General features: G+C 43.0%; 3 protein-coding genes across 9 annotated transcripts; all 3 read right to left on the bottom strand.

The window, feature by feature from the left end:
* Positions 1 to 2,200: 2,200 nt before the first annotated feature.
* Positions 2,201 to 6,394, bottom strand: si:ch211-189a15.5 (spermatogenesis-associated protein 2). Its single transcript, XM_060911067.1, has 3 exons — positions 5,715 to 6,394; positions 5,154 to 5,556; positions 2,201 to 3,887 (listed from the first exon to the last, which is right to left on the bottom strand). The coding sequence occupies exons 2-3, from the start codon at positions 5,511 to 5,513 to the stop codon at positions 2,859 to 2,861; spliced, it is 1,389 nt and encodes a 462-aa protein (XP_060767050.1). The 5' UTR covers positions 5,514 to 5,556; positions 5,715 to 6,394; the 3' UTR covers positions 2,201 to 2,858.
* Positions 6,395 to 9,722: 3,328 nt separating this feature from the next.
* On the bottom strand, positions 9,723 to 42,269 carry bean1 (brain expressed, associated with NEDD4, 1). Of its 5 annotated transcripts, none has more exons than XM_060911872.1 (7): positions 41,990 to 42,269; positions 41,732 to 41,820; positions 34,780 to 34,948; positions 33,933 to 34,096; positions 31,860 to 32,031; positions 29,631 to 29,775; positions 9,723 to 11,140 (listed from the first exon to the last, which is right to left on the bottom strand). In XM_060911872.1, exons 5-7 carry the CDS (start codon positions 32,002 to 32,004, stop codon positions 10,846 to 10,848), a joined length of 585 nt encoding a protein of 194 aa, XP_060767855.1. In that variant the 5' UTR covers positions 32,005 to 32,031; positions 33,933 to 34,096; positions 34,780 to 34,948; positions 41,732 to 41,820; positions 41,990 to 42,269; the 3' UTR covers positions 9,723 to 10,845. The 5 variants fall into 5 exon arrangements, with proteins under 5 accessions (XP_060767855.1, XP_060767856.1, XP_060767854.1 ...); XM_060911871.1 differs by lacking the exon at positions 33,933 to 34,096 and adding an exon at positions 36,789 to 36,944 and having other exon boundaries at positions 9,724 to 11,140; XM_060911870.1 differs by lacking the exon at positions 33,933 to 34,096 and adding an exon at positions 35,084 to 35,360 and having other exon boundaries at positions 9,724 to 11,140.
* Positions 42,270 to 52,741: 10,472 nt separating this feature from the next.
* On the bottom strand, positions 52,742 to 74,518 carry cdh5 (cadherin 5). 3 transcript variants are annotated; one of them, XM_060911877.1, is made up of 12 exons: positions 74,091 to 74,518; positions 70,457 to 70,660; positions 70,019 to 70,304; positions 69,613 to 69,729; positions 66,859 to 67,032; positions 66,479 to 66,660; positions 66,025 to 66,269; positions 60,121 to 60,257; positions 59,751 to 59,860; positions 59,045 to 59,147; positions 58,554 to 58,796; positions 52,742 to 55,994 (listed from the first exon to the last, which is right to left on the bottom strand). In XM_060911877.1, the coding sequence occupies exons 2-12, from the start codon at positions 70,658 to 70,660 to the stop codon at positions 55,507 to 55,509; spliced, it is 2,289 nt and encodes a 762-aa protein (XP_060767860.1). In that variant the 5' UTR covers positions 74,091 to 74,518; the 3' UTR covers positions 52,742 to 55,506. The 3 variants fall into 3 exon arrangements, with proteins under 3 accessions (XP_060767860.1, XP_060767859.1, XP_060767861.1); XM_060911876.1 differs by lacking the exon at positions 74,091 to 74,518 and adding an exon at positions 73,178 to 73,243; XM_060911878.1 differs by lacking the exon at positions 74,091 to 74,518 and adding an exon at positions 73,178 to 73,247 and having other exon boundaries at positions 55,904 to 55,994; positions 58,504 to 58,796.
* Positions 74,519 to 121,896: the final 47,378 nt, after the last annotated feature.

Here is a 121,896-nt window from a genome sequence, read left to right as displayed (position 1 = left end):
TTTTTTTAATTCTACAGTTACATGACTTTATACATTTGTAAAAAAACAAACAAACAAACCCCAAAAAGGCTCTTTAGAGATATTTACTTTACAATTACTAACCTAAATAACTGGACATGTGATGATCAGACTGCAATCATGATCAGATATTTTATCACAATATTATTACATTCTGTAACCTCATTGGCACATAAACACGTTTACATCAAATCTCACATTAAACACACGAGTGCTAAAGACACTCAGAAGGCACAGAAACATGAGCGCACACACACACACACACACCCAGCTCACACACACACCCAGCACACACACACACACACACCCAGCTCACACACACACACACACACACACCCAGCTCTCACAGACACACACACACACCCAGCTGTCCTGTGCATGTTTAAACACGGGGTGTCAAACTCCGCTGAAGGAACACGCTGATCATCCTGAGCATCACTTACAAACCACGTGACCGCGTTCGTCCCTGCAGAACCGACCCATCAGCATCAACCGGTGACGTCAGGAAACACCTGCTTTAGCTCTGTTTGTTTTCTGGGTTCAAAAGGCAGCATGTGTTCATGTAGTTAGATTACGAGACTAATAAGGCAGTATGGGATGAGCTTCTTGCCTGTTTCAGGAGGTTGCTGGTTCAAATCCCAGCTGGGACTCCAGGCTCTGAGTGGAAACATAACATACAGAGCAGTCTGGGTCATGACCCCACAACCTGCTGACACTCTCTGCAGGGGATTATGCCTGAGCCCTGAATGTAAGGTGTTGAGTTTCTGAATAACTGCTCTGGTTTCTCAAGACTCCTTGTGTTTACAGTTTTCCCTCAGACTCCTGGAACACTTTCCTCATGGAATCGACCTGAACGTTGATTCTCTGACCTCACGGCCATCCGATCCAAACCCCTTCTGAGTTTGGGATTCGACCAAAGAGGAAATGAAGAGAGAAAGATGAGAACTGAGTGTGAATGATGAGTTGCCCTTATAGTGTTTTGAGCGCTGATCCTCAGCTCTTCTGGTCAATGCTGTTAAAGTTGTTGCAGTTTGATCTGTTTATTGAGAGACACTTCCGGTGAGCCGTGGTGCAGCGGTTAGTCCGCGCGCTGTCGGGCGTCGCGTCTCTGGTTCGAGTCTCTGCTTTAGGTCGGGGTTCAGAATGCAGAAGTGAAAAGTTCTTTAAACCACAACATGCGTGTGAAATCCTGTGGCTCATGTGGCTGAGCTTTACCGCTGGGTTGAGAGGTCGCTGGTTCAAACCCCGGCCAGGATGTGAGCGTGGAAGGTACAGGGTGGGCGTGGCAATAACGAATTGGGAGTAACGTCTGAAACCAGGGGAGCTCGAACACAGAGTTTCGACTCTCTTTTGCATATAAAGAGCCCACCGTTAAAAAACCCATCACCTTCACTGCAGTCCTCCACCAGGATCAAACCAACAACCTCCACATCGCAAGGCAAGGCTCTTACCACAACACCACTCGGTCCCGCACCCAGCGCTCGGACTTAGCGGACTTTTGTCTTTTAAAAATGGCGCGCACGCAAAAAAAAAAAAAACAAAAACACACCAAGAAAATGAAAATACAAAACTTAAAATGGAGTTTGTGTCATTAATCTATTCCACAGTCCTGTCACAGCCAATACTCATCAATTATTCACAAATATAAAAAATGTAAAGATTGAGAGTGCATAAGTATTCACCCCCACTGTTCTGAACCCTTGGAGCTGGTTGTGTGAGATGTGGAGGCGTGGTCACAGCGCTCATGAACAATTACGCCATTCGATCATTTGGTTCACTGCTGAGTTTATTGCTCCGAGTTTATTGCTCTATTTCGCCCCCTAGTGGATGAACAGTCAGTCCACAAGATGATTTTGAATCAAGAGTCAAAAATAAGGTCCACAGGACCGGGGCTGGTTGTGGTTGTGGTCTGCAGGTTGTGTGTTTGACACCCCTGAGTGAACAGGTCACAGAGTCACTTACTTCATCTTCCTGTGAAAAGGAGTTCATGACGTGTCTTCATCCAGAAGTGGAGGTGTTCAGATGATTATCTCAGGATGGAGAGACGCCGCTTCACCAAAACCCAAAACCATCCACTCGCAGCATCACAGCAAACTGGAGCTCGCGACTCTGTGACCTGTTCGCGCTTCGACAGTCCTTCACCTGAGACGAACAAGTTCTTAAAAAACCAAAAAAAACAACATCGCACAGGATCGCTATTTATCCCAGAACAAACACAGAACATTACATCGTTATAAATTACACATCAGAGTGGACTGAATTTGTATAAAATGTAAAAAAAAAAAATGAAAAAAAAGAAAATTATCATCAAAAAGTGTAACATTTAATTTTCTGATTCATCAATTTATATATTATAAGGAACATCGCTGAATATTTATCCTCTTCAAAAACACCAGCAGCTAAGAATATTCACAAATATGCAAATTAGACACGCTCACATATCCTGTCACGCCTCACAACTGAACATCCTCGTCACTGATTTAACGAGCAGGCCTGAGTTTCCCAAAATCATCGCAACACAAAGTTCATCGTTAAATGGTAGAGCGAGCAGCACAATGAACTCTCTCTCTCTCTCCTGGTTAAGGGTTAGGGTGTGTGTTGAGTGTTTTGGGAAACGCAGCGCTGGTTATTTAACTGTGAGTAAACTCACTCGATTTATTTACCAGTTAAAACATTCTGTAGCGAAACATTTCTCTCCATCACCTGCTAATTTGCATATCAGCTGTGATTGGTCTGAAGTTACTGACTTTATTGTGTGTGTGTGTGTGTGTGCGCTACACTGATGTGTATTTTAAGGAAGAGAGCTTGTTTGTGCTCCTGATGGCCTTCACAGAGGTTCCTCAGATCTTCACAGCGTGGTGGAGGACGGGCTCAGCTCCTACTCCGCTGCACGAATGGTTGTTCTCCTCGTGCTCTGCAGGGGGCACCGGAGCAGAGCTGCTCACACAGTTGGGGATGTAGAAGGACTGCGGCGGCTCAGTGATGCCGTGGTGCTGCTGGAGTCGATCGGAGGCGTTGCAGCTGCCGCAGCCAGCAATGCTGCACATGGACTCGTGCGAGGGGCTGCAGAGGATCGAGATCGTCTCGTTCTTCTCGCACTGCGCCGTCTCCTCCACTGGACACTTCAGAGGCTCCTCCTTCAGCTTGAGCTTGTCCATCTTCTCGGCCAGGTCCATCACTGAGGCTTCGTCACCGTGTTTTAACCCTGGACTGTGTGATGCAGCTCCGACACGCAGCTGCTGTTCTTCTGAAGAACGAGGTTCTGGAGCAGGTTCTGGAGCTTCAGAGTGTACGGTGATGGACCGACAGCTGCTCGCTTCACGGCTCAACTTCACGTCTCTCGCTCCGGAGCGCTTCACCTTGACAGAGGAGCTTTTGAAGATGGGCCTCTGTCTGAAGGCGAGGTCTGGATAATCCTTCTGCATCTCCAGGATGGACTTATCTTCGCTCAGGAACGCTCCACGCTCCGAGCTTTCACGCTCACTCATTTCCACATCTAAAGGTTTCAAACTCGGTTCTGAGGTTAACAGGAAGTCGTCTCTGTGTGCTCCATCTTCCTCCGGAACACCGTTTGGAGCGTGATCGAGCTCTGGTTCCTCCTGAAGAGTCGAAGCAGAACCGAGGTTCTGGATGATCTCCAGACATTCAGCGTGAGACGTCTGGCTCGTGATCTGACTCAGATGTTCACATTCGATCCGGGCCAGAAAAAGCTCAAAGCCCATTTCTTTGGCCCAGTTTGGGTCTGCGTTCTCAGAGAGTCTGTACTCGGTGTCGGTCTCGGAGTCGTAGCCGATGCGCTGGAGAACGCTCCGAGTCGTCTGCAGCGGCAGAACCGCTTTGATGTAGTAAACAAAATGACCGGTGAATTTCTACAAGACAAGAAAGTTCAGTTTAATTAAACTTTTCATCATCCAACATGAAAATGTTCTAATCCACACTCATCTAGGGGGCGTGGCCTAATGTCACAAGGCGGAGCTTCATGAGAAGCATTTTACAGTTTTATTTTTGCCTCATTAAAAAATAATTGTTACTTTTTTCTTGTTTTTCCTTTTAATTGTTGAGTTTATAAACAGCATCAGTGTCTTTAAACATCACTTTATTCGACATTTATCAAAATATTTTCATGTGAGATTTTATTCAAGTGTGAATATATATATATATATATATATATATATATATATATATACCTGTGAGTGTTTAGTCTATGTCTAGTTCTTATCTAGACTGTTTATACTGTTTATATTGTTTATTTCAGTTATTCTATTTGTATTTATTGCATTGCCTGTTTGCACCGTGGGTCAGAGGACTGAAATTTCATCTGTGCTGTATGTCGAGCATGTGTAGCATATTTGACAATAAAGTTGACTTGACTTGAACATCGGGCTGCTCGATCTGACCGAATATCACTATTGGGATAAACTCTGAATAATAATAATAATAATAATAGTAGTAGTTTTTTGTTTCTTTGGGAGCTGTATCAGCTATAAAACAGACACCAACAACCCCGATAAATAAATAAATTAATTTCTGAAATATCTGTGCAAATAAAACATTTTCAGGAAAAAAATCTGTAAATTTATTTTAATAAATCCGATAAATAATTATAAGATTATTAAGAATTATTTGAGTCAAATCTTTTTTTTATTTCAAACATTTATTTAATGAAAGAAATAATTTTTGTAAATGATATCATTCAGAAGCAAATTTATAACTTTCTATATTATAATTTCTACACAAACAATATCACTTGATTAAAAAAACTTGAGAAAATTTTATCAAACTGATCATTGATTTTCCACAATGAGATTTTTCATATTTATTGTAGATTATAAATTTAATACTACTGTCTCAGAGCATTTTTAATAATTTTGTAATTATTTTCGGAATAATCTCATCATGTGGAATATTTGATCCACACTTTGAGAGATTGTGTTTGTGATGAAAGCAGCGCCGCTGAGAAGCTCACAGAGTTTTAAAGTTTAGTTTCAGTTCTGTAAAGTGAATTCGGTGCAGTGTGGAGTGTTTAAACCGAGCATTCTTAATGATTTATTTAACAACAGAAACAGGAAGTGTGTGTGTGTGTGTGTGTGTGTGTGTGTGAGAGTGAGTGAGTGAGAGAGAGAATTTCCTCTCACCTTCAGTGTTTTGATCTCTTTTTTCCAGGGAAAGAGGAACAGGTTGACGCAGAACAGCTCGAGAACCTCGAAGGCTTTGCTCAGGCGCTGGAACACGCTGGTGGAGCTGCTGGCAGAGCTGATGATGTCGATCACAGTGGGGTAAAATGGCAGGAGTGTGAACATGTGAGCTGCTTCACACTGCTGTAACACCACCTGCCGGGCCTGGTCCATCAGCTGCGTGTCCTCACACACCTTCACGCTGCCCTCGCTCCACATGCGGCTGTAGAACGTCACGTAGCATTCCAGGACATTCTCACGTCCTGCTTTCGCCGTCTCATGTCCTGCTTTTGCTGTCTCACCTCCAGCAATGTTGGTCATACTGTGAGTTTTCCTCTCATGTGCCTGAAGTGACAGCAGAAGGCTGAAAACCAGGAAGTGAAAGTAAACAGGATGACAGAAGGGGAGAAGGGTGTGTTTTTTTTATAAACAGTAGCTCTTATTTTTCTCAGTCCACACACACACACACACACACACACAAATATATAGATATAAAAAAAGACCACACAGTTGGGTACTCACCAAAAACATCACCAAATAATAGAAATAATCCGAACACTAATCCTGCTGATCCTCCTGCAGGTTAGTGCACTTCCTCCTCCTGCATCATTCTCTCATCAAACAACAATAAACTCCTTACAATCATAAACGGACTCTTTAACGGCTCTCCACTCAAAAACCTTCCAACTTCAGCAGCACAAAAGAACCCCACTCCGCTTCCGGTCCACACTGACAAATCCAGCTGTTTCCGGAAGTAGCACGACACATTCCCTTCATGACTACAAATAAAATATTTTCTCGCTTTAACCCATGCCGCATTTTGACCGTTTTGTGAAAAATACATTCTCATCTTCATCACACAAGGCTACGAATAAATATCATCTCAACTTCATTTCTTAAAACGGACGCGTTTTATTCCAGTACTCCTCATGAAGCACTACATTACCCAGAATGCCACGAAGAAACTCCACCAATCAGAGGCGACGCTGTTGCCATGGAAATATTTATATTTTACTCATCTTCGAATGCATTTCCAGAGGAATGTGTTTTTCCTGGATATAAACCGCTTCCGGGATCCGTGTTGCCCTTTTTGGAGCTTTTCGATTCTGTTTGTTTGTTTGAGGCTAAAACTGTGTAAAGCTGCACGCGCCGGCTCTTTGCCAGCGTTAGCATGCGGCTAATAACACTCCGCAGCGCGAGCCGCTTCATCACAAACCCACTTCCGCTCTGCTCCGCGCGCGTGCGCAGGCCGAGCCTCACTGAAAGCGCGCGGATGAGAAGGTCACGTGTGATTTGCAGTTTACAGCAAAATGGACTCAGAGCTGAAATATTTATAATATTCGGATGTTCAGTGTGTCGTTAATTTAGCGTTACATCACACATATTAACTCAGTGAGCGACTCTCAGTTCAGCTGGAGGAACACATCCGGTCATCTAGTTCACTTCCGGGTTACAGATAACGCAGTGAGGCGCACCAGCTGGCCTGCACCAACCGCTTAGAGCCACCAGAGGGCGCCATATTCACAAACCTCATCTCATAGATATACATAGAAGACTCGATGCCTCGTACCCGCTGCCCGTCAACGAAGTGGAACATCCGCACATGGCGGCCATCTTCCCTCAGACAGCTGGCTCACCCATTCCACTGTGCTCATAGCGATATGTACTTTTCAGATGACCGTAACTTCCTCAAATTTCAATCGATATTCAAACGGTTTGGTTTGTTATATAAAAAAACAAACAAACGGAAGTATGTATTTATGATATTAATGATGAATAATCATTTTATGTTTAAAAAAAAATACATGCTGAAATTCCTCTGCTGAGAAGCCGAACACTGCATACTTATGGATAACTGCGGCCTTAGGACAAATAACCATACAATTTATTTCCAATTTTTAGTGAAAATATTTTTACATGTGACAGGGCCGTAGGGGAAGCTAAAGTTAAATAAACAGCTTACTCACTTCTGAAACTTCAGAAATACTTCATCCACCTCAAAAACCTAATGCACTCACAGCATAGCATAATAACAAATATAAACTCACAGCATAGCATAATAACAAATGTAAACTCACAGCATAGCATAATAACAAATATAAACTCACAGCATAGCATAATAACAAATATAAACTCACAGCATAGCATAATAACAAATGTAAACTCACAGCATAGCATAATAACAAATATAAACTCACAGCATAGCATAATAACAAATGTAAACTCACAGCATAGCATAATAACAAATGCAAACTCACAGCATAGCATAATAACAAATGCACTGCCCGAGTCAATAATAGTATAAAACAGTGACAGCGACTCACGGTAGTTTGTGACAAAAAAAGCATTTAATTAATCACATGTGGTTATACTTCCAAGGATAAAAAGATATCTTTACATTTACAAAAAGAACATTCAAAGCTGATTATCATGTCAAAGTCAATATATGTTAGCACAGAAGATTGAAATTTCATTTGACTAGGCTCCAATGTGCAGTTAAAATAAAACTAAACATACTGATATAAACATCTACAATTAAAACACACACAGACACACACATCATCTTGTCATCAAATTCAGTACTTTGATTTCCTGTAATTCATAATGTGAGTGCTGGGCTGTGCTTGCGTATACATCAAAATTTCAGCGAGATAAGAGTATAAACATTTAAGCACCTCAATGGTCTTACCTCAGTGTACCGCAAATTCTGTGGAAAAGCTTGCCTGTGGTAAGATGGCCGCCCTGTGCGGACGTTCTGGAATACACGGTGAGGCATCTAGTCTTCTATGTATATCTATGCCTCATCTCATCTCATTATCTGTAGCCGCTTTATCCTGTTCTACAGGGTCGCAGGCGAGCTGGAGCCTATCCCAGCTGACTACGGGCGAAAGGCGGGGTTCACCCTGGACAAGTTGCCAGGTCATCACAGGGCTGACACATAGACACAGACAACCATTCACACTCACATTCACACCTACGCTCAATTTAGAGTCACCAGTTAACCTAACCTGCATGTCTTTGGACTGTGGGGGAAACCGGAGCACCCGGAGGAAACCCACGCGGACACGGGGAGAACATGCAAACTCCACACAGAAAGGCCCTCGCCAGCCCCGGGGCTCGAACCCAGACCTTCTTGCTGTGAGGCGACAGCGCTAACCACTACACCACCATGCCACCCTATAAACATCATGAACATTATTTTAAAGACAAAAACGTTTGTGGTCTTTCTTAGAATATTTACAGAGTAATGTTTCGGTTTAAACAGAGCACCTCTATCAGGCAACAAACCCCCCCCCCCCCAAAAAAAAAAAAAAAAAAAAAGAAAGAAAATAATGACAATTATTTTTTTCATGGTCCGGTTTCCATCAAATCCTGCGCTCTGATTGGCTGGCGAGCAGGTCCGTATCCTACGTTATGGACCCCAGTTACAGACCCCAGTTATGGACCTCTGGCAACTCGCTCATTCACAACAACAAACGTAGCATTTTTTGTCAACATTTATCTTTTTTTAAATAAGATTTATGTATAAGATTATCAAAAATCGTATAAATGTTTGCCAGCATTTCTCAGGAGAATAGCATTAATTTTACAGCATGGATAGCGATAACGACAGTGTTCACAGCGAAAGCGAGTTTTACTCCCCTGAGGAAGAAGAAATAAAAGAAAACATTTCAGGAGAAAGCTAAAAACCTCTAACTGTTGCGAACGCCAAGCAAAAACATGGCTGAATCCTGAATGACTCCTATTTGTATAAATAGGGGACTACATAGGCAGCAAAATGTACTTTTTTTCCTGCCATGGAAGTGCACTTGTATACCGAGGAGGAAGCAATTTGCATTACAGCCGTGAATGAGGATTCAAAATGGCGGCTCGGCTCGGTTTCCCCTTTCATCCACTCTCATTTTCTGTTAGAATTTGGTAAAGAAAAAAACAAATATATTATTTACCAGCTTAAGGTCAGTCCGTATGGTGAAATACCGTGACCTCAGCCTTGAATGCTGACCTCGGCCCACAGGGCCTCACTCAGTACTTTCAAAACCTCGGTCACGGTATTTCACCATACGGACCTCCCAGCTGGTAAATAACACATATGTCAGAGTCAGTTTTAAAGTCAGAGACAAAATACTTTACTGCTCTTACAAACAATTAATCAATAATAATAATAATAATAATAATAATAATATTTTTTAAAATTCATTGCTAATTGGTGGAATATGAATTTATGATTCAGAATAATTTGTATTTAAAATTTTTTTGATTCTATTTCACAAAAAATAAACAAACAGAAAACTTTGCAGATGTTTACGCGACTCCCAGTGAAGCGAGACACAGAAAATCTATGACAAAAACATATTTGGCTCTTTATCATGAATCATTTCTTTAATGATGGCAACAGACTCACAGATAATCAAACAATAACAGAATTTCTTGAAATATCTTTCAGTAATATTCTTTATCAGGATGGGGAATAACATTTAAACATGAGAAATAACGTTTAATCAGAGATTTATCATGGAGAAACACGTTATTGGTGGCACCAAATTTCTTCAATTAGAATAATTTCAGATTTAAATATGATAATTTTCAAACACTTCAAACAGAATACAATTTTATAGAGGAATAAATAAAGTTTGTACATGAACAGTCAGAATGAATTACACACACATGGTTAATATGATTAAACTGTCTATTATTTAATCATATTTGTAAAGAGTGGTTTATTTTCCTTCTGGATATTTTTTTAAATGATTACCTGTCTTCAGAAAATGAGTGAACTGTTTGCTGAAGTCGTGTGCGTTACCTCACAACTCACTCAGAGAGCGATCAGCACGCCGCGGTTCTGCCATGGTTATAATGTTGAAGAACAAATAATGATGTGAATTATAATAATTTGTTGCTTCGAGAGCGTGAAACAGCTGAAAATACTCTGCTGACATGACCAGGTCATGTGACATCATTTTCGAATGCAAACTCACATACTAACATGAGATTAGCTTCTTTACACATGTTCAGGTCCGGGGTTTTTAATCCCAACTGAACTGACGTGTGGAAACACTCGATGTTTTGACTAAATTTAAATATACACCCAGTATTTCAGTGTTTTCTTTGCTAATCTGTTCACAAAGACAGTTCTTTAACTGCATTAGGAAAGGAATTCCAATGCATAAAAAACTTCACAGATTTCTTCTTTGCTTTATTGAAAATCTGAATTCCTACAAATTAGCTACAGAAGTAAATAAAGCTCAGGACTTATAGAAAAGACTTTAGAATTAATTTTAAACAGCAGTCATCAGGAAATCAAGGAAGAACGAGAGAGACAGAGAGAGAGAGAGACAGAGAGAGAGAGCAAGAGGGAGAGAGAGACAGAGGGAGAGAGAGACAGAGAGAGAGAGACAGAGAGAGACAGAAAGACAGAAAACATCTGAACACATCTGAGACTCGGATCATCGGACAGTGATCACGTCTTTGGTTCTCAGCGTTGGATCTGAATAAAGTCCTGTAAAATAAAGTCTGTTTTTAAGTTTCAGCAAATGTGTTTTCATCAAATCCTGTTCTGTTCTGTAGGATTTGATTATTCTTTAATCACATGATGTCATCAAAAGGCGCCAGTCAACCACAACCAGACACACACACACACACACACGTGGTGTGTTTACTCGGTGGTGTGTTTCATGCCTTGGCTGGCGATCAGTGGAATGGTTCGGTTCTGCTGCTCCATCACAGCCTCGTACGGCGGCAGATCATCCAGAGACAAAACAAACACAGAGGAAACATCCTGTAACCTGATTGGATGATGGGAACCTACACGTGTATATGCCAACCAAGTACCTTCAGGAAGCTCCGCCCCCTCGATGCAGGTGTGTGTGTGTGAGGTGTGTGAGTACGGCGGCGGATCGTCTGTCGGGGTGAAGATCTGTGTCGCATCCCGTCCCACACACTCATCATAACTGAAAGAATTGAAAGAAAAAATAATGCAAATTAGCCAATTAATTAATTAACTAACATAAACTCATGATTATAAACGAACACAAATAAAGATTCAGTCATCCAGCGAGAGCACGAGAGGAAATAAAATAAACCAGTAGGAGAACTTACACAGAAGAACCCACAAACAGGCGAATGAAGGCAGGAAACAATGACCATGGAAGGAAAGTTAAGCTATTAACAGTCAGATGTGTAACTGTAGCGCCCTCTGCTGCCTGCACAGTGAATAGCAATTGTAATAGAAACACTGATTATTTCTCCCGGAGCTGGAAATGACCTCGCCGCGCCGACACGACATCTGCTGCATGAGTTGCGTTATTAACTAATTTCCAGCCCCCCAAAAATTAAACTGTGACATGAAATACAGAAAATATATAAGGAAAACATATAAATCTATTATATTCTGTAAATCAGAAAAAGTTTTTTTTTCCCCACACAGAAGACATTGGAGGAGAAACTCATAACCAGAGACACGTCTTATCTGCAGGAGGGAATATTTCATGGATAAAGTGATGAATGAATGAATGAAGTGAAAGTTTCTCTGTGTATCAGAAGAGCGCTGGGTCGCTTCTCCTTCAGACCGAGCGCGCGTTTTCTTTACATTGAATTCACACAAGCACTGAAGTTATTTTATTAATTCTACACATCAGAATGGTGTGATGAAATCTCCTCCATCCCACACACACATGATGATTTCATCACCTCCATTTAGAGTCTCAGAGCTTCATGGAGTTCTGTGCAGAATGTACAATATCAGTCTGCGCTGCATCGAGTGCTATTCTCTGAGTCGCTGAATAACGAGTGGAAGAGTTTTATTATTTTATTAAATTAAACCAGTGATTAATTAATGTGAGAATTACAACTTGGATTAGTCACGCAGTGATGGATCAGTGATATATGAGACTCTCATTAGATTTATTTCAACATTCACCATCTTCTCACTCACACATCATCATATTAGTTTTATATTACACAGACGCGAGTGTTTTAGTGGAAAATACGCCACTGGTACTTTTCATACGAAATACATCCGGGACATGGAGAACCAAAACCGGGACATAAATCTCTATCTGTCACTCGTGAAGAAATCGATGAATTGTTTTGATAAATTTGAGGACTTTTTGTTTGTGAATGTGTCGATATAATAAAAAGAAATCTCACACACTGGATTGAAGATATGACGTTTATCTTCTCATGTTGAAAATATTTTCACTTGTTTACTTTGCACACTCATGATATATACACTCACCACTCGGAGATAAACTTCATATCTTAGTTACCATGAAATATATCTTAATAAAAAGTTTTTAATTTCCTTCTTCAGTCTGTATTTTCTATCCCTGGCTTTATTTTTTAAGAATCTGATAACCTCAGAGGTGTGAACTTCAGAAAATCCACTTCCTCAGCCGTGTAACTGACTCTGAACACCAGGAACTTTCCTCACATTAATCCTGATGTAACTTTTAGACTCAAGTCGATGATTTTGATCACGCCATTGTGTGAAAAAAGTAAAAAATAAAATCACAAAGAACTGGAACTAAATCTTAAACAAAATAAAAATATGAATATCTGTTGAAGTAAAATGTATACATGGAAAAATACGCATGACAGATCATGTCTGTGTGTGTGCGCATGTGTGTGTGCGTGTGCACGCGCATGTGTGTGTGTGTGCACGTGTGTGTGTGTGCGTGTGCACGCGCATGTGTGTGTTTGTGTGTGTGCACGTGTGTGCGCATGTGTGTGCGTGCGTGTGTGCACGTGTGTGTGTGCGCGCATGTGTGTGTGTGTGCGTGCGCATGTGCATGTGTGCGTGTGCGCATATGTGTGTGCGCGTGTGTGTGTTTGTGTGTGCGCGCGCATGTGTGTGTGTGTGTGTTTGTGTGTTCTCTCTGCGGAAGCTCTGGTTCATACACTCCACAGGTTTTCGGATCATATGTGTAGCCTGAGCTCCGAGTTCGCCTCCACCATCTGTGACACACACACACACACACACACACTGCGACTATGGGTGTGTATATCTGACCTGGCACTGTTGTCGAACTTCTCATCTGTGACTGGGATCAAGCCAAGTTACCATCACACGCACACACACACACACACACACACACACACACACACACACACACACAGAAACACAGAAATATTTACTACTAGTACAAGTCATACAAATTCAACTTATTATTCCTGTCTTCTTTCCTTTCATTCTTTTCATTCTTCACATGTGTGTGTGTGTGTGTGTGTGTGTGTGTGTGTGGTTTGTAAATGCCAGTGTCTCCTGCTGAAGGAACTGATGGATTCTTGGTGTGTTTGATCTAAATGGCAGCTCACTTAATTGGCCTGTTCAATAATTTATCCTGTTCATCACCTCCTGCTGAACACCATAGAGTCAAAATCATCTCACACACACACACACACACACACACACACACACACACACACTGAAAACCATCACACAGACTCAGAACAACTTCCATCAATGAAACAATCTCAAATTGCCATATATGCAAACTTCCTGTTGCAGAGCTGCTTGATTCAGACGAGGCAGGAATTCTGACAGGAGATGAGAAGATGAACATCTTTGACAGTGAAGGAAAGATAGAGCTGCAGGAAGCAGAGCAAAACAATGTGTGCCACCAAAACCTGAAAAAGCCCTGAGTAAGTGTGAAGAGCTTGGAAAGGAGAATCAGTCATCACCTGCGCAAGTGGCTCGGGCTGCCATGAAGACTGAGAGGCATCGTTTTGTACAGGAACAACACCCAACTGAGGCTCCCTCTGAGCAGCCAGAGTGCGGAACTCATTGCCACCCGGGTGGGAGGGGTGCTGCAGTACAGGGAGTCTGGTCCCCAGAAGTGTCTCCAGCTGGCATTGCAGTGCAAACTGGGAGAAAGTGGAAGGCTGAGGAGCAGAATGAGTCACGTCTATGGCAGAGAGTTCTGGTGGGGACAGTGGCATCGGGCCGAACAGGGCAGAGTAGCTTCACAACAGCTCGCTGTGCCTGAGCCCTGGGCAAGGACCAGCAGCAACCGGTCCAACAGGAGGTGAGAGCCAGGGTCGAGGAGCTGCGTTACAAACCAGATGGTGGAGAAGCATCAACACAGTGCATGGACTCGAAGAGAACAAGTGTTAGATCAGAAGGCAAATGAGAGTAGACCTGAGGAATCAGTACAGAGTCCCAGAAAACATCACAGAGACCATGGTGAGACCAGACAGAGTGCTGATCAAAGTCAAGTCAAGTTTATTTGTATCGCGCTTTTAACAATAAACATTGTCACAAAGCAGCTTTACAGAATTTGAACGACTTAAAACATGAGCTAATTTTATCCCTAATCTATCCCCAATGATGAAGCCTGTAGCGATGGTGGCAAGGAAAAACTCCCTCAGACGACATGAGGAAGAAACCTCGAGAGGAACCAGACTCAAAAGGGAACCAATCCTCATTTGGGCAACAACAGACAACATGACTATAACATTAACAGTTTTAACATGAAGTCAGTTTCATTGATGTTATAAACTCTTCATTGATGGAAACTTGAGTGCAAAACTGTTCATGACAACTGCAGTCCTAAAGTTAGCAAGTCAACTGTAGTCCTCAGCCATAAAAGCATTACTGTAAGAGTCCAGAGCGTCCTCCAGGTGTGACTTTCAACTGTCCTCATGGGGCCGTCCTCCACAGGAGCGATGTGATGAGACTCCAACCAGACACAGGGCACCAGGATGGATCAGGCAGGTCCGAGGAGCAGAAGAGGTTCAACATCTCGATCTCAGGACCGACATGTAACTCAGAGGGACAGATAGGGGGGAAGAGAAAACACAGGTTGTTAGGTATGCCCAATGTCACCTGAATAAGTAGGAACAGTATACATTTTGCGCTGAGTGCAAGCAGAGACTCCGGCAAAACTAACTATGACAGCATAACTAAAAGGGGAGAGCCAGAAGGTAACACAGGCATGAGGGGCCCCGGGACATAAAGCAGCAGCCACTACACCGTCAACAAACTCGAGTGAACAAGCGAGTGGGGACTGACAGCATCCATACATCCCAGTTTACCAAAACACTCTGTCTGAGGATCCTCCAGATCTACACCTTTACCTCATAAACACCATTAACACAAGGCTTGACTAAACAGATCTGTTTTCAGCCGAGACTTAAACACTGAGACTGTGTCTGATTCCCGAACACTACTTGGAAGGCTGTTCCATAACAGTGGGGCTTTGTAAGAAAAGGCTCCGCCCCCTGATGGAGCCTTCACTATACGAGGTACCAGCAGATAACCCGCACCTTTTGATCTAAGTAGGCGTGGCGGGTCATAGAGGAGCAGAAGTTCACTCAGGTACTGTGGTGCGAGACCATTCAGTGCTTTAAAGGTCAATAGTAGTATTTTATAATCAATACGAAATGTGACTGGGAGCCAATGCAGTGTGGATAAGACAGGGGTGATGGGGTCAGATCTTCTAGTTCTAGTAAGGACTCTTGCTGCTGCATTTTGAACTAACTGGAGCTTGTTTATGCACTTATTGGAACATCCAGACAGTAAGGCATTACAATAATCCAACCTGGAGGGAACGAAAGCATGAACTAGTTTTTCTGCGTCATGTAGTGACATTAAATTTCTTATCTTAGCAATATTTCTGAGATGAAAGAAAGCTATCTGGGTGATGTTATCAATGTGAGTTTCGAATGAAAGACTGGGGTCAATAATCACTCCGAGGTCTTTTACTGCTGCACGTGAAGAAACAGAAAGGCCATCCAGAGTTACTGTGGAATCAGAAAACTTACTTCTAGCTGCATGTGGTCCGAGTACAAGTACTTCAGTCTTGTCAGAGTTAAGCAGAAGGAAGTTAATAAGCATCCAGTGTCTAATGTCCTTCACACATTCCTCAGTTCCATTAAGCTGGTGTCTCTCATCAGGTTTTGCAGAAACATACAACTGTGTGTCATCAGCATAACAGCGGAAACTAATACAATTGTGGCAGTATGTGGTGATTGGCTGTAGTGACTTTCAGCTGGGTGCTGATTTCAGCCAATCACTGCCGCAAATTGCCGTATAAAGGTGGGCTGAGAGCACCTGTCTGTCTTTCACTGGCCAGAGGCTGAGCATGTCATGTCCTGACGTCATCCACTTCCGCGTCCGCGTTCCTGTGGTACAGGTAGGCTGTTGGCGGCAGCTGTGTTCTCTCCCATGTCATCCATCCAGTGCTCATTCTGGTTATTTTTATGTCATAGAGGCTCGCTTGGGTGTTGCCGCTGGCTGCATGCTGTTCACTGCTCCTGTGCACTCACTGTTCGTTGCTGGTGATGCTCATGTAGCATCGATCCCTCCGCTTCATGCTGTGTTGTTTGGAGCGGCCTGATTGGTAGGTAGTGCAGTGGCTTTGGCTTTCTCCTCCAGCCATTTGTGCATTTCTCATGTCTGTTTTATCATTATAGAATAAGGATTGCCTAGCAGCAGCACTGCGCTGGCTAACCCAAGAACCCACCGCTGCTTTGCTTTGCTCTGCCTTGTGTTGCTTTGCTTCATGTGTGTTTCACCTTTGCAGAGCCACAGTTCGGAGAGGGCAGTTACTGGCTCAGGTTTAGGTGCAGGTGATGTGGAAGCATCAAAGCTCATGTCATCTTGCCCTTATTTAAGTGTGAGTATGGGAGGGGTTGCGGTTTCGTGTTTGATGGATACAGGGTCGATGGTGTCGACAATCACAGAGTCTCTCTTTCGCCAGCAGTTTGAGCCCTGGGGTCAAGAGTGGCTCAAATTATGTCACTGGCTGCAGCTTAAAGTAGCTAATGGCCTGGCCATCCCTTATATTGGTTATTTAGAGTTGGATGTGGAGCTCTGTGGTAAGTTATTGCCTGCTTGTGTAATCTTGGTCATTAAAGACCCCCCTGGTGGCATGTCTTTACAGGTTCCTGGGGTTTCAGGGATGAACATCATTCGCAGGTGTTATGGGGAACTCTTTGGGCAGCATGGCTTGGCGTTGTTTAACCTGCCAGTGGTATCTAAGGCCCCAAACTTATTCATGCTTTCATCTCCAGTAGGGTTGATTACTGCAATAGCCTTTTCACAGGTCTTCCAAAAAAGACCATCAAAGAGCTTCAACTAATCCAAAATGCAGCAGCAAGGGTTCTTACAAGAACAAAAAGGGTCGTCCATATCACTCCAATCCTAAGGTCTCTGCACTGGCTCCCAGTGAGCTATAGAATTGACTTTAAAGCACTACTTCTTCTATTTAAAACATTAAATGGGATGGGACCCAGCTACCTACTGGATATGTTTCAATTATATGCACCAACTAGGTCTCTAAGATCACAAGAGAAAAACTTGCTAGTAATACCAGCTGTCAAAACGACGTGTGGTGAAGCAGCCTTTAGTTGCTATGCTGCTAAGCTTTGGAACCAACTTCCAGATGAGATCAAAAATGCTCCTACTGTTGTTAGTTTTAAATCCAGGCTCAAGACAAAGCTGTTTTCAGATGCTTTCACTTGATTAATTTTTAACTAAGTAATTAATTTCCTTTAACATAATTGCTTTTAAATTTTGATTTTAATGATTTTACTTTCTTTATTTTAATTTGTTTTTAATCTTGGATTTTAATGATTTTACTTTTACTTTAATTCTTTGTTACTGTGATCCTCGTAGATTTTGTCTGCGGGACGATTTTATTTGGTGATCCTCGTAGATTTTGTCTGCGGGATGATTTTATTTGGTGATCCTCGTAGATTGTGTCAGCGGGACGATTTTTGGTGATCCTCGTGGAAGAGCCACTGGAAGAGCGCGCTTTATGTGATCCTCGTAGATTTTGTCTGCGGGACGATTTTTGGTGATCCTCGTGGAAGAGCCATGGGAAGAGTGTGCTTTATGAGTTAAACCCATAATAATAATTAATCTCGAGGTTGATTCCTTTTTTGAACTTTATTTCATTTTATTATTTTATTTCTACTATTGTTTAATTCTTATTATTTTTCTTCCCCAATTATTTTATGTAATTTTATTTTCTATTGTTTACTGTTCTGCTTTTACTTCTGTAAAGCACATTGAACTGCCACTGTGTATGAAATGTGCTATAGAAATAAACTTGCCTTGCCTTGCCTTGCCTTGCCAAAGCTTGTGACCCAGGCCCTCCAAAGGTTATGAAGTCAGTGTTACAGCTGATCGGGGAGCAGGGAAAATCAAGGTCTGTGGTAAAAAGGCTTGTCACATCCCAGGTGGCGTGATGAAAATCGTCGCGGCCACGTGCTCGGAGCAGTACTCTGGTGCTACTGTGCTGTTCGAGTCTTTAGACTTTGGCTTGCCTGCCGGCCTGCTTGTTTCTCCTGCCTTGGTACTGGTGGTACGGGGCACAGCCTACATTCCTATTGTGAATGTAGGGTCCTTGGATGTGCTGCTGTATCCCCATGCGGTTGTTGGGACCGCAAAGGAGGTATGGGTGGTGAGTCTACCTGCTGGTGTGACTGAGGTACCACCCGTGGTGGCTACAGTGGCTTCTCAGTCTGTGTCCCCACCAGTGCAGGAACAGATAGTAGACAGAGTTGGATCATTTGCTGGCAGAAGCACAGGGCAAGGTGAGAGCGCTTTTGGGTCAGTATGGGTCCATCTTTTCAGTCCATGACGGGGACCTGGGTTGTACTGACCTGATCTCTCATGAGATCCCGCTCCTGGACGATGTCCCTGTGTGGCAACGGTATCACCGGATTCCCCCATTGGAGTATGAGGTTGTTAAAGACCACATTAACCAGCTGCTCAGTCCGCAGGTCATCAGGGAGAGTAGCAGCCCCTATGCCTCTCCAATTGTTTTAGTTAAAAAGAAGTATGGCAGTCTCTGGATGTGCGTGGATTACAGGCTCCTGAATATCAAAACCAGGAAGGATGCCTTTCCATTGCCCCGGATTGACGAGTCCTTAGATGCCCTGACTGGAGCTTGCTGGTTTTCCACCTTGGACCTGGCTAGTGGGCACAATCAGGTCCCCGTGGCAGACTCTGATTGGGCCAAGACAGCCTTTTGTACCCCCTTTAGTTTGTTTGAGTGGAACCGCATGCTCTTCGGGCTTTGCAATGCTCCCAGCACCTTCCAAAGGTTGATGCAGCGGACTTTTGGTGATCAGCAGTGCCAATCGCTGCTGCTATACCTAGATGACATTGTGGTCTTCTCCTCTACCATAGAGCAACATCTGGAGAGGTTGGGTGTGGTGCTGGGGCGTTTGCAGCATGAAGGGCTGAAGGTGAAGCTTAGCAAGTGCGCCTTCTTCCAGCAGGAAGTGTGTTACTTAGGACATGCCATCTCCAACCAAGGTGTCTCCACAAACCCCAGCAAGGTCAATGCGGTCTCCCGCTGGTCATCTCCTACCACTGTCTCTGAGCTGCGCTCGTTTCTCGGTTTTCCAGCTATTACGGCAGCTTTGTAGAGGGTTTTGCAAAGCTGGCTGCACCTCTGCATAAGCTGGTGGCGGAGATGTCAGGCCCGAAGTCTAAGTGGGAAGATCGTGCAGTCTCTGGCCATTGGACAGTGGAGTGTCACCATAGCTTTGAGACTTTGAAAGCTCGTCTCACCTCTGCACCTGTACTAGCGTATGCAGACTTTTCCCTTCCCTTTATTTTGAAGGTGGATGCCAGCTATGGTTGTCTTGGGGCTGTATTGTCCCAAGAACAGAATGGTAGGGTTAGGCCCATCGCCTTTGCGAGTTGCGGTTTGAGGCTCACTGAGCACAATATGAACAACTACAGCTCCATGAAGTTGGAGTTTTTGGCGCTCAAGTGCGTGATCACTGAAAAGTTCAGGGAGTACCTGTTGGGCCACAAATGTGTCGTTTATACTGACAATAACCCACTGAGTCACCTATCATCTGCCAAGCCTGGAGCCATGGAACAGCGTAGGGCAGCCCAACTGGCTTGCTTTGATTTCGAGATTAAGTACCATTCGGGCTGGATTAATAAGAATGCTGATGCTCTGTCTCATCAGCACCCCCCTGCGGCACCGGACATGCATGCCATGGTTCGTGGCACCCCATTCCCTCAACCCTTGCAGTAGGCCCTGCAGCTGGACAAGGTAGATGCGACACAAGCTGTTGTTGCAGCCTTGCCCCATCATCCTCCATCTGATCTTGCCACGCTCCAGCACACTGATCCAGTTATTCGGGAAGTGTTGGTCTTCTGGACACGCAAACAGCGTCCAGATAGAGAGGAGCGGAAGCAGGTATCGCAGGAAGCCTTGGTCTTGCTTTGCCAGTAGGATCTGCTGGTTGAGAGAAATGGCATTTTGTATCGCCAGGTTTTTAGGCCAGATGGAGCTGAGGTTGTTTTTCAGTTGTTGTTGCCTGCAGTGTTAAAAATCGAGGTGCTGACTGAGGGCCATCAGGGGCATGGTCATCAGGGGGTCGAAAGGACCTTGGAGTTTCTACGCCAGCATTGTTACTGGCCAGGCATGTCAGCTGAGGTGACACAGTGGTGCCAGGCATGTGAGAGGTGCCAGGTGGCCAAGGTGAGCCAACCAGCCGCTCATAGCTTCATGGGACACCTGTTGGCTTCTCGGCCTAACGGGATCCTGGCCATTGATTTTACAGTTCTTGAGCCCAGCCATAATGTGTTGGAAGATGTTCTGATTATGACGGACGTCTTCAGCAAGTACACATGGGCTGTCCCCACCCATGATCAGCGAGCTGCTACTGTAGCTCAAGTCCTGGTTACTGAGTGGTTTTCGAGGTTTGGTGTTCCAACCCAGATCCACTCAGACCAGGGATGGTGCTTTGAGAGCTCCCTTGTTCAACAGCTCTGTGGTTTATATGGCATCGAGAAATCTCGCACCACGCCATACCATCCCTCCGGGAATGGCCAATGTGAGCGTTTTAATAGAATGCTTCACGACCTGCTGTGTACCTTGCCCATGTCCCGGAAGCGTGACTGGAGCTCCTGTTTGCCCCAGGTCCTCTATGCCTATAATACCACCCTGCATCAGGCAACCGGTAAGTCTCCGTTCTTTCTGATGTTCGATCAGGAGCTGAGGCTTCCGGTTGACTTCCTGTTAGGTAGAGTTCAGGATCTTGTTGGCGGCTATGCGCATGAGTGGGTTCAGGAGCACCAGGCTCGCTTGCAGATGGCGTTTGAGGGAGCTTGTAACAGGTTGAGGGCTGCTGCAGAGCGGCGTAAGAAAAATCACGACCAACATGTCCAAGATGTTCCCTTGAAGGAGGGCCAGTTGGTGTGGTTGCAAGACCTTGGTGTACGGGGGCGCCACAAGATCCAGGATCAGTGGGCCTCGGTCATGTATTGTGTCTTAAGGTCACCGAGGGAAGGTGGATCGGTTTACACCATTGCCCCTAGGGATGACCAAACTAGAGCCAGGCAGATCCATCGATCTCTGCTGAAGGCTGTCATAGGGGTTGGTTCTCCAGGTGATGCCGCTGTTGTTTCTCCACCTCCTCCTGAGCAGCCTCAGTCAGAGGATGAGCCATCTGATGATGGTGATTGGTTTGTCTTGGGACCTGAGAACCCATTGCCTACTTCTGTTCAGGCCAAAGTAGTGGCTCAAATCACTCCTCGGCAGCTGGTTTCACCAACTGACTCCATCTCCGTTGTGCCACCTTCTGTTGTGGACCCAGTGGCAGGTACTTTTTTTTTCCTCTCCCTGTCTTGGAGGAAGCTGCTGTCCGTCGGACCACTAGGTCAACGTCAGGTCATCACTCCAACGTTCATCGCCTCCCACAGCCTGCAGGGCGGGCTGAACGAGGAGCTGTTAATCCTCCTGACCCTGTGTCTAATGCAGCTGTCGCACTGTTTAGGCCTTGGAATTAATGGTTGGCTTCTTGGTTGTTTCATCATCGGGACGATGATTCAGTTGTTGGGGGCAGATTGTGGCACTACGCAGTGATTGGCTGTAGTGACTTTCAGCTGGGTGCTGATTTCAGCCAATCACTGCCGCAAATTGCCGTATAAAGGCGGGCTGAAAGCATCTGTCTGTCTTTCACTGGCCAGAGGCTGAGCACGTCACGTCCTGACATCATCCACTTCCGCGTCCGCGTTCCTCTGGTACAGGTAGGCTGTTGGTGGCAGCTGTGTTCTCTCTCACGTCGTCCATCCAGTGCTCATTCTGGTTATTTTTATGTCATAGAGGCTCGCTTGGGTGTTGCAGCAGGCTGCACGCTGTTCAATGCTCCTGTGCACTCACTGTTCGTTGCTGGTGATGCTCGTGTAGCATCGATCCCTCCGATTCATGCTGCATTGTTTGGAATGGCCTGATCGGTGGGTAGTGCAGTGGCTTTGGCTTTCTCCTCCAGCCATTTGTGCATTTCTCATGTCTCTTTTATCATTATAGAATAAGGATCGCCTAGCAGCAGAACTGCGCCGGCTAACCCAAGAACCCACTGCTGCTTTGCTTTGTGTTGCTTTGCTTCACGTGTGCTTCGCCTTTGCTTTGTGTCTGTTTCGCACTGCGCTATTTGCGCAGCTTCGCTTGTTCGGCGTTGCTGTTGGTGCTTGTTGTGGCTTAGCAACGCTGTTTCCCTTTCCCATTTTGTGATCAGGACAGCCACATTTTAACGGTGTGTGTGTGTGTGTGTGTGTGTGTGTGTGTGTGCAAGTGTGGGGCAGCGTGATTAATCTTTTTTTTGTCCCTTTGTTATTTGTGTGTATTTGTTTTGTTGATTATATTATTATATTCCTTTTTTTGTTATAATTGACTGTTAGGACTAGGACTGTTTTGGCCTCTAGAGGCCGCTGTTATTTCCTTTTCATGTCGTGTTTATTTTGGCCTCTAGAGGCCGCCACTGTTCCTGTGTTTTGTGTTTGTGTTAATTGCCTAATTATCTTCACCTGTGTCCTTAATTAGTTTGTCTATTTATACCCCTGAGTTCAGTCCTCTTGTCACGGAGTCATTGTGCTGTTATGTTTATCTCCAGTTTCCTTTGTACTGTGTTTTTTGATCTTCTTAGCGTTTGAATTTTTGCACTTTGCTTTTCTTTTGGATTATACTCTTTGGTTTTTTTTTTGTCTTTTGTTTTGCCCTGTATATAGTGTATATAGTTTAATAAACCTTTTGATTCTTTTTCTACTTCCGCCTCACGCCTCTGCATTTGAGTCATCCCCCTGGTGGCCTAGTGGGGGTTTGCTGGATTATCACACCAACGAACCAGGTTTGAATCCCAGCAAAACCCTAACAGAAATGACTCCGTCATGACCGACTCAGCAGAGGCTGCTTCAACTGTCTACCCGGCCAACCTTCAGGGAATTATGGCAGCTTTGACACGCTTCGGAGCGACCATGGACGCTCATGGACGTACGCTCACCAGCCAACGTGAGGCCCTCGCTCGCCACGAGGAACTGCTTCAGCAAATTGGGAAAACCCTGGCACAGCTGACATCTCTGCCTGCATCTCCTGCTCCTGATCCAGTTCCTGCTCCTGATCCAGCTCCCACTCCTGCTCCAGTGCCTCCTGCCATGCTGCCTTCTTCACCTCGTGAACCCAGCCTTCCTGCACCACAGAGGTATGACGGCAAGCACAGTGAGTGCCGAGAGTTCCTTACCCAGTGTCAACTCACCTTTGAGCTTCAGCCTACCACCTACACTACGGATCGCCGCAAGATTGCCTTTGTGATCACCTTATTAGCTGGTAAGGCGCGAGCCTGGGCTACTGCTATCTGGCAAAGACAGGGACCTGAGTGCTTTGATTTCCAGCTGTTTTCTGAAGAGATGCTTCGGGTCTTCGATCAGGCAGACATCAGTACCGACGCAGCCCGAAAGCTCATGTCCATCCGGCAAGGAGGAAGCGTCGCAGATTACGCCATCTCGTTCCGAACACTCGCAGCAGTAAGTGGATGGAACGAGACTGCCCTGGTGTCAGCCTTCCACCATGGTCTGTCTGACCCCATCAAGGACGGTCTGGCCTCTATTGGATGCCCAAGTGACCTCGAAACCCTCATCTCACATGCTATTCGTCTGGACTACAGGATGAGAGAACGCCACCAAGCCTTGAGGCCCCCCAGCCTCCCTACCTCTACCTGGAGACCGTCTACCTCCTTCAGTGACTGTCCAGAACCCATGCAAGTGGGTCGTACTCGCCTCTCCGCATCTGAGAGGGAGCGCAGAAGGAGGGACAAGTGCTGCATCTACTGTGGCAAGGCTGGTCATTTCCGAGCATCATGTCCCGAACTCTTGGGAAAAGGACTGCCCCGTCCAGCCGAGGGAGGGTTGTGACGGGGCCTACCCTCTCTCCCGGACTCCCTGGCCAAGGAATCTACATCCTGGTCTCCATCTCCTGGGGTGAGTCTGTCCACTCTTGTCAAGCTTTGATAGACTCAGGGGCGGCTGGGAACTTTATGGATATTCACTTCGCCCAAAGCATCAATATACCCACTGCACCTCTTGAAGTCCCTCTGTCTGTGTCTGCCCTCGATGGCCAAGCGTTAGGTGATGGAAGAGTCACCCAAGTTACTTCTCCAGTTTTCCTCCAGTCTCAAGGTCACAAGGAAGAAATATCCCTGCACCTGATTCCTTCACCTGAGTTCCCAGTTATTCTAGGCCTTCCTTGGCTTACTCGCCACAACCCTCGCATAGACTGGGTAACAAGCCAGGTTGTGGAATGGGGCCCTGCATGCCATGCCTCTTGTCTGCTCTCTAGCTCTCCTGTGTCTCCTGCCGAGCCCCCTGATCTCACCGAGTTATCTCAAGTTCCCACAGAGTACTGGGATCTCAAGGAGGTATTCAGCAAGAGCAGGGCCGCCGTTCTTCCTCCGCACCGGGCCTACGACTGTGCCATCGACTTGCTCCCTGGGACTACCCCTCCTCGTGGCAGACTGTTTTCACTCTCTCAGCCAGAACGCAAGGCCATGGAGGAATACCTCAAAGATGCCCTGGTCTCTGGGTTTATTCGACCCTCCACTTCACCTGCTGGAGCCGGCTTCTTCTTTGTCGGCAAGAAGGATGGGGGGCTCCGACCATGTATTGATTACAGGGGCCTGAATAAGATCACTGTGCGCAACCGATATCCCCTTCCGCTGATGTCCACAGCTTTCGACCTGCTCCAAGGCGCCACCGTCTTCACCAAGTTGGACCTACGGAACGCATACCACCTCATCCGTATCCGACAGGGAGACGAGTGGAAGACTGCCTTTAACACCCCGTCTGGGCACTACGAATACCAGGTGATGCCCTTCGGACTCACCAACGCACCAGCTGTTTTTCAGGCCCTAATCAACGACGTCTTAAGGGACATGATTAACCTATACGTTTTTGTCTACCTCGACGACATCCTTATCTTTTCCAAGACCGTGCAGGAGCACCGCCACCATGTCCGCCAGGTTCTCCAGAGGCTGCTACAGAACAATCTGTTCGCCAAGGCCCAGAAATGCGAATTTCATGTTCCCGAGGTCTCCTTTCTGGGATTTATTGTACGGACAGGCCAACTCCAAATGGACCCTGCCAAGACCCTGGCCGTCCGGGATTGGCCTACTCCCAAGTCCGTTAAGGAGGTTCAGCGGTTCTTAGGATTCGCTAACTTCTACCGCAAGTTCATCAGGAACTTCAGTTCTGTGGCAGCACCCATGTCAGACCTCACCAAAGGGACAGGTGGATCTTATGGCTGGTCTCCTCAGGCAGAAAAGGCGTTCAAAGACCTCAAGGACCGCTTCTGCACGGCACCCATTCTGGTTCTCCCGGACACCTCCCAACCATTCATCGTGGAGGTGGATGCCTCGGACAGTGGTGTCGGCGCGGTGCTCTCTCAACGTTCGGAAGGAAAGCTGCACCCCTGCGCTTACTTCTCCCACCGCCTGAGTCCTGCTGAGTCCCGGTACGATGTGGGGGATCGAGAACTGCTAGCGGTCAAACTGGCCCTTGAGGAGTGGAGGCACTGGCTGGAGGGAGCACAACATCCATTCCTGGTTTGGACTGACCACAAGAACCTGGAGTACCTCCAGCAAGCCAAGAGACTGAACCCTCGACAGGCTAGGTGGGCCCTGTTTTTCAGTCGGTTTGACTTCACCCTCTCATACCGCCCCGGCTCCAAGAACACCAAACCTGACGCACTGTCCAGACTGTTCTCTGCCACTAACAGGGAGAATGAAGTCGGGCCTATTATCCCTGTGTCCCGGATTGTGGCCCCTGTCCGCTGGGGTATTGAGGAGGCTGTCCGACGAGCCCAACGCCAGGACCCCGGTCCTGGGACGGGGCCACCAGGCCTCTTGTACGTCCCACATCAAGCCCGGGCCAAGGTTCTCCAGTGGGGTCACTCTTCCCCTCTCACCGCCCACCCGGGAGCTCGGAGGACACTGGACTTCCTGAAAAGACGCTTCTGGTGGCCTAACATGGAGAAGGAAGTAAGGTCATTTGTCCTGTCCTGTGAGGTTTGCACCAGAACCAAGAACCCACGACAGCGTCCCCAGGGTCTCCTGCATCCTCTGACCATTCCCCGGCGTCCCTGGTCCCACGTGGCAGTCGACTTTATCACGGGTCTCCCTGAGTCACAAGGTAACACGGTCATTTTGGTCTTAGTTGACAGATTCTCCAAGGCCTGCCGCTTCATACCACTGTGCAAACTCCCCTCTGCTCTTGAAACTGCGAAACTTTTGTTTAATCATGTCTTCCGAGTCTTTGGTCTTCCACAGGACATCGTCTCAGACCGAGGGCCCCAGTTCTCCTCCCGAGTGTGGCACGGGTTCTGCAAGGTCATCGGAGCCACTGCCAGCCTCTCCTCTGGGTTTCACCCACAGTCCAATGGTCAGACGGAGAGGCTCAACCAGGACCTGGAAACCACCCTGCGAGGCCTGGCTATGGATAACCCGACATCGTGGAGCACCTGGCTGCCATGGGCGGAGTACGCCCACAACACCCTGCAGTCATCGGCCACCAAGCTGTCGCCATTCCAGTGCCAATTCGGGTTCCAGCCACCTCTGTTCCCGGACCAGGAGGAGGACGCGGGGATGCCCTCGGTCAACCAATATGTGAGACGGTGTCGCAAGACCTGGAGCAAGGTCAGGAAGACCCTCATACAGACCTCCAGAACCAACCAGACTCAGGCCAACCGCCATAGAAGACCTGCACACGCTTTCCGCCCTGGGCAGCGTGTTTGGCTGTCCACTAAGGACCTTCCACTGCGGGTGGAGAACCGCAAGCTTGCTCCTCGCTACATTGGCCCCTTCAAGGTGGTGCGCAGGGTGAACCCTGTCTCCTACCGGCTCCAGTTGCCCCGGACTCTGAGGATCAACCCCACTTTCCATGTTTCCCTGTTACGGCCCGTACTGACGTCTACGTATGCCCCTGCCCCTAGGAACCCCCCACCCCCCCGCATCTTCCAGGGGCAGACTGTGTTCACTGTGAATCGCCTGCTTGACTCCCGCCGGGTCCGCGGCGGGTTGCAATATCTGGTGGACTGGGAGGGCTATGGTCCTGAGGAGCGCTGCTGGGTTCCTGCTCGGGATGTCCTTGATAAAGAACTATGTCGGGACTTCCATTCGGCCCATCCGGATCGCCCTGGGAACGTCAGGAGACGCTCCTAGAGGGGGGGGTCCTGTTAGGACTAGGACTGTTTTGGCCTCTAGAGGCCGCTGTTATTTCCTTTTCATGTCGTGTTTATTTTGGCCTCTAGAGGCCGCCACTGTTCCTGTGTTTTGTGTTTGTGTTAATTGCCTAATTATCTTCACCTGTGTCCTTAATTAGTTTGTCTATTTATACCCCTGAGTTCAGTCCTCTTGTCACGGAGTCATTGTGCTGTTATGTTTATCTCCAGTTTCCTTTGTACTGTGTTTTTTGATCTTCTTAGCGTTTGAATTTTTGCACTTTGCTTTTCTTTTGGATTATACTCTTTGGTTTTTTTTTTGTCTTTTGTTTTGCCCTGTATATAGTGTATATAGTTTAATAAACCTTTTGATTCTTTTTCTACTTCCGCCTCACGCCTCTGCATTTGAGTCATCCCCCTGGTGGCCTAGTGGGGGTTTGCTGGATTATCACACCAACGAACAAGGTTTGAATCCCAGCAAAACCCTAACATTGACATTATGTAATTTGTGTTCATTTAAGTTTTTGATTTTGTATTTCATTCGATTTTGTACATTTGGATTAATTATTTGATTTGTTAGTATTTTATTGTTATAGTTCCTTTTCTCAATTTATTTATTTGATTTCTTTTGTGTTATTAGTTTTGTTTTATTTTTTCTGATTTTCAACCTGTGCCTCTCATCTCCCCCCATTCAGGTGCTGAGTCTTTGGTGGTGGATTGGTGTCCTGATGGTCGTGTTCCTTTTTTTGTGTTTTGCACTTTTGAGTTGATTTTGCTTTATTTTTAGTCTAACGTGTGGTGTTCCTGGGGTCCCCTTTCCTCTGGACAGCCCCTCACCGTAAGTCTCAGCCCTGATTGGTCCCCTCCCTTGAGTGAGAGAGATTTGATCTTTTTTTAAAGTATTATGTAGTTAATAAAAAGTATCTTTTGTATTGGAACTATGTCTCTGCCTCTTTGCTGACGGACCTGAGTGCCTCCCCCTTTTGCTGTGTTTTTTTTTTTTTTTTTACAATTTAAACTATTTCCCTGGGCAAAATTCCCAGGGTGGCATTGTCTGGCAATCTCAAAACTTTATACTGTCTTATTTAACCCTCTTTATATCACGCCTCGTGCCGCCACACAATGTTTATGAATAATATCACCCAGAGGGAACATATATAAAGAAAAAAGCAGTGGACCCAAGACAGAACCTTGTGGAACACCAAACTTTACCTCAGTATGTCTAGAAATATCACCATTTACATCAACATACTGATAGCGATCAGTTAAATAAGAGCTGAGCCAGGAGAGGGCCGTTCCCTTAACTACCACAACATTTTCTAGTCTATCCAAAGCAGGTGGTCATGCTAAAGCTCACAGTGCCTGAGGAAGCCAAAGACAGGACATGAGTCAAGTCTGCAGACTTGGTGGAAGATGGTGTGAGCTCAGAGGAGTGGACTGTAGAGGCTTTGCGGATCACTTCCTGTGGAAGACCCACAGCCTCCTGGGCATCACAGGCATGTAAATGAAGAAGACCTTCAGAACCACCACAGAGGCAGCAGAGAAGACCTTCAGCTGGCTGTGGATTCAAAAGATGATCCAAGCTCCTGAGATGGGGTGCGATGTGTACTGGTGTCGTGTGCTAATGCATGGATGGTTCTGGTGGTGTTGGTAGACTTTAATGGTACCGGTGGAGCCCAAGTCACAGCCTGAGCCACTGAGAAAGTCTGGAGGGTTTTGTTGTGTTACATCTGTTGGCCAGGCTGAAGGATGGGAAGGACTGAAGTTCATGAATATAAACCAGAATTCAACAGTGATGTGGGATAAAAAAAGTGAGGCGAGTGTTGCAGATAAAACCAGTTCAACTCAGCTTCAACTTTTTTCTTCTTTCTCTCGTAACGATTTGAGAGAGAGAGATAAGCAAATCCCTTTCCAACACACAGGAGTGTGAGAAATTCTAACACACAAACATGCAGGAGAACAAAGGTCAAAGTTCACTCACTGAGGCGGTGCATCAGGATAACCAGCGCTGATCGGGATGGGGCTTGTCTCTGTGTCTGAGTCAAAGTCAAACGCAGGAGGAAACTCATCCACACACTCCGACCTCAGCTCACCCGTCGATCCTCCGAACGAAAATCCGTCTGCAGCTGTGAGAAAAAATACCAAATATTACAAAACCCCTGTCAATACAAACAAAACCTGCAGGTTTGAAATGGCTGAGAACATGAACAGGGTTGCCAGATCCAGCAGAAATCTCCAACATCAAGTCTGATTTAAACTGAAAGGAGATCAAAATCTGAAGAGTCCAATTCTTTTAAAATACTTTTTGTATTCTTTCTTCTTCTTCTTCTTCTTCTTCTTTCTTCTTATCTCCAGTGCTCAGGTGTACAGTAAGATCAACTGGTTAACTCACTGCCATCACATCACCCAGGAGATCTGGTCTGGACCACAGTGCTGTGTGTTCTGTTCTGTCTAATTTAATCCCTTTCTTGGAAAGTTCTTATAAACTTATTATTCAATTTTTTGGAAGCTGGTAATTTTTAAAGCAGCGAAAATCAATCTAGTCCAGTTTGGCAGGTAAACCACAGACTTAGCAACCCGAAACACGAGCAACTCCTGAACATCACAGATCACCAGAACATTTCACTTTCGAATTCATAATGTCCCAGGAAATAAAACATAAAATAATAAAAACATTCTGTTCTGTAGTTTGAAACTGGATTAGTGAAGGATGGATCAAGAACCTTCTCAGGAACGAACAGGGACATTTCCACCAGAGGAACCTTTCAGTGTGTTCCAGAACAAACTCAAACGGTTTCCACCACAGGAGCCTTTTCAGGAACCATGGTTTAACTGCAAGAAACTAGGAACCTTTCCAATTTGGGAACTTTTTTTTGAGGAAGTCAGGAACTTTAACTTTGTCCAAAGTCTAAAGAACTTTTTCAGGAACTCAGGAGCATTTTCAGGAACTTTCCAATCAGGAAAACCATTTTCAGACACTCAGAAAATTAAGCTGTTCCTGTCAGGAACCTTTTCAATAACTCAGGGACTGAAGCTACAGAAACCAGAGGAACATTATCAGAAATTTGTGGATGTTTGAACCCAGAAGTATTTTTTGAAGAAGTCAGGAACTTTATGTTTCTCTCCACAAGAAGCTTATCAGGAACTCAGGGCCTTGAACTGCATGATTTTTGAGAACTTAGAAACATGGCACATTTCTGTCAAAGGTGGTTCCCAGAGCCAGTGTGAAGGAGCTTTCAGACTGAACAGCTGTAGGAGCTCACTTAGAGGAACGCCCCCTGGGGATCTCTCCGAGAACTTCACACCTTCAAGGGCTTTTATCTGTTTACATTCACACCGTCAGTTAGAACGCTGAAGTGACGTAAACGTCAGCCAGTCACTGGTTGCTATAGCGACGTCACTAGTTTGTTGTTTGCGTTCATATTGTTCAGATTGTGTGTTTTGTCCGTCAGTTTTCTTGTGTTGGTGTGAAAACTGCACATTCACAACATGAGGATTTAAACTTGTCCACTTCTGTGTGTCGTGTTTCAGTTGCATGTTTCTATAGAAACGGATCGTTCCACTGCGCTGTAGAATGGGGGAGACCGGGAAGTGTTACACACTGACAGTAAATTCTTTACATTACATTCTAATGTAAAGAGTGAATTTGTGGAGGAACATAGTTAGTGATTGTTTAAAATTTATTTAAATTAATTGTTTTATTTGTTTATTTACTGTTTTTATAGCAGTTTTTTATGTGACTTCACTGTCGCGCCTTTCATCCATTTTTTAATTTTTTATTTTTTTAACACCATCATTAAGAGCTGTTGTTTAAACTGCTAATGTTTTCCATGGATTCTTAAAAACGTCGGTTCCCGGTGCTGCGTTGGCTCGTGTTCAACCAGTCACCAGCTTCCATCACTCAGGGTTCCTCTTGTCCTGGGAGAGAAGCTACTCTGAAAAAGGAGCTAAAAAAGTCCTCAAAACGGCATTTTAGGAACTACGATCATCCTCAGGTCCTGCAGTTTGGGCACACAAAAAAGGGAGAACTTCCTCCAACAGTTCTGAGAACCATGAAAAAGTTCCTCAGGTCCAAAAGCACCTTTAGTTTCCAGGCCATAGTTCCAGGAACCGTTTTAGTTCTGTCTTTAATATTAATTTAATGTGAGAGAAATAGTGTGTTAAAGTGTGTGTGAAAGTGTATGTGAAGTGTGTGTTTGGTGTCACTTACCATCTGTGTTGATGTGTGAGTGTTTTTTCTTCCTCATGCTGCCGATGATGATGATGAGGAGTGAGAGGAAGAGCACGAGGCCAATGACGATGCCGGCCACTACCAACGGAGACACGAATACACACATCGTCACGGCAACAATCATGTGTAGAGATGCTCCACCCCAAGATCACTACACACACACACACACACACACACACACAGATGATAGACAGAGAGACAGATAAAGAGACAAGCAGATCGATACAGAGACAGACAGAAAGGTTTATTTGCCATAAACACTTTAATATAAATATGAACTCTAGGTGTGTGTGTGTGTGTGTGTGTGTGTGTGTGTGTGTAATCTCAGTTTACAGGAATGCTCCCAAACCAATTTAGGATGAGCGTGAAAGGGAAAGTCAAGGTCAGACTGCAGTTACCCCCCCCCCCCCCCCCCACACACACACACACGTCCTCAGTTGATGTTTCTTGTGTAATAATTAAGAAATCTAAATGTTTTGATCTTATTACACAGTAATGCAGCTCATGGTGTGTGAACAGTAAATAATTAAAATTCATCTCACTGTAAACAAAAACACAAACACAAACAGTGCATTTGTTTTGTGCACTGAAATAACATGATTTAAATGATTCACTAAAAAGTATAAAGTCTACAGTCCTCTGTTGGAGGGTCTGAGGTTCGGGCGCTGGGTGTTAATGGCTCATATTTATTCAGACAGCCCACTTCAACCAGAGATCATAATTAAAGTAATTACGCAGGTTTTACGGATGGTACAGATGTCCTTTAAAATAATTATCCATCTGATCCTGTTTTAAGGTTCCACATTAGCTGTCTATCGATTAGTGATTCTCCTCCTGCTGAGATGCAAAAGCTCTGTCGAGAGGGTGAACGTTTTCCAGAAGATTCTGTGAGCTGAAGCTCTTTTTCACACATAAATCTCTGGAACAGCCGTTAAAAAAGTTCTAAAGCTTTAAATGTTCTTGTAAAAGTTTCCTGTCGTGAAAATGCACTCGGAGTGTGATGCAATCAAGTTGAGAGTGTTAAATGACAGGAAGTGATATTTGTGATGAAGGAAAAACTCAGCGTCGTTCCACCTTCAGTTTTTTCCTCTCAGGTCGTTATGGATTGGTTTCCTGTTCTCTGTTTCATTTAACTCCGATTAGAGAGAAGAGCGAGGAGAAAGACGGCCACTCCGGCTCCAGCACGTTGCCGTTTACTCGAGTGAAACAGGATTAAAGACAGGATGCTGTTCTTCCCCCAGACGCTCAGGCAGCTCAAGCGTGATTTCTGGAGGATTTACCTGTTTCTGTGAAACCCACTGGGGATCAAATGAAACTCTCGGCTTCTGTTTGGGTGAAAATAACATTTTAAAAGGATTTTTCCAGAAGGACACTTTATGAGCTCAGATCAGGTTCTCAAACAGACACAAAAAATCATTCTTTTTTCTTTTCATTTATAAACCAAAGAATTTGCTTTTAACTTTTTACTCCTCCATTTCCTTCTTTCCTGTTCTGACATTTCAGGTGTGATGGTGATGAATTATTAATTATAGATGAAGCAGAATCCAGTGCAGGAGCGAGTGAATATTTTAATCTCTTTAAAATTTATGAAGCGCTGATGTGAGCTTGTGCATGTACAGTATGGACTTGGGGAATAATGAGCTCATTCAGGGAGACACTTTTCTCTACAAACATTACCGAGCGACATTAGACATTCGTGTGTTAGATTAGATTATTAATTAAACTCTATGGCTATTTTTTACTTATTTGTAATCGCTAGATTTAAGTAAAAAACAGAAGCTCCATATCTGTGGTATTTTATGTTGATTTTCAGCACAAATGGTTTCCTGACTTCTGATTGGTGGACTGAATAAGAAGATGTGTGATTGGTCAAAAAAAAAAATCTGATTTGATCTCTAAGTGCCTCCTTCACCACCAAACTGCAAATAAATAAAACATGAAATCTTCATGGTGTGCAGGTTTATCAGATCTTTATAATCTAAACAAAACATTGAGACTCTTGTACAGAATACACTGATTATTGCTAAACTGTGAAGCGAAGAGTGGATTTACAGTCATGATTTTCTCCCATGGATTTCTCTGATTATTGAGACTCATAGATCAGACGCTATTGCCGCAGCGAGTTCCGTAATTTTCTTCATCTGAGCTCAGATCACTGAAAGGTCAGAAACCTGGCCAGAGGGACGTCATGTCCTTGAGCAAAGAGTCCAAAAGATCTGATTACAGAGATCACACACACACACACACACACACACACACACACACACACACACACACACACACACACACACAGAGAGAGAGAGAGAGAGAGAGAGAGAGAGAGAGAGAGAGAGAGCTGAGGTTCTGAGTAAAACATTAAATTGCTCTTATGTATACTCAGTCACTGTCAGTTAGCACTTTAGAACTTTATCCTGCTCACAGCAGCTGTGGATCTGGTTTTATCCCAGGAACACTTTGTGTGAGCTCATCTATCACAGGACACCACACACACACACACACACACACACACACTTATTCACACCTAGGGGGTAATTTATCTGAGCCGAACCCCTCACTGACATGCTTTTAGGAAGTGGGAGGAAACCCGAGAACCTGAAGGAAACCCGAGCTCAGGATTGAACCCAGAACTCTGTGGGACGGCTATGTGACCTGCTGCACCGCCACACTGACTTTATTAATATTCACTGAGACATGTCTCGTCATGTATAGTTCTGAAGATCTTATTATTTATTCATGTTTTCATTTCCTCTCAGATTGATTCCTCGAATTCCCTCTGCAGGAGACTCAGCTGACCGTCAACAAAACTCACACTACTACAGACACTGCAGGACTGAGCTGAGATTACATAAATACTGCAAAGATGGAACTCTTGTCTCACTCAGAGACGTGTCTCACTGACCTGTCTCATTCAGGGATGTATCTTGCTGATGTATCTCACTGATGTGTCCCACTCAGGGACATGTCTCATTGACATGTTTCACTCAAGAACATGTCTCACTGATGTGTCTCAGTCAGAGACATATCTTACACAAGGATGTCTCTCACTCAGTGGTAAAGGGTCAGGCGATCTGCAAACAGTGATGGCAGAGATTATCCAATGCACTCAAAACAGGAATGTAGTAAAAGATAAAAAAAACCAGAAGAACTGGAGAACGACAATCACAGGCTTGGTACGTCGGGCACTAAGGACACTGAACAAATACCTCGCAGTGAGTGTGTGTGCAGTTTGGGAGGTGTGATGGGGTGTCAGATGGCAGTGGGCCAGAGATGATGGGCTTGAGCTGAGAGATGTGGTGAGAAGGTGCTGATCTGCAGTATCTGAGCAGGTCCCAGGTCATCACCAACTGGGTTGATCTGACATTGGATTTTATTGGGGCTGATGTAGCGGGTGTTCAGTTTCCGACAGCCAAGAAGCCCCTGATGTCCCTCGTGATGTCCCTAGCCACACTTACTTGGAGTCTTGAATGAGAGTCTGGAAGACTGAGGAGGCACAAGAGAACCCATAAGACATCACTGAGTATTCATAGTGGCCAGAGGCGGCGCTAAAGTCTGTTTTCCACCCATCCACGCATCTGTTACGCACAAGATTGTAAGCACTGCACAAGTTGAACTCAGTAAACAGTCTGGTGGATCATAGCTGCTTGAGTGCAGATGGGACTAATGGCAATGGATAAGGGCACTTAACTGTTGTCTGGTTCAGGCCCTGGTAATCGATGCATGGGTGCAGCTCTTCCCCCTTTTTTCCATGAAGAAGAATCTGGCCAAGGTTCATAAGGTGGACAGGCAGGATGTAGCCCTGAAGAGTGTTTCTTGTACCAACTCCTCAATGTCCCATTGCTCGGTGAGAGATAAAGGATATACTCGGCTGTGTGGGGGCGTGGTGCCCAGGAGCAGGCCAATGGTGCAGTCGTAGAGGTGATGTGGAGGTAAGATTCTTGTTTTAGTTGAATGAAAAACATCACTGAATTCATGATATTCTTCTGAGACGTGAACGTGGGGGTGTTGATCTGGACTCTCTGTGGTGGTAGGTGCTATGGTGTGGTTAGGGAGCCACAAACAGTGCCGGAAACAATACTCAGACCACTCTGTCATTTCTTTTCCTGGCCATGAAATCTGTGGGTTATGGAGCTGCATCCATGAGAAGATGTTCAGGGGTGATGGTGATTAACAGGGAGCTGGAGTCTCGGTGTCGTCTGTTGACGTGTTGCTGAATAAGGATGGGGGTGAGGGTTATGACTATTCTTTAAGTTCGTTTCTTAAGACACGTATTTTTTAGTATGTTACCTCGTTTGTTGACAGTTTTGGCGAACACTTCCGCCTTCTTCAAAACAGTCACCAGATGTCAAGTGGTGACGTGCCTTATCAGCTGATGTTACTCTATGGAGGCGTGAACGTCCCACCCAATTTGACAGGTAGTCCACGCCTCCTGCTGTCAGGTCGCTGCCCCAGGATGGCGCTCCAGGTGTGTGACAGCGCGTACGCTCCCTCATCCCGGTTCATCGTCCTCTGTGCCCGCTTTCGTATCTCCACTGCCTCCAAAATCCAACGCTGGTATCTATTCTCTTCAGCGCGAATGACTCTGGCCTCTTCCCAATTCATTATATGATTATGTCGTTTGCAGTGGTCTGAAATGGCAGGAGGCGTGGACTACCTGTCAAATTGGACGGGACATTCACGCCTCCATAGAGTAACATCAGCTGATAAGGCACGTCACCACTCGACATCTGGTGACTCTTTTGAAGAAGGCGGAAGTGTTCGCCGAAACTGTCAACAAACGAGGTAACATGCTAAAAAATACGTGTCTTAAGAAACGAACTTAAAGAATAGTTATAATAATCAGACATAATGAATTTTCACTACATATTAAAAATAAGTTATGGAGAAGATTGTGCCAAAGAGGTACGCTACCTGGAAAAACTAAAGAAAAAACTGGCGCGACAAAAAAATCATCTCCGCTTCAATCTCCGCTGCCGGGATGAAGGCGTCATTTCAGCAAGCCTCTACATAAAAAATCCAATTCCAACAAGAAACGCGGAAAGGACCATCGAAAGAGCGCGAATGACTCTGGTAAGAGAAAGAATTAGATGCACGACAAACAAAACCAACAATTTAAATACAGAAATAACACAAAGAACACAAGATTTTAAACGCCGGTTCAAACTCAGCAGTGACATGGAAAAAAGTATGGAAGAACATCTAAATGCAAAACAAGAACAAGAATTCTCAAAAACAAAAACACGCCATATTAAAAAACTAAATAGACTTATAAAAAAGAAACAAAATAAATGCAAGGACAAGCAAATAAATGAAAAATGGATTTGCAACCTGTCTAAATACACACTAACAACAGCAGAACACACTATACTCTCACGGGGACTAAACTATGCCATCACACCAAATAAAATCCTGAATGAAGAATTCATACTGGCTACGGAACTAGCATGCAACATGATACAGGACCAAGGACAGAGAGCCGCATTAAGGAACGAAATAGCAGGCATCCTCACCTCAGCTAAACCGCCACCCAGAAACACAACTAAACAGGAAATGGAAGCCATCAGAACACTCGCAAAGAACAAGAAAATAACAATATTACCGGCTGATAAAGGGAGGACCACGGTTATCATGGACACTAATCAATATGAAAAACAAATGAATGAAATGCTCACGGACCCAAACACATATGAAATACTCAAAAAAGACCTGACAGAGGAAAAGAAAAAAAGACTAAAACTATTACTCAAACCGTTAATGGACGACAACAAAATTGATAAACAAACATACAACCACCTCATCCCCACAGCAGACATCACCCCCCGGATATACGGCACACCGAAAATTCATAAACCCGGAGCACCACTAAGACCCATAGTAGACAGTATAGGATCAGTTACTTACAACCTTTCCAAGACACTGGCAGACATAATCAAACCACTCCTCGGACTTACGGAATACCACTGCAAAAACTCAAAACAACTGGCGAAAGAATTAAAGGAAATCAAGATAAAAAAGGATGAAATCTTTGTATCACATGACGTCATATCCCTCTTTACAAAAACACCGGTCACAAACACTCTCAACATAGTAGAAAACCGGTTAAAAGCAGACAGAACCCTGAAAAAACGTACAAAACTTACAGCACAGGACATAACAAAACTATTACATTTCATTTTCACGTCCACATATTTCCAATTCAGAGGTACAATCTACAGACAAAAAGAGGGATTTGCAATGGGGGACCCGCTATCTGCCACTCTATGCAACTTTTTTATGGAGGATCTGGAAACCCGAGCCATAGAAACAGCACCGGATGACTGCAAACCTATCTTCTGGAAAAGATACGTTGATGACATTCTTGAAATAACCAAAACAGGCCACACACAACAACTCACGGATCATCTAAACTCCATAGACAAGACAGGCAACATCACATTCACACACGAAGAGGAAACGGACAAGACAATAGCATTTCTGGACCTAAAAATACACCACACAGAAGAAGGTAATATCAGAATTACAACATACAGAAAACCTACACACACCGACCAATATCTTCTCTGGACATCTGAACATCCCATCGCACACAAAATGTCAGTAATCAGAACACTATACGACCGAGCACAGAACATCACGGAGGAGAAAGACAGACAGGAGGAGGAACAACACATCCAACAGGCATTAAAAAACTGCCAATATCCACCGTGGGCAATTCGAAAAGGAAAATTACAGACACAAAAAAAGGAAAAAAACAAACAAGAAAAAACACAGAAAAAACAAACCGGGGCTTTGTCACACTACCGTACATAAAAGGAGTTACAGAACGCATCCAACGATCCATGAAGAAATACCACATCAACACCCCGGTCAAACCATACAAGAACCTCCGACAGCTGCTAGTTCACCCCAAAGACAAAATACAACTGGACAATAAATGCAATGTCATCTATGGAATCCCTTGCCGTTCATGCAATAAAGTCTATATTGGTGAAATGGGCAGATGCTTCCACACTCGCAGGAAAGAACACCAATTAGAATGTGAAAAAGAAACAACAAAAAGACTCACAAGATCCGAAAAAGAAAAAGCAAACCAAGAAAACCTAAAATCAGCCATTTCAGACCACTGCAAACGACAAAATCATATAATGAATTGGGAAGAGGCCAGAGTCATTCGCGCTGAAGAGAATAGATACCAGCGTTGGATTTTGGAGGCAGTGGAGATACGAAAGCGGGCGCAGAGGACGATGAACCGGGATGAGGGAGCGTACGCGCTGTCACACACCTGGAGCGCCGTCCTGGGGCAGCGACCTGACAGCAGGAGGCGTGGACTACCTGTCAAATTGGGCGGGACGTTCACGCCTCCATAGAGTAACATCAGCTGATAAGGCACGTCACCACTCGACATCTGGTGACTGTTTCGAAGAAGGCGGAAGTGTTCGCCGAAACTGTCAACAAATGAGGTAACATACTAAAAAATACGTGTCTTAAGAAACGAACTTAAAGAATAGTTATAATAATCAGACATAATGAATTTTCACTACACAGGTGAGGGTTATGGTTCTAGTACCAATGGGACTTCCATTGATTGTGCTGATGTGGCAGGGATGTGGCAGTAGTTGAAGTGGAAGTCCGGGCTGGATGGAGTGGCATGACCAATGAAACTGACCCTGGAGTCAATCAAGGCTGGAAGGACAGAGACATTTTCTGAGAGTGTCGTCTGTGCCTGAAGCATGAATGATTGTCATGAGAGAAACGGATTGTGACTCACTGTAGAGGTTGAAAATGCAGGCATTCTATTGGTGGGTTATGCGACGGGGACAGCTCTTCCTTGTGCAGGACAGCAGGTGATGGAGCGGCTTGATGCTTCAGAGTTGAAGCATAGCTGTTCCTGTCTCCTTCTTTCCTGCTTGGTGGTGCTCAGGTGGATGTGGCTGATCTGCATGGGCTCAGGTGGCTCTGGCATGGGGACAGGACTGGAGGGACGGACGTACTGGTTGCAGTTCTGGAATAAATAGTCAAAGCGGATGGCCAGGTCGATCAGTGAGTCTGGGGAGGCTTCATCATCCTGACATGCTAGTGAGGTGAAGATCTCCATGTTCAGACCTTGGCCTTCAACACAGGCTCATTCAAGGCCCGCCCCGCAGCGAGTGTGCAGAATTGTTGTACATATTCCACCACCCTTTTCCTTCCCTGTCTCACACACAGCAGTCGCTCCCCAATCTCCTTTCCATCAGGCGTGTAAACTTTATGACAGAGGAGGAACATTGTGACATAGCAGTTGTAGGAGGTGATGGGCTCACCATCTCTTTCCCACAACACCATGACCCAACTGAGCACTCTTCCTGTGAGCAAACTAAGGATCTGTGCGATGTTGGACGAATGGATGGTTCCTTCCTGTGGGGTGAAATAGAGAGAGCACTGGAGAAGGAATCCCTGGCAATGTGACGGCTCTCTGGAGAACTTATCGAGCTGGGCAATGAGGGGATTCATGTGACAGGTGACTGTTCGGAGCCGCAATTTCAATGACAGATGAGATTTTCTCAATTCTATGAAATTATTTCTGACTCTATAAAGAAGCAACAGATCCAAATGATCATCTCGAGTGAGTCCTCAGAATCGGGGCTATGACACGTGCGGTCTGATATTCCTTCAGTTCCCTTTTCACAACTTTAATTCCTTTCTGCTATTAGTTCCCACAAAAATGGAAGAAGAACTTATAAATGTGGTTTTATCTTATAATATTATATGCAACCTCTCATTAAAGTGTATAGAGATGTTGCGAAGAAAAATAAAACTTGGAAGGAAGAGCAGAGACCGCTTGTGCCTCTCATGAGTGTACATAGCTCGTACAGTTAGCTTGTACTGCTAATAGCTAACAAAAACATATATAACATGTTCAAGCAATTAATCAAGCAGCTAATTTTCACACTGAGTATAAGATAGATGGTACACGCCCATGAGTGATGTCATTAGACCTTGCTCCACGCCCACAAGACAATCTACAAGCAATACAAACAACTTGTCCCTCTCGAGTGTGAATGCAGGATTATTGAGTTCTTAGCGCTGGATTAAATTCGCCAGATTGGGATTTTTGAGAAAACTGAACTCTCTGTGCAGACTGTTAAAGAATGATCAGTGAGTTATTGGTTAATGAGAAGAGTACGGAGGCTCGGAGAGGACATTTAATGTGTTTTCTTCTTTCCCACACATGATGATGATGATGATGAAGATGTACGTGATTAAATTTCATACAGCTGTTTTGTAAAATTTAATATTTAAAGGTGTATTTGGTAAGATTAGTCCTTTTTTCAGGATTAAGGCTCATGTTTAAGTGGGTTTAACATTTGAATGAATCCTGCAAAAGTTCAAAAAGCTCCGCCTACCAGGATCCACAGAGGCCCGTATTGTAGAGGGTTTATAGAATGATTGATAGGACGAAGTCAGTTTTCCAAACAAGTTTCTCAAAGATTTAATAAACTTTTGCTCAGGCCACAGATATCGCCATTGGACTTTTTAAAATTATGTTCTCCAGATCTTCCAGGTTATGTGCACATTTACAGGCTTTATTTGTTTTCTTTATAAAGAAATTGTACATGATTGATTCAAGTGGAGTTCAGTCTCAGGCTTTGGATTCACAATAACACACACACACACACACACACACACACACACACACACACACACACACACACTGTACAAAATATGCTTTAATGACCACAATTTAGCATCACATGACATCTAAAGCACAATAAAAATAAAATATAAATACATAAATATACAGACACAGGCGCAAGCTGTTTACAGTGAAACTCATTAAACCATAAACATGAAAATCAGATCAGAGCGACTCTTACCAGAACAGATGAGTTTCATCAGCTTCCTGTTTTTCCTCAATCTCTGAGAAACTGAAACGTGTTGAACTGCAGCTCATTTTTTTCCACATCTGTAGCACAAATTAACTTTATAAATTTATTTTTGTGATAATTTGTTACACATTTATTACACATTTATTACTCATTTGTTACTCAAGAATACGCCTGAGACATTCTACTTTTAGATTTTTTACTGCAGGATGGTGAAGAGCGAGTGAACAGGTGCTGTAGTGCACTTACCTCTCTCTGTCTCTCTCTCTCTCTCTCTCTCTCTCTCTCTCTCTGTGTGTGTGTGTGTGTGTGTGTGTGTGTGTGTGTGTGTGTGTGTGTCTACGCGCAATCACTCCATCATGCTGGTAAAAAAAAAAATCTCCAGCTCAGATCCCAGAGCAGACATCAGCTTTCACTTCACTACCTTGTACAGGCTTCAGGAGTGAAAAATAAACACTAATCCTCTCTCTCTCTCTCTGTGGCATCATTCTGTTTATCTCTTCATCCTGAGAGAAGAAACGAGGGTTTGTTCAGCCTGAGAGACTGAGGAGGGAAAAAGAGCTCCACCCTGCTCTCTCTCTCTCTCTCTCTCTCTCTCTCTCTCTCTCTCTGCACCCTGAGGGGATTTTAATGCAATTTGATCTTGTTATGCTGTTTGGTTTTTCTGGAAAGGAAGTCATGCTAGAAATAATAATCACAATGATTTCTTAAAATGTAAAAAGCCTTTTAGCCTTTACATCTTGAACAACAATTGTTTTCTATAATGAATAAAGTAATTAAAGCAGTTACTCTCATTAATAATTCATGATTGTCTATAGATAGACTCAACAGATTGGAAAAGTCCCCAGCCTCATCAGCTATATAAGCTCCACCCCTTTTTAACAGTAAACACAGCGTTTGATGGCTTTCGTTTGCATGAAGGAAGCTGATTTGCTTTTCTACTTAATGCCGTGAAAATATAATGATTTATTCTCGCTCTGTGTACCTTAACTCACATTTTACACTGGGATTCTTTCAGCTGTTTAAAAACCCTGCAAATCATCACATTTACAATTTAATCAGACAGATCCCCCAAAAATGTTTAAGAATATTAAAATTACATTTTATAAGTTTTAAGAAAAATTTAAATTTGGAGAAATAAAAAACAAATAAAAAAGAGGACTATATCTGAAAGATGATAAAATTGAAATAAGCTAGATAGAGAGTGTGACTAAAGTCACAGTGATTTGTCCCGGCTCTTAAAACCGGGACGTCTGGTCACCATACCCTATAGATCTGGAACGGTAAGAGATATGGAATGACCCTTAGTGAGGAAAAGTTGTGCCCTGAACAAAATAAAGATCCTGAGTGAGAGTAACACTTTGCGCCAGTGCTGCTAGCACAAATTAAATAGCATTATATAAATAAATAGCATGCAATTATTGAGACAATAACACACTCCACATTGTGTGATTGCAGGAAAATGATCCACTCTGGGTCCTGTGATGGAACACAACATAAAGCTGAGTTACTGTTACACCACTGAAGTGCATTTGATTATATATACAGTGGTGCTTGAAAGTTTGTGAACCCTTTAGAATTTTCTATATTTCTGCATAAATATGACCTAAAACATCATCAGATTTTCACACAAGCCCTAAAAGTAGATAAAGAGAACCCAGTTAAACAAATGAGACAAAAATATTATACTTGGTCATTTATTTATTGAAGAAAATGATCCAATATTCCATATCTGTGAGTGGCAAAAGTATGTGAACCTTTGCTTTCAGTATCTGGTGTGACCCCCTTGTGCAGCAATAACTGCAACTAAACGTTTGCGGTAACTGTTGATCAGTCCTGCACACCGGCTTGGAGGAATTTTAGCCCGTTCCTCCGTACAGAACAGCTTCAACTCTGGGATGTTGGTGGGTTTCCTCACATGAACTGCTCGCTTCAGGTCCTTCCACAACATTTCCATTGGATTAAGGTCAGGACTTTGACTTGGCCATTCCAAAACATTAACTTTATTCTTCTTTAACCATTCTTTGGTAGAACGACTTGTGTGCTTAGGGTCGTTGTCTTACTGCATGAACCACCTTCTTTTGAGATTCAGTTCATGGACAGATGTCCTGACATTTTCCTTGAGAATTCGCTGGTATAATTCAGAATTCATTGTTCCATCAATGATGGCAAGCCGTCCTGGACCAGATGCAGCAAATCAAGTCCAAACCATGATACTACCACCACCATGTTTCACAGATGGGATAAGGTTCTTATGCTGGAATGCAGTGTTTTCCTTTCTCCAAACATAAGGCTTCTCATTTAAACCAAAATGTTCTATTTTTGTCTCATCCATCCACAAAACATTTTTCCAATAGCCTTCTCACTTGTCCATGTGATCTTTAGCAAACTGCAGATGAGCAGCAATGTTCTTTTTGGAGAGCAGTGGCTTTCTCCTTGCAACTCTGCCATGCACACCATTGTTGTTCAGTGTTCTCCTGATGGTGGACTCATGAACATTAACATTAGCCAATGTGAGAGAGGCCTTCAGTTGCTTAGAAGTTACCCTGGGGTCCTTTGTGAACTCGGCGACTATTAGATGCCTTGCTCTTGGAGTGATCTTTGTTGGTCGACCACTCCTGGGGAGGGTAACAATGGTGTTGAATTTCCTCCATTTGTACACAATCTGTCTGACTGTGGATTGGTGGAGTCCAAACTCTTTAGAGATGGTTTTGTAACCTTTTCCAGCCTGATGAGCATCAACAACGCTTTTTCTGAGGTCCTCAGAAATCTCCTTTGTTCATGCCATGATACACTTCCACAAACGTGTTGTGAAGATCAGACTTTGATAGATCCCTGTTCTTTAAATAAAACCGGGTGCCCACTCACACCTGATTGTCATCCCATTGATTGAAAACACCTGACTCTAATTTCACCTTCAAATTAACTGCTAATTCTAGAGGTTCACATACTTTTGCCACTCACAGATATGTAATATTGGATCATTTTCCTCAATAAATAAATGACCAAGTATAATATTTTTGTCTCATTTGTTTAACTGGGTTCTCTTTATCTACTTTTAGGACTTGTGTGAAAATCTGATGAAGTTTTAGGTCATATTTATGCAGAAATATAGAAAATTCTAAAGGGTTCACAAACTTTCAAGCACCACTGTATTTTATAATCAGTGTGAAATGTGATTGGGAGCCAATGCAGCGTGGATAAGACACAGGTGTTGGGGTCAGATCTTCTAGTTCTGCTGCATTTTGAACTAACTGGAGCTTATTTATGCACTTATTGGAACATCCAGACAGTAAGGCATTACAATAATCCAACCTGGAGGGAATGAAAGCATGAACTAGTTTTTCCGCGTCATGTAGTGACATTAAATTTCTTATCTTTGCAATATTTCTGAGATGAAAGAAAGCTATCCGGGTAATGTTATCAATGTGAGTTTTGAATGAAAGACTGGGGTCAATAATCACTCCGAGGTCTTTTACTGCTGCACGTGAAGAAACAGAAAGGCCATCCAGAGTTACTGTGTAATCAGAAAACTTACTTCTAGCTGCATGTGGTCCGAGTACAAGTACTTCAGTCTCGTCAGAGTTAAGCAGAAGGAAGTTAATAAGCATCCAGTGTCTAATGTCCTTCACACATTCCTCAATTCTATTAAGCTGGTGTCTCTCATCAGGTTTTGCAGAAACATACAACTGTGTGTCATCAGCATAACAGTGGAAACTAATACAATGTTTAGGAATAATATCACCCAGAGGGAACATACATAAAGAAAAAAGCAGTGGGCCTAAGACAGAACCTTGCAGAACACCAAACTTTACCTCAGTACGTCTAGAAATATCACCATTTACATCAACATACTGATAGCGATCAGTTAAATAAGAGCTGAGCCAGGAGAGGGCCGTTCCCTTAACTCCCACAACATTTTCTAGTCTATCCAGAAGAATGGAATGATCAATGGTATCAAATGCTGCACTAAGGTTTCTTAAATTCTTATATATGGTTTATTTCTTATATATGGTTTCTTAAATTGGGAAAACATGATCAAGTTTGCTGATATTTAGCTTGTATATAAAATCTTCATGGCTTGCCCCCCCCCCCCCCCCCCCTCAATGAGTTCATTAAACAAAACTGAAATACATCCACAAGAGCTCCTGCTAGAGGGGACTACAAAGTGCCACACAGAAAAACTACATTTGCGCAGCCAGCCTTCTCTTTTCGAGCAGCACTTACCATACCAACAGAACCCATACCAACAGAACCAAGGAATATCACACTTATTAACTCCTTCTCCAAATTGTTAAAACAATAGTTGTTAGACACTCAAACATGTCATCATCTGGAATAACAGTTATGTCATTGTTTGACTAACTGTCTGTTCTTTTCTCTATTTAATTTTACCAATTTCTGTGTAAGAGTGTTTCATCTAGCATCTCTGTGTCTTTGGTACATTCATGTGGCTACTCTGGCATGAGGTAATGTCCTTGTTGTCTTAATCTGTATTTTTGCGTCATTTATATGCTATGTGCTTTTGCTCATGTTTTCAAAGTCACTGTCTGTTAATTGTGTACTAATTGTCTGTGTTGTCAGTGTCCTTACTTTTATGCTTCTCATGTCTGTGTGTCATTATTGTTTCCTCTTCTTTTTAACATCAATCTGCCAGGGACTACAGATGGAAAGTAGTCTATATGGCTAAATCTGGTACATTTACATAGCTTATGTAAATGAGCATGATAATTAAAATACACTGTCCTTTTTAAATAAATATACATAAACATAAGGTCAAGCAATACAAGCAGGTAGACACAGCCCTGATCAAACACCAACAATAGGTCATTTACTACTTTAACCAGTGCTGTGGTGTAAAGATTAATGGTAGATGTTCTAGAAAGTAATTTTATTAATATAAGATTTAAAACATTAACATTGAATTAAAAAAAATAATATATATATATATATATATATATATATATATATATATATATATATATATATATATATACCAAAACCTGTTTCTGTGGCCATAAGAACCAAAGATGCAAAATATTTAACCCCACATTAGCAAAACTACATGATCTGTGTAAACTTCATTCAAACGTATACATTAAATATTTTTGTGTGTAATTGAACACTCACTGTTAAAGTTTCTGTGTTCAAAAGAACAAAAGAGCCATTTACAGCATTCTGTAATTACAGCTCATTACTGCCCCCCTGTGGTCATGTATATGTACCACACCTACACAGCCTTGACTGTTTACTATTCATTATTTATTTCAGTTTATGATTTTTATTATATTTTGTTTTAAAGTGAGTGCTGTTGAGTTGTAATGATGTTGAAAATGTTTGATGTGAATCTTAAGATGTTTGAATACATTGGTTCTGAATTAAACTATCTGAATTAAATATTCAGTCTTACAAATTATTTAAAAAAGTATTAAAAATTCATTCATTCATTCATTATCTCTAGCCGCTTTATCCTTCTACAGGGTCGCAGGCAAGCTGGAGCCTATCCCAGCTGACTACGGGCGAAAGGCGGGGTACACCCTGGACAAGTCGCCAGGTCATCACAGGGCTGACACATAGACACAGACAACCATTCACACTCACATTCACACCTACGCTCAATTTAGAGTCACCAGTTAACCTAACCTGCATGTCTTTGGACTGTGGGGGAAACCGGAGCACCTGGAGGAAACCCACGCGGACACGGGGAGAACATGCAAACTCCGCACAGAAAGGCCCTCGCCGGCCCCGGGGCTCGAACCCAGGACCTTCTTGCTGTGAGGCGACAGCGCTAACCACTACACCACCGTGCCGCCCAGTATTAAAAATTGACGTAGTTAAAAAAATCTCAGGACTCCTTTTGGATTTTATGATTTTTATTCCATAACATTCCCCCCCCCCATAGTAGCCATGTTCTTTTTGATTTATGTATTTTATATAGCAATTTTACAACCCCAATTCCAAAAAAGTTGGGACGCTGTGTAAACTGTAAATAAAAACAGAATATGATAAATTGCAAATCATGGAAACCCTATACTTCATTGAAAATAGTACAAAGACAACATATCAAATGTTGAAACTGAGAAATTTTATTGTTTTTTGAAAAATCTATGCTCATTTTGAATTTGATGTCAGCAACACGTTTCAGAAAAGTTGTGCTGCATCACCTCTACTTTTAACAACACTCTGTCAACATTTGGGAACTGAGGAGACCAACTACTGTAGTTTTGAAAGAGAAATGTTTTTCCATTCTCGCCTGATATACAATTTCAGTTACTCAACAGTTCGGGGTCTCACATCTTTGTCGTATTTTGCGCTTCATAATGCACCAAATGTTTTAAATGGGAGACAGGTCTGGACTGCAGCAGGCCAGTTTAGCACCCGGACTCTTTTACTACAAAGCCATGCAGCTTTAATATGTGCAGAAAGCAGTTTGGCGTTGTCTTGCTGAAAGAAGGAAGGCCTTCACTGAAAAAGATTTTGTCTGGATGGCAGCATGTTGCTCTGAAATGTGTTTATATCATTCAGCATTAATGAGGCCTTCCCAGATGTACAAGCTACCCATGTCATGCGCACTAACGCCCCCTCATACCATTACAGATGCTGGATTTTGAGCTGTACACTGATAACAAGCCGGATGGTCCCTCTCCTCTTTAGCCTGGAGGACGTAGTGTCCATGATTTCTAAAAAGAATTTCTACTTTTGATTCATCAGACCTCAGGACAGTTTTCCACTTTGCCTCAGTCCATCGTAAAAGAGCTCGGGCCCAGAGAAGGGGGCGGGGTTTCTGGATATTGTTTATATCTGGTTTTAACTTGCGTTTGTGGATGCAGTAATGAAGTGTTTTCACAGACGATGGTTTTCTGAAGTGTTCCTGAGCCCATACAGTGATTTCCACTACAGACACGTGTCTGCTTTTAATGCAGTGTCTCCTGAGGGCCTGAAGATCACAGGCATCCAGTGTCAGTTTTCAGCCTTGTCTCTCGCATACAGAGATTTCTCCAGATTCTCTGAATCTTTTAATGACATTATGGACCACAGATGATGTGAGCCACAAATTCTGTGCAGTTTTACATTGAGGAACGTTATTCTTAAATTGTTGCACTGTTTGCCCACGCAGTCTTTCACAGAGCGGTGAACCCCTCCCCGTCTTTACTTCTGAGGTCTTTTTATACCCGATCATCTTACTGACCTGTTGCTAATTAACCAAATTAGAGTTTTGATTCTTTTTTAGCAGAACACAACTTTTTCAGTCTTTTGTTGCCCCGTCCCAACTTTTCTGAAACGTGCTGCTGACACCAAATTCAAAATGAGCACATGTTTTTCAGAAAACAATAAAATTTCTGTTTCAACATTTGATATGTTGTCTTTGTACTATTTTCAATTAAATATAGGGTTTTCATGATTTGCAAATCTTACCATTGTGTTTTTATTTATGGTTTACACAGCACCCCAACTATATTGGAATTGGGGTTGTACGATATTTATATAACTGCAGATTTTTTTATACAGTAGCTCAATTAACTAAATTAAAAATGATCTGATGATTGTGTGTGTGTGTGTGTGTGTGTGTGTGTGTGTGTGTGTGTGTGTGTGTGTGTTAGGGATTTTCCTGAGATTTCCCTGGATGAATCAGTGTGTTGATTAAAGTGTGTATTTTATCTAATCAGTGTGTGTCTGTGAGTTTACTCAGGAAAAGATCGAGTCTTTCGCAGCATTATCTGTGTTTCTGTGTGGAATGTACCGTATTTATTTTCTTTTGATGTTAAAATTACAAATGTTGTATCAAAGTGAACAGGCTTTAAAACCTCGAAGCCGCTCCAGAGGAAAGTGTGAAATGTGTGCCGTTTCATTTTTTTAAATTGACATTAAAATCCTGATTTTGAGTTTTTCATGTTCATTAATCCATGTGACTGGTGGATTATCATCTCTTGCAGCTTCTCGAAAGAATTAAAACAAAAATCTGCATAAAGTGTGAATTCTAGACTTTTAATCAGCCTGCACATTTGTGTTTGTTAATTAAAGATGATTTAAAAAATATGAAATTAATAAAACTTTCTGTCATAAAACATGAAGACTTAATGAAGGTATTTATCAGGATGCTCAGATGTCCTGCTTTTACACTTTTCAATTATTTTATATTATTCCCTGAGATGCTGTTGTAAAATTTGCGAGCTTTTTTTAACTGAAAAAAGTCTGTTCTTTTTTCTCATTCTGTTTTAGAATTTTATTAAAAGCCTGTAGCATAAAACAGGCTAATTTTGCAGCTGTGCCTTTAAATATCTCATCTCATCTCATCTCATTATCTGTAGCCGCTTTATCCTGTTCTACAGGGTCGCAGGCAAGCTGGAGCCTATCCCAGCTGACTACGGGCGAAAGGCGGGGTTCACCCTGGACAAGTCGCCAGGTCATCACAGGGCTGACACATAGACACAGACAACCATTCACACTCACATTCACACCTACGCTCAATTTAGAGTCACCAGTTAACCTAACCTGCATGTCTTTGGACTGTGGGGGAAACCGGAGCACCCGGAGGAAACCCACGCGGACACGGGGAGAACATGCAAACTCCACACAGAAAGGCCCTCGCCGGCCCCGGGGCTCAAACCCGGACCTTCTTGATGTGAGGCGACAGCGCTAACCACTACACCACCGTGCCGCCCCCCCTTTAAATATTAAATATGTAAATATGTAACTTCACTTTGATTGGCTGACATCTTTACACAAAAACTCGATCAGCCACACCCATGGAATTATTTTGCTGTCCAGTCTTCATGTTGTTGTTTTTATGAGGAAGTGATTATTCCTGAAACTCTCTCCTGTAATATTCTCACAGCCCGTGTGCTGGATCACATCCCTAACAGACGGGGCGTTAACCTGCCAAACTAACCACGACTAGCAACAGCTAACGGCCTGAAGTGGTGAAAAGCCTCCTGGGTAATGTCAGTGTTTAGGGGAGACGCCTCGGTGCACGGAGGAAAACACATTAATCAAACTCACACAGCAGGGAGGGGATTATTACTCCAACACTGGGGGCAGCTCAGATCATGGAGCTGAGGAACTGCGTTTAGTAAACTACAGGTTTTATTTAAATTTAGCGTCATGGACAGAATGTTAGCGTTAGCTGAGCGGTTAATGCTACCTGAGGGCTTTGACTGGTGATGCAGGTGAGCTACGGTTCGGTCCAAACGGAGGAAACCGGTACGATCCAATACAGCATTTAACATCTGAGTTTTTGGAAATTTTTAGCATTTCACTGACGGTTTGTGAACCGGAGCTCGACTCCAACAGAGTTTACACGACTCCAACTTCTTATTCACATTGCTGTAGGCAGTTGTATGCTAATGAGGGGGTGGGGCCATAAATGACAGGAGTTTCTATGTAAGAAGCACACACTTTTCTATCTGTCTGGTTCTCTCTGTCTGTTTTCTTTCTGTGTTCATGACTGACTGGGAAGGGAACGGTCCACTGTAAAAGGTCCAGAACGCCCCCAAGTCACAGCGACATCTCGCAACAAGAACAAAAAAAAATTCCATGCCATGCCCTCTTTAACACCTATAGTACATCATGTAAAACTGGTATTAAAACAGTTGAATATCACCGTTTCTGTTTATTTACTTGAAGACGTGTCGAGATTCTGAACCTGATCACTGCGTCACACTGGTGTTAAAACACAGAGGACTTTTTCCTGAACCACACGACAGCATGACAAGATGACCATGAAGCATAAAGATTTACAAAAACAAAGAGGGAAGGAAAAAAAAAAACAATCAGAATAAATGAAATGAATTTTGTGTTTTTGGGAAAAGTGAAGCATGGAATAAAAAACACCTCGGACTGTAAACACTTTCATAAATTATATTTCCTCCTTTATGAAGGAAGAAGTTTCATAAAGTAAACAATGTTTTTGTGTTTTAAAGGTGTGATGCTTTCCTTTGTTTTTTACTCCACATGGTGTTTGTGTTTGTTTTTTTAAACACTGCTCGAGGTTTAAGTTGGAATCTTGCCCGAGTTTCCGATTGGGAATTCCAGCTCAGGTCCCCTTTCCATTGTCTCTGTGTGAATGATGAAGATGTACTGAAGGCCCACGCTGTGATGGACCCACAGAGTTCTGTCTGTCAGCATCATTACTGCATGCTTCAAACATGCAGAACCCATTTCCTGTTAAAGGTTTGACAGAAAACTGTTTTACTATCAGCGTTCCAAGTAGAACCATTTTTTTGGAAGTTAAAGAAAAAAAAATGATTAAATAAACCCTTAAAGAACCCTTTGTTCTGAGAGAGAGAGAGAGAGAGAGAGAGAGAAAGAGAGAGAGTATTAACCAGGTGAATGTATAGTGCAATCTCCAAATATCTGCTCATTATCTTCTTAATAATTTAATAAATAATGGTTCTAAGTTTCCTGAAAGAGTTTGATTTGGAATGTGATCTGATATAGTTGTAAAGATCTACACAGAGCCTGTAAAAGGTTCCCCAGAGTCACAATGTGTACAGGTTCAGGTCTGAGTATCGAGTGTGCTGTTGTTCTCTTCAAGTAACAGAGTCACTCAGAGGAACCTTTCACGCTTCAACACAGAACCCTACAGGAACCACCTCTCCATCAGGAAGGGCTCCGAGCAGAACTTATTAGGAAGCTAAGAACCGTTAATTATCAAAATAACCCTTTTTATTCAGAGTGTGTGTATTAACAGTATGTGTGTGTGTGTGTGTGTGTGTGTGTGTGTGTGTGTGTGAGACAAACTCTGAAATCTAGCTTCAGGATCCTGAATACTTTGTAAAGGGTTCTTTAAGGGTTCAGTGGATAATAAAGTGATCTTTTCCTCCTAAAATGTTCTACTTGGAATAATATCTGAGAGGGAAACACTCTTCTTGGGTTCTACAGGGAACTTTTAAAGGTTCCTTCTTAAAGAAAGACAAATCAAAGAACCTGTAAGTCTCAGTGATATAAAAGTGAAGTGATGAGTAGAGATGGAGGAGATAAAGACATCAGAAACATCCGTCATTAATGTGTGTAAAGTTTATTACATGAATAAAAATACAAAAAAAAATCACATCTGTAGTGGGTGTGCAAACACACACACACACACACACACACACACACACACACACACACACACACACACGATCCAGTAACACACTCAGAGTGTAAATTCACTCGTAAACAAACAGGAAAATAAAAGTTAAAACACATTTTTGTATTAAATTCTTCTTCCTGAAATTTTAGATTGCAAGATTTCAAAACAGAAAAGAAAAGAAAAAGAAAGGGAATAAGAGAGAGAGAGTGTGTCTCTGTGCACACTGACATCATCATATAAAATATATAAAAGTCATGAATTTAAGAAACACTTTATCGTTGTTCTTAACAGAAATGTTTGACTGAAACTGTGACTACAATCAGAAAAATGATCTCACAGGATCAAATATTGTAATAAAACATCACCTAAACATCACCAGCAGGACGAACTGAGCAGCTGTTGGTAAATCCTCTGCACTTTGTTCTTCTAAAACATTCCTTAGCATTATTTTTCCATCTGGAATGCAAAACAGGAAAACGCTCCCATGTGCTGTTTTACTTAACAGATAAGAGAACAGGAAGTGAGCTTTCTTGACAGGAAGTGGCTGATATAGTGGGTGGGGTTTGCCAATGAGAAGGCATCCGTTTATTGTGTTGATGAAGAAGACGAGGTGAAGGTGAAGGTTCAGCGAAAACGACGAGCAAAACGACTAAATAAAACAATTTCTACACTTTAACACCTTAACATCGTTTAGTATCTCAGATTCAGAGTTGAGTCAGATTCAAGTCAGACTTGAGTGAGAGTCAGAATCAAGTCAGAGTTGAGCCAGATCTGGAGTCAAGTCAGAGTCGAATCATAGTTGAGTCAGAGTCGAGTCAGAGGCGAGTAAGAGATGGAGTCAGAGTCAGAGTTGAGTCAGAGTCAAGTTAGAATCAGAATTGAGTCAGATCTGGAGTCAAGTCAGAATCAAATCATAGTCAGAATTGAGTCAGAGTCAGTTTAAGAGTTCAATTCAGATGTTAAAGTTTTGCAGATTGATGAAGTAATAACTGAATAAACTTCCTCATATCTGTAGAGACTTTACCTCGAGAAAGCTGAACTCCTCCATGAGACAGACTTTAACTCTGGTCTCTGAGTCACTTTTTATTTTTCACTCGTTAGTGAGTCGACATTAAATATTATTTAAAAGTGACAAATGATTGTGTTGCTCAGTCAGAAATAAGAACTAAGCAAACAATAACAAAATAAAATGTGACACACGAAATATTTACTTTTGCACAGGAAGTGGAATCTTTTTCCCCCTGCGATTAAATAATTCAGAGACGGTGAACTGGTGAAATTCTGTTCTGTTTGAGTCCGTTAGTTTTTAAAGTAAATTTAAAGAAAAATGCTGTTTCTGAGGAATTTATACATTTCATACTACTAATAATGTGAAGTGTTTAAAAAAGTGTTCTCAGTAGAAATCGTGATGAATTTGATCTCAGCTTTTGATGATTAACTGAAGAATAAAAGTTTTTTTCTGCCGTGTTTTTAAAATGGAATCGTTCCACATTAATGTCATTTAAATCTCAAATCACACTGCAGCTGGAAGGTTAAAGTCATTGGCTTTATTCTCGTGTGTGTGTGTGTGTGTATGTGTGAGTTGCTGTACATTTCCTCATTGCTGTATTGTATTGGACCTTTGAGATTTGAGTTTCTCTCACACACACACACACACACACACACACACACACACACACACACACACACTAGTCTGCATGTTGATGATTTCTGTCAAATAAACTCCGATTGCTCTGTAATTCTGTCAGCGGCTCGTTACACTGTTTCCTGTGTTTCTCGCACCGCAGTGTGAGCACGGCCGCTTCCTGCAGCTAATATTACTGTTACAGAACAGACGGCCACTCAGTGTGTGTGTGTGTGTGTGTGTGTGTGTGTGTGTGTGTGTGTGTGATTCAGTCATGTAAAATGTAATGACATTAAAGAATATTGCATCAACAAAATGCTAAACCGTTCCTCCTCTCCTGATGTGTAAACTTTGCTGTTAAACAGTATTCTGGATTCTGATTGGTCAGAAGTTTATCCTCTCTATATTTTGCAACATCTTCAGAACCGAGGAGTTTTGCGGTTTATTGATAATACAAGCTGGGGGGATTTTTGTTGTCTTTTTAACTGAGAGCACTGAGTTTAAATAAAAATGAATAAAGAGTTGATGTGACCTGAACACCTGATTTATTAACCCACACAATAAACAACATGGAAAGATAACCAGAACTGCTCGAGAACCCTGCGTGATGATGTTCACTGTATAAACCTGAATCCTGGCCGTTCATGTCATGATCATAAATCAGAAAGATGCTAATAGAGAAAAATAATCAAGGTGGAGGCAATTTTTATGCTAAAAGTGGTGTAAGACATGTTCGTTTATTAAGGTCAGGGTTTATTCTTTAGGGTTTTGCTGCTCTCGGATCGGGGTGGGAAAAACTGTAAATACTCATGTGCCCCAAAAATATAAAAATAATAATCAAGTAAAATGCACCAAATGTGCAGTTATAAAATGGGAAATTACAAAATACAAAAGACTCAGTAATAATAATAATAATAATAATAATAATAATGTATATCAGTAGTTGAACATTGGCTGCTGTTATCACTGTAGAACCCGACTCAGATCCTCCATCTTAATGTAATTTATCCTGAAGGAAATCAACCTTCTTCTTTTATCTTCTCTTCTGGTGGTTTTTGGTTTCCAGGATCAGTAGGAAGTGTTCCCTTCAGAGCCGTAAATTTGAGCCAGTGTCCTGAATCGGGGTCCCCAGTCATTCAGAAAGTCATAATCGAGGTCGGATGTGACGGAAGAAGATGATTCGAGAGAGCTCAGTGACCCGGCAAGGGACTCGGACCCTTCGTAGCCGTAAATGTGCAGCGTGTCATAGGGAATTCCGTCGCGGTCGTGATCAGCCTCGTCCTTCTTCACCCCGATCATCACAGCCATGTCACCTTTACAGGCTGAAGGCTTCTTCACGACGGCATACATAGCCGGAGGAGGTGGATCAGGACCGAGACGGGTGTCTGAGCGAGCTGAGGTCAGGATGGAGACGTCGTATACGTTGGTGTCCATTTCTCCTCCACCTTCTTCATCATACACCACGAGCTGCTCATGAATCTCACTGGATGGTTTCTTGACAGCGGCTAGCACCTCCTTCTGGTAGCGTTTACGCAGCACGAAGAGAATTACGATCACTAACACACACACACACACACACACACACAAATCAGTAAGCTATCACTGGACTTCATTCATTAATCTTTCAGTAAAGTTGTGTGTAAATGTTTGCGTAAACCAAACTGAACTAAAAGCACATTTTGGATTCACAAAAGTTTTGATGATGATTTTCTTTGTATTCACTTGGTTTTTGTTGATAAATGACAATTGTGTGTAAATGACCAGATGATTTATGTTTACTGACCCCACAAAACTCCATAAAGGGGCTGAGTTCACCGAGCAGAAAACTCAAAATGGTGACTAAAAACTAAAATCAGAGAATTTCTCTGAGGCAGAAGTTGAAGTGCTTTTGACTCACATCTACGAGAAAAAAAGTATTTTTATAGTAATATTATTAAAGATTATTTCTCAGCGTATCGAGTCTCAGCAGCTGAAAAGCCAAAATCTGGAGAGAAAGTCTGGTGGTGACATCAGTGTTTCCCTCCACTGCAGTATAAATGAACTCAAAAGAACATGGTGAAGAAAAGCGTCACTGCGAATCGTCAGAGTTTCTCTGCTCACAGGAGCCGAACCAGGACACGCCTTTTTAAACACGATGAGACGCTGCGACAAGTCAACTTCGTCTCTTGGCCAAAGCAAAGCCGTTTCTCAGTCGGCAGGATCTCGAGAAGGCAATTCATGCATTCATCAGTTTGAGACTGGACTACTGTAATGCCCTGTATGTTGGCCTCAGCCAGTCTTCAATTTTACGTCTTCAACTTGTACAGAACGCTGCGGCCCGATTTTTAACAAGCACGTCTAGACGTGAACACATTACTCCTGTGCTGTCGTCACTCCACTGGCTTCCAGTCCATTTTAGAATTGATTTTAAACTTCTGTTGTTTGTTTTTAATGCCATCAATGGCCTGGCTCCCTCTTACCTGTCTGAGATTTTAACTATTCGTGATTATGGTAGGGCCCTGCGTTCTTCGGGTCAGCTTCTGTTAGAAGTCCCAAGGTCGAGATATAAACAGTGGGGTGATCGTTCTTTTGCTGTCGCTGCTCCGAGACTGTGGAACAATCTGCCCCCCACATTCACACCACTATTGATCTCGGCCTTTTGAAATCGAAGTTGAAGACCCACTTTTTTAGATTGGCATTCAATCCTGGCATTCTAACCCTAGGGGAGTCTTGTTTTTGAGGGGTGCTTCGTTTCATCTGTTTTATTTCATGTACTTCTGAAAGGCTTTTGGTAATCTGCAGCACGGTGGCACCTTCCGCACTCAAAACCTGTGTTTTTATGTGTTTTGGTGTTTTGTTTTATGGCTTTGATGTAAAGCTCTTTGGGTACCTTTTGGTTATTGTAAAGGGCGATATAAATAAAATTTGATTGATTGATTGATTGACAAACTGAACTGATTTATACATCAGCTTTCATCCTCTGAAAAAATCCCTCAGCTCTGTAAACAACTGCTGCCTCCGAACAACGCCGCGTGTGAAATCTCCTGTAAACTCCGCTGTGTGACCTGCAGTGACCCCGGCCACGCCCTCCTCTTACACACATATACAGGCATGTATACACCGATTTGAAGTGATGGGTCTAAAATAATTTGTGTGTGTATTTAAAATAAATATGTGATTTGAATTTGAGTTCAGTGCAGATTATCAGATGATCAGTCGAGGATTACATTAATTAGGAGGAAAAGAAAGGCTTTCTGAATTGATGGGATTTTCACAAACACCATGTTTGTGTAAACGACCGTTTGGATGGTGTGTGTACAAAACCGTTAGGATCCAGTTTGATAAATGAGGCCAATAAACACAACACACTAACAACAAGTGTTTACATAAACAATCATCATCGGGAGAGAAATAAACACGTCCACATCTGCCCCCTAACGCCTAACCCCTAACCCCTAAACCCTAATCCCTAACCCCTAAACCCTAATCCCTAACCCCTTAACCCTAACCCCTAATCCCTAACCCCTAAACCCTAATCCCTAACCCCTTAACCCTAACCCCTAATCCCTAACCCCTAAACCCTAATCCATAAACTCTAATCCCTAATCCTTAAACCGAACTCCTTATCCCTGAACACTAATCCCTGAACACCTAACTCCTAATCCCTAATCCCTAAACCCTATTCCTAAACTGTAAAATAAATGAATAAAGTTGTGAAATCCAGCAGCTCTTTGGCTCTTGATTTTCTCAAACTGCTCCTGAAACTGATAAACAATTCACGACAATAATTTTATAGTAATGTGTGTAACTATAACTCGAACCCTGTCTCCTTCCAGTTATGAACCCAGCATTTAAACTTTCTGTGAAAACTCTAAACACTAAAGTGCACTGTTTTATGTTCGTGTTTAAACAGTGATTAGTTCAGGGTTTGATTGTTCTTGATGCTCTCGTTGCTGTATGTTGAGTTTCAGTTGAACTCCACTGGGGCCTTTAAAACTGAAATTGTGACACAATGGACTGAGGGCGTGTCCCAAACAACACGCCCTATTCACTATCTCGCTCCAGTGTATGATCGGTGTTACTCACTGACGAGGCTACACTGTGATGATGATGATGATGATGATGATGATGATTACCGAGGATGGTGAGGATGCAGAGCAGGATGGCGATAACAGCGCTCACACTGACTCCAGACCTGTTGTAGGCGACACAGTACTCCTTCTGTCTCTCTCTCCCACACACACACACTTCCAGCTGAAGAGATCTGGTGATTTTCCGTGGTGGATTTCCTCCGTCAATAACTTCGATATCCAGATGTTCCTCCACAGGGTTCTTTGCACTAAAACCTCCGTGATTCAGAATGATGCTGACCGTGTTATCTGTCTCACACACACACACACACACGCACGCACGCACGCACGCACACACACACGCACGCACGCACACACACACACACCACTTTATTAAAAAATTACTACAGAAACATATTCACTAATGTTTTTATTGCATCATTTATTTATCCATTTCTCATGAATACAGAACAACTACAAAACCAATTTTTAAACAAAATTTTGTGAAACTGAATGTTTTCTGAAGTCTTTTCAGGAGATGAATAAATGAGACTCACTCAGATTGTCATGAAGGGAAAAGTTTGAATGCTTTCCTTTGAGAGTGAAATGAAATTTCCCAGGATTCTCGTCCTTGTCGGTGGCACCGATAACATCGATGATCTGCAGAGAGAAATTATTATTATTATTATTATAAAAGCTATAGATAAATGGCACACAAATAAATAAATAAATAGTGTATAATAAAATTTAAATATTAAGCTATTAAAACAAAATGAAAAACTCATTTGCATGGTTTAGGTGTCGCAAAACTGCATAATTTTTCTACATAAACTCCATTTCATTTCAAGGCAATGAAACAAAAATGAAACGTTCCTGCAGTTAATGTGTGTCTGTATTCCTCCAGGAAAAATAAATAAATGCCATGATGGTGTATGAGGTTGTTGAAACAATACCATGGTGAATGTGTGCCGTAATCAGAGCGAAAGGCGGAGCAGCGATGTATGAGAGTGTGTGAGTATTTTGGCCAGACAGAGTGTTACAGGATGTGTTATAAATTCACCTGCTCGTTTACTGTAATATATTAGTTTTAAAGGAGAATATACAGAAGAGACACACTGGAAAATAGGGAACATGATTGAGTTTTATATATTATACCTTATAAACAGAAGAAATAAAAAAGGGCTGAGTACTGACCCCTGAGGATCGTACATCAGAGAATGTAAATGAAGGAGTCAGGAGTAAGGTAATGATTTCAGCTCTCACCGTTCCACTTTCATCGCTCTCGCAGATGTACACTTTGTCCTTGTCCAGGTACGGGTCGTTGTCATTGATGTCCAGGACATTTATTTTGACCACTGCAGAAGATTTCAGTCCTGTAGAAACAAACAAATGGTGTTTTTTTGTGGATTTCTTCAAATAAAGAGAAACGGTGAATGATGCTGCCTGTTTAGATCACATGAACATGATTAGCTCAATTTATTCTAAAGAATGACTGACTAGCGTGCACACACACACACACACACACACACACACACACACACACACACACACACACACACACGCACGCACGCACACACACACACACACACATATAAATATGTATGTATGTATAGTGATTAAATAGATGACGCACTGCTTGTCGATTCCTCCTCTGCTGTAACTAGGAACTCATGGACATCTTTGGCTTCTCGATCCAGAGCGTTCTTCAGAGTGAGCTGTCCCGTCTCACTGTTAATGTTCACTGGCCATGCAGACAAACTTATGCTGTACCTAAAACACAAAGAGCTCCAAATGAAACCCGTATCACTGAGCTTTCTCACGCTGCTCCTCACGGAACTGCTGTAACTCAGTCAGGTTTGTGGGTTTGTGGGCCTCCTCTCTCAGACACACTTTTTCAGTTCAGTCCACTGGATTTCTACAGGATTCAGCTCAGGGCTTTGTGATGAACGTGCCAATACTTTCACTCTGTTGCCTTTATGCCATTTTGGTACAGCTTTGGAGGGTTGATGAGGATGTCAATGTCCTGCTGCAATACTCAGTTATGAACAAGTTTTAACTTTCTGCCTGATGTCTTGAGGTGTTGCTTCAATATTTCTGGATAATCCTCCTTCCCCATGATGCTACCACCACCACCATCATATATACATATATACATACATACATACATATATACGGCGAACCAAGATGGTGCCGTACTATGGCGACTCGGTGTTGCTCCTTGTTTGTTTTCTGTTTATGCTGTTTTGTGTTCTTCCGGAATCGTGCAATGGGCTAATTCGTTATGACAGAACGGAACTCCTTCACATTCGGGACATTATGCCAGTTCCACAGTCAATCATCTTGGATCTACCACCAAATCTTTCCCGTGGGCGACTGAAACACCCGCCGAGGAAGAGAGGTTAAAAGAGGAGGGGCGCTAGCTCGGCTGAGATGCCGGGGCCACAGACTATCTTTGCCGAGCCTCATCCTATCTAACGTACGCTCGTTAGCAAACAAGAAGGACGAGCTCACCTCCCTTATCCTCTCCCAACGGGACTTCAGAGACTGTGCTGCCATATGTCTGACAGAAACCTGGCTGACTGCAAACATCCCTGACGCGGCGCTTCATCAGGAGGGATTCACTTTCCACCGAGCTGATCGCACTAGAGACTCCGAGAAGCAGCGCAGCGGAGGTGTCGGTATCTACATCAACCAGAACTGGTGTACTGATACCAAAACCCTTTCGTCCGGCTGCTCACTCGACTTGGAGCATCTCGTGGTGAGGTGTATCCACTTTTACTCGCCAAGGGAAGTTTCTTCCATCATCCTGTGTGCAGCCTATATTCCTCCGAGCGCGGTGGCAGCTTCAGCCTCACAGCAACTAGCCGATCACGTCCACACCGCGGAAAACTCCAACCCGGACTCGGTTATTCTGGTGCTTGGGGACTTCAACCATGTCTCCATGAAGAAAACACTTCCCAGATACAAACCACAGATTCACATCCCCACCAGGCTGGATAAAACACTCGACCAGTGCTACTCCTCCATACCGGAGGCATACCAGGCTCTAGTTAGAGCCCCAATTGGTGAGTCTGATCACAACACAATATTTCTTGTTCCTAAGTACAGACAGAGACTTAAGACCTCGAAACCAAAGACTATGAGGGTCAAGAGGAGCTCTCCTGTGGCTATAGATATGCTACGAGACTGTTTTGATATCACTGACTGGGGCATGTTTGCTGCTGACTCGAACAATATTGACTTTTTCACTGACTACATTATGTCTTATATCTGTTTCTGTGAGTCTGTTTGCATCCCCTCAAAGACTATTACCATCTACAATAACAACAAACCCTGGTTTAACCGGGAAGTTAAGCGCCTCTGTAAGGAAAAAAATGACGCTTATAAGAGTAGGGACAGAAAGCAATACAAACTTCTCAAATACAGACTACAGAAAGCCGTAAACACAGCAAAACACAACTACAGAAACAAACTTGAAAATAAACTGCAAGACAATAACATTAAGGGGGTCTGGCGGGGCCTCCAGGAAATCACAGACTATAAGGTGAAACACCATATCCTGGACTGTGACCCCTCCTTACCAGAGTGGCTTAATGATTTTTTTCTGCCGCTTTGACGACACCAGCGCCCAGACAAGCGCCCTACCTCACCCGCTGGGTGTGGGGCACACACACTCTCCCCTTTCCATCACAGAGCATGATGTGCACAGACTGCTACGGCGCCAGAACACCAACAAGGCAGCCGGCCCTGATGGTGTGACACCAGCTACACTTAAGAACTGTGCTAACGAACTTGCTCCTATTCTCAGTTATATTTTTAACTGGTCTCTGAACAGTACTACTGTGCCTGCATGTTTTAAATCGGCTATGATCATTCCGGTGCCCAAAAAACCCAACATTACCTGTCTTAATGATTATAGGCCTGTCGCTCTCACTTCTGTTGTCATGAAAGTGTTTGAACGCTTAATCTGTAGATTCCTGTCACACATTACACTGGACCCTCACCAATTTGCCTACAGGGCAAATAGGGGAGTGGATGACGCTGTCTCACTTTGCACCCACTTCATTCTACAGCACCTTGACTGTAAGTCCACCAATGCTCGTGTCCTGTTTATTGATTTAGCTCAGGTTTCAACACTATCCTGCCTATCAGACTGTATAACTCTCTCTCCTGTCCATGGGTGTCAACCCCTCACTTTGTCAGTGGCTACTCAACTTTTTATCTAACAGAACACAGTGTGTTAGAACCCAGAACAATATTTCATCAACCAAGACTCTGAACACCGGTGCGCCACAAGGTTGCGTGTTGTCACCGCTGTTATTCTCCCAATACACCAACAACTGTATATCTAATTCTCCATCTGTCAAACTTCTAAAATTTGCAGACGACACCACTGTTATAGGCCTCATACGTGACGGGGACGAAACATCATATCGTGATGAGGTCAAACATCTAGTGCAGTGGTGTGTAGTCAATAACCTTATACTTAACATATCCAAAACCAAAGAACTCATAGTGGACTTCAGGAAAAAGGCAGGTCAGCACATCCCCATCTGTATTAATGGCCAGGTAGTGGAGTGGGTCTCCTCTTTTCGTTTTTTAGGCACCACCATTCATCAGTCCCTGTCATGGACCCTGAACACCAGTCTCATCATTTCAAAAGCTCACCAAAGATTACACTTCCTCCGACAGTTGAGGAAATTTGGGGTCAGTCAAGCAGGCATGTTACACTTTTACCGTGCTACTATCGAGAGCGTGCTCACCTTCTCCATCCTGGTCTGGTATGGCAGTACCACCAGCCAAGATAAGCAACAGCTGGAGAGGGTGGTACGCAGGGCCTCCAAAATCATTGGCCATAGTCTCCCCACCTTAGACTCACATTACAACACCAGAATTTCCAGGAAAGCCAAGAACATCATCTCTGACCACACTCATCCAGCACACTATCTATTTATACTCCTACCATCAGGGAGAAGGCACCGCAGCATCCCATGCAACACCTCACGTTTTAGGGACAGTACCTACCCACAAGCCATCCGCTACTTGAATATGCACTAGCACTTTACAGTTACTCCACTTCCTGGCCTACCTACCTCCCTTGTTTATTTTGCACTATGTACCACCAGCTGTACTCTATATATCCAATGCACTTTTCAATGTTTTTTTTTGTATGTTGTCATTTCCTGTTATTATGTGCCCCCTTGTCTTTCTATCTTGTCCCCCCTTAGTTTTTTGTTTGGTCTGATTGTATTGTTGGGATTTGTGAGCACACCAAAGTATATTCCTAGCAACTGTATTTTTATACTGTTGATATGGCTACAATAAACTTGAAACTTGAAACTTGAACTTGATATATATATATTACAGAGACCCAAGTATTCTAGTGGGAAATACGCCACTGGTATTTTTGATCCGAGCTCCATCCGGGACATGGAGAACCAAAACCGGGGCATAAATCTCTATCTGTCACTCGTGAGGAAATCGATGAATTGTTTTGATAAATTTGGGGACTTTTTATTTGTGAATGTGTCGATATAATAAAAAGAAAATCACACGTTGGATTGAAGATATGACGTTTATCTTCTCGTGTTGAAAACCTCACATTTTTCATATGAAATACAGTACTATGTAAAAGTCTTAGCTCCCAATTTTTATTTATTTATTTATTTATTTATTTATTTATTCATTCATTCAAACTTTGTTATAGATTTCTATTTTATGACTTCTACATTATTGAGTTAAAACATTACAAAAACATTTTAGAGTCCAAATGTTCGTTTTCCAGCACAAAATTAAATCTTACAGAAAAAATAAAGTTTGTATCTGAGCAGTATTTTCCATAAGAGACACTTTTCAGATGAAAAAAGAAAGCATAATGAAGGCTGCTGGGTTTTGGTGTAAAATGAAGAAGTGAGTGTGACAGTCAAAGTGTGCAGAAGAACTGCGGCTGGTTCTGTAAGATGCTCAGGAAAACCTACAGATCATTTCCACATAAACCTGCACCTCACTGGACCTGAGACGGAGATTTCTTTTCTTTTCTTTTTTTTTTTAAAGTAAGGTGTCGTCTCACACCAAATACTGACTTTGTTTTATTTATTATGGCTCACTGATTACTGTTTATAGTATTTTTTAATATTGAAACATTTCATTTCATTATTTTTAAGCCATTTTTGGTCGACAGCATTTCTTTACATGTGACTAAGACTTTTGGACACAACTGTGTTTATATATGAGTGATTCCACGCTTATGGGTACTGAAATGGGGACATGAACTTATTTTTAAAAATTCACCTAAAACCATTTCTTTTTTTTTACCATCAGGTCACAAAACATGTAATCTTTAATGAATGATATGTTAAAAGATAACTTTAATTTTCTGAGATGTAATAAAAACATATTTATATGCGAAAGTCAGAACGTAACAGAAGTGTTGTGGACATATATATTCTCAATTTTAACAATGTAGAATTACTTTTTGAAACATAGGAAGGTGACGTTTTAGCAAATATAATTAATAAACATGTGTAGTAGAATAAACATACACATTCTTTCAATAAGATTAACATGGTATATAGCTAGATTGTAATTAATTTGTAACAGATGCGAGATGGACAATCGTAACAGAAGTAATGTAACAGACATCATTTTGGAACTCATAGGCTTGACTTTGGCATATAAATATGTTTTTATTACATCTCAGAAAATTAAAGTTATCTTTTAACATATCATTCATTAAAGATTACATGTTTTGTGACCTGATGGTAAAAAAAGAAATGGTTTTAGGTGAATAAGTTCATGTCCCCATTTCAGTACCCATAAGCGTGGAATCACTCATATATATATATTGTCATGTCCAGAAATCTGGGATTATTTTCATTAAAAATTGGAAATAAATTGAAGGTTTTAGAATGCTGAAATATTTAAAATGAAGAAAGTAAAAGGTTCACTATCTAAATGAATGTTTGATATTCCAGATCCTGTGCTATTTTTATGTCCTGATTTAAATGTAAGCAGAAGTGTGATATTGATATTGATTGATGTTGTTAACTGCTTTGTACAAAAGGTCAGATTTTCCTCATGTCTAATCAATTCTATTGAAGCGTGTGATCAGATGACACTCCAGTGGATTCGATCTAAAATGGATCATCAGTTCTTACACAGACTTGTGGGGTCCCTGCCACTCGAGTGCACACTGTCATTCAAGCAAAAAGGGGGATGAAGCAAATACACAAACACGGATCTTCATGTAAATATTTCAGAGATTCTCCTTTTCACTCAGTCATATTCACTCAGATGATATCAGTAATAGAACTTGTAATGAAAATTGTTCTATTAAATTAGAACAGAATGCCACATCGGAGCATTTTCACTCGGGCTCTCAGACCCAATGGGCCCCATTGTGTGGACAATATTTAGATACCTAAAGCATCTTATAGTTTACTGTTGCTTGTCATTTGTTTTACTTCACACATTTAATTCAAAGTTTCTTATTATTTATGAATGATTATGATCATTTGTATTGTGGAGAAGTGTGTACCGTATCCTGTGGCTGGTTTTGTCTGTGTCCTTGGCTGAAACCGTTCCCACAATGATATTTTTCTGACCTTCGCGAACACTAAAGGTGTACTCTGTCTGGGTGAAGACTGGCGGCTCGTCCACATCTTCAACGGTGATGAGGATCTGTGCACTACTCCTGAGGTTGGTATTGTCCGGAGGTTGGACAACATGCTCTTGAAGTTTTATTGTAAAATTGTAGCTCGGCTTCGTCTCATAGTCGAGTTTCTGTTAGACGAAAAGCTTGTGTAAGTTAATAAGGTGTGATTTGAGACGCAGCCTGTTTCTGAGATTTAATAGATGAATACAGTATAAACAGTTACAGTTTACATTCAGATGACTGGCTCAGTTTCATGCAAAGAGAAAGATATAATACTTATTAAATCTGACGTGCACTTTGCTGTAGTGTGTCGTGGACATGATGAAGGGAAAGCTACCTTCTTCAGTATGAGAACTCCATCATTATTGTCGTTCAGCTTCACATCAAAGGTTTCTGTCTGAGATTGATCAATAGTAAATGTGGCGTTTTTATTCTGTTTCTCATCGCGGTCATTAATGTCCAGTCTTCCGATATTGAACCCTGCTGGCTCGTCCTCTTTCACAGAAAACTTGTAGCGTTCTGTGGGAAAAAATACACACAAAGTGCATTTATTGTTTGAATGATTTGAGACGCACCCTCAGACAGAGTGAAAATATTCAAGCTAAAAATGATTTTGCCCTTCAGAGTGGACATGAGGGAATGTGTAAAAATATGCAAAGAAACAGCGAGCCTGGATTGGAAGAAGGGAGCAGGAGATACATATTAGAGCTTACGTACCTTTTGAGAAAGAGGCCACGTTGTCATTAATGTCCTTTATATTGATGGTCACTACAGTGTCCGCTGTTTGTTTCGCTGCATTTTTGACTCCGAACATGTCCGACGCCTTCACTCTCAGCTTATACTCACTCTGAGTCTCACGATCCAGTGTGTCAACCTTAGTGGAAATTTCACCTGGAGGACACACACACACACACACACACACACACCAATGAAATTACTTTTAAGTTATTTTTATATCATTTGTCGACCATAGTAAAGCACTTTTACATGTGGCCCCTCCAAGAGACCAAAAGTAATTGGAGACTTGGCGGCTCAGGTGTCACCAGGGAGGAGCTTGTCGGTGAGCACCTCAGCCTGAAAGAACCACGTGGGTCTGCCCTCCTGTGGGTCCACCACCTGCAGGAGGCACCATAGGGGTCTGGTGCATTGTGGGTTGGGTAGCAGCTGAAGGCGGGGGCCTTGGCAGTCTGAAACTGGTTTTAGGGACATTTAGGGAATGTTACCTCTCTGGTGGGGAAGAAACCTGAGCTTGTGCGTGAGGTTTTAGAGATACTGGCTAGATATAGTCAGTCTCACCTCAACATACAGCACAGGTTCTGGAACCAATTTTCTCGAGAGAGGCTAGACTCCATACCACTCTGATGTTGCCCTGGGCGATAGGTGGCAGGCAGGTGTGGGTATATTTATAGCTCCCCAGTTTGGAGTTTTCCCCGGTGAATGAGAGGGTTGCTTTCCTGCATTGGTGAACGGGCTCTGACTGTTGTTTTTACTTAACCATATGCCAACAGTTCAGAGTATCTGACCTTCTTTGAGTCCTTGGTGGAGCTGGAAGGTGCTCCGGGGGATTCTATTGTTCTACTGGGGGACTTCAATGCTCACATGGGCAATGAGAGTGAAATCTGGAGGGAGGTTATCGGGAGGAACAGCCTGCCCTATATAAAACTGAGCAGTGTTTTGTTATTGGATTTCTGTGCTAATCACAATTTGTCCATAATGAACACTGTGTTCAAGCACAGGGGTGACCATAAGTGCACTTGGCACCAGGACACCCTCAGCCATAGGTTAATCATTTTGCCGTCATGTCATCAGATCTGAAACTGTATGTCTTGGACACTTGGGTGAAGAGAGGAGCTGAGCTATCAACTGATCACCATCTGGTGGTGAGTTGGATCAGATGGCAGGGGAGGATGCCAGTCACAGACAGGCCCAGTACACCCAAACCTATAGTGAGGATGGGCTGGGAACATTTGGCAGAGGTTCCTGTCATGTTCCTTCAATTCCTTCTTCCAGCAAAACTTTTACTGCATTCCAAGGGAGGTTGGGGACATTGAGTCTGAATGGGCCATGTTCTACACCTCCACTGCTGAGGTAGCTGTATGGAGCTGCGGCCATAAAGTTGTTGGTGCCCATCATGGTGGCAACCCCCAAACCCGGCGATGGATACAAGTGGTAAAGGGAACCGTCAAGCTGAAGAGAGAGCCTTATCCTGAAAATCACTGATGAAATTATTTTCCTTTTCTTGACTTCTGCGTTCAACTTTATAAGGACGAAAGATGAGATGTGTGTCTTTTGCACCTGTTGGCTATTTTTTGCATTTTATTATAAAATTAGTATCATATTAAAATAAATATGACATCTTGATATCACTGTAGTTGATACTCTTTCGAATAAAGGTGAAAAAATATGATAGGATAAAAAAGTGCAGAAATGTAATTCTGTTTTATTTATCTATTAATGTAGCCAAGACCAAAAATATGATAATTGATTTCCGCAGGTCTCAGAAATCTTTTACACATACTGTTATTCAAAACGAAAATGTTGATGTCACAGAATACGGATACTTGGGAACCATTATTGATAACAAATTGTCATTTGAGAGTAACACTGATGCTATGTGTAAAAAGGCCCAACAGCGGCTTTTCTTTTTAAGGAAGATGAAGTCTTTTAATGTGTGTAGGACCTTGATGACTTTATTTTATTAAAGTTGTATTGAATCTGTTTTGTCCTTTTGTATTGTGGTGTGGTGTGGTGGTCTGCCACTGACCAATAAGGGCAGGTTATCAAAGCTAGTTAATGTGGCAGCAAAGGTGGTTGGGGTTCATCTTACTCAGCTGCAAGATGTGTATGTAAAACGGGTCATGAGTAAGGCACAACACATTCTAAAATACCCCGACCACCCACGTTTTGGGGAATTTAGTTTGCTCCCCTCAGGCCGCCGTTTTAGAATTCCTGCTGTAAGGGCAAGGCGTGCCAGAGATTCTTTTATTTTAGTGGCTATTAGGACCCTTAATTCATTAAGGGACACCTCATTTTTAAAAAAAAATTATTTATTTATTTTTTTGTAGTTACTGTTATTGTCATTGTTTAGTGGCAATAACTAACAGTGACAGTTATGGGTCTGGGTGTGTGTGGGTGGGTGGGCTGGTGGGTATATCCATTTGAATAATGTGTTTGTGTGTAAATATATTTATGAACGTGTCTGTGTGGTCCATGTCCATGTCTTCCTAACTCATGTTCTCTGAATACTTGCTGCACACCAAATTTCCTTTTTTAAAGGATAATAAATCTGAAACTTGAACTTGAACTTGAATCACAATTACAATGCAGTATATGTTTATTTTATTTATTTCGCAGTTTTGTAAGCACTGTTTTGCCAAAACTTTGTGTGGACAGCTTACAGTGAGCAATGATACACTGATGTAGTCGTATACAATCTCCGAATGAATATATAAAGTGTTGACAGAATCTCACCCGTTTTGTTATTAATGCTGAAGAAGTTGGTTCCGTTCAGCAGTTCGTACATGATGAGGCCGTGGGGCGTGGACGGGTCGTCTTTATCAGTTGCGTTCACCGTCAGCACCTTAGTTCCTAACATCATCATTATACATCATCATTATCATCATTTCACCACCAACAGTTGTTGATATTTCATTACACCACAGTGCTTTTGAGTTCCAGATCGTGATTGGTCAGAAGGTGTTGATTAATTTTCTATAAAAGCAGCTCTGACAGTAGTGCAGCTACACATCCCAGGTTGATATGAATGCATTCACTCTGTACTGTATAAACTGTAATAATGTTCTACTCCATGATAAAATGTCAAGCAGTAATTACAGAATAATCATCAGGATGTTAACGATGCTCCTGAGTTTCGTACCTTTTTCTGCTCGTTCTTTTACAAACCCAGTGTAAGTCTCTGAGAACACAGGACCGTTATCGTTAATGTCCTGGACGTGGATGGTGAATTCCGTGTCATCTTCAAGCTTCCTTCCACTCTTAATGTCTATGATTTCTGCTTTTAGTGTGTAGCTGCTGGCAGTTTCTCGATCCAACTTCTTCAACACCAGCACCTCTCCCGTCTTGCTCAGGATGAAGATGTCGCCAGCTCCGTCTCCTGAGAGCTTGAACTTTACATTGTTTTCATCGAACAAAGTGTTCTTCAGCTAGAAGAGATAAAAACACAAACAGCAGAATTAAATTATTTACACAAATGTAATGGAAGGGTTTTGAGATCAATGCCCTTAACATGTGGTACAAGATTAAAACATGACTTTTTCCATCTCAGCATTTTATCAGTGAGAATAAATGCTCATACTCTGCCGATTATCTCCGGCGGATCGCTCGGCTGTTTCTCCTCGTATACGAGCATCATGTTCCACTTCCATGCTCGTTTCTCTCTCTGCAGGATGGACGATGGTGAAATGTCTTTAACATGTTCAGCTGTGGTGAAAATAAAGTGTAGAAACGCTGTCCAGAGAAACGTCCTGAACGCCTGCTTCCCAACAAAGTGTATCATCATCTGACCAAGAAGAACACAGAGACACGTGCTAACTCTGTTCACTCAGCAAAATATTTACAATTTACATTAAAATATGATGAAAAACAAAATGTCCACACTGTGGATTTTATTAAGTAGCTGAGACACGGGCTTTAGTTTTACACTGGAGTTACGAGGTGAAGGTAAACTTCATGGAATAAAGAATTCTGTGTGACAGTCCAAACTCCAGCTCACACACACACACACACACACACACTCACAAACATACTAACACACACACACACACACATGCAATAACACACACACTAACACACACACAAACATACTAACACACACACACACACACACACACACACACACACACACACACACACACACTCATATAGAAATTCTATAAATTTTACAAATAAACATTCATACACTAATTCAAAAACTCATCCACTCTTTTACAGCATGTAACGAGCACCAAGGACAAGAAGCTGAATATTAATAAATGAGCAATAATTTGGAGTGTGTCCGGAACATCTTCCCGGTTAATACACGCTCTGTATAATTCCTAAAAGGGGTTTAATCTGTAATGTGATTTGTGATTGAGGAAAACACTGTGGGAGGATTTTACCGCACTGAACACAGAAGCTTTAAGATTTCCAGCAAGAAGAACTGAGGAGCGGATTTATTTATTTATTAATGAATGACACGTCACACATTATTTAACAGTTATTCACTGAAGGTGAAGTGAATATCAGTAAATACTAATCAAGTCGAGGTTGAGGTTATTATTCCTTGATATTCACTGAGACTGAGGTGGATAATTATTTGAGTAATAAGACACAGGTGATTGTTGAAAAAAAAAAACCCTCGTATTAAAAAAAATCATTTATTTCCATCTTCAAAATCTTCCTGTAAAGTGTAATAACTTTGCGGCGCAGACTCGTGTCACTGATCTACGCCAAATAACATAAAATACTTTGTTTTGAAATCGATAAAATAAATCCCAACCCCACCTTCCCTTTGAATAGTTTTAGACCAAACTTTGGAGCATCTTCAGTGCTTTTAGGAACACCATTTTATTTCATCATCTGTAATTCTTCCTCACTTACGGTGACGAAGTGATTGGACGCCATTTTGCCGAGTCACTCGAGGCGATTATTGAGAAATAGTCTGAATCTCTCGACTAATCAGAGCGCACGATTTCCTATAATCACCTCTGTATTTATACTAAAACAGTTTATAGTTAAGATTTAATGTCGAGGACTGTATGAGAGAGAGATGAGTTTCTTCCCTCTCACTTCCATTAAAACTGTGATAAAGTCATTCTCTCACCATTCTCTCTCTCTCTCTCTCTCTCTCTCTCTCAAGAAAAAGTAAATTCCCCTGAACACTTTCCTCTGATTGTTGTAAATGTCTCCTAACAAGAAAACGTCCCCATATCATCGAGATTACTTTGAACGTTGTTAAACCACACAGTTTTAAATAATTTATTAACACTGATGATGTGATTGATTATTGTGTTTTCGATTATATGAAGCATTCACTAATCACATCTGTGTGAACGAGGTGTTACTACAGAAACAGTCACGTATCAGAGCGAGTGCGTGTTCCAGTCCGAGCTACGGTCCGAGTCGAGCTGCTGTACTGAAATAACACACAGCTTCTGACCAATAATCAAAGTTTCTTCGGTTCTTAAAAAAGGGTTTGATTTGAATCTTTTCTGACAGAAATCCACTTTGCTGTAGAATTCTACAGAAGGGTTACTGGAGTGTAGAGTTTGAGTCTTTTAAACAGTTAAACAGCAATGAAATGAACATGAAGCAGAAAATAATTCAGCTGTGACAAAGACGATTTATTAAAAACATCTACATGTCCAAAAAAGTTAATCACCTTAAACACTCAGCATTTTATTCAGTTATTAATCTTATAAAAGTGTATAATTCAGTCAGCGCAGTACAGCGAGCTGTAACTGCGTCATTAGCGCGTCACTAAAGTCATCGAGAAACAGCAGATACTTTCAATAAGAATAAATCGACTTACAAAGATGAATCCTTTGAACTTTTATGGACAATAATACATCAATAAATAATCTACAGTATAATTCATAAAGAGATCATATCTCAGATCTCATCAGTCTTTCACTGAAATGTTTAATGATAAAATGTGGATCATCATTTGGGCTCTGAATTAAAATGAACATATAACGTTTACAGATTTATAAATCCACACAAAACACGTTGAAATGATTTATCAGCCTTGTGCTCCTGGAGATGATAACGAGCGTCCTGCGTGATTACACACTCCATCGCTGAGCTTCAGTAAAGTGATATTTTATTGTCATGCTGAATAAATACATTCTGAACCAATTCTATCTGTTTTCTGATGGTTTGTTCTCTGAAAGTAGGAACAGTGGGAATGTTTCCTGTTCCTCATTTCACCACACCTTTAATCGGAACGCTTTTCCATGAGATCATTCAGCTGCCTTCAAAACACATCTGACTTCCAGGTACAGAAATGTGAAAAGACTGTCAGAATAAAATCTACAACCTCAAGGGCTTTTCTGGAGTGAGTCAGGAACTCTTCAAGGTTCAACATCGAACATTACAACCGAGTACGCTTCCTGTCCGAGAGAATTTCGGAAGAAATCTGCGAACAGTCGACTCCCAGAGAACCTTCTGAACAAAGAACTTTTTTTACCCTCAGAATGTAAAAAAAAAAGTCTTTCTTTTGTTATGACATTGTAAGAAAAGGTACAAATACTAACTCCGCCCCTAAACCTGCCCCAATCCCAAACTTCACCTGCGTCACTTTTGATATGATGTGAGTCATGTGATTGGGTGGCATCATTTTTAAATTAAAGACTTTTTAAATAAAATCTTACATGTGACTTTAAGTGACAGAAGGCAGGTGCAGTGAGGAAAAAGATTCAACCTGGAAATAAAACACTCCAAAACAATCTGAGTATCGGCTGTAAAACAAATAAATTAAAAAAGGGGGAAAGGGTGTGGCTGCGAGTATCTAATTAGTCTAATTATAAAGATTAAGATCCGAAACTTTCCCCATTTTACTTCAAATTATTTTGATAAAAAATAAACATTGTTGAATTGACTCAGACTTTATTCTTAGAGTTTCAACACACGCTTTAATACACTGCTTCAATTTTAACCAGAAATGTAAATGTCAAAAAAATCAGAGAAAAGAAATAATTACACAATTAAGAGGAAAGTTCAAATGATTTTAGTGAAACAGATCAAATACACATCAGAGTAAAAATAAAAACAGTCAGATATGTAATTATGAAAGGACAAAAATGAATTCTGTTTTTTTTTGTTCTCTGAACTGAAGAAATCACAGAACAGGTGACTGCTGTGATTCTGTTCATCGTGTGAATCTCATTCAGTGTTAATTCTCATTAAAACTCGACTCGTTCAGGACACGAGGAGAGAAAACCTTCACTTACCGCAGTGTAAATCCTCCCCGGTGTGTGAACGTCTACAATAATCCAGAGATAAAGTGTGTGAACGTTGATGCTGGGGTCGTCGTCCGGCAGTGAGTGTGTGTGTGAGTGAGAGACCCTGAGATGTCCAGCTGCTCGACAACTCACTTCCTGTTATTGTGGCTGCCGTTTGGGTGGAAGTTCACCAGGAAAGCAGATAAGACTGCTGAACTGAGAGTGTGTAGAGCACAGAACAGTGTGTGTGCGTGTTTGTAGTTCTGTGAGCCACAGGTTGCTCGAGGAGGTGAAATGAACATAGAGAGAATTGAATTTTAAAAGGACGTTGTAGTAAGTTGAGCGGGTGGGTGGAGCACAGAAGTACGGCAGGCCAGAACTGAGTTTCACAAAAACTCTTTATTTGCAGCTTTTTAACAAACTCCCAGTCACACAGACACGCACACACATATCAGTCGTCTGGTTGGGGAGAGAGCTTCCTTCCTCTGCTCTCTCTCTCCTTATATAGGGCGCGGTCACTGGGGAAGACATACAAACACAGATTAACCAACATCAGGTGCAGTGATTCTGCCACTTACCTTCCCTGACTCCGCCCTCCGGTCACAGACTGACGCTTGACCACGCCCCCGCTGCCACATACCCCCACCGCCCAACTCAGGCCGGGCAGCCGTCCGGCCTGTAGCCGACTCCCCCCCCCGACGGGAGAGGAAGTCCGCCACGACCATCTGCGCCCCCGGCCTGTGGACCACCTTGAAATTAAAGGGCTGGAGTGCCAGATACCAACGGGTGATCCACGCATTGGCATCCTTCATGCGGTGGAGCCACTGGAGGGGCGCGTGGTCCGAACAGAGGGTGAAAGGGCGCCCCAGGAGATAGTAGCAGAGGGCGAGGACCGCCCACTTGATTGCCAGGCACTCCTTCTCAATGGTGCTGTAGTGCCCCTCATGCACCGACAGCTTCCTGCTTATGTACAGCACAGGGGCAGTCCTCCCCCTCCACCTCCTGGGACAGAATGGCCCCCGGCCCTCTGTCTGACACATCCGTCTGCAATGTAAAGGGGAGAGAAAAGTCAGGGGAGTGTAACAGTGGCCCCCCGCACAGTGCAGCCTTCACCTCAGAGAAAGCCTGCTGGCATTGCTCCATCCACTGGACCAGATCTGGTGCCCCCTTTTTAGTGAGATCAGTCAGCGGGCTGGTGACGTCCAAATAATTAGGTATAAACCTATGATAGTAGCCAGCCAGCCCCAGGAACTGTCTCACCCCTTTTTTGGTCTTGGGCCTCGGGCAGGCTGCAATCGCTGCTGTCTTATTAATTTGGGGATGCACCTGCCCATTGCCCAAGTGGAAGCCCAGATACCGTACTTCCACCTGCCCAATCGCACACTTCTTCAGGTTGGCTGTGAGACCCGCTCGCCTCAGCGACCCAAGGACGGCCCTCAGGTGTTGCAGGTGCCGCGGCCAGTCGTTACTATAAATTATGATATCGTCCAAGTACGTGGCTACATAGGTGGCGTGGGGGCGGAGGATCCTGTCCATAAGCCGCTGGAACGTAGTGGGCACCCCAAACAACCCAAAAGGAAGTGTGACAAATTGGTGTAAGCCAAACAGTGTGGAAAAGGTCATTTTTTCTCGGGATAGTGGAGTCAAGGGGATCTGCCAATAACCCTTTGTAAAATCCAATGTTGAATAAAAGCGAGCCATGCCTAGTCGATCAAGCAACTCGTCAATACGAGGCATTGGGTACGCATCGAATTTAGACACCACGTTGACTTTTCTATAGTCCACACAGAACCGGACCGACCCATCGGCCTTGGGAACCAAGACCACCGGGCTGCTCCAGTCACTGTGGGACTCCTCGACGATGCCCATTTCGAGCATGGCCTTGAGTTCTTCCCGAACCACCTTTTTCTTGTGTTCGGGCAGCCTGTAAGGGTAGCTGTGCACTACCACCCCCGGGGGCGTCTCAATGTGGTGTTCTATGAGGTGGGTGTGGCCAGACAGGGGCGAGAACACGTCCGAAAATTTGGTCTGCAACTGGGCAACCTCCGTGAGTTGGGTCGGGGAGAGGTGGTCTCCACAGGGGACCGGAAAGGTACGCGATGCCAATGTTCCCTTTGGGACCTCCGGCCCCAGCTCCGCCTTCTCCGGAGCCACCGACACTAATGCCACGGGGGCCTCCTTATTCCAGAGTTTGAGCAGATTGAGGTGGTAAATCTGTAGTGCCCCGCCCCTGTCCGTCTGCCTCACCTCATAGTCAACATCCCCGACTCGCCGTGTGACCTCAAAGGGTCCTTGCCACCTGGCGATCAATTTGGAGCTTGACATGGGCAACAGTACGCGTACTTTATCTCCCGGTGCGAACTCCCTAAGGCGTGTACCCCTGTTGTACAGGCGGATTTGCCGTTCTTGGGCCTGTCGCAAATTCTCCTGGGTTAGGTGAGTGAGTGTGTGGAGTTTTGTGCGCAGGTCGATAACGTATTGAATTTCATTTTTACTCTGTGAAGGTCCCTCCTCCCAGTTTTCCCACAGTACATCTAGGATGCCGCGTGGCTTACGCCCATATAATAATTCAAACGGGGAGAACCCCGTGGAGGCTTGGGGGACCTCTCGCATTGAGAATAACAGGGGTTCGAGCCATTTATCCCAATTGCGTGCATCCTCGCTTACGAATTTTTAAATTATATTCTTGAGGGTGCGGTTGAACCGTTCAACTAAACCATCCATTTGTGGGTGATAAACGCTGGTGCAGATCGGCTTAATTCCCAGTAACCCATACAGTTTGCGCAGTGTGCGTGACATAAACGAAGTGCCTTGATCAGTCAGAATCTCTTTGGGGATTCTGACTCGGGAGATGATGTGGAAGAGTGCTTCCGCAATACTATGTGCTGAGATATTGCGAAGAGGCACTGCTTCTGGGTATCGCGTTGCATAGTCCACCAGAACTAAAATAAAGCGATATCCTTGTGTTGACCGAGCTAATGGCCCGACGAGATCCATCCCAGTTCTTTCAAACAGGGTCTCGATTAATGGCAGAGGGCGCAAAGGCGCTTTTGGAATGGCCACGGGATTTACTAACTGGCATTCGCGGCATGCCGTACACCACCTACGAACATCACCACGAATCCCTGGCCAATAGAATCGGGCCATTATTCGGGCTAGTGTCTTATCCTGCCCCAAGTGTCCAGCCATGGGATTAAAGTGAGCCGCCTGGAATACCAATTCCCGGCGGCTCTTTGGGATCAAAAGCTGCGTGATCGGCTCCTTAGTCTGAGTGTCCTGCGTCACTCGGTATAACCTATCTTTTATAATGGAGAAATAGGGGAAGGATGGGGTGGCGTTTGGCTGGAGCGTTTGACCATCGATTACTCTCACTTGGTCAAACGCATACCGCAGAGTCTCGTCTCGTGACTGCTCTCACGGAAAATCCGCGAGGGATTCCCCGAGAGAGGGAGGAGGAGCCGGCTGCTCCTCACTCTGACGCGGAGATGATGTAGATGGCTCTGTGACAGCTGCTCCCGCCAATGCCACACTGGGACCTCCCCCTGCTGAACTACGGCAGGACCCACTCTTCACTAAATGTGCCATTAACTCCCGACATCTCTGCCAATCAGTCCCCAAAATTATCGAGTGGGTAAGGCAAGGATTAACCGCCGCCTTTACACTAAATTTCTCCCCTCAAAATAGAATATGGACCGACACTAAAGGGTAGTTGTGAACATCCCCGTGCACACACAACGCCTTCACCAATTATGCTCTCCCCAATGCCTCGTCTTGCACCAGGCTTTGGTAGATTGAGGTCTGATTACAGTCAGAGTCCACCAAAGCCTGATACATATCCCCTTGGACACTCACTGGTATGCGATACACTCCATCCCGATCAAGGGCAGTTCCTGGCGCGTCGGGGATCTGGACCACCGCGACCACCTCCATTGCCGAGCACTGATGCTGGAGGTGCCTCGGTTCCCCGCAGCGCCAGCAAACTGGCCTGGGCTCTCTCTCTGCACCGGTGCTCTGTGGCTCACTCACTTGAGTGGGGGGGGAGACAGACACAGAAATGGAAAACGGGAGGGCACCGCAGGTGCGGTGGGCCGGCTGGGGTGAAGCCGGCCCCCGCCTCTGTGGCGGGGGAATGGGGCAAGGATGAGACACAGGAGGGGGGTAGAGAGAGAGAGAGAAGGAGAGAGAGAGAGAAGAGGAGATCTGCGATCCTGCCATGGGAACAGCCGCCAAATGATCCTCCGCCAACTTGATGGCCTGATCCAGCGACGCCGGGTGATGGGACTGGACCCACTCCGCGGTTCCATTGGGGAGTTGTGCGATGAACTGTTCCAGTACCACCCGATCGACGATTCCCTCGGCGTCGCGGTTGTCAGCCCTCAGCCACCGCCGGCAGGTGTCCTGGAGTTGCTGGCCAAATGCGAACGGCCGGCTGACCTCCTCTAGGCGTAGAGCGCGGAAGCGCTGGCATTGTTGTTCAGAGGTGCACCCCACATGCTGGAGGATGGCCTGGCACAGGTCTGCGTAGACCAGCTGGCTGTCGGCGGGCAGCTGTAGCGCAGCCAGCTGCGCCTCGCCCGTTAGCAGGGGGAGGAGGCGCGCCACGTGCTGTTCCACCAGTTAGCCCCAGGCCTCTGCTGCTTGCTGACTCCGCCCTCCGGTCACAGACCGACGCTTGACTACGCCCCCGCTGCCACAGACGTTTATTTATAATTCCTCAGATCATCATAACAGTAAATAGATAATTAAGAGGAACAAACAAACAAATAAATACATTTAAAAAAAGAACCCACACTATTCCATGAAGACAAGCCAAGTGCAAAATGAAATCCATCATCCAGCAGAGAACCCAGCGCTCCTCTGCAGCACCAGATTCTCTCAAATGTTATTCTGTCTTCATTTTCTTAGAAAAGAGAAAATCCATGAACATCCTGCACTTTATCGTCGCTGAAATCTCCACTATTACACTGTGGCTTCCTTTTTATTTGACTTTGTTTTTCTTACTCGTGTAAATGTTCATTTTTGTTTGGGCTCCAATGAAGTTTAAAAGCTGACATTCAGATTGTCTTCTGCATAAATACTTTACACCCAGATAAACATCTGCACTGAAAACTGTTCATTAAAACAACAAACAGCCTGCAAGAAGATGAAAAGGAGTTTCAGTCTGGAGCTCTGCATAAAAGTATGAAAAATTGTCTCTCTGGAGCAGAAAGGACACTCGTGGCCTGTCTCTGGACACAGAATGGAGATTAAAGCATTAACAGCAATAATTCCATGCAGGATTTGAGTGACTGGAGGCTGATACAGGGCTCTCCACTGCGGCCCCTCACTCCACCCGAGGACAGAGCACCAGGGTGTGTCAGCTCTACCACACTGCAAAAAATGATGTCTCAGCAAGTGAAAATATCTTGAAAATAGTTGAAACGATCGAGCATTTCCTATTAGAAAAATACAAGACACCAATTCGGAGATTATTAAACCGAGTTCTAGATTGCAGCCAACTTATTCTAAGACGTCTTATCAAGTAAAATTATCTGTCCATGCAGCAAGATCATTTCACTAGGATTAAGGAATTTTCTCCTCAAATTCAGTTTTCAATTTTTTTGCAGAGCCATTTCTTATTAAAAACCTTCACACACACACATCAGAAAGACTTTTACCAGAGTTCATCTTGATAATGTTTTTATCTCTAAAAAGTGTCCACTGCTTCCCTGTACAGTAGGTCTGGAGATGGTACCAGTTCAAGAAAAGGATCTTCTTCATCAGGCTCCTCTGTTCCTCCACAGGACTCCACCAGCGTTTCTTTTGTCTCACATGAGAGGAGAAAGTCCCACTTCTGTGTCTGTAGCTGTAGCCCTCTGCATCATAAAAAGCTTCAAAAGGATTGTGATATGACACGCAGTCTGGAGATGGTTAATCTTCTTGGATCCACTTGGAATAGAGATTTATCAAATTTCAGGTTTCCAAAAGTTCTTAAAATAGCATTGGTCAAAGGTTTCCAACTAAAACACATTGAACTATTTAAAAACTTTTGTAAAAACTGTAAATGAAAGGCAGCAGTTCTACGCTGAAGGTGCACAAGACCTTGCCCATCTTCTTCCTAAAGTAAATACATACAGCACATGGTGTGGAACCCAGTGGAACTTGTCCCAAAAAAATCTCCAATAAAATTGACTGTATTTTTGCTAAAAGTGTTATTGGGGGTCAATACAGCCTGTTTTGGGCCAAAACAAGGATGCTACTAGAGTATTAATAATTCCCATGATCCCTTATACAGTAAGACAATCTGGGGACCAGCTGTTTCCATTTGTCTCAGTGATGGTTTATTTTTTTGGTGGTTCCTTCCCAGTTCTTTTGCACCACTACATCATTTCCCAGGTACACTCCCAGATAGACCTCCAGATGCGCAGTCAGTTTGATCAGGGTGAGTTACTTCTTCCAGAACATTTTCCAGCCTCATTGCTAAAACCTTAGAGAGCAGTTTGTAATCAGTGTAAAGTAAAGATGTGGGTCTCCACTTATTTGTGTCTGTGAGATCTCCTGTCTTTAGCAGCAGGGTGAGGGCCGTCCTCCTGCAGCTTAATGGCAGTAAACCTGGAGTTAGGCTCCTGTTAAAGACTTCCAGCAAGACTTCTTCAGCCTACAACGTCCAGAAAGTCTTATAGAATTCTGCTGAAGTCCGTCTATTCCAGGTGCTTTCCCACGATCCAGACTCTGTCGAGCTTTTTTCAGCTCTTCTATGGTTTCTGCTCCATTGAGTGCTGCTTCTGAGTCCTGTGATATTTTTGGAAGTCATCCTCAGAAGATCTGCTCTGTTACCTGGTCCTCTTTGGGTTCGCAGGTGTGAAGCTTTTCATAAAACCTGACTGCTCTTTTGCGTATTTCAACTGGCTCAGATAAATTGTCTCCAGTTTCAGAACATGGATTGTGGATAAAACGTTTGTCTGTTCTTTTTCTCAAAGCTAAAAAAAAAATTAGGTGCTACATCCATTTGTTCCACGTTCAGGAAGCATGATCTAACTACTGTCCTTTGGACTTTAAAACCTCAGAGGTCTGATAGCTTTTTCTTTTTAGCTGAGAGGACGAATATGGTTTTTGATCACCCGTTGGCTCTGCTCATGACTGAAGTTCTGTGAATTCATTTTCTGTTTTTTCCACTGATCATGAAAATTCCCTTGTGACATTAACAGTGTTGACACAATTGTTTGATGTGTATTTTACCAAGGTCCCACCACTGTTGTAAAGACATAAAGCATCTTTTTTCTTTTCTGAAATTGTTCCAAAAACAGTAAAAGTGTCTCTAAAATGTTGGTCATTGAATAAATCTGTATTAAAGTGCCAGTAAGCGCTCTTTAGTTGAATCGAGCTCAAACCTCCTCCACATGAGACCAAACTGTGGTGTGAAAGGCCAATAGGACCAATGAAGCAGATTTTCATAATGTTTAAATGATACTTAAAAACATAAAACCTGTCCAACCTTGCAAGAGACATAAAGTTGTTGCGTCTGTGAGCCCATGTGTGCTGTTTCTGAGCTTAATGAAAAGATCTCCAAACATCATTTAACTCGTGTTTTTCAGTGATGTGAGCTGTTTGTGAGAAGGCATGTGCAGCTCCACGTGATTACAATCAGTGTTCTCGATTGTACAATTAAAATCTCCACCCACAAATAAATATTCATTATTATTGCAAGTTTCTAGAGTTTTGAATAATTTGTCTAAAACCCCAATCTTTCCACTGGTGAAACTGGAGCATATCCACAAATAAAAACAGAAACATGTTCCTCAAAGTGGATTCAAACTTTTAACAGTCTGTTGTTTGTGATCTCTTCCATATTGTACGAGATTGGAATAAAATGTTTTGAAAAAAGTAAAAAAGAGCAACTCCCCCACTCATAGAAGTGTTCTGATGTAAAGAAGATAGCCCCGCCCATTTTTTGTCCAATCAACAGCATTTCTGTTATTGCTGTGGGTTTCTACTAAACAATTCTTTTCTGTCTCACCATTTCATACAGCTGCGCTCTCTTCCTGCCGTCTCTCCACATTTACATGACATTACAGGTGTTTATCAGACGCTCTTTTCCAGAGTGACATGCAACACACCCAGAGCAGCCTGGGGAGCAGGTGGGGGTTCAGTGCCTTGCTCAAGGGCACTTCAGCCATTTCTGCTGGTCCAGGGAATTGACCCTGTGACCTTTTGGTCCCAAAGCTGCTTCTCTAACCATTAGGCCATGGCTTCACCCATTTACCTTCAGAGATGTAATGTGAAAGTCCTCCATGGCAAACCAGAAATGATGAGTACACAGTAATAAAACCGTGTACAGCCACTGAGGACTGAGAGAGCTGTGACATTTCACCACCATCGCAATTCAGCAGATTGTAAAGTTTTGTTACAATTTTATTTAATTGATAAACTTTTTGGGGCGGCACGGTGGTGTAGTGGTTAGCGCTGTCGCCTCACAGCAAGAAGGTCCTGGGTTCGAGCCCCGTGGCCGGCGAGGGCCTTTCTGTGTGGAGTTTGCATGTTCTCCCCGTGTCCGCGTGGGTTTCCTCCGGGTGCTCCGGTTTCCCCCACAGTCCAAAGACATGCAGGTTAGGTTAACTGGTGACTCTAAATTGAGCGTAGGTGTGAATGTGAGTGTGAATGGTTGTCTGTGTCTATGTGTCAGCCCTGTGATGACCTGGCGACTTGTCCAGGGTGTACCCCGCCTTTCGCCCGTAGTCAGCTGGGATAGGATCCAGCTCGCCTGCGACCCTGTAGAACAGGATAAAGCGGCTACAGATAATGAGATGAGATGAGATGACAAACTTTTTCATCCTCAAAGCCTGATTCGCTCCTTCACTTCTTCACTTATGAGTCATTTTATGGTTTCAAACAGTCTTTTCCAGTCTGGAAAATAATCACTGATTTTAACCTTTCTCATGTTTTCAGAAAATGTTTTATCCCGTCTGCGTTATGTTCTTTCCCATCCCACCTGCCCACAGCCGTGAGAGAGACACAGGGCTCCGAGAAAACAACCTCACTTTCCACATCATCACACTCACTTTCCTCACACACTTTCTCTGTTGTTTTTGTATCTTTCATTCCTGCATCTTTTTCCCCTTATTTTTCCTCTTTACAGATGTTTTAAAACACTCTGGTCTGTTTCCATCACTACCAAGTCAGTGTTCCGTCCCAAAAGGGACTCGAGATGATCAGCAGTGCCGTCCTGTGTGTTCATTACAGAATCATCAGTCTCTTGCTCCGTGTTGTTCTCATGTGGACTCGGCTCAGCTTGCACAGTGAACTCAGGGGCCCGGTTTCACTCACCCTCTCACTGGGGACTGAGTCCGTCTCGGTCTGTCTCAGTGCTTAACGCTTCAGCAGTCAGAACTTCCTGTACCACAGGTTTCTCTGTTGGAGCCTGCACCGACACGGCGCTAACTGTTCCTGTTCCATCTGAAGCTGGAGAGTCCACCTCGACCACACCAGCTGCCTGATCGGTCTGCTCTGGCCCGTCGCACCTGTACTCTGGGACACGCCCACACAAGGTGCCCTGTTTGTCCGCAGACAAAACACTTCATTGCATTGGTCGCTATGTAGATTAAATAGCCAAATCCATCAATCTTAAAGGTTAATGTGCGCTCCAGTTCAGTGTTGTTATCGCTCAGGATCATGTCTGTGAATCTTCTAAAAGACACCACATGCCTGTCTTGGTCAGATTTACTCCTGATTATGATGTTGTTAATCAGGGAAAGGAGTTTACCATAGTGAGAGCATTCTCTCTTTAAAATATCATCTTTAATGAACGTGAGGATGTTTGAATACATCACTTTTTTTGGAAGGAGTGGAAAGAGGAAGCAGATTAGTAAGTGATCCACAGATGACAGTACTCTTCTCAGCCAACTTCATCTCCCTTTCCACTGGGTTCATGGGTTCAGAAACAGAACCACCATGCTGTTCATTCTGGACGCCACCAGGACATTCTCATGGTCCCCACAGCCAGGCTGCAGTCCTCCACACTAACGCTGCTCACCACTTTAACTGTGTGACTCCATGTTAGTGAGAAAAACTTTGTGTGCTGATATTATACAACCCAATCAAATTCAGGGCTGTTCAGCTTTGGGTTTATGAAAGCAAGTGTAATAAATCTACATTTTTATTTATTTGGGGCATGAATACACCCTGGACAGGATCCCAAACCATGGCAGGCCTTCACACACACACACACACACACACACACACACACACACACACACACACACACACACACACACATCAACAAGAAATGCACTATAATATTCTGAGTAGTGTCTTGTCTATAGTGGCAGGTCAGGCAAAGCTCCGTCACATATATCAGCTTCATCAAAAGTCCTCGTCATGCAATTTAAATTCCACTGGAATACTAATTATCTGTTCTGACTTATCAGCTCACTGCCACATTTAGTGCAATGGAGTTAGTATGCACCATGTTCGCCATGTTCACCAGTGAAATGCTGGAGCCGACGCCCTTCCTCAACTCTTCACAGGAGCTCGATGTGTTTATAAAATACGATGTTACATTGACTAAATTAATCAGAACAGTATTATAAACATCGAAAAGATAGTCAAGAGGAAGAGACAAACACGATCACACTCAACATGCTCCGCCCACTCACCAATCCCAGCATGCACTCTGAGAGAGAGAGAGAGAGAGAGAGAGAGAGAGAGAGAGAGAGAGAGAGTTTATCAGTCCTGGTCTGAGACAGACGGAGTGTATTAAACAGATATTATGTCTTGAGGTTGTAAATCCACTCATTCAGTAACTCGTCCACATGAACACAAACACATTAATGCACAGAGGCTCCGCCCCTAACCATTATTGATTAGCGTACACATGGTACAATTCGCCATAAATACAGCATAATGTTTCACTCACTCACTGTGTGTGTGTGTGAGAGAGAGAGAGAGAGAGAGAGAGAGAATGAATGCCAGACTTTTTCAGACTCTTCAGTGTGGGCGTGTCTTTGAATGTCTGTCGAAAGAAATGTTGCTGTGACTGTGTCCATATATAAAAGTGTTGTTGACCCCATATAAGGAAATATGGGCGTGTCTTTAGCCCTCTTTGGACAGGATTAGGTTGAAATGGTGCGCTGGAGTCATTCAGTCAGTTCCAGCTGCTCCTGTGATTTTTATTTCTGGTGTGTTGATGTTTTTCCCCTCCTCAAAATTCCACATTCTGTTTTTGCAGATGTGTCTTTCACGAGATTTATTTCCATCCTGTGAGTCTCATCACAGAGGAGACAGTCTCTCAGCATGTCTCATAGTGTCTCATTGTCTCTCAGCATGTCTTGGAGGGTCTCACTGTCTCTCAGCTTATCTCAGAGTGTCTCAATGTCTCTCAGCATGTCTCAGAGTGTATCACTGTCTCTCAGAGTGTCTCACTCTCTCAGAGTGTCTCAGAGTGTCTCACTGTCTCTCAGCATGTCTCAGAGTGTCTCACTGTCTCAGAGTGTTTCAGAGTGACTCACTGTTTCTCAGACTGGCTCACTGTGTCTCAGAGTGTCTCACTGTCTCAAAGTGTCTCACTGTCTCTCAGAGTGTCTCATTGTCTCACTGTTTCTCAGACTGTCTCAGAGTGTCTCACTGTCTCTCAGACTGTCTCACTGTGTCTCACTGTCTCTCAGAGTGTCTCACTGTCTCAGAGTCTCAGAGTGTCTGACTGTCTCTCAGACTCTCTCAGCATGTTTCAGTGTGTCTCAGAGAGTTTGAAAGTGTCTCACATTGACTCACTGTCTCAGTGTTTCAGTGTGTCTCCATGTGTCTCAGTGTCTCAGTGTGTCTCAGTGTCTCAGTGTGTCTCAGTGTCTCAGTGTCTCAGTGTGTCTCCATGTGTCTCAGTGTCTCAGTGTGTCTCAGTGTGTATCTGATGAAATCCATTTGTTTTAAACTGTTGAGCTAAAATTCACTTCCTACAATTCAAACAGTAGCAACATCCCCATTTATAGCCTCCGACCTCCAACATCCTGCTGAGAGAATAGATGTCCCTCAGAACACACACACACACACACACACACACACACACACACACACACACACACACACACACACACACAGAGCTGGTGGATTCCTCAACACACACGGGAGAGTTTCTATCACTGTGTGGTTTCAGCTGCAGGCCTGTGAACCTGTGACCAGACAGACAGACAGACAGACAGACAGACAGACAGACAGACAGACAGATAGATAGATAGATAGATAGATAGATAGATAGATAGATAGATAGAACTTTATTGATCCCTTTGGGAGGGTTCCCTCAGGGAAATTAAGATTCCAGCAGCATCATTACAGATAAACAGAGAAAAGAAATAGAGAGAACTTCTAGATAAATTAAATTAAATTAAATTAAATTAAATTAAATTAAATTAAATTAAATTAAATTAAATTAAATTAAGTATTTACATATACAAATATAAAAAGAATAAGATATGGGGAGAGGGAGATAGCTAGATAAATAAAAATAAATAAAATAAAAAATACAGATATATACATGTAGAAATTAGTTTTAATCATAACTCTTTTTTATAATCTATTTTAATTAATATTAAACGTTATAAGGTCATATTATAAAAGATCAGTGGCTTCTTCCAGCCTGAATGTGGCTATTAATGCATTATAACACGTTTATAAGCAACAAAAGAATAATAGCATCTTATTAGTATTGTATTAGAACTTTATGAAGTATTCAAGAATTTATAGAAATGCTGAAACATCAGTGTTACCAAATTATAAAGAATTTGGGAGAACTGGTCCTTCTCCTCCTCCTCCTTCTTTATACAGAACTTTTTCCCCCAAATTGTGTCCTTCATCAGTTTAATTCTCCATTAGCTCTCCATCATTTGTGCAAGGTTCAGACACAGGAAGTGAGTTGTAGATGAACAGGAAGTGGATGTTGACGTTGTGGAAATGGTTGAAAGGTCTGTAGCAGTGTGATTAGTGCTGCGCTGATGAGATTAGTCGAGCGCTACGGTCTCTCAGCGGGACAAAAACGGACAAAAGTAAATGAGTGAAGCTGCAGGTAATGATGGAGAGATGAAGAATAAACAATGTGAGAGTCTGAATCAGGAAAATGACGAAAACACATGAGGAGCAATGACACTGTGCTGCCGAACTCAAAATAAACTATTACAGAACCTCTCTCTCGGTTTTACTCATGTTTTTTTCCAGAACATTCTCCCAGTCTGACAGAGAACATGTTCTGTTCGGTTCCCTCGGCGCAGTGATGCGACTCAGTCTCACTCCTCCTCATCCCTTCACTTATTTTACTGAATACTTTATACAGCAACTGTAGAGAATCAGGACGACTTATTGATGTGTTCTTGTTTTACAACAATTAAAACATTATTCAGTTCATTTTAATCTCAGTCATGTGACTTTGTGACTGTTGTGTCAGCACAACGACTCCATTTTCCCATGAACTCTAAAATCATTTACACAACAAGGAACAGAAATGAAAGGTTTCTGAATTAAAAAAGCTGAGTGCACACACACACACACACACACACACACACACACACACACACACACACACACACACACACACAGTAATGAAACAGAGAAGAAAGAAAAACAGGAAGGAGAAATATTCTAAATAAATCCCGGTCGTGAGATTTGACGTTGATGTTTTTTATCTCTCACTGTGTTTTATTGTAAAAGTTTGTAGATTCTTAAATTTCACTGCAGTGTTGAAAATACAATTTTTATTTCATTAATTTAATAGATTCCTAACAATGTGTATTATGGAAACATGATCACTGACCTAAAATAAGTTTTATACACAAAATGTTTTTATGAAAAAAAGTTTTTTTGTTGTTTGCCAAAAACTGAACAGACTGAAGAATAAACCAGGTTTAATTTTCATCAGAACAAAATCACACAAAAATATTATGTAATGAAATTTATTTATTAAAGAAAACAAACAGACACACAAACAAAAAAATAAATCCTTTATCACCTTCCATTCAGCTGATCTTTGAGACACAAACATTCTTCATCCATTTAAAAAGAGAAAAAACAAATTTCTTTATTATTTTTTTAAATAATTTTTGTTTGAATAATATTTGAATTCTAAAAAAAAAAATACAAACTCTGTAGCACAAAATCCTCACTCTTATCCCAATTTAAATCATCTTCTATTTTTTCTAGTGCTGTCAAGCAATTAAAATATTTAATCGCGATTAATGTCGTGACAGTCATAGTTAACTCGCGATTAATCGCAATTTAATCGCACATTTTTGTCACATAAAAAACCATTGTAATTCTCTTATCAGCATAAAAAAGTGAATGGGCTTGCTTTGTACCAATGTTTTTTTTTATTGCAAAGCATAACACGTCTTGACACAGCCACTGCAAAGTGAAACCTGAGCCGAGCACCGGCGCGGGGCTAGCAAGAGAACCATGAGTGAAATGAGCTACTGTTTGAGTTAGTCTACAACTAAAGAGAGACAGGTTACACAGTGACGGTAGGCTTGACATGCTTGATTATAATATAAAGTACACTATTATATTAACTTTAAATTGTTCGTTGATAAATATTGCATTGAATCTGATCTTTACTGTTTCAGCTCACTTAACACATTTTGTATTTTTACACTTTCTGCCTGTTGATGCGTCGCGCTGTCCAATCAGAGGCGGCCAAATTTGCATATTACAGGAAGGATTTCTGGGATAGCATTGAGTTTACAGTTCAGAGGGATCTGGCTTCTTTAGACGCTGTCTTCTTAAAACTGAATAAATATTTAAAAAGAGCCAAATGAGACAGTCTTTTGAACGGCTCTTTTCAAAGAACGGATCACAAAGATGCGGATCCCATCAAAGAGCCATAAATCCCATCTCTACTAGCGCGCCCTGCCCGCGCTGGTTCTGGGGGGGCAGAGGACTCTGGCTGTGCGGGGTGTGGCATTACAGTCTAGCTGCTCTCGGTTTTCTAACCAAAGTCTCTGTTCCAAGTTCCTGGCAGTTTCAAAAGCTTATGAAAAACCTACATCATGCCACAGAGCGTTAATCTCGCAATAAAAAAATTATCGCCGTTAAAATTGAGTCAAGTTAACGCGTTAATAACGCGACATTTTTGACAGCACTAATTTTTTCATTACCTTTTTAAAACACATTTTCTAAATGTTTTTAGCTGAATAAAGCTTTTGTCATGGTTTCAGTAAAAAAGACTGAATACAATTATTTCATTTGTGATAAACTTTCATATATTTTTGAATGCATAATAAAAAAATATATAAACCACGGCCTCCATGTGATGTTTTTGTACATAATCTGGGTTACACTCCTGGCTAACAGCATTCTCACAGCGTTCTAAACAGTTATTAATGGTTATAAAGCAGTCAGTAATGGTTATAAAGCTTTGTTGCGTCATTAGAGATGTCACTATGAAATGTTTTTGTGCCTGATTATTCACGAATCAACAAAATACATAATCAAAAATAGATTAATAATCATATTGTTTATTGTTTTTACTGCTTATTTCATGTTTACCTGCTATACCTCAAGTGCCCTTGACTGTTTATTTGCTCCAGTTTATGTGTGTGTGTGTGTGTGTGTGTGTGTGTGTGTGTGTGTGTGTGTGTGTGTGTGTATATGTGTGTGTGTGTGTGTGTGTGTGTGTGTGTACATATGAGTGTTTAGTCTATGTCTAGTTCTTATAGAGTGTTTATACTGTTTGTGTTGTTTATTTCAGTTATTCTATTTTTATTTACTGCATTGCCTGTTTGCACCGTGGGTCAGAGAGGACTGAAATTTCATCTGTGCTGTATGTCGAGCATGTGTAGCATATTTGACAATAAAGTTGACTTGACTAGACTTGATATGTACAGGACACAGACAAAGCGCAGGACACAGCACCATCTAGTGGATAAACGAGTCACTGCAGCTCGGATCTGACCATATTCTTTCTTCATCATCTTCTTCTCCTTCTTCTTCTTCTTCATCATCATCATCATCTTCTCCTTCTTCTTCTTCATCATCATCATCTTCTTCTTCTTCTTCTTCTGGCGAGGATGTCTCTGGCAGCCCATAGGACTCTATGATCAAAAGTTTTGAAACTTGGTACATTCATTGGGGACAGTTCCCTGATTCTTTTCACCAAGTTTCATGTTTTCACCTCGAGCGCTCTCACACCACCAGCGGGTCAAATTTGGAGCTCCATTTATGCATGTAACTTTTGAACCATATGCCCGGTGCATCCCATTATGTCAATTTCCACAATATTGGCTTTTCTGCCTTATTGGATTTTATAAAAAAAAAATTGAAACAAATTTTCATCAAATTTGCTCCAGGTGATCTTCAGGCAAATCTGCGCCAAAGTTATTATATGGATTTTTGATTTACAAAACCATTTGTCCATTATAGGCAATCAAAATCAGTGAGGCCCCCAAACAGGAACTGAGGTCATATCTGAGCAACTGGATCAACACCAAACTTGGTACACAGACTCAGTACCGATACCTGAGGACCATGTTTTGCCCAATAACTGTTGGAGTTTGCCTTTAAAAAGTAATTGTTGTGTGCGGTTGTATCTCAGGAGATCCCAAGGCAGAGACAAACATATCTGTCCATTACAGTTCACCAAAAAGGAAATGAGGTCATAACCAGCAATTTTTTGGTCTTTTGGTGAAGCAGACTTCGGATATGGACTCAAGACCCAATTCTGAGGAAGCACAACAATTTTTGCATCATTTGACCACTGGAGGGCGCTGCAAAAAGCAAAAATGTGTTTTGGTGAAAAGCTGCTGATGTGTTTTCCTTTAAAAACTGATTCGTGTGTCGGCTGATGCTGTGGGACGTCTCAGGGCTGGAACACAGCAATCTTTCATGCCAGTCTGATTGATGTGGCCACCATATGAGATTTTATCAAATAGTTTAAACATTTTTCACAGGCCACAAAGTTTTAAACCTGCCACAGATAATCTTTCGATGCAGCTTTATGAAAATGATCAGAATAATGTTTGAGTTTCAAAACCATTTTTCCATGACAACCAATCAAAACTGGTGGTGAAGCAACCAAAATGGGAGTCAGAGCATATCTGTGTTTCCCTTCACAAAAGTGAATCTTGTGTCAAGTGAAATTTTGGGAGATTCCAGACGTGAGACATGACAAATCGTCTTCTCAACTAAACTGATGTTGCTGCCACACTGGACTTGATCAGAATGTTTAAAAACATTTCAGCACCAACATATTTTCTCCGATCTTCACCAAACTCGGCACAGATCATATTCAGAACAACCTTCAAAAAAAAAGTCTCAAAAACATTCATCCATTACAACCAGAATCAAAGGCAAACGGCCCAAACAGGACATGAGCTCATATCCCAGTTTCACTCTGTCTTTGGTCAATTCACATCAACTTTGCTATCAGTACTTACAGCCATGCTTCTACCACGATCAGATCTTGTTGCCATGGTGATTCTGCCCCACTGGGCTGCTTGACCCCCTCATCTCTGCTTGTACCAATATTTATTAAATAGTTCTGGTGATGGTGATTGGTTCTACACTGAGGTCAAATTCATTTAAGCTCTAAACGTGAGATTTGAACAAAACAGCAAAATAAATACAAACAAATGCACAATAAAACACACACACACACACACACACACACACACACACACACACACACACACACACACAGAGTAAAGAACAGCACACAGGGACAATAAAATAAAAAGCATTATTTCAGTAGAAACTCATAAATATTAGGTTTTTAATTCAGGATTGAAAAGTGGTGTAGTGTTGAAACACTCAGCCTCGCTCATGTCTCCTGTTTATCGAGCTTAACGAAGGTTAATGGTTGAACGAGACAGAGGAACTCTGACCTACTGCTCTGGAGCTTGTGTTAAACTCTGATTCAGTCCAGATGAAATGAAAGCGACTAAAAACTGGCCGTGTGAAATACTTTTAGATCGGACTCGTGTGTGATGCACTGTGCGCTTCTCTCCCTCTGTCCTCTTTAATTCCACCTGCGTTCACACTTTCAGACTGAATAAAGAAGAAACTGGAGGATGGAGGACAGCTAATAACCACACGACAGCGTGAATGCTAACACCTGTTCACTTTTTATTTAATGGTTCATGAGCTCTGCTCTCAAATCAGCAAATATCCATCTGATTAACATCAGGCTGATTTGGTTCAGCAGCGCCATCTAGAGGAAGTCAAGTCTGTTTATTTATTTATTTAAATTTGTCTGTGAACTTTGAAATGTTAGCATTTGAAAGTCTTTTTTTTTAATGCGCCTCAGTTCAAATCCCCAGGAGTCCAAAGGAACCATCTAACGACCTTCACTGAGTGGATAACGCAGTGGAACAACACTTCAGATGGAGAGAAAATAATGAGTGCAATTCAACACGGCTGCATTAAAACCCGTTCTAGATCTGACATGGTGTATAATAACACACAGCAGTTCCTCATGAAGAACCACAAACATACAGCTAATCACTGCTAATGTTGCTAAGTGATCAATAACATGTAAGGAGAGAGTCTCATATTAATAAAGAAGAGCGTGTGTTTTTAATTGCAGCTAATTTTCTTGATGATTTTTAGTCCACAGAGGGAACAGAGTTTAAGTCCAGTGGAACTGTGATGAAGACCAGAAACACTGAGATGATGCAAAGCCCTGAAACACAGTCTCTTCTGTTTGTGAGGGAGGGATCAAGGAGATGACGTGAGAAAAACAAAAATAGTTTCCCTTTCAACTTGACCTCGTCAAGCATAATAATGCTCTCAGGACTCAGCGGCCATTTTTCATCTTCAGATGATCATCAGATGGATCGCTTTACTGGAAACACAGGAGAACACTTCACTCAGCATTAAAGAGCAGGATGTCTCATTTTCATCGAGGGGATGTTGTGGTTTTTCTGCTGATCTGGTTTGTGACCCGAAAGTGAGATGCAGAGTGCCGAGTGTGTGATGTGACACGTCGATGTCTGCTCCATAAAGACCAGGTGTTCTGGAGGAAGGAAAGTGCTGCTGAGGTGGTGATTGTGCCGCAGTATGAAATCTCCAAACGCATCTTCAAATGAATTCATTCCAGTCAATCAGGAGCCGTGTCTGAGTCCATGTTTACTTCAATTTTTTTCTTTAAATATAAGCCATATCACAGCATTCTGCATTCTGTATTCAAATTTCAGTGTTAATTACAGAACATGAATTAAAGCATGTGTTTGTAATTACACCTTCCTAATTATAACCCTGAATAATTAAAGATACATCATTTAAATCCAAATGCAAAATGTATATGAGCTCAGGAACACTCAAGAACACATGATAGTTAAAACCCCAGGAGAGTTTGATTCATTGTGACGTCATGGTGATAGCGCAGGGTTCGGCTCAGACACACAGCTACGCTTTTTAATTCTGTTATTATAATTAAAACAGGACATGGATATCGTGGTCATCACCATCGCCTCACAGCAAGAAGGTTTTGAGTGTGAACTTTGTGGCTGACTGGGGTCTTTCTGTGTGGAGTTCTCATGTTCTCCCTGTACCTGTGTGGGTTTCCTCCGGGTCTCTGGTTTCCTCCACCATCCAAGGGTATGTGGATTTAGTTAACAGGCTCCTCTAAATCCCCCAGAGGTGTGAGTGTGAGAGTGAGAGTGAGTTTGAGTGTGAAGTCAAGTCAAGTTTATTTGTATCGCGTTTTTAACAATAAACATTGTCACAAAGCAGCTTTACAGAATTTGAACGACTTAAAACATGAGCTAATTTTATCCCTAATCTATCCCCAATGATGAAGCCTGTGGCGACGGTGGCAAGGAAAAACTCCCTCAGATGACATGAGGAAGAAACCTCGAGAGGAACCAGACTCAAAAGGGAACCCATCCTCATTTGGGCAACAACAGACAGCCTGACTATAACATTAACAGTTTTAACATGAAGTCAGCTTTGTTGATGCTATAAACCCCCCATCGACGGAAACCTGACCGCAAAACTGTTCACGACAACCGCAGTCCCAAAGTCAACAAGTCAACTGCAGTCCTAAAGTCAGCAAGTCAACTGCAGTCCCCAGCCACAAAAGCACCACTGCAAGAGTCCAGAGTGTCCTCCAGGCGCGACCCCCAACTGTCCTCATGGGGCCGCCCTCCACAGGAGCGATGTGATGAGACTCCAACCAGACACAGGGCACCAGGATGGATCAGGCAGGTCCGAGGAGCAGAAGAGGTTCAGCACCTCGATTCCAGGACCGACATGTAACTCAGAGGGACAGATTTGGGGGGGGAAGAGTTATTTGTCTCTGTGTAGTCCTGTGATAGATCGGTGACCCGCCCAGCTGAAGTCTCACCTGAACTTACCTGGGATTGGCTCCAGCTTTCCCAATGACCCTGACGGATGAGTGGTATAGATAATGGATGGATGGATGTACATCAGGTTGCCAGCCATCCTGTAGAATACAGAATCATCCTTTGCTTGGAAACTAAAAGATCTGTTCAGGATTGAACTGATACGGGACACACTTTGTTCCATATTTTTGAAAATCAATTCAGTTTAAACCAATAGGAGAGGAACAGTTCACAGTTATTCCATGAAATTGAGTCGTGCATGAGCTGATGGGCGACGAGGCGCAGAGCGCTGAGTTGTCTATAATCCACATACAGTGAGATTGAGTGGAATAATTGTTTTATTCTATCCACACTCACTGGATTTTGAGAAACAGCATTTTTATTTTTTGCAAATTCGATAAATAAAAACTTTATATAAAACATCGATCAAAATCATTTCCACCTAGAATGTAAACAAACTGGCAAAATGACAGGAGCAATTTGTGAAAAATGTCATAATAATAATTCTTGAAAAATAAAAAAAAATATGTTCTTACCATCAAGTAGTTTTATTCCAAATTTTGTTGCTTTTTTCTATTTTGTTGGGTTGTTTTTTTTAGTAGAGTTTTTATTTCATCCTCAGTTGGTTCAGCAACTCCGCTCCAAGCTCCGCCATTTTGTTTTTCTCTACTCACAGTATATGAGCTGATATCCTAGTAGTAGAGCAGCCAATCAGAGCACACGATTGCTCATATCCAGTGACTGTGAAGAGAATATTACTGGTTATACGATTAAGACAGTGATTTGTATGAGACAGGAGGAAACCCTGCAGCTCTCCTTCAGCCTGTCTGTCATTCTGTCATGTTATAATCTGCTACACAAACAGAGAATGCTCTTCTCATTGGTCATAATTATGAGCAAAATTTTGTCAGCGTTGCTATGATTCGCCTGACAGAAGATTTTAAAAATGGCAACCTCTGAACACAGTCCCCCAGCAAAAACAAAACTACAACCCCGATTCCAAAAAAGTTGGGACAAAGTCTCATCTCATCTCATCTCATCTCATCTCATCTCATCTCATCTCATCTCATTATCTCTAGCCGCTTTATCCTTCTACAGGGTCACAGGCAAGCTGGATCCTATCCCAGCTGACTACGGGTGAAAGGCGGGGTTCACCCTGGACAAGTCGCCAGGTCATCACAGGGCTGACACACAGACACAGACAACCATTCACACTCACATTCACACCTACGCTCAATTTAGAGTCACCAGTTAACCTAACCTGCATGTCTTTGGACTGTGGGGGAAACCGGAGCACCCGGAGGAAACCCACGCGGACACGGGGAGAACATGCAAACTCCACACAGAAAGGCCCTCGCCGGCCACGGGGCTCGAACCCGGACCTTCTTGCTGTGAGGCGACAGCGCTAACCACTACACCACCGTGCCGCCCAGGACAAAGTACAAATTGTAAATAAAAATGGAATGCAATAATTTACAAATCTCAAAAACTGATATTGTATTCACAATAGAACATAGACAACATATCAAATGTCGAAAGTGAGACATTTTGAAATTTCGTGCCAAATATTGGCTCATTTGAAATTTCATGACAGCAACACATCTCAAAAAAGTTGGGACAGGGGCAATAAGAGGCTGGAAAAGTTAAAGGTACAAAAAAGGAACAGCTGGAGGACCAAATTGCAACTCATTAGGTCAATTGGCAATAGGTCATTAACATGACTGGGTATAAAAAGAGCATCTTGGAGTGGCAGCGGCTCTCAGAAGTAAAGATGGGAAGAGGATCACCAATCCCCCTAATTCTGCGCCGACAAACAGTGGAGCAATATCAGAAAGGAGTTCAACAGTGTAAAATTGCAAAGAGTTTGAACATATCATCATCTACAGTGCATAATATCATCAAAAGATTCAGAGAATCTGGAAGAATCTCTGTGCGTAAGGGTCAAGGCCGGAAAACCATACTGGGTGCCCGTGATCTTCGGGCCCTTAGACGGCACTGCATCACATACAGGCATGCTTCTGTATTGGAAATCACAAAATGGGCTCAGGAATATTTCCAGAGAACATTATCTGTGAACACAATTCACCGTGCCATCCGCCGTTGCCAGCTAAAACTCTATAGTTCAAAGAAGAAGCCGTATCTAAACATGATCCAGAAGCGCAGATGTCTTCTCTGGGCCAAGGCTCATTTAAAATGGACTGTGGTAAAATGGAAAACTGTTCTGTGGTCAGACGAATCAAAATTTGAAGTTCTTTATGGAAATCAGGGATGCCGTGTCATTCGGACTAAAGAGGAGAAGGACGACCCGAGTTGTTATCAGCGCTCAGTTCAGAAGCCTGCATCTCTGATGGTATGGGGTTGCATTAGTGCATGTGGCATGGGCAGCTTACACATCTGGAAAGACACCATCAATGCTGAAAGGTATATCCAGGTTCTAGAGCAACATATGCTCCCATCCAGACGACGTCTCTTTCAGGGAAGACCTTGCATTTTCCAACATGACAATGCCAAACCACATACTGCATCAATTACAGCATCATGGCTGCGTAGAAGAAGGGTCCGGGTACTGAACTGGCCAGCCTGCAGTCCAGATCTTTCACCCATAGAAAACATTTGGCGCATCATCAAATGGAAGATAGGACAAAAAAGACCTAAGACAGTTGAGCAACTAGAATCCTACATTAGACAAGAATGGGTTAACATTCCTATCCCTAAACTTGAGCAACTTGTCTCCTCAGTCCCCAGACGTTTACAGACTGTTGTAAAGAGAAAAGGGGATGTCTCACAGTGGGAAACATGGCCTTGTCCCAACTTTTTTGAGATGTGTTGTTGTCATGAAATTTAAAATCACCTAATTTTTCTCTTTAAATGATACATTTTCTCAGTTTAAACATTTGATATGTCATCTATGTTCTATTCTGAATAAAATATGGAATTTTGAAACTTCCACATCATTGCATTCTGTTTTTATTTACAATTTGTACTTTGTCCCAACTTTTTTGGAATCAGGGTTGTATTACAAAAATAAAGAAAGAAATGGGAAAATGACTACCAATGTCTGAAATGCAAGAGAGAGAGAGAGAATGAGAGAGAGAGAGTGAGTGAGAGAGTGAGAGTGTGAGAGAGTGAGAATGAGTGAGTGATAGTGATAGAGTGAGAGTGAGTGAGAGAGTGAGAGAGAGATTGAGAGTGAGCGATAGAGAGTGAGAGTGAGAGAGAGTGATAGAGAGTGAGAGAGATTGAGAGAGAGTGAGAGAGAGTGAGTGAGAATGAGCGATAGAGTGAGAGAGATTGAGAGAGATTGTGAGAGAGTGAGTGATAGTGATAGAGCATGATAGAGTGAGAGAGTAAGTGATAGAGAGAGAGACAGAGAGAGAGATTATAAGACTGCACTGTCTGCCTTGGGAGAAAATCACAGGAGGAGTGAGATGCTGCGGGAACACAGTGAGAAGAACATTCTCCAATGTCCACCAGGGGTCTCCAGAAGCTGCTATGGTACATACTGTAGACTAATCACATCATCCGAGTCGGCCACGTGCCAATGTGATGATGAATTAGTTCTAAAAGTTGTTTGTGCTACTGAAAGAAATCCCTCCACTTCACCTCCTGATCACCCTGTTGGGGTTTATTTCAAACTCATGACCAGCTCACTATACATTATCCTGCTTATTACACGGCTATGTGCTAAAGAAATCAATACGTTTCCACAAAATATTGACTAAAATTATTTTATTTTTTCCACCAATGACGTGATCCAAAGCAACAGGGTGTTATGTAACAATTATTCACTGAAGGTGACGTGAATATCTGAATAATATCCGAGATGAAGTCGACTTGAAGTTGAGGTTATTATTCACCGATATTCACTGAGACTGAGGTGGCTAATAGTTTTAGTATACGTGTAAATACACAGGTGATTATTTTAAAAAATTGTATTAAAAATAATTTATTTAAATCTTCAAAATCTTCCTGTAAGTGTAATAACTTTGCGGTGCAGACTCGTGTCACTGATCTACACCGAGTCACATAAAATACTGAAATCGATAAAATAAATCCCAACCCCACCTTCCCTTTGAATAGTTTTAGACCAAACTTCGGAGCATCTTTAGTGCTTTTAGGATCAGCATTTTCTTTCATCATCTGTAATTCTTCCTCACTTACGGTGACGAAGCGATCGGCTTCCATTTTGCCAAGTCGCTCGAGGTGATGATCGAGAAATAGTCTGAATCTCTCGACCAATCAGCACGAGTTCTGATAATCACCTGCGTATTTATACTAAACAGAAATAACAAACTGTAGAATGCCACGATCGACCAATCAGAATCGAGTCTTCAACAAAGCTGTGTAATGACTAAAGATAAAACTAAGAGTGACCACAGATTGAGTGTGAGATGTTGTACATTGACCCTTCCGTCAGTCGGCTACTGAAGGGTCATGCAGGTGTCAGACTCGGCGTTTTGGGATTTATTTTGACAGAATAATCAGCAAATGAATAATGCAGAAGTTAAATCCTTGTTTGTTTTGTATAAATGTTTTGGTGCTTTATATAAAAGTTTATTCAGATATTCCTGATACTGAAAGCTTCTTTTATCCTCTTCATTCCCCTCTTCAGGCGACGCAGCAGCACGGAGCTAAATGCTCAACAGATTTCTGCAGCAGTGTTTATTTAAACACCGTATTAAATCTCAGGTTTAACTGAACGTACAGTTCTAACCGTGTTGCTGTTTGCCTTGGAACCTCATTGATACTAAAGTTATTCAGGAAATCCAAAATGTTTTTATAAAATACAGATGATTAAACAGAGTGACGGCGTGACGCTGTGTTCTCAAAATTGTCAGGCTGTTCCTCATGTTCTTGGTGTTGAGGAACGCTCAGTGAGACCGACTGATGTTTGATTTCAGACTGAACCCAACGTTCAGACTAACAAGCGACATGTGACGCGATCATCCGATTTCTCACACAGAGCTGTGATTTCAGCAATAACAGTGGTTCTCAGATGCTAATGAAGTGTGATTAACATCCAGCTACTGCACTGATTATTCATAAAAATGTGATTTTTCCAAGTGAACTATCAAAATATGAATGAATAGGTGACTGTAATCTCAGTGAGGTTCACACATTAAACCAACACGATTTTCAGTCCTGAGGTGAAACTTAATGCTAAAGCTAATAATAAAACAATTTTGTTTTGAGTTTTAAAACAAAAATGATCACAAATGTTAGTGTTTTTGTATGCTGATGCTAAAATTCTGCTAATATTAAACATGCTAATCTGACATTAGGCTAAGCTAATCAGATATGAATATTTAACAGTGTCATGCTGTAAAGAAGGAAGCCCAAAGTAGATTTAAATCGATACGATGAGTATTATCTGTGAACATTTTCCTTCAAGAGTGCTTTCCTGTCACGCTAGCTCACTTCCATCGAGTTGACTGTTATCGAGTCTTCACTTTAACACTAGCTAATCCCACTGATGACCTTTCATCACAAAATACATGCTAGCTGTGCAAGACTCGGCTTGTATATAAAACAAGGACGACTCCGGTGCTTCGTTTATTCGGGTTTATTCGTAGGACCAGACAATATACACAGCTGACTGTAACTTATAACTGATTTCACCTCCTCCGTGCTTACAGGCATGCGCATGCATTTGATTCATAACATCAACATTCAATATAGGCGCATGCGCACAATGCATACATGTATATGACATCTTCCCCTTTTTGAGACGAAGGCACAATCCCATATGTTAATACTGCAATGGCTGGGTCAACACAAAAATAGAACAAAATGACTAAACAGTGACCATTAATTATTATACCCAGGCACGCTGTCAGGTCTCTTTCAAGCATATGTACTTCACACCTTAAGCAACGTGTATATCTTAAACAACTTAAGTAATTCAACACTTTAAATATAAGCTATGCATTTCATGTCAACACTTTAAATATAAGCTATGCATTTCATTGTTTTTGAATCTTTGTTACCCTATCATAAGGCACACTGGACATACTATACACTTAAACTTTACATATAACATTACTGTAGGTACACACAGAGTCCCCTTTTTTTTTACATTATGACATACAATAGACATCAATCTCTTTCTTCTTTCATTTTTTTTTGATATCACATATCATACGATCAACAAGTTTGTGTGTGTTTGTGTGTGCATGTTTTTGTGTGTGTGTGAGTTTTTTTTTTTTCTTCACATCACACGGGTAACCTAAGGTCATGGGGTGGACTACCCAGTAACCTGCATAGCTGCCGGAGGTTATTTTGCTCCACTTGGCGAGCTATGGTCGACCTAAAACAAAGTCTTTCAGTCTTGCAGGTGGGCGAATGACTCTGCCCTTGGAAGTCACTCGGGTTGGGATGTTTTCTGCAGGAACAGGCTGTTCAGGAACAGTCTCTGTGTGGTACGCCTGCGTGCCCTCTGCCTCACCTGGCTGATTGCTCAGCTGCACAGTCTCTCCACTATGCTGCTGAGCGGTGTCGAACGTCGGGCGTAGATGACGTCTGTTGTGACGTAGGACTCCCCTGTCGGTCTGCACAAGGTAGGACCTAGGCGCAGGGTGGATGCTGTGGACCGTGCCGGTTGTTGTCCAACCAGACTCATTGTCCAGTTTCACCGCCACGCTCGCCCCTGGGGTGAGAGGTGGAAGTGCACGGGCGCCGTGACGCCTGTTGAACGCACGCCTGCAGCCCTCCTTGGCTCTGACGTCGGCTTGCCTGACCGCTTCGAAGTCAGGCCACTTGGGTGAAAGGACTGTGTCGAGAGTGGGCACAGTCGTTTTGATCTGGTGGCCCAGCATCAGCTGTGCGGGGCTGGCGCCAGTGGCTTGCAGGGGTGTTGCTCTGTAGCTCATGAGAGCGAGGAACGGGTCAGGCTGCCGCAGAATCCTCTTGGCTGTCTGTACGGCTCTCTCAGCCTCACCATTGGACTGTAGGTGGTGAGGACTGGAAGTGTGGTGTGTAAAGTCATATGTTTCAGAAAAAGACTTAAATTCTCTACTCACAAACTGTCCTCCGTTGTCTGTGTAGAGCTCATCTGGACACCCCCACCGCGCGAAGATGTTCTTCAGACGGGCACAGGTGGTCTGGCTGCTCAGGTCTGGCAGGTGGGCGATCTCCAGGTAACGAGAAAAATAGTCAATGACAATTAAATAGCTCTGTTTGTCGTACTCACAGATATCTGCAGCTATCTCCTGCCACGGCCTGGACGGCAGCTGAGTCGTGATCAGAGGCTCCTTCCTCTGGGTTGGTTTGGTCTGCAGGCATTCTGGGCATTTCGTCACGAGGTCCTGGAGCTCTCTCTCCAGGCCGGGCCACCACACGCTCATGTGCGCTCGCTTTTTGCACTTGGCGATGCCCTGGTGCCCATCGTGCAGACGGTTGAGAATGTCGTGTCTCAGGCTGTGCGGGATGACTATGCGCTCACCGTACAGCACCAGTCCTTTTGAGACAGACAGGCTGTTTCCCCACTGGTGGTCGGCCTTGGCTTGGACTGGAACGCTACTCACATGGGCTGGCCAGCCTCGAGCCACCAGGCTGCTGACCACCTGAAGTTCGTAGTCCGTGCTCGTCTCCTGCTTGATCCGCTCCAGTTTCGATGGGGATACTGGCCAGGCGGTGTGTGCTGCATCTTCAAAAGCTGTCACATCACAGATTAGTTCTGACACTTCACTTTGTACTGCTGGTAACGGTTGTCTGGAAAGTGTGTCTGCTACAGTCAGTGTTTTACCAGGTACGTATTCTGCTGTGGGGTTGTACTTCATCAGACGCATGAGTAAACGTTGGCATCGCAGAGGAACTGTGTCGAGATCTTTGTTGTTAATCAGTGGAACTAATGGCTTGTGGTCTGTGTGCACTGTGAAACTCTCTAAGCCATACAGGTACTGTGAGAACCTCTCGCATGCCCAAACGGCTGCCAGGCACTCTTTCTCTATTTGCGCATAGCGTGTCTCAGAGTCAGTCAGTGTTCGAGAACAGAATGCTACTGGTCTTAGTCCATCATCATGTCTCTGCAGCAGTACGGCGCCTAGCCCATAGCTGCTGGCATCTGTGCTGACTACTGTTGGCTTGCTAATGTCGTAGAATGACAGTGTGGGTGCTGTGCAAACAAGTTGTTTTACCTTGCTGAAGGCCTCGGCTTGGGGTGTGTCCCAGGACCACGCGGCGTCGCTCTTCAGCAGGTCGTTGAGGGGCTTGACTGTCGCTGACAGGCTCGGCAGGTACCTCCCCAGGTAGTGCACCATACCCAGGAACCTCTGCAGCTCGGGCACGTCACTTGGCGCTGGCATCTCCGTGATGGCACTGACCTTCGATGGATCAGGTCGAATGCCCTCCTGATCGATGCAGTGCCCCAGGTAGGTCAGCCGTCTCTGGCGCAGGCGACACTTGTCCTCGTTGAGCTTCAGGCCTGCATCTCTCAGGATGCGTAGGGCTGCCTGCAGTCGCTCCTCGTGTTGGCCCTCGTCAGCACCATGGACAAGGATGTCGTCCATGAACACCTCAACACCCTCCATGTCGTGGAACAGCACCGACATCTCCCTCTGGAATATCTCGGAGGCGCTGGAGATTCTGAAAGGGAGCCGCTTGAAGAAATATCTTCCCATAGGTGTGATGAATGTAGTGAGCATTGCCGTGTCTCGGTCCAGTGGGATCTGCCAAAACCCACTGGCGGCGTCTAGCAGGGAGAACACACGCGAGTCTGCCAGCCTCGGCAGGATGTCGTCTATGGTGGGCAGGACATACCTCTCCCTCTTTATCGTGGTGTTGAGGCGTTTGAGATCGACACAGATTCTCACCTCATCGTTTTTCTTCAGAACCGGGACCATGGGAGCACACCACTCCATCGGCTCCTTGACCTCCTCGATGATGCCACACTGCACCATTCTCTCCAGCTCAGCCTTGACCTTGGGGAACAGAGGAGCAGACACTCGCCTAGCAGTGCTCACACTGTAGGGAACAGCATTTTCTTTCAGATGGATTTTCACTGGTTTTACATTCAATAAGCCCAGCTCTGTGTCATACGTGGTCTGCACCTCATTAAGCCTCTTGACCAGCCCCATTGCCACTGCCACATTGTGCCCTAGCAAGTCACTGCCATGTGTTTTTACTACGTGAATGCTGAATTTGTAGAGCTGACCTGAGTACTTCACTGTGGTGTTGAACACTCCAAGGTGATCCAGTCTACCTCCCGGGCTCTGGAGGGATGTGTTGTCGCTGGCTAATGCTGGTGGGTGTTTCAACCTGCGTTAAGTGTCTTCGGATATTACGCTGGTGTCGGCCCCTGTGTCGATTTTGAACATGACTGGTGTGTGATTAATTCGCAGCTTTACAGTCCATGGGGTGGTGGAATTGGCAACGGTACAGGCTTTAATTTCACCCAGAAAATGTTCATTGCCCCCGCTTGCCTCGCACTCTGCCCCTATGTTTACTAGCTCGTTTAGCTTGGCTGACTGACATACGGCAGCGAAATGGCTGATTTTGTGGCAATTTCTACATTTGGTGTTTTTGGCTGTACATTGAGACTGTGCAGGATGGTCCTTACCACATCTGAAGCACTTCTTTCTTTGCCCAGACGGTTGGAAATTTCGGTTGGCTCCAGGCTGCTGTCTTCCCCTCGCGCCGGAGCGGAGATTCGGAGCTCGAGCCTGCCTTCTCGCCACTTCGCTCAGGTAGCTAGCCTCTGAAGAGCTAACTTTAGCGTGCTGGCTAACTTGCCCCTTGATTTGCTCGGACTGCCGCACCATTTCAACTGCCATATCCAGCGTTAGGTCGGCTGTCAGTTGGAGTTTCTCGGATAACTCCTTGTCGAGGATCCCTATTACCAGCTTGTCACGAATGTTTTCTATCTTAACTGGCCCAAACTGGCATGTTTCTGCTAATTCATACAGTGTCCGAATGCATTCCTCTGCGGATTCCCCTTGTCTCTGCCCTCTAAGGTAGAAACGGGCTCGGTCATGAATCACATTGACTTTCGGGATGAAATACATGTTTAACTTGTCCAAAACCGTGTCATAATCATCCTCATCCTCCTCTTCACCAAAGACGAAGGTGTTAAAAACTTGTTCTGCCTCTCTGCCGAGTGCGTACAACAAAGTGCTCACCTGCACGGCACCGCTTTCGTCGTTTAGCTTTGTTGCTAGCCGGTACCACTGAAACCGTTGTCGCCACTCTGGCCACTGCTCCGGTCGAGTAAAATCCAAACTTTCGGGTGGATGAAACTTTGCCATTGTAGATTCGCGTTACTTCTGACACCATGTGCAAGACTCGGCTTGTATATAAAACGAGGACGACTCCGGTGCTTCGTCGATTCGGGTTTATTCGTAGGACCAGACAATATACACAGCTGACTGTAACTTATAACTGATTTCACCTCCTCCGTGCTTACAGGCATGCGCATGCATTTGATTCATAACATCAACATTCTATATAGGCGCATACGCACAATGCATACATGTATATGACACTAGCTACAATTCTAGCTCTCTATCACGCTAATACTGCCACTGAAAATCTGACATGCTAATTTATGTTCATGCTAGCTTTGCTACACCGCTCATGATAGCTGCTAAGTGTGTGATGCTAAATTCTTAGAGAGTTTTTGGTAAAATATGCAGGAGAAAATAAGATAAAAAAAAAGCCAGAGGAAGAAAAAACTGCTGTGAATTTTAAATAGTTTATTCAACAACAGAAATCAAAAGTGATGGCACCCCAACATTAAAATGACAAACAACAAAGACAACATAGATTCCCTCTTTGAAACGTAGCTCGTGTGATGATCTCCCGGGTTTTAACTGGGCAGTTTTTTTATCTAAAAAGACTGAAACAGAGAAAGTGAGAGGTAAATAAATAAACATGGCAGTGCAGCCGTGTGTGAAGAACGAGCTACGCTTAGCTGCTTAGCACAGCGTGACTACACACCTGCACTCCCTCGAGAGCAACAGAGCTCCAGGTCAGGAGTGTGTGTGTGTGTGTGTGTGTGTTTGATGTACATTTGCTTTGTAGCTGCTGAGTGTTGACTGTGTGAATGATCTGCTTCTTCTCTCCATCTTTCTGTAGCTCTCTCTGCTTTCTTTTTTCCTCTTTCACTTTTTTCTTCTCTCTCTCTCTCTCTCTCTCTCTCTCTCTCGTGTGTAATAATTGCTTATCAATCTCCCTTCTCATGTCCATCATTTTCTTTGTTATTCATCTCCTTCTTCCTGTCATTCTATTTTGCATTCTTTCTTTCCTTCTTTCATCCATCACCCCATTTATCTTTCTTCCTTTTCTGTTGCTATCTCTCTATCTATTTCTCTTTCTCCTGTAGGGGGCAGCATGTGTTCAGAGATGAGAGCCAAATGTTTATCTCTTCATTTCTCTCTCTCTCTCTCTCTCTCTCTCTCCTCTTTCGGTGAGAGACAGGTGAATTTTTCTCTCACACTCTGAGAGGAGACAATCTCTCGATGCAGCAGGAAATTAATGAACGAATGAGTAAATAAATAAATAAACAGGAAGTCAAAGCACTAATGAAGTCTGAATGATTGCAGAGCAGCAGAAGGCCGTGGGGTCAGAAACAGGAAAGAAGGGAGCAAGAGTAATTTGGGACACGACCAAGCACACAGATATCAATGAAAAGTGACCACTTCAGCTCGAAAAACGAAGCTGTCGATTTGGAATGTGACATGTTCCTTGTGTAAAAATAAATATATCTGAAACATAAAACTTAGAAAAATAAATAAATATTTCAGAAATTATATATTTTTAGGGTTCGATGTGAGGCTCGGCTCCAAAAATAGTAGGCAGTAGGGGTTAGGGGGTGAAGGAGGAGGGAAGGGAACAAGTGTAATTTGGGACATGATTTGGAGAAAAAAATATTTTGTGTGAAATTTGGCTCAAAAATAAAATATAAGTTGGAGGAAGGGAGTGACGTTGATGTGGAACATCAGCTCCACCTCTTTTGTGCCTCTCATGAAGCTCAAAGATCAGAAGTCTGAAGGGGTCAAGTGGAGGGGAGAAGGGAGCGAGACTGAATCAGAACACAATCTGCTACTCAAACAAAAACTAAAACATATCATTCTTTAGTCTTTTATGACTTCAGGGTGTTCCTTGGCTAAAGAAAGAAGGCTGTAGGAGTCAAGTGAAGGATAAAAAGGAAGTGAGGTTGATTTGGAACATGACCTGTAACTTTAAAATATTCACTTTTAATCAGGGCTTGAAAAAAGGAAGGGTGTAGGGGTCAAGTGAAGGGAACAAGAGAGCAACTAATTTGGAACGTGACCATGAAAGAATAAAGACACATGAAGACAGACGCAAAGAGATGGAATGTGTGTGTGTGTGTGTGTGTGTGTGTGTGTAGGCATATAGAGCAGTACTGTCTCTCTCTCTCTCTCTCTCTCACCACAGACTCTACAGTGATCACACCCGAGGGGGCGCACACACACACACACACACACACACACACACCACTGCAACAGCACTCCAGAATCTGAAGCCATACACAGGACCCCTGATACGTGTGTGTGTGTGTGTGTGTGTGTGTGTGTGTGTGTGTGTGTGTGTGTGTGACTCTGTACAAAAGCAGGTCATTCCATTCCTCGGTAGATTTTGAGCCATTACAGAAACACACAGGAGCTCGAACATCCTGAATCTGTAAATAACACACACACACACACACACACACACACACACACACACACACACACACACACACACAGCCATATCTGTGTCACACCTGTGCAGGAGTCATGAGACCACCCACTAATGGAGAGCAAGACAGATCTGTCTCACTGTCTTTCAATTTCTAAACAAACAAAGAAACAATAAAATCTATTTGTCTTTCTCTCTCCATCTCTCTTTGCCTCTCTCTCTCCATCTCTCTCTCTGTCTGTCTGTCTGCCTCTCTCTCTCTCAGTCTGTTTGTCTGTCTGCCCCCTCTCTCTGTCTGTCTGCCCCCTCTCTCTTTCTGTCTGTCTGCCTCTCTCTCTCTCTCTCTCTCTCTGTGATTGATGAGTGTCTCTCGTCCTGCTCTACTGTGTGATTGTCGTGTGTTTGGAGCTCATCAGGCTGTGAAGGACGGTGTTCCTGCTGAAAGAGAAGAGAAGAGAAGAGAAGAGGAGTGATGAGTGATGGAGTGTTTGGGGGATGAGTTCTTGATGGGGTTCAGTGAATAAGTAAAGCCTTCTCAGCTCTCACCTTCTCTGAAAGGGAAACACTCTGATGTCGGGTTCCACACAGAACATTTAAAGGTGCTGAACAGTTTTTTTTGTGCAACACTTTAGTGTCTCTGGATCATGTCTCATATCGCTTGCGCCCTTCCCTTGACCCCTGAACCCTTCCTTTATTCAAGCCGTGATGAAAAGTTAATATTTAAAGCCACTGCTCTCATTGCGAATGAATCTCACTTCCATTTCATCCTTCACTCGCCCCCTTGGTTTCTGACCCTTTGGGCCGTACCTGCACACTCCTGAGATGTAGATGATGTGCACTTCAAGGAAGTAAACAAGGAGATGTTAAAAATAGAATTGAAGCCCAGGCTGTTTCTCTGTGAGTAATTAAATTAGAACAAATCTGTACATGATGTTGATGAGCGTTTCTCTGTCTGCTCTGCATTATTGTTCCACGTCTTTAATTCTGTACATATTCCTCTGTTTCCTGAATGAAAATCTCGTGTAAATAGCAGATGCAGCCTTTTGACTGCAATTATTGATGCTAATTTAGCAAAAGGCACAGATGATCGCTGAGCACTGCAGCCTGACAGATGGAGTTTGTTGAGTTCTTTGTTCAATTGTTATTCATTTCTTCACATTTTCACCACTTAATTCATCATATTAAAAAAACTCATATGTTAGTGATTTAATCTGAATTATTTTAGTTCAGTCTTGAATATACAGTGCCTTGCAAAAGTATTCATACCCCTTGAACTTTTTCACATTTTTCCACCTTACAACCACAAACTTAAAAGTTTTTTATTGAGATTTTATGTGATAGACCAACACAGAGTAGCACAGAATTGTGAAGTGAAACGAAAATGATAAATGGTCTTCAAAATTTTAAACAAATAAAAATCTGAAAAATGTGATGTGCATTAGTATTCAGCCCCCTGTACTCTGATACCTCTAAATACAATCCAGTGCAATCAATTACCTTCAGAAGTCGTCTAATTAGTTAATAGAGTCCTACTGTGTGTAATTTACTCTCAGCATAAATACACTTGTTCTGTGAAGGCCTCAGTGGTTTGTTAGAGAACACTGAAGAACAAACAGCATCATGAAGACCAAAGAACTCACCAGACAGGTCAGGGATAAAGTTCTGGAGAAGTTTAAAGCAGGGTTAGGTTATAAAAAAATATCCCAAGCTCTGAACATCTCAAGAAGCACTGTTCAATCCATCATTCAAAAATGGAAAAAGTATGGCACAACTGCAAACCTACCAAGACATGGCCATCCACCTAAACTGACAGAGCGAGCAAGGAGAGCACTGGTCAGAGAAGCAGCCAAGAGGCCCATGATCACTCTGGAGGAGCTGCAGAAATCCACAGCTCAGGTGGGAGAATCTGTGCACAGGACAACTATAAGTCGTACACTCCACACATCTGGCCTTTTTGGAAGAGTGGCAAGAAGAAAGCCATTGTTGAAAGACAGGCATAAGAAGCCATGTAGGGGACACAGCAAACATGTGGAAGAAGGTGCTTTGGTCAGATGAGACCAAAGTTGAACTTTTTGGCCTAAATGCAAAGCGCTATGTGTGGCGGAAAACTAACACTGCTCATCACCCTGCACACACCATCCCCACTGTGAAACATGGTGGTGGCAGCATCATGCTATGGGGATGCTTTTCTTCAGCAGGGACAGGGAAGCTGGTCAGAGTTGATGGGAAGATGGATGGAGCTAAATGCAGGGCAATCCTGGAAGAAAACCTGTTGGAGGCTGCAAAAGACTTGAGACTGGGAAGGAGATTCACCTTCCAGCAAGACAATGACCCTAAACATACAGCCAGAGCTACAATGGAATGGTTTAGATCAAAGAATATTCATGTGTTCTAATGGCCCAGTCAAAGTTCAGACCTAAATCCCATTGAGCGTCTGTGGCAAGACTTAAAAATTGCTGTTCACAGACGCTCTCCATCCAATCTGGCTGAGCTTGAGCTATTTTGCAAAGAAGAATGGCCAAAAATTTCAGTGTCTAGATGTGCAAAGCTGGTAGAGACATACCACAAAAGACTTGCAGCTGTAATTGCAGCAAAAGGTGGCTCTACAAAGTATTGACGCAGGGGGGCTGAATACTAATGCATATCACATTTTTCAGATTTTTATTTGTTTAAAATTTTGAAGACCATTTATCATTTTCGTTTCACTTCACAATTATGTGCTACTCTGTGTTGGTCTATCACATAAAATCTCAATAAAAAACTTTTAAGTTCGTGGTTGTAAGGTGGAAAAATGTGAAAAAGTTCAAGGGGTATGAATACTTTTGCAAGGTACTGTAGACCTTTAATGCAACCTCAAATCAGAAACAGTTGGGATGGAATGCTGAAGTTGAAATTAAAATTGAAAACACTGATTTGTAAATAATCTTTGACCTGTATTCACTCAAATCAATAAAACAGCACATTACTTCATTAATTTTATTTCTTTTTGAAACAAACACATTTCAGTTTTGATTCTTGCAACACATTTCAAAAACGGTTGTGACAGTAAATCATTCCCTGCTTTATAACGTTTATAATGTTTATAATGTTGCCGTTCCTTCTCCCGACACTAAAAGCTGTTTATGGACTGAAGACTCCAAGTGATGAAGTGTCTCAGGTGTTATTTTTGTCCCGTTCTTCCTGTAAACAGGTCTGAAGGTGTGGAACAGTTCGGGGTCGTCACTGTCATATTTATCATTTCTAAATTCTCCACACATTCTCTATTGGGGACAGAGGGGACACGCCCTCTTCTTCCACAGCCATGCCTTTGTAATGTGAGCAGAATGTGGTTTTGCATCGTCTTGTTGAAATCTCCCTGGAAAAGACGTCGTCTTGAAGGCAGCAAATGTTGCTCCAAAATCTCAGTGCACTTTTCTGCATTAATGCTCCATCACAGAAGTGTAAGCTACCTTCATCCATCTCATCTCATCTCATCTCATCTCATCTCATCTCATCTCATCTCATCTCATCTCATCTCATCTCATCTCATCTCATTATCTGTAGCCGCTTTATCCTGTTCTACAGGGTCTCAGGCAAGCTGGAGCCTATCCCAGCTGACTACGGGCGAAAGGCGGGGTTCACCCTGGACAAGTCGCCAGGTCATCACAGGGCTGACACATAGACACAGACAACCATTCACACTCACATTCACACCTACGCTCAATTTAGAGTCACCAGTTAACCTAACCTGCATGTCTTTGGACTGTGGGGGAAACCGGAGCACCCGGAGGAAACCCACGCGGACACGGGGAGAACATGCAAACTCCGCACAGAAAGGCCCTCGCCGGCCCCGGGGCTCGAACCTGGACCTTCTTGCTGTGAGGCGACAGCACTAACTACTACACCACCGTGCCGCCCCCATGGTGTCCATTTCTTCCAAAAAAGTCCTGGAATACTGATTCCTCCAACCACAATACCCATTCCCACTGTGTGATGGTCCATCCCAGATGCCTCAGAGACCAGAGAAGTTGATGGTGCTTCTAGACACAGTTAACATAAGGCTTCCGTTTAGCACAGTAAAGTTTTAACTGGTGTTTGTGGATGTAACTCCGTATTGTAGCTTGATAAAGGTTCTCCAGAGTAATCCTGAGCCCATGTGGTTCTATCAGCTGTAGATGAATGACAGTTCTTGATACTGTCTGAAGGATCGGTGATCACGGGGGTTCAGATTAGGCTTGAGCTCTTTACACACTGAAATTCCTCCAGATTCCTTGAATAGTTTAATTTGAACTAAAATGTTCAATAGTTTAGTATTTCTTAAGATTTTACAGTAGACTGAAAAATAAAATTATGTTGGTTTAAAAGTTCATAAACCCCCACCCTTTCTGAATGTGAGCTAAACAGAAATGAACAGAAATAAAATTCTAAAATCGAGGTACATTTTACTTTTTTTCAGATAAAAGTCATGGGGGACACAAACTTTTGCAGATGACTGTATAAATGCAGGTCAGGTTCAGGTAGCAGTGAGAGAACAGATTTTTCTGGAATACTTGTTTGTGTACACTTATATTTATATCTCTGAAACTAATCAATAATTTTAAACCATTCAAGAGTTCTACTGGTTCCTAATGGACACAATGTGTTGGTCTGTGCTGGTGGTTTAATGGAATATGTTGGTCTGTGCTGGTGGTTTAATGGAATATGTTGGTCTGTGCTGGTGGTTTAATGGAATATGTTGGTCTGTGCTGGTGGTTTAATGGAATTTGTTGGCCTGTACTGGTGGTTTCATGGAATGTGTTGGTCTGTACTGGTGGGTTAATGGAATCTGTTGTTTCTAATGGTTTCTGATGTGATCTAATTTTATCCAACACATGAAAGACAGTCCTAATGCATCTTCTGGTGGTGTTTATTAGTAACCGAATGGACCCATCATGTAGTCTGATGGAAACCATTAGAGATGTTCCTAATGTTGTTTAGAGGGTAAGGTTTGTGTCAATTAGACCAAGAAGATTCAAAAAGGTAAATGTAACACGTTTGTTATGTGTGATAATGCTTATTTAGAGAATGTTAACAGCTAAAATATATAACGTTAAGAAACCATGGGGTGTACAAACTTTTGCACTGTTAATGATGAGGCTATTGCTCTTGACCCCTACATGGGGACGCACATAGTAGTATGATCTCTCTCTCTCTACCACACACACACACACACACACACACACACACACACACACCTTGTTTTGCAGCATATGCTGACATCAGAACCACCGGGTGATGACAGCAGGGGTCATAAACAGTGCATGTGTGTGTGTATGTGTGTGTGTGTGTGTGTGAGAGAGAGAGAGAGAGAGAGAGAGAGAGAGAGATGGTTCTTTGATGTAGGAGCTCAATAACAGTTTAATTGCTGCATGTCGGCTTGTGGCTCCTGAACACGACCCGATCAGCCAAAACAGTGGCGCTCTGATGCTCCTGTAGCTAACGGGTCATGAGGTAGAAAAATAGCCTCAGTGAGACTGGAGCTCATACCGGCCAAGACGCCCATAGAATCATAAATATGACAGGTGCTCCACCATCTCGACAACTTTTATACACACCCATCTGGAGAACATTGTATGTGAGCTTGATCAAAATCTGATCAATTCTGTAGGAGGAGTAGCGATTTTTGTAAATTGTGGAAGGACGACGATGGACAGCATGTGATCACATAACCTCCTCCGGCCTGGCCTGCGGCTGGATGAGCTAAAAATGAGTTGGGTGAAGAACAGATTTTGCAGGGAAGCAAAACATTTCAGACAAAAGTCAGATATCCATCATAAACCACCACATATACACTGTATGTACAGATAGCGAGGGACAGACAGATGGAGACAGATAAAGAGAGACAGATAGAGACAGACAGTTCGAGGCCAATCTCAATTTGGAGAAACACATTGTGCTGTTTTGTAGCGAGAGAAAGAGAATTAACGATGCCAGTAGATTTGACTCGATCAATGAATTAGACTTTCAAATCTCTGCCAGGTTATTTCCTCTGAGTCTCAGCACGGGGGCTTCACTGTCTCCAGACAGAGCATGATGGGCTGAGAGAGAGAGAGAGAGAGACAGTGAGAGAGAGAGAGTGAGAGAGAGTGTGTGAGAGAGAGAGACAGTGAGAGAGAGAGTGAGAGAGAGACAGTGTGTGAGAGAGAGAGTGAGAGAGAGACTATGAGAGAGAGAAAGAGAGAGTGAGAGAGAGAGACAGTGAGAGAGAGATACTGAGAGAGAGAGAGAGAGAGAGAAAGAGAGACATTCAGCATGCTGTTAGATGTGTAATGTTCACCTTCGTCTGGGTTGAGAGGTGTGTAACTGTAGCCGAGGACAGACAGGGTCAGTATCACCATACCCGATACTGAGAGGGACAGAGAGGGACACAATGCTGTCGGGGACCTGGTTTAGGTTTGGACACACCCACTGTCCAAAGCCTCAGCTAAGTTCCTGCCAAGGTGGCACCTGGATGATCAGGTCCAGTCAGGCTGGCGAAGAAGCGAGGCTCTGTATGCTCCAGGCTGATTTGGCTCATAAAGGAAAGATCAACATGAAGCTTTATGATGGACCCTCCAAGCTGCTGGCCATCACCCTGCGTGTGGGGTTTACTTTTTTTTGGGGAAATTTCACTGTGGCTTTGTTGTGCATTTTTGGAGATCTTTGGGAACACTGGGACTGTTGTTCTGCTGGGGCTCAACACACTTTTTCTGCTGTTTATTTGGTTTGGGGCTTGTGGGGTAAACAAGGGGTCTGTGGAAAGTCTCATTGTATATATTGTGAATGTACAATAAACAATGCATTTAACTGCAGCAAAGACAGATGTGGATAGATGTCTTCCTGTCTGTTTCTTGTTTCTTATTGTTTACCTCATCACAGTCTGAACTGCCCTTTATCATGGAACGAACACCATCCACTGCCTCATTATGCGTCATAACTTTTTCCCCTTCAGAAAAGAAAGAGACAACTGTTACACTCAGTCTACTAAACCTGTGTTCCTCAATCCTCCTCCTGGAACCTCCTGTCCTGCATATTGTCTGTCTGTCCTTGCTCCAAACACACCTGAAACGAGTGATGAATATGCACTTGGTTAAACCAGGTGTGCTCAGGTCATCAAAAGTGACGAGTTCAGACAGACAGGTAGAGCAGGGGACAGTGGAGAACGTTCAGAACAGGGGACAGTGGAGAACGTTCAGAACAGGGGACAGTGGAGAACGTTCAGAGCAGGGGACAGTGGAGAACGTTCAGAGCAGGGGACAGTGGAGAACGTTCAGAGCAGGGGACAGTGGAGAACGTTCAGAGCAGGGGACAGTGGAGAACGTTCAGAACAGGGGACAGTGGAGAACGTTCAGAACAGGGGACAGTGGAGAACGTTCAGAGCAGGGGACAGTGGAGAACGTTCAGAGCAGGGGACAGTGGAGAACGTTCAGAACAGGGGACAGTGGAGAACGTTCAGAGCAGGGGACCCAGGAGAAGGACTGAGAATCAATGGACTGAACTAATGAGCTACTTTACAGTTCAAAGATTAGACTTTCAATCAGAAACTGGAGATTAGACTTTACAGTTTGGATATTAGACTCTATGGGTTGTGGGATTCAGGGATTCTCTCCAATGAACTGTTTAAATCTGTGATTTTGCAAAGAATATTATTCAGTTATTTTGGACTGAGCTGTGAGGATGTGTGCGGTTCAGCAGTGAGGACGTCAGATACGGCTTCAGTTTACACAATAATTTAGATCAAAAATGTACCAGCAAAAAATACACTTTTATTAAACTTTAAATCCTCAGTTACAAGTGTTTTTATTTACTCTTTTAAAATAAATTTAAAAATGGATTTAATTTGCAGCTTATTGATAAGCACTAAATAAAAAGTGACAATAGTCAACATTCATGTATCAAAAATAAATACTATAATATAATAGATAAATAACACAATTAGTCTGAAGACACAGAATAAAGACTCATTTCTGTGTAAAAGGTCAGCAAGCTTGTATTTTCTGGAGTGAATGTGACGTTAATAAACACTGGTTTAATGTTATCAGGAAATGAAATAGGAACGTCCTTGAAGCCAAACATCCCTGATTTTTCAGGATCGCATAAAATTAGAGAGACGTTTTGTTGGTGAAGGAGGAAAAGGCGCTCTCACACCGAGCCTCGGCTGGAAATGGAAATGGCTTTTTTCTCATTAGCTGAGGTGGCAGAGCGGCCCGGTGGCAAGTCACCTCTGTTTAAATCAATAGCACAGGGGGGCAAAAAGAAGAACAAAACAACAACCAAAATATCTGTAAGTGAGAAAAGATTCCACAGGTGTAGTGTAATGGTGTAACTGTGTATCCGTGCTATATTCACTAACGCCTGAGTTCAGGATGAAGTGTGTGGAGTTACAGATCAGACCTGGAATACGGAAGGAATAACTGTAACAACAGGTCCCGCAGTCTTATTCTTCTTTCTAGAGTTAAAAGATTAGATTTTACAGTTTGGGGATCAAATTTTATAGTCTGTAGATTAGACTTCATGGTTTAGAGATTAGACTTCACACTTTGGAGGTTAGACTTTATGGTCTAGAGATTAGACTTTATGGTTTAGATATTAGACTAGAGTTTGGAGATTAGATTAGATTAGATTAGATTAGATTAGATTAGATTAGATAGAACTTTACTGATCCCTTTGGGAGGGTTCCCTAAGATTAGACTTCATGGTTTAGAGATTAGACTTCACACTTTGGAGGTTAGACTTTATGGTCTAGAGATTAGACTTTATGGTTTAGATATTAGACTAGAGTTTGGAGATTAGATTAGATTAGATTAGATTAGATTAGATTAGATTAGATTAGATTAGATAGAACTTTACTGATCCCTTTGGGAGGGTTCCCTCAGGGATATTAAAATTCCAGCAGCATCATTACAGGATAAACAGAGAATAGAAATAGAGAAAAAACTTCTAGATAAATTAAATTAAATTAAGTATTTACATATACAAATATAAAAAAGAACAAGATATGGAAAAAAAAAGTCCAGCAGGAGAGATATTGCACTTTATATTGCACATTGTCCGGTATTGCTTATTGTCAGGCTAGGCTGCTGCTCCTTCCCGTCCTCTGTCCTCCTGTTACCCCTCCCCCCCCAGAGAGGAGTTGTACAGTCTGATGGCGTGAGGGACAAAGGAGTTTTTGAGTCTGTTCGTCCTGCACTTGGGAAGGAGCATTCTGTCACTGAACAGGCTCCTCTGGTTGCTGATGACGGTGTGCAGAGGGTGACTGGCATCGTCCATGATGTTCAGTAGTTTGTCTATAGACCTCTTCTCTGCCACCATCACCAGAGAGTCCAGCTTCACGCCGACCACAGAGCCGGCCCGCCTGATCAGTTTGTCCAGCCTGGATGTGTCCTTCTTGGATGTGCTGCCCCCCCCAGCACACCACGGTGTAAAACAGGACACTGGTGACCACAGACTGATAGAACATCCACAGGAGTTTCCTGCAGATGTTAAAGGACTGCAGCCTCCTCAGGAAGTATAGCCTGCTCTGTCCTTTCCTGTACAGGTGGTTGGTGTTGCAAGTCCAGTCCAGCTTGCTGTCCAGCCACAGCCCGAGGTACTTGTAGGAATCCACAGCCTCCACCTCGACTCCCTCAATCAGAACTGGTCGTGACCTTGATCTGGACCTCCCAAAGTCAATGACCAGCTCCTTGGTCTTCGAGGTTTTGAGCTGCAGATGGTTCCTTTTGCACCAAACGGCAAAGTCCCTCACCAGGCTCCTATACTCCTCCTCTCTGTCGTCCCTGATACACCCAACAATGGCTGTGTCATCGGCAAACTTCTGAATGTGACACAGCTCTGAGTTGTAGCAGAAGTCCGTGGTGTACAGAGTAAAGAGAAGAGGGGCCAGCACCGTGCCCTGGGGTGCTCCGGTGCTGCTAATCACAGTGTCAGACGTGATGTCCTTCAGTCTGATGTACTGCGGCCTGTCGGTGAGGTAGCTGGAGATCCAGGTGACCAGGCAGGGGTCCACTCGCATCCTATTCAGTTTGTCCTGAAGCATAAGGGACTGGATGGTGTCGAAGGCACTTGAGAAGTCCAAGAAGAGGATCGTCACTGTGCCATTTCCCTTATCCAGATGCGAGTGGGCTCGGTGTAGCAGGTAGAGGATGGCGTCTTCCACACCAACACCTGCTCGGTACGCAAACTGCAGACAGTCCTGGGCATGTTGTGCCTGGGGTCTGAGGAGGCTGAGGAAGAGCCGCTCCAATGTCTTCATCAGATGTGAAGTGAGCGCCACCGGTCAACTAAACTAGAGTTTGGAGTTCAGACTTTACAGTTGAGAGATTAGACTTCACTGGAGATTAGGCTACACTGGACACTGGAGACTCCTTCCATAAATATTAAACAAACATCTCCTTCCAGAAAACTTCACCACATCCACAATTATGTAACGTTCATGCCCCGTGAATGAGCTGTTACCATAGAAACGATGATGTATTTGAGTGAGTGAATGGATATAAACCTGTCATTGGTAACCAGGTGATTGATGCATTTTTAATGTGTTTTTATTTTAACCACAATGTAGATATCCCACAGCGTGCAGAGTCTCAGATTGTTATTAGTTTAGACTCTGTGTTACTCACTTCCTGTTCCTGTATTGTACAGAGATAGCTGCAGTAAAAGTTTGTGGTGTTTTATATTCAAGGTAAACTCCATTATTCCATCATGAGCTCTATATTAATGCTATTAAAACTCATTACTCACTACTGTGCACTATAGTAACTAACTGGATTAAAATAATGTTTAATGATGAAATGTGAATAATTTTGCTGAGTGTAAGAATGAATATTGAAACTCAAGATTTACAAACGGTAAAGTTTTACTCCATGTTTACAACGCATATCTTTAAATCACACGCAGAAATTAAAGGCGACGATGTTCAAAGTCTGTAAAAAACACCACCAAGCCATGCCTCTGTGTTAAAGTAAAGAAAAGCAGTGTTCACCGGCTCAGTGTCAGCTGGGGGGGTTTGGAGATTGCTGGAGAATTTCTCCTCAAGTCCCCAAAAGAACATTTTGTTGCTTTATACAGAAGTAAAAAAGGAAAAAGAACAACAAGCAACGGTGCTCCCAGATGTTTACCTCCATCACACAGCGTTCCGTCAAAATGAAAATGGGAAAGTGAAATTGTTTTGTTGACCTTGTTGAGTAAACAAAGGCAAAAAGATATATGGAACTCTACATGGCTGAGAGCGACAGCTGGAAACTGGAAGACTTTTACAGAGGACGTGTTAAAGATGCATTGCTTTTGGTTTTTACATTTACTCAGTCTGGCACATGGTTTCATCCAGAATTTAATCTGAACACAACACCTTTAGCACCTTAAAGGAACCATCTGGTGGAAAAAAAGAGAAAATACGTTCCATTCTCTTTACGATAGTTGTGATCGTGTTTTGCTCTCAGCTCTCTCCATAGTTCAGTTATCAAGAGTCAGCTGCCCCCTGTGGTCAGAACTGGTATTGCATCCTAATTATTATCATTTAGTATCATCCATCCATCCATCCATCCATTATCTGTAGCTGCTTATCCTGTGCAGGGTCGCAGGCGAGCTGGATCCTATCCCAGCTGACTACGGGCGAAAGGCGGGGATCACCCTGGACAAGTCGCCAGGTCATCACAGGGCTGACACATAGACACAGACAACCATTCACACTCACATTCACACCTACGCTCAATTTAGAGTCACCAGTTAACCTAACCTGCATGTCTTTGGACTGTGGGGGAAACCGGAGCACCCGGAGGAAACCCACGCGGACACGGGGAGAACATGCAAACTCCACACAGAAAGGCCCTCGCCGGCCCCGGGGCTCGAACCCGGACCTTCTTGCTGTGAGGCGACAGCGCTAACCACTACACCACTGTACCGCCCCTTTTAATGCCAATGACTTTTAAAACAAACACACACACACAAAATGCCTCTTCTGATCCAGGTTGGTAGAACACGTGAACAGTTTGCCAGCTAGCACTAGCTACCAATATTTTTATTTTATATACTGTACATTACCCTTCTGGTGTAACTATAAATAAACAAACAAGTGAGTGAATAAATAAATAAATAAGTAAGATAAATAATAATAGGTCAGGTAATAGGGAAGAAATTTTTTAACTTGCTAAAACGGTGAATTTAGGCTGGAATTTTTCTTATGGTTTTTGTTGCGTCAGAAAATAATTGGACTCAGGATCACACTTTATTTTTTTAAACTCGTCCATGAGGCTTTGCTGCAGTTCCTCCACAGTACTGCAATGCTTAAATGTAGCAGCTAAATGCATTTAATTCAGAACAGGAGAGTCAGACACTGAATCCGTCCCTCTTTTTAAAATCCTGAAATAAAAATAGTGTGTAATAATTACTAAAATAAAACTGTTTTGTGTTTTATTGCCCTCAGATGTCTGGACATCGTTCTGATTTTATCAGGATCTTTATAAAGCTCAGATTGCAGGTCTGGTTAAAGAAATATTTAGCTTTGCGGTTACAGTTGAAACAGGAGGAGCAGTGAAGGATTAAAGCTGTTTTCCTTTGAGTCTGCGCCGCTAATTGAAGACTTTTGTGGCAACAGGCATGAAGAGGACACGATAAACACGTGGCTGACCTCTGAACATCTAACACCACATTCCAGCTCGGACTTCAGCGCCAGAGGATTAATCATGTGACCGCTTTGTGGCCCGCCACCCAAATCTGACCCCATAAATCACAACCGAGCTGAAGGGATGGGAGGCTGACCTTTGACCTTTATCCTGCTGCGGGATCTGGCAAAGAAAAAAAACACACAAATGAAAAGACTGAAGTGTGAATGGTGTAAAAATGAGGGATTTTCAGGTCACTTGTAGTGTGTCGTCTCTTTTCCATCATCTTTTAAATGTATCAATAATATCTAAATAATATTAATAAAAATTATTACAATCCCACATGCTCATTTTTCTTTCTTTCTTTCACTTTTGTACTTCATAATCATTTTCTAAATCCACACGACTGTATCAGCATGTATTCGGGGTCCAAGCACTTTTCCCTCTGATGTTTACTTCACCTCAGGTAGAAGGAAATGAACAGAGATGGCAGATTTGATGGACAGATGTGTAAATGAAGTTCTCTTTTTATCTCTTTGATGTTTTTAGGTGGTACATCTGTGTGTTTGTCTGAGATTCTCGTGAGCAGAGTGTTGGACTGTTTCGAGGATTGAAATGGAATTTCATTACAACCAGCAGATGAACTTATAAGATTCTGGAATCGATCCAAACAGGGTCAAGATCACACAGCGTACAAACACAGTTCAACAAAATAATAGCATGACTCTGTAAAAAAAAATTAAAAATCTCATCTAATTTCTAACACCACCTTCAGATTTTAGACCACGCCCCTTTAATAACTAATTAGTGAAGACTGATTCTAGCTCTGTGAAGTCATGTGACGTCGCTAAACTGGTGGCTATAAACGCCTCCTAGCTGTTAGCTATATTAGCCTCGTAACGCTGTCTCATTATATTTTGGTATTTTTTAGTTGCCATTCTGCCAATAATTCACGTAACAGAAAAGAGATGAATCAAACATAGATGTGAAACATTTGACATATTTATATTTTATTTAACTGTTCAAAACAGAAAAGCTGAGGATGTGGAGTAGTAGAATGGGTGTGGCTGAACTGAATACAAAAATAAGAAGGTAGCAGGAGGAAGTGAGGTCATGAGGTGCAACTGGAAGTATAACTCGACAGTAAAATGGAGATTCAGTAAAATCATCTGTTCTTGAGAAGCGATTCACTTTCAATCAAATCATTTCATTGCAGTAAAAACACACAGTTGTCGGCTTGTACGCATTCTTTATTATAAAGCAGTGATGTTGTATAATTCCTGTGTTTGTGTTTGAGAGTGAGTCAGAACCACTGCACTCTTATTTACATCTTATTTATATCTGCAGTGTTCTTTCGTTCCCCGCCGCCTTTTCATTTGTCACTGAGATACTAAATATAGAGAAACGCAGCGATCTCCTCTCAGGCTGCTCTCGCCTTCTTTAATTGGCTTCTCGTCGCTGAGACGAAGTCACAAAGCAATCAAAGGCTCGAGACGCTGCTCAGGTATGAGACGAGGCGACAGCACGGTGATGTTTTCTCTACATTTCAGGCAGAAACATGAACAGAAACGTGTCGTTTAAATCCTGATGACTTTAATGAGATGATGAACACAGCAGTAGCACAAAGAAGAGATCACACAGGCTCAGAGAGCATCACATCGTCAGGGTCTGTTTCAGGTTCTGCAGCCACACTTTACCTCCTAACTGCATCAGTAACCACCTTATTAATGTTCATAACCACTCTCTAATCTCTGTTCACTCCTTATAAGAGCTCTAGGACCAATCAGAACACGCCATACTACTCTCGGCCAATCAGAACACACAGTACTGCTCTCGGCCAATCAGAACACACCGTACTGCTCTCAAGTCACTTTCCAATTAAGTTTAGAAACCTGATGAAATAAAGTCAGTTCTCGTCTTTTTTCCTCTCTGCTGTGCGAGTGTTTGATTTTTTAAAGCCTCTCACTCCAACTCTCTGTAATTGAACCTCAAATTTGGTTCAACATGTTTTATGCATCACGAGCAGCAGAGCGATTGTTAAAATATGCATCACACAAAAGCCACCAAAATACAGCTTCAGTCTTTAACCAGGAAAAGTGAAGTGAGGAAGCAGAACATCTGTCTTTCTTTATTCATATCAAATCAACAGCTGGATTTTAATTTCAGGAGTTTCTGAGTTTATGGAAGCTGAAGAGTGAGAATGAAGCAAAGTCACAATTTACAGGATAAAACTTTAATTCAAACAATGTCTGATTTTTGCCTTCAGTGTAAATGAAAGCAGCGGAGATGAAA

This window comes from Neoarius graeffei, chromosome 27 (assembly GCF_027579695.1).
Source record: "Neoarius graeffei isolate fNeoGra1 chromosome 27, fNeoGra1.pri, whole genome shotgun sequence".
NCBI lineage: Eukaryota > Metazoa > Chordata > Actinopteri > Siluriformes > Ariidae > Neoarius > Neoarius graeffei.
This window is presented reverse-complemented; position numbering and strand designations above follow the sequence as displayed.

What these genes read in the sequence shown, in the direction of transcription:
- si:ch211-189a15.5 (XM_060911067.1), bottom strand. Translation starts at nt 5,513, where the DNA reads ATGACCAACATTGCTGGAGGTGAGACAGCAAAAGCAGGACATGAGACG. An exon ending in AAGAGATCAAAACACTGAAG is followed by an intron (nt 3,888 to 5,153) that starts GTGAGAGGAAAT and finishes CTTGTCTTGTAG; the next exon opens with AAATTCACCGGTCATTTTGT.
- cdh5 (XM_060911876.1), bottom strand. Translation starts at nt 73,225, where the DNA reads ATGTTGAACCTTGAAGAGTTCCTGACTCACTCCAGAAAAGCCCTTGAG. An exon ending in AAAACCAGCCACAGGATACG is followed by an intron (nt 60,258 to 66,024) that starts GTACACACTTCT and finishes TTTGTGTTTTAG; the next exon opens with GTACAGCATAAGTTTGTCTG. An exon ending in AGAGGAGGAATCGACAAGCA is followed by an intron (nt 59,861 to 60,120) that starts GTGCGTCATCTA and finishes TTGTTTCTACAG; the next exon opens with GACTGAAATCTTCTGCAGTG.
- bean1 (XM_060911872.1), bottom strand. Translation starts at nt 32,004, where the DNA reads ATGATTGTTGCCGTGACGATGTGTGTATTCGTGTCTCCGTTGGTAGTG. An exon ending in CTCACACATCAACACAGATG is followed by an intron (nt 29,776 to 31,859) that starts GTAAGTGACACC and finishes TTTTTCTCACAG; the next exon opens with CTGCAGACGGATTTTCGTTC. An exon ending in TATCCTGATGCACCGCCTCA is followed by an intron (nt 11,141 to 29,630) that starts GTGAGTGAACTT and finishes CAATTCTTTCAG; the next exon opens with TTATGATGAGTGTGTGGGAC.